At 47.3% G+C, this 135,290-nt stretch overlaps 3 protein-coding genes across 3 annotated transcripts in view; 1 reads left to right on the forward strand and 2 right to left on the reverse strand.

Moving 5' to 3' along the window:
* Positions 1 to 10,861: 10,861 nt before the first annotated feature.
* Positions 10,862 to 79,375, reverse strand: KREMEN1 (kringle containing transmembrane protein 1). The gene is made up of 9 exons (XM_021703466.1): positions 79,279 to 79,375; positions 59,847 to 60,009; positions 55,360 to 55,451; positions 37,030 to 37,154; positions 29,440 to 29,593; positions 19,426 to 19,758; positions 18,202 to 18,360; positions 17,029 to 17,113; positions 10,862 to 15,047 (listed from the first exon to the last, which is right to left on the reverse strand). Exons 1-9 carry the CDS (start codon positions 79,373 to 79,375, stop codon positions 14,879 to 14,881), a joined length of 1,377 nt encoding a protein of 458 aa, XP_021559141.1. The 3' UTR covers positions 10,862 to 14,878.
* Positions 79,376 to 86,938: 7,563 nt separating this feature from the next.
* C14H22orf31 (chromosome 14 C22orf31 homolog) lies at positions 86,939 to 89,123 on the forward strand. Its single transcript, XM_021703479.1, has 3 exons — positions 86,939 to 87,001; positions 87,145 to 87,591; positions 88,686 to 89,123. Exons 1-3 carry the CDS (start codon positions 86,939 to 86,941, stop codon positions 89,121 to 89,123), a joined length of 948 nt encoding a protein of 315 aa, XP_021559154.1.
* A 3,827-nt stretch (positions 89,124 to 92,950) lies between these two features.
* Positions 92,951 to 135,290, reverse strand: part of ZNRF3 (zinc and ring finger 3) — a 57,323-nt gene continuing 14,983 nt past the window's right edge. The window contains exons 2-8 of the mRNA XM_021703513.2: positions 102,143 to 102,217; positions 101,590 to 101,721; positions 99,871 to 99,981; positions 98,736 to 98,903; positions 97,055 to 97,157; positions 94,572 to 96,299; positions 92,951 to 93,255 (exon numbers count right to left, since the gene is read on the reverse strand). Of these exons, the coding sequence (XP_021559188.1) occupies positions 93,215 to 93,255; positions 94,572 to 96,299; positions 97,055 to 97,157; positions 98,736 to 98,903; positions 99,871 to 99,981; positions 101,590 to 101,721; positions 102,143 to 102,217 (2,358 nt within the window). The 3' untranslated portion in view covers positions 92,951 to 93,214. The remainder of the gene's footprint in view (positions 93,256 to 94,571; positions 96,300 to 97,054; positions 97,158 to 98,735; positions 98,904 to 99,870; positions 99,982 to 101,589; positions 101,722 to 102,142; positions 102,218 to 135,290) is intronic.

Consider the following 135,290-nt stretch of genomic DNA (forward strand, 5'->3'; position numbering starts at 1 on the left):
CTGAATACAGCTGACCTCTGTGTCAAGAGGATATTGTGGAAATGATGGAGTGTGATTTCTGAGGCTACATCATCCATCTTGGAAAGATGGAAACTTCCGTCTTCCTCTCTCTTGCATCACTAGCCAGCTACCATGTGTTGAGGAGCCCCACAGAGACGTTCAAGTGGTGAGGAACTGAGGCCTCAGCAGTCAGCACCAACTTGCCAGCTACATGAGTGAGCCATCTTGGACATGGATCATCCAGCATCAGTCAAGCCTTTGGATGTGTGCCTCCCTACTTGACACCTTGATTATAACTTCATGGGAGACCCTAAGTCAGAACCACTTAGCTAAACTCTTCCTGAATCTTGACCCAGAGAAATGACAGATAAGAAATTGTCATTGTTTTAAGCCATTAAATTCTGGGACAATTTGTTACAAAGCAGGGATAACCAATATGTACGTGGCACAGTGCCCGGCACAGTATGTGCTGAACAAATGATAGCAAGGTGTTATTACTAATCACTCCTCTTCTTTGTAACGAGGTTGAGCTCACTGTGCCAATTTCCTTCTCCCCTTAGGTGTGGCCTATTCTAGCTAATGCAATGGAGGGCTGCTCCCATCAGCTTGCCAGCAGTGCCGGAATCCTTCTTTGACTTCAAGAGGATCCCCACCACCACCATCCATAGCCATTTCCATTTTATTTCCTGCTCTTGTAATGTCTCCAACATCAGGACTATTTAAAAGAATGTACAGGCCTCCTTGAATGTCTGTATATGAAAGTAAAGACTTCTAAGATTTGGAGGAACCTCATGTCTCCCCCTCCCTCTCACTTTAATCTGATTTTTCCCTTATGGGCTCCTGGACTTCATCTACTCATCTGCCAGCCTCAACATTACACCTTTTTCAGAGCTCATCATTCTGTTTTTGAAAAATCTCTTACCAGCAAGCACCGGTTTCCTCCCAATCTGGCTCCCTGAGCAAGTGGAATCTGAAACCAGTCCCTTCTGAATGTTTATCCCTGGGAACATTAAGGAGCAAGACACTCTGGAGCTGACCACCCCCACCTATCTTACCTTAGATCCAGTTCCTGTTGCCTTGCTGTCCCATCAGGCTGGAGAGCAACCCATGCCTTGGAGGCAGTCATCTAGAACCATTGCTGCTATTTCTGGACATAGGGTTGGCTATATAATTTATGGTGCCCAGTGCAAAATGAAAAGGTGGGGCTCCTTCTTTGAAAATTGTTAAGAATTTCAAGATGGCACCACAATGAGCTATCATCTCACACCTGTCACAACGGCTAAGATCAAAACCACAAGAAACAACAAATGTTGGTGAGGATGTAGAGAAAAAGGAACCCTTAGGCACTGTTGGTGGGAATGCAAGCTGGTGCAGCCACTGTGGAACACAGTATGGAGGTTCCTCAAAAAATTAAAGATAGAATTACCATATGATCCAGCAATTACACTACTCAGTATTTACCCAAAGAATGAAAACACTAATTTGAAAAGATATATGCACCCCCATGTTTATTGCAGCATTATTTACAATAGCCAAATTATGGAAGTAATTTGAAGTGTATTGAAGTGTCCATCAATAGATGAATGAATAAAGAAGATGTGGTGTGTGTGTGTATATGGAATATTATGTGTGTGTGTGTATATATATTATATATATATATATGGAATATTATTCATCCATAAAAAAGAATGAAATTTTGCCTTTTGCAGCAACATGGATGGGGATCTAGAATGTATAATGCTAAGTGAAATAAGTCAGTCATAGAAAGACAAATACCATATTTCACTTATATGTGGAATTTAAGAAACAAAACAAACAAAATAAAAAAGAGACAAACCAAAAACCAGACCCTTAACCATAGAGAACACACTGATGGCCACCAGAGGGGAGGTGGGTGGGGGGATGGGTGAAACAGGTGACGGGGAGTAAGAGTACACTCACCAGGACAAGCACTGAGTAATGTATAGAATTGTTGAATCACTATACTGTATGCCTGAAACTAATATAACACTGAGTGTTAACTATATTGGAATCAAAATTTAAACAAATGAATGGGGGAAAAAATAAACTTGAGATTGTTCTGGGAAAAAAAAGAGAGAGAGAGAATTTCAAGATGGTGACAGCAGAGTCAAGCATGGGCCCCTTCTGAACACAGGGCTCTCTGTGACTGCAGAAGTAGCACACCTGTGAAGCAGGCCCGGCTGGCACCACTCCCTGCGTCTTCGAATGCCCCAGTGCCCCTGTTTGCTTCCCTTCTCTCTTCTTTATTTGCACTTCCCAGTTTACATCCTCTTCTTTTCTGGAGAGCCGGTAAGGACTCCTGGCTTGGCCTCCTGATGTTTTCAGGGATACTGGGTTTCTGTCGACACTCATCTGGAAGATTCTGCGTCTTGCTCTGGCATAATCTTGTCCTTCTCCTGCCATGGCTGGACTGATATCAGGGACTTGAGCCATATGGGCTCAAATGCTTGACTGCAAATCAGGACCATCTTCCCCTTCCATCTTTTCACTAGTGTTTCTCACACTGGGCCAGCCAACGTCTCCAGCCTCACCCTCTGTTGCTTTTCCCATGTACTGAACAACACACACACTGGACTTTCCTCTGATCTGGAGATATTTCAGGCCCTGACATAACTATAAACTTTTTTTTTTAAAGTAGGCTCCAGGCCCAAGGTGGGAGTTGAACTCATGACCTTGAGATCAAGAGTCACATGCTCTACCAACTGAGCCAGCCAGGCACCCCATGACTATGAATGTTTGAATAGTGTGTCAGAGACAATGTCATGGATTTACCTACCAACTTCATTTCCCATACCCCTCACCCACAGAAAGCTTCTTTGCACAAGCAAGAAACACCCTTAGATACTGCACCCTGCCCGCCTTTCAGACTGAGGGCCTAGGAAACATACCAGGAAGATCAGCTTTCTATCCATATTCCCAGTCCGGTTCTTGCCTCGGGCTCCATTTTTTCCAGGAAGCTCCATGCTGACTGTGGAGGCAAAGTCACAGTGTCATCTTGGGCATGAATTCCCCTGTGGGCCACAGTTCCCTCATTGGAAAGATGGAGGGGGCTGATCCTCTCAGTTCCCCTAGCCTCTCATGATGGGAATCTGACAACTGTGCCTCTCACTTTCTGTCTATACCCAAGGGGAGCCCTGACCATAATCTTTGTACCAAGCTGCCGCAGGTTAGCTCCTTAGCTCCTTTGAGCTGGGCACTGCTTCTGGAAGTCTGAAAAGTGGTCATTGTCATTTGTGTTTGCGAACACAAATGGACAAGGATGGGCGGATGTGACTTCGAAGTTGTAAAGCCCGGGGTTTCCGTCCCAGCTTTGCCTCCACACACAAGCTTGATGACTGTGGGCAAAGGACACATTTTATATGAAGCGAGTCTATTCAGTTAGGATTAAATGATGTCACTGACAGACTTTATTTCTCTGAGACTCAATTTTCTCATCTGTAAAATGCGAATATGACCATACCCACCCCACGGGGTTGTTGGGAAGATCACATGAAATAATATGCTGTGTGTAAAGTTTAGCAGGGAGCCTGATCCTTAGGCATTTAATAAATGTCCACCACTGAGGCGACTTCAGCAAATGTTAGCCCCGTGGTGGGCCTCCCTCCTCCAGGCTCTGTGTGCACACCCACCACCAGGGGTCTCACCCAGTGTGGTTGGAATGCTGTGGATGCTCACTACCCTTCACCTAGAGCAGGTGCCGGGTGCTTTCTGGGAGTAGGTCCCTAGTGCCTAATTCAGAGTTTTAAAGATGTAGCCAGTCCTTTCCAGAGAGCATTTCAAGGCCTCAAACGCCCATCAAACACAAAGTTATAGCAAAAGCCCACATCAGCCACCCCTTCCCAGCCTGCTGCAGCCCCTTTGGCAAAAGATCAGACACCCCAATTGCTGAGGATTAATTACTGCCTTGGCGCCCATCTGCTCAGGGAGAACTTGCAAGCATCTTTTTTCTCTTTCCAAAGGCATAAACATTTGTACTGCGAGTAGCCCAGGGGGGCTGGGGATGTTTATTTTGTACTTAACAAAGAGAAGGACCTTTTGGCTTGGGGGCTGAGCGTCCTGCTGACCCTGGGGAGAAGGCTTTGGGAGGCCCCCTGCACCAGCAGGTGTCTCTGGGCTCACTCCCGCCTGATATAATTGGTTCCTTTTATAAGTGGGGGAAAAAAAGAGGATGCTCTTAAATAAAGATCTTCCTGTTGTGGGTTCTGTGGGGTCAAGGCCCAGAGGACTCACCTGCTGGCACAGTTAACAAATCGCAGATCTTCTAAGTGTCGCGGTGAGAGTGAGTCCGAAGTTAATGACCAGGAGGGTTGCGTGGAAGCGGCGGTTCAGGGCCGACCTTCTTCGGCAGCTCTCCGGTCTTACCACTGGGCGGCGCTGGCGAGCAAGGCTGCGCGGGGCACGCCGGGGCACGCTCCCGCCGGGAAAGCGCGGCCGCGAAATGCAGGGTCTGGGGGCTGTGCGGAGGCGCGTCTCACTGGCACGCAGCCCTCCTGCGCCTTTCTCCCTGCGAGCTGGACCCGGGGGATCAGCCTGACTGTTTGCCCACCTGAGGCCATGAGGGAAATAGGAGTACATCCAAATTCAGTATTTGTTCCTGACCTGAAGCAACAGATAAGGAAATCCACTCCAGGCATGAAGCCAGCCAGGGTATTTTCACCCCCACGGGTAAGTCCCTGAGAAGGTGAAGGTCAGATACTTTTATAAAATAGGGCCACCTACTGAATGGATTGGGGAAAAACTAGCTCCTTAAAACAAGTCAGGAATTATTTTCTGAAGGGAAAACTGGCTTACATGGGCATTGTGTGTTTGGAGTTTGATAAATGGGGTTCTCAACCCCAAAGGCAGGGTGCACCTGAAGTGCTCTTGGTGGTCTCAGTGAGATCTGCTTTGAGGACCATGTGATTTAGCTTCCATTTGCAGGGTCAGGACCACCGGCCAGGCCCTTGACATGTCGACTCCTTTGCCAGACCTTTGTTGGTAGGAGGATCATCACCCTAGTGTACTGATAAAAATCATTAGCATACCGGTGGCAGAGCTAAACATCTTACCTTTATTATTTTATGAAAGCTTCACAAAACCCTATGAAAAACCACTGTCATACCTATTTTACAGATGAGTAAACCGAGGTTAGAAAAGTAAAGTAACTTGGGCGCCTGGGTGGCTCAGTTGGTTGGGCGACTGCCTTCGGCTCAGGTCATGATCCTGGAGTCCCGGGATCGAGTCCTGCATCGGGCTCCCTGCTCGGCGGGGAGCCTGCTTCTCCCTCTGACCCTCCCCTCTCTCATGTGCTCTCTGTCTCTCTCATTCTCTCTGTCTCAAATAAATAAATAAAATCTTTAAAAAAAAAAAAGAAAAGTAAAGTAACTTACATGAGATGTGGGAACTCGTGCCTGCAGGGCCCAAACTGAACCCAGGTCCCCATGAGTCTGGAGCTCATGGTTTTAGTGTTCCTCCAATGAGGAATCGAGCCTTCCAAAGTGAAGCCAGGTCACTCGGTCAAGGTTACCTACACAGAGTATGACATCAAGCTCATGTCCTTTTCCCACCCTTGTGCTGCCACCCTCCTCAGCCCCAGCCTCAGGTGCCTGTCACCCCCACACACCCCGGCGTGTGTTTCTGGAGCAGAGAGTTCCAAAGCCTTGGGCCCAGGTTGCACATAACTGAGGCTGGAATGGAGAAATGGTGAAGAGCACCAGGGAAGGAAGTCAGTCTCCCTGAGCCTGATGGTCGGCTGGGAAGGCAGGGAGACTTAGAAAGTTAAACAAATTCTGTCTTCCCCTTTGCTAAGAGATTTGGATGGTAAATCCCAGCCAAGCAAGGCGGCATGCAAAACGGCCAGGCTTGCCCGCCTCACAGGACGGAGAAGAAAGGCAATCCCGTAAGAGACTAGGGCTCCCTACGTGGGAAGGGGAAGTGATTTTAGCCAAGCATTTGGCTGTGAGTCCGGCTGATGGTTCCAACTTAACTTAGCAAAGGAGAAGAAGGAATTGCTGAGGGTGGCAAATTGGTTATAATTAAGAGAACCTGGGAGGCGCAAAACAATGTGAGGGCCACCAGCTGCCCTGGGTCTGAGGCCTCCATCCCCGGAGGAGCAGCTCAGGAAACCAGGCGTCCTCCCCTGCAGTGCAGAGCATTCAAGCAAAGATGAGGGAGGAAGGAGCCCCTCTGGGGCTCTCCCTTAGACTCCCAGGGCCCAGAGTGCTGCTATGCACAAGGGTCCCCCTTTCTGCTCCACCAACCACTTTCCCTTCCCTTTCTCCACCATTTAAACTCAGCTGTCTCCGGCAAGTAAGTAGTTTTGGGGGTGGGTTCAAGTCCCAACTCCTGTGCTTCTTCAAGGAGGTATTTAACCTCCCTGAGCCTCAGTGGCCTCATGTGACAAAGGTGGGCAATAACAGTGCCTAATCCGTACAGTTGTGAGCATGAAATCAGATGCATGAAAAGCGCTCAGCATAGTGCAGGGGGCAGCAAATTACGGCCTGTGGGCTCACCACCTGTTTTGTAGGGCCCCCCGAGCTAAGACTAGCTTTTATGTTTTTTAATTTTGGGGGGGAAATTAAAAGAAGAATATTTGGTGACATGTGAAAGTTATATACAATTCAAGTTTTGTGTCCATAAATTAGGTTTTATCAGAACACAAGGCTGCTTACTCGTGGGCCTCGGTGACCCTTCCCCACCCTCCCACTGATTCCCCACCCCTCTCAGAACTGTGTGGACGGCTCCAGGCTGGGCCTTGATGGGATCCTTGAGGATCCCAGCGGATGGGCGGTGCTTCTGGCAAGCAGAGGCCTCCTAACCAGTGCAGGCAGAGTTGAGTAGTTGTGTCAGAGTCCAGAGCCCCTGTGGCCTGCAAAGCCTAAAGTAGTGATTATTTAGCAGAAAAAGTTGCTGGACACTTAGTAAGTGATCAGGAAAGCGTACCCATGGTTATATTATTACTCTTGTTGTCTGTTCTCTTTTGGTCTAATTTTAACTTTTAGGTAACCTTGCTTATGGCTTAATGGAGAAATTCTAAACCTGAAGTCCATGGAAGGGTTTCTCGATGCGGTGGTGTTGGTGGGGGCGTCCCTGGAATCTCCAGAATTTCTATGCAGAATTTTTTGTAGGTGCGGGTCTTTGGGGGGGGGGAAGGGGCTTGATAACATTCATCTGATTCTCAAAGGGGTCTGTGTCCTCAAATAGGTAAAGAAGTGTAGGTCTGATGCCTTCCCCACTACAGACAAACTGATCTGTACTGTCCTTGGGCTGTCTGGAGGCGACACTCATGATGGGGAGATACTTGGGGGCCACGGGGCCTCCCTCAGAGCCCATGCCCCTGCTGGGTGGAAGAGGTGTGCAGTGCCACCAGAAGTAAGGTGCCCTGGCTTCAGAGCCAGCAGACGTGGGCTGAGTCCTGGCTCTGCCGTCCACTGGGTTGAGCCGCTTCTGGTTCACAGGCTGGGTTGTCCCAAAGATGAATTCCGTCTTGTCTGCCGAGTGCTAGGCACAGTGTCTGGCTATTATTATTATGATCATCACCATCATCATTATTCTTATCCTTGCACCTTGAAAAGCGCTTTCCCTGGCTCACCCCAGACCCATCAAAAAGCTGCCCCATATTGGGCCAAATAGGAGGATGGAATACCCCTTGAGTGCTCTTGATCCGACTTTATGTTTGGTGCTGGCAGCTAAGGCATGTTCATTGGACGGATTCACGCCACCAGTGTGCAAAGTAGCAGGCCCCTGTTAAGTTTTTAAAAGTTCGGTGGCCTCATTTGAACGGGGAAAATGGTAAACATTCCTAAGAGTGAAATTCGTGAAATCTGAAGCTCCTCAGTTGCAAAAGCCTTGGCTGTTTCAGTCCTTTCTGATTTTGCCCTGAGGAGTTACTCTGGACATGAAGCTTGCATCTGCTTTCCCCCTAAAATGCTTCTCTGTGGAGCCCTTCCCCGGCCCAGGCTTCCGCCGCTAGCAGGTTGATTCCGGAACCTGGTGACCGCCTTCGGGAGGAGGGCCACTGGTGTCCTTGCTGCCTGCCGGGCTGTCCTGGACACGGGCCTCCTGGACACGGGCCTCCTGGACACCGGCTGGTCCCCAGCCAGCCCAGTCCGGTGCCGCCTGCCCCCCGTTGCCAGGCAGAGTTCCATTCTACTGGGGCCTAGTGGCTCCAGACAACAGCTGGAGACCAGAAATGAGGACTTCCAGCTACAAGCAAATGTTGCTGCTTCTTGAGGTTGAAATATTCTATCCCCAAAGTGTCCCTTTCAGCCAAGCACAAACAATCCCCCCATGGGGACCCGACCCCGCCACAGAGGAACAAAAGCTTCCCAGTTCTGAGTCCCAGAGACTGTCTGCAGTTTCAGGCACACACAGCCCAGTGGGGAGAGGAGACGATCATGTGACTTCCAAGCTGGGAGACAAGGTCACTCTTGTCCAGCCCATTTCATCTCCGCAGGAAGAAGGGCCTTTGATTGCCTGACAAAGGAGGAGGCTGATGCCGCCCTGGTGCTGGCTCCCGGTGGGCGGGTCGTCCAGTGTCCGCGTCTCTCAGGTTCGGAAGAACGACGGGATGAGGGCCCGGTCGCTCGTCCCCAAAGCCCACTCGGATGGTCCTGCTCTAGGCAGGACAGTTGCACACTCCGGCTGCCTCCATTTTTCTGGTGCAGGCTGATCAGTCTCTAAGAAATTCACCAGCAAGGCCACTCCATTTGTTTGCCACCCGCCATCAAAAATATTGTCCTTCAGGAAAGAGCTTCCAGGAACAGAGAGAAGATGAACACTCAAGTGAAGCTGGCCTCTCTGGAGCCCTTGGACTGTGACAGCCGCGGTGCAGGCCCACGCCAGCAAGGGGTGGGGGGCAGACGGCAGGAAAGGAGGGCTCGGGCTCCGTGTCGGGGTAATGTGCCTTCTGGAGAAGGATCTGGAATACCTGCTGGGCCGCGCCTTGCATCCCCTGCCCCTCTGTCCTGAGCGCTAGACTTTGCACTTGAATAACCAATACGCTGCCTGTGGCAAAGGAGGCAGCCAGTGGAACTTGCACAACTGTCTGCGTGTGGGCAGTTCGCTTCCCAAAGAGGAGGTGACTACTGACCCAGCTTCTCAGATTAAAATGGCTGTCAAACTTCAGTGAGCACTGGCATCATTCAGGAAGCTTCCCAGGGATTCTGACTCGGCAGGTCTCGGGTGGGGCCCAGTGTCTGCGTCTCTCCAAATTTTGAACAAGCACATCAGGGATTCCGAGGCAAGTGATCCAGGCATGTTTTGAGAGACACGTCTGTGTGATATTGTTGGACCGGCTGGGGCAGGGGCCTTACCTGGCAAATCACCTCCCGAGCATTTGGAACTGGGGCTCCTAGAACCAGCAGCGTGAGTGTGTGCCTGCACCAGTCGGGTCAGAAGCCTGGCATCTGGGGCTGCCACCGACCCCAGGACCGGCCCACGCTCCTCCTCACCTGCCTGAGTGTGTCCTTAGCAGCCTTCTGGAATGGCCTCACACACACCCCAGGATGTCGTCTGTGCCCACGTTTCCATGGACTGTGTCTCCCTGGGCCTGACCCTCCGTGGGTCTCAGGCTGCCTCGGTGTCCCAGAGGGCCCTCACTCGACAGACAGAACTCAGCATGTTTTCTCTCACAACTAGTGCCATCCACAATCTTTACCTCAAAAACTGAACCTTCTCTCCTCCCCTCAGCCCCCAGTCAGAATCCTTGGGCATCATCTTTGTTCTTAACCACCCCCCCACCCCACCCCCGCCCCTTCATTCTAGAACAAGGAATAGCTGCCGTTTTCTGAAAACATACTACAGGTACCTCATCCCAATTCTATGAGGTACATACAGTAATTGTCCCCGGCTGACAGATGAGAAAGTAGGCACACAGGGCTGGGTCACTCGCCCAAGGTCATGTGGTAAGTGGTGGGGCTGGGGTGTGAGCCCAAGGCCCTGGTCAATGGGTGTGGTGTGCTCTCACCCGGGGCCTCCCCTCCCTCCACAGCCAGGCCCTCTGCATCTCTCGCTGGACCTGTGTATCTCCCGGCTCCTGATTCGCCTCCTCCCCCTCGGCCTTACCCCACTCCAACTGTTTTTCCTCACTCAAGTAGGAAATCGTTCTAAACTGGGAATCTGATGTCACTCCTCTGCCAAAACCCTTCAAAGGCTGCCTGTTTTACACTCCCTGGCCTCGGCGAATGAATAGCGGGAGCTGAGTCCCAGCAGGCCAGCTCCAGGTCTGTGCTCCCAACTACTACTCCCGGCTCCCCTCTGAGCCTGTCTCCTCATCGGCGAGACAGGGGTGATGGTACCCACCAGATGGTTGTTAGGGTGTGTGCGGCGCCTGGCAGGAGCCTGCAGCTCATAGGTGGAGCTGCTACCAGTGCTGTTAACAAGGAGGGGGTGGGTAAGAATGGGTTGCCCTGAACGGCAAGAAGAAATCCACATGGGATAATAATGACGCAAGCCCTTCAGATACATTTCTCACCTAATCCTCATAACCTTTTGAGGCATAGACACAATGCCATTTTACAGGAGGGGAAGCTGAGGCTGAGAAGTGGGCTGATCCACTCAAGCTCAACTCAAACCTAGGTCTTTCTGAGCACAAAGCCCTTTCCTCTTCCCATGACCGGCCCCAGGTTCCGAGGTGTTCACTTGGAATTCCAAGGGCTCAGATCTGACCTGCTGCTGAAGATCCACCGTGGGTCAAAGCTATGAGGAGACCTGAGGAAAGCTGGGGGCACTAACAGGAAAAACTGAGCAAACAGTGAGGCCTGGCATTTGCATGGACTTCAGAAGAGCGCATAGTCTGCCAGCACGCGACACCCCCCTCGTTGCAAGCGCCCCTATAAAAACGACATGCTGGGGCCCGTCGCTGTTTCTACAACAGTGAGAATATTTATTTTCTCCAGACAGTAAAAATAACATTTTTCTCTCTTTTGTAAAGTTAAGTACCATTACATTCCATTTTCTTAAATAACAAAATCCTAAAAATATATATTAAATTGTATACAGTGCGTCACACTTCATCTTATATTTTAAAATACATGATGTTTCTATTTTATTCTCAAAGTTGCATATTAAGAGCATATTTACAAATAAAGCCTTGTCATCCAAAGTCAAGATCCCTGTGGGAAGGTGAGTCTGGATGTGGGCAGGTCTTGATGCTGCGTGCACCCCAAGACGGCAGCTCCCTGTGCAGGAAGGGAAGGGCCCCCCACTATGGGCTCCTGAAGACACATCTTTTCTGAAGCAGATTTACCTCAGACTTTCCTCCACACCCCACTTCTGCCTTGTTGAGTATGTTTGACTTGGCAACACAGAAGCCTGTGTGATGGGCTCCCCTGGGGTCTGCATGCAATGGGCTGAGGCTCCATCATCACCCCTGAGCTGTCCCACCTGAGGGGGGAGGCAGCTGCAGCTGGAAGCTTTGAGAAATACCCCATGCCAGGGCAGCTAGGCTGAGAGACCTGGCCAGGAGGTAGAACAGTGAGGAAGGTAAACAAAGACACCAGAGGAAACAATCAAAAAGTTAAAAGTTCCCAAGGTAGTAACAAAAGCAGACCTCAAACATCAAACAGGAGATCCAAAACCCAAGAGGGTGGCAGCTGACTGGGCTATGGGGTGGGGAGCGGGCCGGGCTCTGTGGGAGACGCGGGATGGCCTCATCAGACAAGGGAGACAGGATCTCGGAGGCCGTCCACTGCTAAGTGCTCGTGAAGATTAAGTGCCCAGGACGCATGGGGCTTGGTGATGGCCTATGTGCCCCGCTGGTGTCAGGCCACTCCTGGGCTGACAACGGGGCGAGTGGGTGCGGCTGCATGGCTTTGCCCTGAGGGCCAGAACAGCTGTCCTTGCTAGTGCTTTGATCTTTGTGGTTTTCTGGCTGATTGCAGTCTTGAGCCAGAGCCCACACTTCAGAAGTTAGAGCAGCCTGGTTACCTCGCTCACCCCCAGAGAGGCCTCAACCCTGTTCTGACAAGGGAGGGTGATGTGGAGGACACCTGCGCTTCAGGCCTACACCTCCTCTGTTCTGCAAGCGAATGGGCACTCGGGGAGGAACATGGGGCGCCACGTGCTTCCAGAGGGGCCAAGGACACTGTGAAACGCAGCTAAGACCACGTTCCCAGCTGGCTGCAGGCATTTACCTGGAGGCCACAAGATCAGCTGCCCGAAGCCCTCCCTTCCCTGGCGGCCTAGTGCTGAGAAGGCAGGGCCTGGATCCTGCAGAGAAGGGGTGAGGAGGGCACTCAGGCCCAGAAGCACCACTCACAGCCTCGGTTCCCTCTGTCACCTCAGGGCAAAGGCTTTGGGCAGGATGTTTTCAAAGTGGCAGGCCACAGTGGCCCCCAAAGTCCCTCCCCTTCTTCTTTCCTAATCTGCTATGTGATCCGTGACGTCCTTTCTTGGGGGCATGCTTTCCAGCACCTTCAATCCTCACTTCTCTCTAAAGTGGTTTCTTAAAAGACCAAGTGCGGGCCTCCTACGGTGCTCCTGGGAGCACACCTCAACTCCTCTGGGACAATTATTCCTCAGGTGTTTACTTAGCCACCGAGGACCCTCTGTGGGGTGCTGCTGACAGGTTCCGACCAGAGCCGAGGTGTTTATGGAGGTTGGGCCTGGGACAACTTATGGCCTCTCCCCCAGCACTGTCCTGAGGCTGGTTTGGGTTTCCTGGGGCTGCTCCCTGGCCAGTAAGTTGATCCTGGTGGCGGTGGGCTGTGCGAGGGCCAGCAGGAGGGAGGGCACTGGGGCGTCACCAGCACTTCCTGGGTCTCAGAACGGGCTGCTCCAGCTGCAGACTCAGACAACACCCTGGCTGTGTGAGGTGGGCAGGGTGGATGGGTGGGCCCACGGGATGCCCAAAGGCCAATGGCCACAGGAAGCCCAGGTGGCTGAACAACTGCCCCTCGGCCAGGCGACCCCCTCCCGGGGCTAAATTCCGCATTCCCTGTGTGCTGTGAGTGGATCTATTCAGGGCACAGGGCCCTTTGTGACTGCACACACCTGACACTTGGTTCAGAGGAGATTCCACAGCAGCCAGGAATAGCTTCGAGGGGAGACAGCACATGTCAGTGTATTTCCAGTCGTGTGGGACAGGCCTGTGTCTCCAGACCCAGGGGCCTGTGGACAGCTGCTCTGGGGTAATCAGCCTTTCCAGATCAAAGCGTGAAGGCAGCACCGAGCAGCTCTGTGCCCGCAGCAGGCCTCACCCGGTAGCTGGGGCAGCGCCCCTGCCCTCCCGTGGACACACGGCCCCATTTCCCCCGTCCTGTGCCCCTGTGCCCCTCTGCTGGCCACCTCGCTGCATCTCCCCTGGACGCCGGGTGTCACCTCTCCCTGCACACCCCTCCCTGCTGGCCCCACAGGGTCCTCTGCGTTTCTGGGAGCAGCCAGGCACACACAGGTTGCCAGCATGGCAGGACCCCAGGAAAGGCCGCAGCAGGCGGTCACTGAGGGATTTCGGGAAGGTAGGCAAAGTGCTCCAAAGAGGGAACCTGTGAGGCCAGAGGCCCGAGGCCTGAGGCCTGGGTGCCTCTGGGAGAGTCGTGCTCTGACAAAGGCCCAGGACTGGCCTTCGGAGGCCCAGGCTGCTCTTCTCAGCTGCTGTTGACAAAGCCTACTTTCGGATGGCAGGGACTTCTAAGCTGGAGACGGCTCTTCCTCCCGACCAGCAATCACTGGAGCTGCACCTCTTCATCTTGGGAGGCCTGTCGTCGAGGGTCTCCAGTTCCCAAAGCCCCCCTCTCAGTCCTCATGCCACTCTCTGTGACTCTCTTCCCTGTCTGAAGGGCGGGGCAGTGTGGGGCTAGGGACCAGGGGCCTCTGAGCCATTCCAGACGGCACTCTGTCCCCATAACGAAGGAGCAGAGGGGACCACAGAGCACACAGGCCGCGGGGTGGTTTTTCATCTTTTAAAAATGAGCTCCGCCTGCAGGAGGGACTGCTGATGCCCGTGTCTTACCTAAAGCTGCCTAAAGGCTAAGCCACAACATTTATACTCCCTGTTCTGAACAGAGAGTCAGAGAATCACGGGGGCCCGGCTCAGGTTCTACAGGACCATGGGCTGCACGGGGGCAAGGCCAGGCGATCCCACACAACGAGGAGTCACTGAGCACCTATAAAAGCTTTCTGGAAAGTCTGTTGTGTGAACAAATGAATGGATGTTTTATACGACCACTCTGCAGGCTTGCTCTGCGATCACCGAGCTATGCAAAGAAGCTATAGAAAGAAGCCCGTGTGTGGCCGGGGGCAGGCTTGATGTGATGGGGGGCCAATTCCCAGGTTCTCCCGGGTTGGAGGAGGCCCACCCTTATCTAGCACCCAGAGAGCAAAGCCCCAGAGTCAGCACAGAGCAGGGGCCCTCTTTATGCTTTGGGGTGCTAATGCCCAGGAATACAGGACCAGGCCAACCCCCAAGAGAACCTCAGAAGCATCCCTGTTTAAAACCATAAAGAATGGGAGAAAGTGATCTGTGTGGACAAAACAGAAAATACGCAAGCAAGACTCAGCATATACTACACCTACCCACCACCCTACAGTCATCTAGAAGGTACCTGAGCCCAGTGCCAGACACGACCATCTCTGCCATTTCAGCCCCTCTGTCCTGACACCCCCATTCTAGATGAGAGAGAGAGAGAGAAGCAAAGGGAGGGCCCAGACCCTGGGACTTTGGGTCTCTCTCCTAAGTGCAGCGATGAAGCAGGGGGAGTCCAGGCTAGGCCTGCCCCCGCAGCAGGACGTCCCTTTCCAGCCCGTAGGACGGCGCTCCTGCAGAGACTGCCAGAGAGGCCGAGGGAGAGGCAGGGAGAGTCGGTCAGAGGAAGCCACGGGTCCCCAGTGGCCTTGAGCTCGGAGGGACCTCCTGTCCTGGGCTCGGAGGGGGCAGCTTTTAGTCACTCACAAGAGGATTACGGTCATCTGGTTGACTCTGACCCTTGAGCTTCTTCTTAAAGATGGAAATTGAAGTAGAGGGCTTATAAAAAATGCTCCAGATTTCCCCCGACGTCCCGGGTTGATGACAATCCCTAAGGTCCCCTGAAGCAGGAACGCGATGGGATCTGTCGAGCAAAAACAACTTAATATATCAAGTCGGGTGCAAGAAAGATCCCAAAACAACCTTCCGTCTCCTGAGATACCTGTACCTATGAACTGGGGCACTCAGTGAGGCGAGGCCTTGGGGAAGGCCTAACAGCTGCCTCTGGAGGTCTGAAGGGCTATTGTGGGAATGAAATGTGTCCGTGGGATGGGAACACGGTGGCATGGCTTCCAGCTCAGTATAACAAAGAACTTTCTAACTGGAAGAGTTATTCAAATCTGCAAGGGGCTGGCCTGAGAGATGAGGAGTTTTCAAATTCTTTTTTTTTTTTTTAGAGAAGAATTCTTTCTTTAAATGATATTTACCTGGAAGCCCCCCTGATTAAAACAAGATAAAGCCAAAGTCTCTCCTGTCTTACTGCCAACATGTGCCCCTGTCCCCCCATGGCAGGCCCCCCGCCCCGGGGCTGCTTGGCAGGGAAGCTGCCGAGGGACCCCAATGTCACAGGGGAGTCAGACATGCGCTGTGGGGCCCTGGTATGCGGTGAGGTGCTGGGCCCTGCAGAAAGCGTCCAGCTCTCTTGCTGCATCTAAGAGGCTTTCCCAGGCTGTGTGAATCGTGACTTCAACATGTAGGTATATACACTGAAGTGCGAGGATGAGCTTGGTAAACACTAAAAAAAGACTGTTTCCACTGAAAAATGTAAAGTGCAGTGTAGACAGGCCTGCAAGGACAGCCTTCACAAAGCAGTGGCGGAGCCAGCATTTCACGTATGAAAAATTCTGCAGCAGAGGGCAAGTGAGAAGGTCCGGAAAATGGTGGATTTATAAGACACCAATGTTCAGGAAAGGCCTTGAAATACAGAGAGGCTGTCTATCAATTATAACTCTCTCTGCTCTCGGGTGCCTGGGTGGCTCAGTTGGTTGGGCGACTGCCTTCGGCTCAGGTCATGATCCTGGAGTCCCTGGATCGAGTCCCATGTCGGGCTCCTTGCTCAGCAGGGGGTCTGCTTCTCCCTCTGGCCCTCCCCCCTCTCATGCTCTCTCTCTCTCATTCTCTCTCTCAAATAAATAAATAAAATCTTTGAAAAAAAAAAATAAATAACTCTCTCTGCTCTCAAAGGAGCAGAGAGAGCCTGGACTGGGAGCCACAGGAAAGACAGAGTAGGGGTCTCGAAAAGATCAGAGCTTTTCTCCGGAAGTACACAAACAACAGGAGCATAAATAACTGCCTCTTTTCCTGGAAGATGGAACTGTTAAACCCGAGTAGCAAAGTAAGGGAAGGAAATATCGTTTTTCCATATCAGTCAGAATTGAAGGATGAAGCTTCTTAATTGTTTTTATTTTTTTTTTTATTTTTTTATTTTTTTAAATTTTATTTATTTATTTGAGAGAGAGAATGAGAGAGAGAGAGCACATGAGAGGGGGGAGGGTCAGAGGGAGAAGCAGACTCCCTGCTGAGCAAGGAGCCCGATATGGGACTCGATCCCGGGACTCCAGGATCATGACCTGAGCCGAAGGCAGTTGCTTAACCGACTGAGCCACCCAGGCGCCCTCTTAATTGTTTTTAAATAATTATTAAGCAATAGCTAATAAAATGTTAGGATCCTCTTCCTAAGAATGTTTCCCAATTTCTAGAAGGCATTAGGAAATAGGAATGGTAGTGTCTTAGAAATCTTTGCTCTAACGTGAAGATCTCTTTAAGGGGCCAGCACAAATCAAAAATTGGAAATGGTTGTTTTTTATGCCCAGACTGTTTCAATCCTCCTTGAAATCATATCCTGTGAGCCAGAAGCAAACACAATCCCTCAAACCTTGGTGAGATTTGTCCAGTTGTACATTTCACTCTACAGAAAATGAGGAATGCGTACTGCCTTATGTTGCCTAGGACTAAGGGCTTTGGCATCATGTTCTGATACGACAATTATATCCAGAAAAATGAAGCACAGTAGAAAAGGAGTTCTGAGCCTTCCCCTCGTGGGATTGGGCAGCTTTCATACTCACTTGAATGTGACGTGCAGAAGTATCTTTGCTACAATGGCTGTGACTGTAAGGATGAGGAGAGTTGCCAGGCCATACACTGTCCATCCTGCAAGTACAAAAGATAGGGTTTCTTGGACCTGTTGGAGCTCCGTTTTCAGAAGGTCTGTTGGAAGCCCCGAGTGACCACTGGCAGCTCAGAGACACAGGTCTGGCTGAGGAGCCCCCTGCAGGTGGGGGCAGCCACCAAACGCAGCTGAGAGCTGGGCGGGCAAGGAGCCCCAGGCCTTCTGACCACCTCGCCTTGCTCTAGAGCTCCCTCTTGGAGAGAAGCAGGCAGGGTGGTCCAAAGTGCATTCCACTTGGGAGGTGAAAGGAGTGGTATATATGATGTCTTTACCACTGGAATCACTGTGCAATCACAGATGAGTTACATAAACTCTTTGGGCCTCAGTTTCCTTATCCGAGGAATGAGACATGTGACCCGTGAAATCCTACCAGGATATAAAAACAAGCAACGCAGAGCACGCATTGGAAGGACTCTCCTTGCTGACCTAGGGTGGGCCCTGCAGGGTAAGACCCCTAGGCTAGATCTTCCCAGGCAGAAAAGAGAATATGGAAGTGTGCAGCCAAGTTAGCCAGCTTCAACCACAGACCATTACCCTCTCTCTATCCCTCTCCCGCATGACTTTTCTTCTAGCCCGTCACTATCTGACCTGTTATTTTGCTTCTTGTCTTTCTCTTCCCACTTACAAGCCACAGGAGGGTAGGGATACTGTTTGTTTGGTACATTCTATAGTCCGGTGCCTACAATAGTACTTGGCACCCCTGAAGCACGGACATGTCTTCTGAATGAATGAATGAATGAATGAATGAATGGAGCTCTTGTATATGCCAGTGAACTTAGGGAGATGCAACTTGGGAACTCTAGAAAGACATCCTCGAAGTGGGAAAACACTGGCTTGGCTGATTCATCACAACTTGCAAAAGGCACACGTGCTTGATCTTTGGAGGTGAGCACTTTCTCCTAAGGACTAAGGAATCAAGCTAATGAGAAAATGTCCCTCAAAGGCCAGGACAGTCACAGAGCCAGTACCCACAACCTGCCTGGGAAGAGAGTTCCTTCTCTAACTGCCAAGAACACTGCCCTCAAGCCCCGTGGCTTCCACCCCCTTTCTGGTGTCTGGAAACTGCTACCTGGGAAGGTCTGGGGCGGGTGGCTGGGGCTGGTGGTGATGACGTAGAGGACTTTAGAGGACCGGGCTGCGCTGATGCTGAGGTTGGCCTGCTCTGTGATCACCTCGGCCAGCGTCTGGTTGGCAGCGGACCTCTCCTGCGGCGGCTCTTCCTTGACGGCTGGAAAATCAAAGAAATTAAGATGGGGGAGAGCTGATGGAGACAACAGAGAACTTCGGAGGAGGATGCACTGGCTAGGAAGAGAGGGCGTTTTTTGGATTCATTTCTGCGTGCAGTTCTTTCCACTGACCCCAAAGCAGAACCTGTCAGGCTCTGGCCCAGAAAGTGCCAGAAGAAGGGGCTGTCAACTTCTAACCATTTGACTGGTCTCTTTGAGGACACCTGAGCCTGCTTGCTTGCTCTCCTTGTGCCTTTTCAGTTATGGCGCCCTCTGCCCAGAATGCCTCCTTACTTCCTATCTATTGACCCAAATCCCACCTGTTCTCAAGACTGTCCCTCCCACCTACGGGAAGGCCTCCTCTCTCTGACTTCCTGTAGCACATGCTGACTGAACTCTTCCCGAGGCCCTCGGCATCCGGGACAAAGACCAGGTCTCAGATGCCCCTGTTTCTCATGTGCTGGCGGAGAGATGTGCCCGGCACATGGGTGTGCACATCACAGGGACAGAGAATGGGGCTCCATCTTAGGACAGTTGGGTTTTTTTAAGGTATATTGGGGGTTTTTTGTTGTTGTTATTTGTTTTCTTCTTTAAAGTTTCTTTTTTTAATGTAAGCTCTACACCTAACGTGCAGCTCTAACTCATGGCCCCGAGATGAAGAGTCACATGCTCTTCCAACCGAGCCAGCCAGGTGTCCCTTAGGAGGGTTCAAAGAAAGATGAGAAACTAGTCTTTTGGGATTGGTGGGGATATCAAGAGGCAGGAGAATGGACCAAATGACCTTTTTAAAGCCTTCTAATTCTATCAGTCTCAGCTCCTTCTTTCAGTTCTTCTTTCAACCCTGCCATGACAACTGTCATCAGAACAACTAAAGTAGTGAAACTGACAGGTGTTGCCTCTTTTCTGTAAATATATGAAATGGGAGATGGGAAAATCCGCAAGTTGAGTCAGTAGCTCCTGCCTTGCAGCCCCATCAAGACCCGCCCGAGGCCCGCAGGTCACCACAGTGTGCCAGCGAAGCCCGAGGCGCAGCCTGGAGGGCCCCCCAGGAGGCTGCAAAGGGTTACCTTGGTATAAGACAGCAAATCCCTGGGCCTGATTGATGCGATCGGAGAAGAAGTACAAAATGACAAAATCCAGAGAGACGTTAAAGGACAGAGGCGGGCGGTTCCTCCCATTGAAACGGACCAGGACACGGTGGGTATAGCCGTCCAGCAGCTCCACCATGTCTGCAGAGTCCCTGATGTCAAACAAGGTGAAGCTGAAGTGGATGTGGGAGGCTCCTGGAACCCGGATGGTCCAGTAGCAGACCCTCCCTGTGGCGTAGGTGTCGGGAAAGTCAGGGGAGTACACCACGGAGGTCATAGCCGAGTAGTTCCCTCCGCAGGCACCAACGAGAGCTGTGGGAGACAAAAGGACACTGGCCCTCAGCCTGGGGCTCGCTCTCAAACCTGTTACAAACAAAACTCTTCCTAACCAACATGATCCAGTTTGGGATATTGTTTTTCGTCTACAAAACCAGACTGTCTTATGTTTCAGGATCAAATCACAGAATGAATAGCTTAAACCCCGAACAAATGACTGTGGAAGCTTTTTTTTTTTTGCCCAGGAGACCTTAGAATTAGCACGCAGGACGGTGGCTCAGCCTACATGGGGGTTGGGCTGGAGTCAGAGAGTCTGGGTTCGGGACCAGCTGGGCTATGTGATCCCAGGGGCTGCACTTCACTTCCAGAACTCCTGTCTCTCTTGGTTTGGAGGATGGAGAGGCCACCACCTGTTCCTGTATCACACAAATGCGTGAGGACAGATGAGATGAAGCACATGAAAACACAGGGGCCTCTTTGCAGGGAGACACTTGCTGAGGTAAAGTCGTAAAAAGAGAAGGGCTTTACAGCTGCTCGGACATCCCTGGTACCTTAGGGGTGCAATGCTCACATGAGGGTCCCCACACACTCATCGAGCAGGAAACCCTGGCACAAGTGACTCTCTGCACAGGGGGAAACACTTGGTACTGATCACTCTGCACGAAGCACATTTGGTTTCTTTGGACTCCCCTTTTTCATTGGTGGGTTCTAGGAAGGGGATACAACCACTTCACTGTATCCTAATCAGTGAGGTGTAAACAAGATCCTGGAAATGAAAGTCCTTGAGAGGGACTGGGATTTAAAAGCTTCCCTTCGGTTTGTAGAAAGCAGTAAGAGAATGCTGCTTCTATCCGAACAACGAGAAGCAGCTCAAAACTCTTCTTGAACCCTTCAGAAGGCTGAAGTGTCAAGACAACCAAGAGAATTTAACTCTAAAAAGTAAGAAGCCCCTCTGAGGAGAGTCAGGCCGCACAAAGCGTTTCATCTTTAATAGAGCATGAGAGGAAGAGGTGGCCACCAAAAAAAGCAAGTAAGAAGAAAGGAGCTAAGAGGTTGACTGTGGGCTAGCCTCTCAGTCTAGAATGAGCTGGGGCCCCAGACACAGCAGGAATCTACACTCTCCTGCAAGCAGTTCTGTGCAGACCTCCACCCAGGGCCTGCAAGAATGACTGGGATAGGGAAGGAGACCAAAGAGTACCCCTGGGCGGGGGGGGGGGGGTAGCTCAGTGGGGGAGCATTTGACTGCAAAGAGTCCCCCTGGGTGGCACTCATACAGGACGGCCCCCCGGCTGTTGGGGGACAGGTGTGAAACACTCACTGCTTCCTGGACCTTCCTCTCAAAAGAGGTGAAAGCCTCGGGCGCCTGGGTGGCTCAGTTGGTTAAGCGACTGCCTTCGGCTCAGGTCATGATTCTGGAGTCCCGGGATCGAGTCCCGCGTCGGGCTCCCTGCTCGGCGGGGAGCCTGCTTCTCCCTCTGGCCCTCCCCCCTCTCATGTGCTCTCTGTCTCTCATTCTCTCTGTCTCAAATAAATAAATAGGGTCTTTAAAAAAAAAAAAAAAGAGGTGAAAGCCTCAAGTGGCTGTGGGAGGAGCAGCAATCCCTCTTGCTCCCAGAGCCACTGGAGGGGTAGAAGCAAAATCTGTTTGCCTCTGTGGAGGGAGCAGGAGACTCTCTCCTTCCTGCCAAAGTAACCAGGCAGATCCACTGCTTCCAAGGGAAAAGCAGAGGCAAAAGCCATCAGCCCCTGATTGCCTTGAGCCCCCAGATCCTGCACCAATGCAAAGCAGAAGTCTGCTGCCGAGGGGCAGGAAATTCTCTCCTTCTTGAGGGCCACCACAGATATAAGGCAGGGTTTGACTGCTGGCGAGGGAGGGGGTGTGTGGGAATGCTGAAAAGGCCCCACCTCTGAGGCCCAGTAATGTCCTGTTTAAGACTGAGGATGAGGCAGGAGGCCCAAGAACCCCCCTCAGCTCACCAGGAGCACAGCACCAAGTAACAAGCAATAGTAGTCTACCGTTGAGGGAGGGGAACGAGTGCAAAGATCCCTTCTTTGGCAAAGGCACGTAGGAACTACTCAAAGCTGAGGGTGGAATAGAAACACTGGAAAAAAACAAAAAAACCCACTGGTATCCCAGGCTCCACACCAAGCACAAGGTAACAGCAGCCTATTGCTGGAAGAATTTGAAGCCTGGTGTGCACCAATGGAAAAGACAGAAACAATATCCAAACCCAGCTCATCTGATATAATGCCTCAGTCCCCACACTAAACAGTCCTGCCCATTTCCAGGTGTAAATTCTATTTACTCAGTCTGTACTGTTCTTCTACACACAGTGTATGGCAGTCAACAAAACATTATAACACACACATAAAACATGCAAGCAAGGAAGGAAAGAAGCAGCAAAAAGAAAAAAAAAAGGACTCGTCGTCAAGCGATAAGACAATCTGTAGGATCAGACTCAATAATGATGCAGATGTTAGAGCTATTAGACAAGGGCCACATGATTAATACAGTAAAGATCTACTGGAAAAGATGGACAACATGCCTGAACAGATTAGAAATTCCAACAGAGACATGTAAAGTTAAAAGAGTCAAATGTAAATGTTAGAAATAAAACAATATCAGAGGTGAAGAATTTCTTTGATGGGCTTATAGACAGACTACACACAGCTGAGGAAAGAGTCAATACATTTGAAAATAGGTCAATAGAAATCATCTAAAATGAAGCAAAGAGAAAAAAAAAAGAAGTGGGGGAAAAAAAAACTAAAAACGGAACAGATCATCCAGTAGCTGTGGGACAATATCAAATGATCTAACAACTGGAGTTCCAGAAAGAGAAGAAAAAGAGTAGGGGGCAGAAGAAATATTTGAAGAGATAATAGCTAAGAATGCTCCCAAGTCAATGAAAGGTGATCTAAGAATCTCGGCAAATAGTAAGCAAATAAATTTAAAAACAAAAATTAAACACCTAGACACATCATAGTCAAATGCTGAAAACCAAAAATAAACATGAAATCCTGAAAGCAGGCAGAAGGGAAAAGATGATATACAGGGAACAAAGACAGAGCAGACATCTCTAGAAACTGTGCAAGCCATAAGACAAAGGAGCATTTCTGAGATACTGAGAGAAAAAAAAACTTTCGGCATAGAATTCAATATCTGGCAAAAACATTTTTCTACAATGAAGGTGAAATAAGGCTTTCTCAAACAAAAACTGAGAGAAGATGGCAAATAAGAACATGAAAAGATGTTCAACATCACTGGTAATTATGGAAATGCAAATTAAAACCACAATGAGTTAGCACCATGCACCTGCTAGAATGGCTAACACTAAAAAGACACTATACAAAGGGCAGGAGAGGATGCAGAGCAACTGGAAGTCTCACATATTGTCTGTCAGAATGCAAAATGGGGTAGTCACTTTGGAAAACAGTTGACAGTGCCTTATGATGCCAAATACACACTTAGTGTATGACCCTGAAATCCTACTCCTAGGTATTTACTCAGGAGAAATGAAAGCACACATTCACGCAAACACCTGTGCATACAGGTTAAGGGCAGCTTCGGAGCATCTTTATCATAGACAGACCAATGTTTATCAATGGATAAATGGATGAATAAATTGTGATATATTTGACAAAGACATGCTTCTTAGCACTAAAAAGGAGCTGTGGAAACAATCATGGGTGAATCTCAAAAGCATTACACGAAGTGAAAGGAGCCAGAAACAAATGGTTAAGTACTATATGATTCCATTTATATGACATTTTTTTTTTTAAAGATTTTATTTATTTATTTGAGACAGAGAGAATGAGATAGAGAGAGCATGAAAGGGGGGAGGGTCAGAGGGAGAAGCAGACTCCCTGCTGAGCAGGGAGCCCGATGTGGGACTCGATCCCAGGACTCCAGGATCATGACCTGAGCCGAAGGCAGTCGCTTAACCAACTGAGCCACCCAGGCGCCCTATATGACATTCTTCAAAAGACAAAACTATACAGATGGAATACAGATTAGTGGTTGCTAAGGGGTGGGGGCAGAGAGAGGATTGACCACAGAGGGGACAAGAGATCTTTTTGAGGTAATGAAAATGTTCTGTATCTTGACTATGTATGCATTTGTCAAATCTTGTCGGGGTGTTCAACTAGAAGGGTGATTTTTTATTTTATCTAAATTAGACCTCGATAAACCTAAATTTTTCAAAAAGGAAAGCTATAGAGAAAGATTCCCTAGGTAATCATCCTGACTTTCCCACATCCTAACTGTGAATTTGAACAAGATAATTTCAGTATACTTCAGTTTCCTCATCCATAAAATGAAAATAATAGTTTCTCCCTTATGGAATTTTATAAGAATTAAAAGAAGTTAATCTATGTAAACTGTTTAGGATAGGATCTGGCACATAGTGTAAGCTCAGTAAGTATTAGCTATACTATTCTTTTTTTTAAAGATTTTTTATTTATTTATTTGACAGAGAGAGACACAGCGAGAGAGGGAACACAAGCAGGGGGAGTGGGAGAGGGAGAAGCAGGCTTCCCAAGGAGCAGGGAACCCGATGCAAGGCTCGATCCCAGGACCTTGGGATCATGACCTGAGCCGAAGGCAGATGCTTAATGACTAAGGCCCTGCTATACTATTCTTATTATTTGTAAAGAATCAAGTGTCCAGGTTAAACTGATTATTTCAACAGCAAAGGCAGACCTTCAACTTAGAACTTTGAATTTCCAGATGCGTGCCATGCAGACAGAAGATTCAGTTCGGCAAGTCTGAGAGCAAACACATGACATCTATGATAGATTGTTAAAATTCAGTGATAATTCAACAGGAAACTTGAAATTTAGGAATATATGCAAGATCTTATTTTTGAAGGGGAGGTTAGCTTGCCACATACAACCTGGGCAGGTGGGGACCCTGAAGTAGCCCTGGGTAAAACCTCCGGTGGCAGAAAGCCAGTGTCCTGCCTTCTTTGATTTAGTACCTCTGTCCCGCCTCAATATTAGCTAAGTCAGTTTCTTCAGGAACAGACATCAGGCATCAGCAGGAACAGCCAGCCTCCCCCAGATGCAGCTGAGTGCTCTGCTTCTAGATGTGAATGATACTGGCATGTCTCAGGAAACAAACCTTAACCAAATGGGTCCCAGCCATGAATCAGATTCCACTGGACTGGCACCCAGAAAAGGAGAAGAGTATTACCATATTTCATCAGTTTTAAGGGAAACATTTTAATCTTTCTGACTGCAATGTGTCTGTCCATCAATGCATGTTATTATTTAGTTGGAAGTATTTTTTTCCTCAGTGATACATACAATGATGTTGCCTCTCATGACTGATAGCATGTGAGTGTCTATGAAGTATAATTACTAATGCAATCCTAGAGGTCAGATTCTATTGGACTTTCAGCCCTCAATATTTTTTACCATTAATCTCTTCTTTTCCCACTAAAATATAAGTCCCATGAGGGAAGGATCTCCATCTGTGGGGCCTTGGGCAAGTTACCGAATTTTTATGAGCCTCTGTTTTCTCCTCAAATAAGGATAACAGTACCTGCTTCACGGTATTATAATTAAGGGAAGGAATGCATGGAAAGTAAATAGCACAATGTCCTAAAAAATATATCTGCTCAACTAATGTTACAGAGTAAGGACCAATCCACACAATTCACTTCTTTCAGTGCCTAGACGCTGAAAGTGGCCCAAGAGGCCAGCCTGGGCAGTCTCTGTAACCTACTATTGGCTCCAGCCTCTCTGATCTTTTATTTGGTTCCGTTAATTCAATAAATTAAATTCTGGGGCAGCAGATGCTCTGAAGCTTCTGTCAGTGCTGCATTTATACACAGTACACAGCCTACTTCACATCCTCCTGGAGCTCACAAGAGCTTGCTGGAAAATGAGCCATATGGCCTACGACAAATTACTTGATGTGGCAATGATGACTGAGCAGACGGCTGCCTCCATAATCTCTCTGTGGAGGTGCAAACGCAGCCTGAGAGCCACTCGAGCTGAGGAGCCTGAGGCACCGTTCTGCAACAAGGAGCAGAGAACAGAAGGAACTCACTGACATCCTGACTGGGACCCAAGTTCCAGCCACACTGGTAGCAGAGCCTGATATTCTGGGGAACCATCACCTGGTCCCTTTCTCACCATCTAACTTTTCCAGTCTCTTCAAAGAGACATCTTTGTCCTCCCAAATTATGGGACAGTCTGTAGTCACCATCCGCAAGATGCTCAGCTTTATCCAATGGATCATTAAGAGTTCCATGAAGCAGTACTTATGCTATTTAGATGATTTTCCCCTCTGTCAGGGAAACCTCACAGATGATTTCTATAGGGCTGCACTTTGTACCTTTCTTGCAGAGCTGAGGGGTGGGGGTTACTGGAGCAGGCTACCATCAGGGGCCTCTGCCCGTCAACACACACCAGGGCCTCTGGAGACTGGAGCTTCTCCAAATGCCAACCTCCTCAGTTCCTGAAGGAAAGGAAGCCAGAAATTTCGGACAGCTTCTGGACGGCTGCAGAAGGGGCCAGTTTGATAATGATCAGAGCCACTGGGCCCACCCTGTTCACATGCTTTTAGAGCGTTAAACTGGACCCTTTATCATGACCTGTCTTATTATTCTTAATAAAAGGGATTCTGGCTGCTGAAAACAGAAAAATAAAAATTGTGGCAAACCTGGGTTTGAGTTCTGTATTTGGCTCTTATTCACTTGGGCAAATTATTTTCTCTTCTGATCCACACACAGTTTTCTTATGCACAGGGCTGTTGCGAGTATTAAACAGCATAAAATAAACAAAAGCACTCGGCATCCAGGCTATAGCACAAAGCAAGCGGTCAACGGACGCAGTTATTTTCACTATAATTAATTCACCTCACTGCACCTTTGTGTGAGGCTGGTATTCTCTCCTAGATCTATTTCCAGTACCAAAGATGATGCTTGCTACAGGACTGACTTTAAAGCAAATTATTTCCATCTAACACCTCCGGCGTAGGCACTGCACTAAATAAAATATCATTTTATCTGCCACACAGCAGACACTCAATAAAAATGTGCTAAATGAATGATTAATATTTATTTTTTAACTGATATAAAGTCCACCATTTTAACAATTTTAAAGGGTACAGTTCAGTGGTGTGTGTTATATTCTAATGCGTTCTAACCACTGACATCTGATTCCGGCACATTTTTATCACCCCAACAAGAAAACCCGTACCCTCCCCTTTCCTCAGCCCTTGGCGACCATTAATCTGTTACTTCTGTCTCTATGGATTTGCCTATTCTGGACATTTCCTATACATGGAATCATAAAATACATGGCCTGACGTGTCTGGTTCCTATCACTTAGCATCATGTTTTCAAGGTTCATCCATGTTGTAGCATGCATCAGTATTTCGTTCCTTTTTATGGCTGAATAATACTCCATTGTATGGCTATAACACATTTTGTCGATCCGTTCTTCGGTTGATGGACATTTGGGTTGGTGCCACTTTTGGGGCTACTGTGAACAGTGTTGCTGTGAATGTTCCTGTACAAGTTTTTGTGTGAACATATGTTTTCAACTCTCCTGGGTATATATCTAGGAGTGGAATTGCCAGGTCATAAGGTAATTCTGCTCCACATTGGAGAAACTGCCAGACTGTTTTCCAGAGCAGCTGTACCATTTAACATTTCTACTAGCAATGCATGAGGGATCCAATTTCTCCATATGTTCACCAATATCTATTTTCTAGTAAAAAAAATTAACACTATGTTCTGTTTAAAGTAGAAAAACAGGTAGTGAACCCACACACCCTGCTTTTTTTTTTTCTTTACTGTCTAATCCCATTGTTTGTTGGCCATGTGAGCCCTGGCAAGATATTTATCATGTGCTAGGACTCTCTTCTGTAAAATGAGAGTGATGATAATATAATTTGTATAGATTGATATTTTACATAAAAGCTTTAATACACACTAGGTACTCAATTGTTATTTCCTTTCTTTTCTTCGCTTAGGAGTACACCAGGCAACTTGTAAGCTCCGTAAACATACTCTCCTGGGCTAGGATGTCAAGGCAGAGGATCTTTTAATAATGGACTTCGGAAGTGAAAACTTAAATAGAAGTGCAGGGTGTATTATTTGCCAACCATTCTTAAATGTTAGGCAAGTTTCAGGCTTTAGCTTTAACAGAGGTACTCACCTATTTGTCTTGACATAACGGGACGTATAGGGACCCACTGGCAGTCTCCGGTGGGCACACTCAATTAAAAAGACCAACAGTTGACCACCTGAGTTCTGCTTGCCAATCCTTCCCCTGTCCTCTGCCCAAACACACACTTCTGACGACGTCTAAGCCATAACCTGCAAAAGGCTCAGCTATAAACCTGGGATGACTTTACAGTCACCCTATATAGTAGCTGAATTGTGTCCTCCAAAGAAGACATGTTCCATGCCTGGTAGCTGTGAATGTGACCTTATTTGGAAATAGGGTCTTTACAGATGTAATCAAGTTAAATGAGGCCATACTAGATGAGAGTGGGCTCTAAATCCAATGACTAGTGTCCTTATAAGGAGATACAGAGAGACACAGAGGCACAGATGGACCAAGGGACAATGGCCATGTGAAGGAGGAGGCCGAGATCGCAGTGATGCAGCTACAAGCCAAGGAATGCCAAGGACTGCCAGCAATGGCCAGAAGCTCGGAAGAGGCAAAGGGTTCTTCCCTGGAGCCTTCAGAAGGAGCATGGCCCTGACAACACCTCGATTCTGAACTTCCAGCCTCCCAAACTACGACAGAATAAATTTCTGTTGTTTTAATGCTCCCGGGTTGTGATCATTTGTTATGGCAGCCCTAGGAAACTAACACAGCATATGACATTTCTGCTCGAAACTGAGCCACTCGGTCAGGTTGAGATGTCAGGAGTAAATCTACTCTACCCCAATGACTAACAAAGACCTATGGAGTCTGTAGTATATTTTAGTAACCTCAAGTTTTTCCTTTTGTCTGTCTCACTTGTAACAATCTACTTTCTACCATTTCTACCAAAATCGGGTGCTACATTGGTAGTACGGCTCTCACAAAGTCTTACTACCACTGAGGGGATGTGGGGTGGGTGGTTGTGAGGAGGGATCAGGTGGGCCAGTGGTTAGAACAAGGTGCGGGAGAGGTCCCGGCCCCAGATCCATACCCCATCCATAGCGCACCCTGCCCTAGCCAGCATCTCACAGATGTGCGGGGTCAGAGAGGAGGCTGGTGTGGGCACACTCAGTATCAGGCCTGGAAAGACAACTTGAAGCATATGGTCTCTTCCCAGCTGCAACACTGCTGCAACACCAAATGCCAAGGAAAACATTAAAGGGCTTGGAAATCAAACAATTAAAACAAGAGGACCTTAAGGCTAATACTGAACAGCCATACCGGTGTCTGTATTAAGTTGCAAAGGTCATCTTTTTTAGGTTGCCTAAGTGTCCTGTGACAGGCCTCATCTCTTCAGAGCACATGGCACAACTGTAATTAATTACTTGTTAAATGCCCGTCCTTCCTTCTAGAGGACAGGGGCTGAGTCGTCTTGGTCAGTGTTGTATCCCCAGGATCTGGTCAGGGCCTGGCCTGCAGGAGGTGCTTAATAAGTATGCCACATGAATGAATGAGTGAATGAATGAATGAAAGAGAGGAAGGCTGGTCAGGTTGTTTCTCTGCCACAGCACTCCTGTGTCTTGGGCAGTAACGGGCACAGGGCATACTCACTGTCAAAGAGGATGATCCTGCCGTCGCCACCACAGGGCTGGGTGTGATCCCCGAAGCAGACACTGTTGCACTCGGTGCTGGCTGCCTCCCCGTACTTCCAGTAATCAGGATTGTTTCCACAGAAGCAAGCATAGCCCGACTCCATCCCAGCAAACTGTCACAGTAGAGCAACAGCACTTGGTAAGTGTCAGTCTGGGGTGCCAGCTGGCCTGAAGGGGCTTGGCAGGTCCCTCTTCCTGGGGTCTCTCCCTCGCTCCACTCCCTCAGCGCTCATTACATACTATCAGTAACTACGCTTCCCCTTCGTCGAGCATCCCTTTTACTGCCTGCGTCTCTACTGTAGTTCAGTGAGTTTTAAGGCAGGTGTTGGGGGGAATCCACTAACTTGAAACATTAATAATAGCAACTCAACATTTTATTGAATGCTTACTGTGTGCCAGGTGGTAGGTGCTTTATGGCTAGTCCTCATCACAACCCCATTACAGGCCCCGTTAAAACTTTTCATTTTATTTATTACTGTACGGTATGTAACTATTTGTATGGTGTACAGTTGTATACATTTCAACCCACGTGTAGATCTGTGCAACCACTACAATCAGGATACAGCACAGGCACATCGCCCCAATAACCGTCCTGTCCTGAACCTACAGCTTTATAGTTCACCCTCCCATAAACAAACCTTGGCAACTACCTATCAGTTTGCTGTTACTATAGTTTTGTTTTTTCAAGAATATCACATGCTAGGGCGCCTGGGTGGCTCAGTCGGTTGGGCGACTGCCTTCGGCTCAGGTCATGATCCCGGGGTCCTGGGATCGAGTCCCACATCGGGCTCCCGGCTCGGCGGGGAGCCTGCTTCTCCCTCTGACCCTCTCCTTTCTCATGCTGTTTCTCTCTCGCTCGCTCTCCAATAAATAAATAAATAAAATCTTTAAAAAAAAAAAAAAAAGAATATCACATGCTAAGACTGAATGTTTATGTTCCCCCAAAAGTCGTATGTTGAAATCTTAACTCCCAGTGAGATGGTATGTGGACGTGGAGCCTTTGGTAGGTGATTAGGGCAGGAGAGCAGAGCCCTCGTGAATGGGATTAGTGCTCTTATAGAAGAGACCCCAGAGAGCTCCCTAGGCCCTCTGTCACATTGAGGACACAGCAAGACGGTGATCTATGAACCAAGAGACAAGCTCTCACCAAACACCAAATCTGCCAACAACTTTGATCTTATACTTCTAGCCTCCAGAACTGTGAGAAATAAACGTTTATTGACCCAATCTATGGTAATTTTGTTACTACAGCCAGAAAAGACTAAGACATCATATAAATGGAATCATATAGTATGTAACCTTTTGAGACTGGCTTTCCACTCAGTGCAATGTCTTAGAGATTCATCCAAAGTGGTGCATGGATCGATAGTTCACTCCTTTTTATGGCTGAGTAGTAAGACCATTGCATAGATATACCACTGTTTGTTAATCCTTTGGGTTGTTTCTAGTTATTCATGATTATGGATAGAGTTGATATAAACATTTGTGTGTAGTTTTATGTGAGCATAGCTTTCATTTCTCCAGAGTAAATACCTGAGAATGGGGATGCTGGGTTATATGGTAAGTTTATGGTTATAAGAAACCGCTTCTAGAGTGACTGTACCATTTTACATTTGCAACAGTGTATGAGTCCCGGTTGCTCTATATCCTTGTCAACACATGTTATTGTCAGTATATTTTACTTTAGCCATTCTAAGAGGTGTGTAGTGGTATCTCATTGTGGGCTTCATTTGCATTACCCTAGTGGTTAATGACACTGAATGTCTTTTCATGTGCTTATTTGCCATCTGTATATCCTCTTTGGTGAAGTATCAAGTCATCTGCCCATTTAAAAAAATTTTTTTAACTACTGAGTTTTTAGAGCTTTTGTATGCATTCTGCATATAAGTCCTTTGCTGCATATGTGATTTGCAAATATTTTCTTCCAGGCTATGGCTTGTCTTTTCATCCTTTAAAAAATGTCTTTTACCGAGTAAAAGTTTTCAATTTTGGAGAAGTTCATTTACCAATTTTTTCTTTTATGGATCATGTTTTTGGTGTTACACCTAAGAACTTTCTGCCTAAACCCAGGTAAACCCCAGTCATGAAGATTTTCTCCCCTCTTTTCCTCTAAGAGTTTTATAGTTTTACATTTTAGTTAGACCTAAGATCCTTTTTGAGTTGAGCATGTAGTCTTTTGTATTTGACTTCTTTCAATTAGCATAATGTTTTGGCGATTCATCCATGTTGTTGTGTGCATCAGTATGTCTTACTATATCTTCTTTCTGTTGCTGGGTAGTATTCACAAGTATGGATATAGCACAATGTATTTATCTGTTCATCAGTTAATAGACACTGAGTTATTTACAGGTTGGGACTATTCTGAATAATGCTGCTATGAACACTTATGTACAAGTTTTTGTGTGAACATACGTTTTTAACTCTCTTAGGTGTATACATAGGAGCGGAATTGCTGGTTTATACGGTTATGTTTAACTTTTTGAGAAACTGCCAAACTGTTTTCCATAGCAGCTGCACTATTTTATATTTCCACCAGCAAAGTAGGAGGGTTCCATCTCCACATTTTCACCGATACTTGTTTTGCCTTTAAAAAAATTATTTTAGGGGTGCCTGGGTGGCTCAGTTGGTTAAGCGTCTGCCTTTGGCTCAGGTCATGATCCCAGGGTCCTGTGATCGAGCCCCATGTCGGGCTACCTGCTCAGCAGGAAGTCTGCTTCTCCCTCGCCTTCTGCCCCTCCCCCTGCTTGTGCTCTCTCTCTGTCAAATAAATAAATAGAATCTTCAAAAAAAATTTTTTTAAACTATAGCCATTGGTTATTTATTGTGTGAGGTGATATCTCATTATGGTTTTGATTTGCATTTCCCTAAAGACTAATAATATGAGCATATTTCCATGTGCTTATTGGCCATTTGTATGTCTTCTATAGAGAAATGTCTATTCAACTCATTTGCCCATTTTTCAATTGAGTTGTCCTTTTATTGTCAAGTGGTAAGAGATCTTTATATATTCTGGACATTAAATCTTTTTACAGGGACGCCTGGGTGGCTCAGTCGGTTAAGCGTCTGCCTTCAGCTCAGGTCATGATCCCAGGGTCCTGGGATCGAGTCCCGCATCGGGCTCCTTGTTCCGTGGGGAGCCTGCTTCTCCCTCTGCCTCTCTCTCTCTATCTCTCATGAATAAATAAATAAAATCTTAAAAAAAAAAAAAAAAAAAAATTAAATCTTTTTACAGATGATTCACAAATATTTTCTCCTATTCTGAGAGTTGTTTTTTCATTTTCTTAATAGTGTCCCTAAATTTTGATGAAGTCCCAATTTATTTTTTCTTTGGTTGTCTGTGCTTTTGTTATCATAACTAAAAAACCATTGCCTAATACCAAGGTCATGCGTATTTATACCTATGTTTCCTTCTAAGAGTTCCTTCTAATAGCTAAAACTAATTACATTTAGGTCTTTGGCTCATTTTTAGTTAATTTTTACATATAAAATGAGGTAGGAGTCCAAATTCATTCTTTTCTATGTGGATATCCAATTGTTCCAACACCATTTGTTGAAAAGACTCTTCTTTCCCCATTGAATGATTTGGGCACCCTTGTCAAAATCAACTGACCATAAATAAATGTATGGGCTTATTTCTGGACTCTAAATTTGATTTCATTGGCCTGTATATCCATCCTTATGCCAGCATCATAGCACTTTTTTCAGGAGTATAACTGAAAGTTAACTGTGGCTCATAGTGTGATGTAAGGACAGAGGTTCATTTTTCTTCACAAAGAGCTCCCATTTTTCTCCAGAACTATTTGTTGAAAGACCATCCTTTATCTCTGTTGAAAATCAACTGTCCATGTAAGTGCAGGTCTATTTCTGGACTCTCTATGGTTTCATTGATATCTATAGCAGGAGTTGAAAACCTTTTTCTTGGGCACCTGGGTGGCTCAGTCGGTTAAGCGGCTGCCTTCGGCTCAGGTCATGATCCTGGAGTCCCAGGATCGAGTCCCGCATCGGGCTCCCTGCTCGGCAGGGAGTCTGCTTCGCCCTCTGACCCTCCCCCCTCTCATGCTCACTCTCCTCTCATTCTCTCTCTCTCAAATAAATAAATAAATAAATAAATCTTTAAAAAAAAAAAAGAAAGAAAACCTTTTTCTTTCTTAAAAAATCAGATAGTAAGTATTTTTGGCTTTGAGGTTCATACCGTTTCTCGTCAACTACTCAACTTTGCTGTTGCAGCATGAAAAGCATAGACAATATGTAGGTGAATGCGTGTGGCTATGTTTCAGTAAAACTTTATTCGCTGAGGGCGCCTGGGTGGCTCAGTTGGTTGGGCGACTGCCTTCGGCTCGGGTCATGATCCTGGAGTCCCGGGATCGAGTCCTGCATCGGGCTCCCTGCTCGGCAGGGAGTCTGCTTCTCCCTCTGACCCTCCCCCCTCTCATGCTCTCTCTCTCTATCTCATTCTCTCTCTCAAATAAATAAATAAAATCTTTAAAAAAAAAAAAAAAACTTTATTCGCTGAGTAGATGGGTAGAAAGATTTGGCCCACGTACCACTGTTTGCTAACTCCTGATCTATGCGACTATCCTTATGCCAATACCACTCTCTTGATTACTATAGCTTTAGAGAAAGTCTTGATGAGTCCTCCAAAGTTGATCTTTTTCAAAATTATTTCGGTTATTCTAGGTTCTCTGCCTTTCCGTGTAAATTTTAGGATCAGCTTAATTATTAAAAAAAAAACTATCATTTTGATTTGGATTGCATTGAATTTATAAATCAATCTGGGGAAAACTGACAATTTTAACAACATTAAGTCTTCCAATCCATGAATAATGTATTTTTTTTAAAAGATTTATTTATTTTAGAGAGAAAGAGAAAGTGGTGGGGAGGGGCAGAAAGAGAGAGGGAGAGAGAATCTCCAGCAGACTCCCTGCTGAGTGAGGAGCCCAATGCAGGGCTCAATCCCCACGACCCTGAGATCATGACCTGAACCAAAGTCAAGAGTCAGACTCTTAACCAACTGAGCCACCCAGGTGCCCCACAATGTCAGTATTTCTATTTATTTAGATTTTCTTTAATTTTCTCCTGCAATGTTATGTAGTATTCGGTATATAGGTCTTTAATATCCTTTGTTAATTTTGAGATTTTTTTTATGCTATTGTAAATGGAATTTAAAAATTTTATTTTCCATGGAACACTACATCAAAAACTAATGATGATTAAGATAACAATAAAAAAAAATTTTTTTTAATTTTTATTTTCAAAAAAAATTTTTTTATTTTCCAATTGTTCACTGCTAGTACGTAGAAATGCAACTGATTTTTGTATATGACCTTATAACATGCAACCAAAGTGATGTTATGCTCTTGATAGGTTAGGTGGGATACAATGTCTAGTTTTCCTATGACTAGTGATACTAACTTTGATCACTTGAGTAAGGTTAGTGTATGCCAGTTTTCTCCACTGTAGAATTCCCTTTATCGTATTTTGTGGGGCGATCTTTGAGGCTACATAAATATCCTGTTCCTCATGCAACTTTCACCCACTAGTAGAGGAGGTCATGGGATATTTACATATCTTGATATTTGTTCTCCAAATCAATTATCAGTATGATAGTTGCCAAATGGAGAATTTTCTAATTCCAACATTTCTTTTACATTTGTTAGTTGGCATTCTCCTATAAGAAAATGCCTTTCTTCTCCTCATTTATTTGTTCACTTATTTATTTATATCAGTGTGGATTTGTAGATTCTTATTTTATTCAGTGGGGCATATTTATTGTTACCATTTTTTTATTTTTTATTTTTATTTTTTTAAAGATTTTATTTATTTATCTGACAGAGAGAGAGAGAGAGCACAGCAGGGGGAGCAGCAGAGGGAGAGGGAGAAGCAGGCTCCCCGCGGAGCAGGGAGCCCGATGCGGGGCTCGATCCCAGGACCCTGGGATCATGACCTGAGCCGAAGGCAGACACTTAACCATCTGAACCACCCAGGTGCCCCTATTGTTACCATTTTTTTTGTTTTGAAGCTCAAATTATGTTAGAGTTGGCCAATGGAGCCCCTTCCAGTTGGTTCCTGTGTCCTTCTGACAAGCCCTCACCATTCCTTACTTTATTGTACAACATGCTTCAGGCTCCTCTTGCACTTTCTCAGGACCAGCTCTAGAATTGGCAATTTTCTCCAAGGAGCCCTAATTCTCATTTAATGAAGAACAGTATCTGGAAACCAAGATCTGAGCACTAAGTGTGCTCTGTGCAACCAGTGTGTCACTGTTCCCAGGTCCTCTCAGTGGACAGAGATAAGAAATATATATGTATATACAAACACACACACGGACCTACAAACATGTTCATATTTATTTCCGTATCTGTCTCTCTATATAGCAAAACCATACACTATACAAATAGCTTCAATGCCTGTCTGACACTATAGGTTTCATTTTGGTTTTCTCTGGCTCCCTTCTCCAACAGTGAGAAATCTGGCTCCCATTATCCTCAGTATATTTACTTATATGCTTTGCAAGCAACCAATTACTCCATCGTGTTGGGCCACCTGCCTCACAAAGCCCCTGACCTTGCCAGGCTACTCTCCTTGCTTGGGCCTGATTAATGGCTTTTTCACTGAATTATTAAGGAAGGACAAAAGAAAGGAAGGAAAAAGGAAGGAAGGAAGGATATAGCAAACAATAGCATTATTGAACCTTAACAGCCAAGGAGTGAACTGCAAATAGAGGAAAGGACAGAAAGAAAAGAAAGTATTTTGTCCAGGCTAGGGCCCCTAATGTAGCAAGGAAATAACCACGACCTTGGCCTATTCCCACATCCCCTGTGAAGCCAGAGATGTCCCTGCTTATAACATTCAAGGGCACAAGGAAATACATAATTCTGTCAGAGGTCAAAGAGGGATACAGATATTGGGCATTTTCCTCTTTTCTCTCCCCATCTTTAGACAAAAATGCTGTCTCTCACTCCTGAATGCCAAGCTGCACTCTTCCTTCAGTTCCTCCTTGGCAGAAAAATAGTTACATGGTTTGATAGGTTTAAAAAAAAAGTATATATATTTTTAAGTTATCTCGGCAGATTGCATTTACATTTTCATGGGGCGCCTGGGTGGCTCAGATTGTTAAGCATCTGCCTTTGGCTCAGGTCATGATCCCAGGGTCCTGGAATCGAGCCCCACGTCTGGCTCCTGGCTCCTGGCTCCTGGTTCGGCGGGGAGCCTGCTTCTTCCTTGCCCTCTGCCTCTCCCCTGCTCATGCTCTCTCTGTATCTCTCTTTCTCAAATGAATAAATAAAATCTTAAAAAAAAAAAAATAGGGGTGCCTGGGTGGCTCAGTCGTTAAGCGTCTGCCTTCAGCTCAGGTCATGATCTCAGGGTCCTGGGATCGAGCCCTACATCGGGCTCCCTGCTCCGCGGGAGGCCTGCTTCTCCCTCTCCCATTCCCCCTGCTTGTGTTCCCTCTCTCGCTGTGTCCCTCTCTGTCAATAAATAAATAAAATCTTTTAAAAAAAAAACATCTTCATGCTTTTCTATAGATATTTGGCCATAGAATCATTACCTTGAACCTCTGACTCCGACAAAAACTGATGCAGGTTTGTATGGTAAGTTTGTTAGATGTTTTACTGGCGCCAGTTAGAGGAGGTGGGTTTCCATGATCCTTGTAGCAGCCAAGGTTTCCAGGCACTGGAGGAAAAAGAAAAACAAAAGAATTTCACAACATCTGGCTGTGAAACACCAAGAAGGAACAGCGATTTGTGCCAGGTACTTTCATCTCAGCTACTATTTCTACTCCTAAGGTACACATAAATAACAAGCAACAAGCTTTAAAAATGGAAGTCTTAGTATCCTCTGGCAAATGCCGTGTTTCTGTTTTCTTCTGAAGAGTATGTGAGGCCCAAGGTCCACCTTTAACTAATCTGTTCAATATTGATAGAATTGAGCATTGAAGAGAACTAGGAATAATTTCCTCAAAATAGAGAAGCTGCAATATGTAAATTATGTTTCAGAGTCATTGGAGGGCAGGAAAAGCCCTTGGAAGCCCTTCATCCTATGCCTTGTGCCTCCCTTTGTTCTTTTTTTTTTTTTTAAGATTTATTTATTTTAGAGAGAGGGAGGGAGAAAGAGCGTGCGAGTGGAGAGGGAGAGGAAGAAGCAGACTCCCAGCTGTGCACAGAGCCCAATGTGGGGCTTGATCCCACGACCCATGAGATCATGATCTGAGCTGAAACTAAGAGTTGGACCCTTAACCAACGGAGCCACCCAGGCACCCCTCCCCTTGTTCTTTAAAAAACTCCATTAGTGGGTTCTCCCAAGTGCTTTCAGGGAGTGTATTAGTTTCCTATAACTGCTGTAACAGATCACTACAAACCTAGTGGCTTAACATAGCATAAATTCATTATCTTACAGTTCAGGAGTTCAGAAGTACTAAATGGATCATATGGGACTGAAATCAAGGGGTCAGCGGGGACTTGTTCTTTCTGGAGGCCTGGCAGGGGGTGGGGGGTGTTCCTTGCCTTTTCAATCTACTGGAAGGTGCCCCTGTTCCTCAGCTTGTGACCACACCATTCCAGCCTCTGTCTCCATCACGTCTCCTTCCCTCCCTCTGCTTCTAGCACCACATCACCTTTTTTTTTTTAAAGATTTTATTTATTTATTGGAGAGAAAGAAAGAGAGACAGAGAAACAGCATGAGAGGGGAGAGGGTCAGAGGGAGAAGCAGGCTCCCCGCTGAGCTGGGAGCCCAATGTGGGACTCGATCCCAGGACTCCGGGATCATGACCTGAGCTGAAGGCAGTTGCTTAACCAACTGAGCCACCCAGGCGCCCATCCACATCACCTTCTGTGACTCTGATCTTCCTGCCTCTGTTATAAGGACCTGTGTGATGATATTGGGCCTGCCTGGATAATTCAGGATAATCAACCCATCTCAAAATCCTTAACTTGATCACATCTGCAAATCCCTTATGCTACGTAAGATAACATATTAAAAGATTCCAGGGATTACAACATAGACATTTCGGGAGGCCATTATTCAGCCTACCACAGTGAACATACTAGTGTTCCACAACCACACAATTGGATGGTTTGGTCTAGTAAAAAAAGCTGTATTTGAGAATAAAGAAACCTGAATAGATGTATTAACTGTGATAGATAGCTTTCAAAGAGGGCACTCAATGATCCCCACCTCCCGGTGTTCATGTCATGCCATTGTGGAATCCCCTCCTCTTGAGTGTAGGTTGGATTAGTGACTTGCTTTTGACCAAGAGAATGTGACAAAGCTGATGGCATGTCACATCTCTGATTAGGTCAAGAGACTATGACTTCTGTCTTGCTAGCAGACTCTCTACTGCCTTCTTGGCCTATGGACTTTGATAGAACAATACACTATGTCAGAGAGGCCATGTGGCAAGGAACTGAAGGTGCCCTTTGACCAATGTCTAGCAAGAAACCAAGACTTTCAGTTTTTGCAAAGACTTAATCCTACCAACAATTAAGTATATTCTTCCCCAGTGGAGCCTTCAGATGAGACCCCAGTCCTGGCAGACACTGTTATTGCAGGCTTGTAAAAAACCTGGAAGAGGACCCAGCTAAGCCATGTCCAGATTTCCTGACCCATAGAAACTAAGACAGTAAGTGTGTGTCATTTTTAGTAACTAAGGTCCAGGGTCATTTGTTGTACAGTAATGAATAGTTAATACATCTACATAATACATACTAAATACATGTTGAATGAAGGAATGAATTGATTGTAGGCCATGGACAAATCAACCTTTCTGGGCCTGAGTTTTCCATCTGTGTTATTAATTTATGAATTATTCCACTATCAGATGAAGCCCTTTCCCCTACTTTCTCTGTTTGGCTTCTCAGTTTATGTAACTGAAGACATAATAAGACATGTATGAGGCTTGGTCCTAGAAGCACTTCTAGGACAGTTAAGAGTTATATGTTATCCAATTCCAAAGTGAGCCATACAAACTCTCAGAAAGCATTTTTTCTTTGTGTTTAAGACTAGAAAACTGAGCCTGCGTGGCTCAGTCGTTAAGCGTCTGCCTTCGGCTCAGGTCATGATCTCAGGGTCCTGGGATCGAGCCCCACACCGGGCTCCCTGCTCGGCGGGAAGCCTGCTTCTCCCTCTCCCACTCCCCCTCCTTGTGTTCCCTCTCTCGCTGTGCTTCTCTCTGTCAAATAAATAAATAAAATCTTAAAAAAAAAAAAAAAAAGACTAGAAAACAGAGGGGCACCGGGTGGCTCAGTTGGTTAAGTGTCTGCCTTCAGCTTGGGTCGTGATCCCAGGGTTCTGGGATCAAGCCCCACTTCAGCCTCCCTGCTCAGTGGGGAATCTGCTTCTCCCTCTCCGTCTGCCTCTCCCCCAGCTTGTGGTCTCTCTCTCTCTCATTTGCTCACTCTAATAAATAAATAAAATCTTAAAAAAAAAAAAAAAAAAGCCTAGGAAACAGGGGTGCCTGGCTGGCTCATTCAGTGGAACATGTGACTCTTGATTTCGGGGTTGTGGGTTTGAGCCCCACATTGGGTGTAGAGATTACTTAAAAATAGAATCTTAAAAAAGAAGACTAGAAAACAGCATGGTCCAGAGTTCAACAAACTTTATATCCACATTAGCCTGTTGGCATATAAAAATATATGTGTGTATCTGTGTGTATGTACACACTTTTAAATTTCTGCCACCATCTAATATCTAACCAGTTCCTGTTAAACTGGCAGGAAGTACCACTGCTAACCCAAAAAGTCACCCTTCCCCCTCCAGCCAAGTGGTTACCCTTCTCCCTTGCGTCACACATGGTTCAAATATAACAAATGTGGCTCACCACACAAATGTTAAAATGCATCTTTTGGAAACAAACCAAATCTCTATAGTGGCGAATGTAAACAGAAAAGCTCTAGGCAGTAGGAGGCTGGTGTTCAGTGGGAGCCTGGCTTGGGAATGGCTGGGTTTTAGAGTTTAAACAAATGCAGTGAGTTAAGCATCTCTAGTCAGGGGCATATCCTATAAGCCCAGTTTGTTAAACAGACCTTGCATACGGAAACCCGAGCCATGCATTCAATGGCTCTTAATAAGAACTACTTGATCGTCATCATCCTGGTCATTTACTCTGATTTTTGTCTCATTTATCCTATTATGATCAGAAGTAAGCATGTTATTATGTATTAGTTTATAGAGAGCCCAAGGCACATAATCATAAATGTTAAGATTAGACATAAACAAGGCTATGGGTTGCATTAATGCAGCTGGAACTTATAAGCTTTATTCACAATTTGGTGAGCAAATCCAGGCAGCTCATGTTCTAGTGGGATAGTGAGGTAGACCCCTGGAAGTCAGACCATACCATGCAGCAGCTCCATCTATCTGATTTCAATGGCCTGAGGTATCATGCCTGTCGTGCCCAAGTCAATCACTTGCCAGACACCAGTGAGTCTACCTCCCAAGAGACTGCAGACGTTTGTCCACGTCTCTGTCTTCACACTGCCACCTCCCCCGGTTAGGCCACCGTCTCCTCCCACTTAGACTACTGCATTGGCCTATTCCATCTCCCTGTTTCTAGGTGCACCCTTCTCTAATCTAATTAGTACACTGCAACCAGAATAATCTTTACTGTATATTCCAGGCAGAAGGAAAGGCAAGGGCAAAGGCCTAAGGCAAAAACAATGTTGGCCTTTGCAGGAACAAAAAGGAGTGACGATGGGGCGCCTGGGTGGTTCAGTCGGTTAAACGTCTGCCTTCAGCTCAGGTCATGATCCCAGGGTCCTGGGATGGAGCCCCACGTCTGGCTCCCCGCTCAGCAGGGAGCCTGCTTCTCCCTCTCCCACTCCCCTTACTTGTGTTCCCTCTCTCACTGTGTCTCTCTCTGTCAAATAAATAAATAAAATCTTAAAAAAAAAAAAAGGAATGAGGATGACCAATGAGAGAGAGGGAAAAATAATAGGAGCTGGAGGGGTAGGCAGGGGCCCTGCCTAAAAACCTTCAAAGCCCCTCAGGATGAAGTCCAGACTCTCATACAAGGTACACAAGGCCCTGCCTGATCTGTGCTGCTTGCTCCCCTCCCCCTTCAGCATGACCCCTCTCTCTATCCCTCAGCTCATGTTCTAGATGAAAGCCTAATTAAATTATAGTGTATTTGTGAGTTTCCCCATGGCACGTTGCTCTCTGGACTTTTACACATACTCTTTCCTTTGCCTGGAATTCCCTCTCCTGCTTAACACTGTAGCTTGAGCACTATTTCCCTGGGGAAGCACCCCCTCCCCCGCCAAATAAGGTTATATGCCCCTGCTGTGTGGTCCTGTAGCAGCCTACGGTGCACTTGATTCTAAACACCTAGGGGCGCCTGGGTGGCTCAGTCGTTGGGCGTCCGCCTTCGTCTCAGGTCATGATCCCAGGGTCCTGGGATCGAGCCCCGCATCGGGCTCCCTGCTCGGTGGGAAGCCTGCTTCTCCCTCTCCCACTCCCCCTGCTTGTGTTCCCTCTCTCGCCGTCTCTCTCTCTGTGTCAAATAAATAAATAAAATCTTTAAAAAAATAAATAAATAAACACCTGTTCTTATGTCTCTCTCCCCAATGAACTACGAATGACTTAAGGGTAGGACTGTATCTTCCACACACTATTGTATTCCCAGGGCCTGGTAAGCTCCCAGTTACAGAGCTGGTGCTCTAAAACTGCACTCCAGATGCACAGGCATGTTCTGCACCACCAGCAGGAATCACGGAGGGAGTGGGTAAAGGTACCTCTTAGGTGGCAGTGGAGGGACAGAGCAGGGTGGAAGTAAAAGGCAGAGCCGACCTGCTAACAACAACCACTTAAAGCTAGTGACCGCTGGTTCTGACTCCTGCCTGCACACTGTCCTCTCTGGCTATTAGAGACACCATTCAAGGTAACTGAGTTTTCCAGAAAGGTTAACTTGGAAACTTAAAGTTTTATCCTCATCATTTTGGACAGAACCTTTCTAAAATGCATTAGCTATTTCTTTAAAAAAACAAAACACTTAACTCAATTTAACCTACTTTATTTTTTAATTTTTTAAAAAGATTTATTTATTTGAGAGAGAGCACAAGTGGGCAGAGGGGCAGAGAGAAAGGGGGAAGCAGGCTTCCCACTGAGCAGGGAGCCCAATGCAGGACTCGATCTCAGGACCCTGGGATCATGACCCGAGCCACAGGCAGACACTTAACCGACTGAGCCACCCAGGCGCCCCTCAGTTTCACCTACTTTAAATTTCTCTTGGTGGCCTGAGGTGATCAAATGTGCATCACCAAATGGCCCCAGCCTGGTGTGCTTTCTTACGTGCTTGTGTCTGACTTCATTAGTTAAGTCTGTCCCCTCGGTTATCGCCAAGGCTGCCGAACCCTCAGAACATCGGAACTGGAAGGAGTCTCAGGGAACATCTACTTCGTGCTACTTCTCTGTGTACCCTCTTCTTAATTTGCCGCTGCTTAGGTTTACAACAATACTGTCGCACTTATTAGAATTGTGTGAAAGACAGGAACAGATAGTTTCTAAAGGGGGGGGCCTCTAGGCTCCCCACTTTCCGGCATCCATGCTGAAGCTCAGGAGTTGTTTTTGCACGCTCCCGTCCCAGGACGCAGCAATACTTGTTCAGGAGCAGTGAGCATTCCTCAGCAATCCCAAACGTGAGCTCCTGTGTAGGACAGACCCCAGGGTGAATTCTGGCCCCGGCTTCATCAACAGTGGAATGAGGAGCAATAGGGTCTCAAAGGGTTCTTCAGAGAATTGAAATGAGATAATGTAAATAAAGTAAACACCACGAGGCCTGGCAGGATGATATGTGCCAAATAAACAGTGTTTATTCTCGTGACAGTTGACCCCTGAACAACGCGGGTTTGAACTGCACGTGTCTATTTATACGTGGATTTTTTAGGATTGTACATGTATTTGGATAGGACTGTACAAGTATTTTCTCTTCCTTATGATTTTTCTTAATAACACTGTCTTTTCTCTAGCTTACTCTATTGTAAGAATACAGTATATAATATGTGTAACATACAAAGTCTGCGTTAATTGACTGCTCATGTTACCGGTAAGGGTTCTGGTCAACAGCAGCCTATTAGTAGTTAAATTTTTGGAGAGTCACAAGTTATGTGCAGATGTCTGACTGGGCAGGGGGTCAGTGCCCCTAACCCCTGTGTTGTTCAAGGGCCAACTGTATATATAAATAGGGCTTTCATCATTCACCACACAAACAGAAACAACTTGCAGTAATAGAAAACTAAAATAGCATTGAGTTAAAAGGCAAAATCAAAGGCAGCCACCTCAAAAAACTGGGTTTAATTCCAGATATTAAAACATTGATCTCTTACATCTGGTGAGCACACAGTACACTTTCACATAAGCATCTCACGTGGAAATCAAAGCCCTTTGAGGGAGGCGGGTTGGATGGGTTATTCTATGTGACAGGGAAGAAATCACGGTCTGGCGAGGTTAAGGGCCTTCCACGGGGGCAGAGAAGACGGAACCAGAGAGCACGAGCAAGCTCTGGGGGTGGCAGATTCTCACTTTGTGGTTTTGTTCCCTTTGCTCACAGGGCCGGTCTGGCGAACTGAATGGAAGTCAGATTAAAGACTGACTTCTCAAACACATCAGTCCCTCCACACTGTGTGTGCCACGAGGCCAGCCTCTGAGACAGTGGCCAGCCTCTGGGGGTGCCACTGCCCTCTGACTCGCGCTGGAAAGTGTGGCTCGAAGTCTCGCTGGAGAAGACACGTCATGTAGTCTTCAAAAGCATTACTGGCCAACTGAGTGCATTTCCAGACTGTGTCCCACCCTTTGCTCTTCCCAGAAGCAGGGAGGAAAAGTCAATTTGAAAAAGGATATTTGTTCTCAAATTCCTTTTTACTTTCAAGACCACTTTAAAGTCCTGTGGCTTGGTCATGCATTTTTCCTCTTACCAAAGAGGCTTCATCACTTTCAATTTTTAAAAAATCCTCTTAAAATACAAACAGGCCCCTTGTTTATCATAGTTGGTGCTTTAAAACACATGACAGTTAATTAGCAACATTCTCGTCAGATGTTCAGTGGTCTTGCCAGAGATAAAAGTTTTAGAGGTGGCTGAGGGGAGATGGTCCTCTATTCAGATTAATCCAGGAACTACTGTTCTTTTACCAACACAAGGAACATCTGGGAAGCACCCAGGCAGGCTGACTAGCCACCCTTTACATTTGGGTAGAACTGTGGCTTCACTGTGAAGGTGCTATGTATACCTCCATGGGGGTCTCCGTGGCCAACAACCCCTTTCTAGGGTCGCATATTGCCCGTGGCACCTTCTCAGAGGATCAGCTGCTGGTTGGGAACAAGCCAAAGGACTCCAACCTCTGACTAACTTTTTTTTTTTTAATTTTTTTTTTTAAGATTTTATTTATTTATTTGACAGAGAGACACACAGCGAGAGAGGGAACTCAAGCAGGGAGAGTGGGAGAGGGAGAAGCAGGCTTCCCGTGGAGCAGGGAGCCCGATGCGGGGCTCGATCCCAGGACCCCATGACCTGAGCTGAAGGCAGATGCTTAACGACTGAGCCACGCAGGCGCCCCCTCTGACTGACTTCTGTGAGCCCTCGAGATTCTCTCCCAGGAAGCTGGAATTGGGATTTCAGGTATTGAATTGAGAGCGCTAGACGTACAAGGTTCTGTCAAGTGGGGATTAAGGCAACCAGCCATATTTGGGCTACCTGAATTGAGGAGTGAGCTAATTCTTCTGGTCCACAAAGAGGAAGAAGCATGGATGTCATCCTGAGAGAGAGGCAGAGGTGGGAGACCATGTGGCCCCAGAGAGAGATGGCAAGAGTGGGTACTTTCGGGGCGCCTGGGTGGCTCAGTCGGTTAAGCGACTGCCTTCGGCTCAGGTCATGATCCTGGAGTCCCGGGATCGAGTCCCACATCGGGCTCCCTGCTCGGCAGGGAGTCTGCTTCTCCCTCTGACCCTCCTCCCTCTCATGCTCTCTGTCTCTCATTCTCTCTCTCAAATAAATAAATAAAACCTTTAAAAAAAAAAAAAAGAGTGGGTACTTTCTTCCCAGGTTCTTGGGACACAGGAATGGGGGTTCTGCAATATACTCCCAATGCCCTTCCAGTAAATTCAAGTTAACTTGAGTGAGTTCCATTCCTGGCAATCAAACAACTCTTGACAAGGACAGAAAGCATGCCCATTATGGCAAAAGCTCAATTTGAATACAAATCTTCAGATTGCAATTCATCTAAGAAGTCCTGATTGTTGCTATGTTTTCTATTCCAGTGCTCTGACCAGATCTGGGATATTTGTTTAAGAAACCAAAAGCAAAGTTCTTATCTTGCATTTTGGAAAACTTCCCTGGCTCTGCAGAACTCCTTTTATTTGTCTCATAAGTAAAATCTGCTTCTTCAGAAATGAAGAAATGAAATGCTGTGACTCTGCTTATTTTAAGTCATTTAACCTTGTGTTGAGACCATCTGCCGCCCATGGGACCTCATGCTGGTGTCTCAGTAGCTGATTTCTTCCCTCCATGGGAGCAAGAACTAAGCTCACATGAGATGATGCCACTGGTGTCCTATCAGAGGACCAATCCTTTCAAATACTTCCTTCAGAGAATCGATGGGTTAAGTGTAGACTCATCCATTCTCTCAGCCACGAGCCATGACCACAAGCACACTGCCCTCTGTCCTGTCCATCTGCAACTTCCATTCCAGATCTGGCAGCTGCCATCTTGGTCCAAGTCCTATCCCAATATGGCCCCACCATACTTCTTTAACTTTATTTCTAAACATCAGCTCTCCTTTGTCAGTCACACTGATTCTGCAAGCGGCACTACTCATGTCTGAGTCTCCTATGAGCTTGCCTATATAAATAAGTAAACACAGACTTTTCTTCCCCTGTGAAATTTTATCTTTAGGGGAAGGTAGTAAGAGCTCCTAAGGATCCTGACCCCCACACGGCCCTGACGTATCAGTGGTAGTTCTCTTTTGGTGGGAGTTCCTTCTCCGAAACTTAATTTCTGTTGATGTAATGTGGTAGACAGTCTCCAAAGGAGGCTCTAATAATCTTGCCCCTCCCCCTACATGTGGTTGCCACCTACTTTAAGAGTTGGCATCAATTTCCTTTGCCCTTGAATCTGGGCTGGCCTTGTGACTTGCTTTGATCAACAGAATGTGGTGGACTTCTGAGTTCATGCCTTAAGAGGACTGGCAGCTTCTGCTTCCTCTCTCTTGGAAACCAGCCAGCCACCATATGAGTGGCCTGAGTACACTGTTGGAAAGAGCGATCACCCAGGTAGAGGCCTGAAGTTGTCTTGGATGTCCTAGCCCCAGCAGAGCCCCCAGGGGAATGCAGCCACCTGACTGAGCCCAGATGAGAGTAGCAGAAGAACCGCTGAGCTGAAACTCAGCCAACCCACAGGAGCAAGAGAAATGATAAGCTGTTGTTGCCTTAGGCCACAAGGGTTTGGGGTGGCTTGTTATGCAGCAACAGACAACCGAAACACCTTACTCGACAAAAGGTCAGTCCAAGTTCAGGAGGAATGATACAGCTGTGTCTCTGGGAAGAAGAACTCAGTTTGTTGACTTGAACTTTTGTTTTTCAGGGACACCACAAATATCCCAGGCAAGGAACCACAGAGTCATCTTTGACTCTTCCTGCTGTTTCATCCCTTATATATTCTACTTGTCATCAAGTTCTGTTTTCTTCCTAAATGTATCTTGGATTTAACCCTTCCTGTCTAATCTCACTGCTGCCATCACAGCTCAGACCCTGATCCCCTGGATTTAGAAATCTGCACCCATCCTCTCCTCTCCAGACTTCCTTCCTTGGATCCATCCTGTAAGTGGACCCTGGGCTCATCTTCTTAAACTAAGGCTTTCATTGTGTCAGTCCCCAGCTAGCCAACTCTGGCTTTCGAGGTTTCGAGGCCTCACCTGGTCCCTCCCTGTCCACTTCTCTATGTGGGCAATGTGATCCCCAGCCCACACGCACAACAACCCCAGGCCCTTCTTCCAAGTCCCTGTCAGGCTGTTCCCTGACCTGCTATGTCCTGATCCATCCAGCCCCATCTGCCTTTCTCTGTAACGATGCCTCCAACCTCCACAACCTTATGGAGAGCCCTCTCATCTGCAAAAACTCACAGCACTCCATCTCCTAATTCAATCGTATTGAATGTATGTAACTGGTGGGCTGGTCTCCAATTTCCTCCCATGTTTATAAATCAGGTTCCTAATTACATCATAAGATTGACGGTAGGGACTCTTTCTTACGTTTATGTATATTCCTTACTGGCAAGCGCTAGTGTAAAGGTGTTCAGTGAAATCATCCTTGTTGATCTGAATGATTATACGTTTTTAAGTTATTAGTATGACCTGCCCAACCGTGCTTTAGAAAATTTTGGAAATACAGTATATATCTGTCATTGAGGAAAATGGCCATTTGGTTCACAAAGTCTTTTTTTTTCCTCATGGAAAATTAAATAATATCTACTGCCAAAAACAAAGAACAATCGAGTATCCGCCAGATCTGAGACCATAAAACTGCACTGTGAGAACGAATGCAGCGCCACACCAGGCCCCAGGGGAGTGGCCCCACAGCAGCTGAGGCACGCTACTGAGCCCCGTGGCTAGTCAGATAAAAAAGGAATGGACAGAAATAACACACAGGTTAGGAATAACCTATTCAGGAATTGCATGGTGGGAACATGCCAACAGCAGTCCATTCCCTGGGGAAAGCACAGGCCACCATAACACCTGCTAGAACTTTCCTGCCCACCATGTGCTGGACCCTGGACTTGGGGTTGTGTGTACTTTCCCCACTGGATCTTCAAAAGAACCCTAGAAGGCACAAATGAGGAGACCACGGCTCAGAGGAGAGTCATTTTGCTGAAAGCCACTAAACAATTAAGATTCAAACCTAAGGCAATGTGACTCTAATGTCCACATTCCTTCCAGTAATTTGTGTTGTCTTCCTTACTGAAAGAGACATGATATCACATCATCAGGAATATTTAATGAGCACCATTATCGCCTCCCCTGTGCTAGGTGTTGGGGGAGATTGTTACAATAGATGCCCTGGGGGGAGGGGAAGTCCCCCTAGATTCCACCAGTACCCTCCACAAATAAACATACCACCCATGTAAAAAGAGAGCAACTGCTCAGCAAATGCAGCTTCAAGAGGAATCCCCCTCTCCACCTTAAGTCCCTCCTTCACAGAAATTCCAGAGGCTACCCCTGCTCCTGTCTTTGAACAGCTTAGTCTGGTTGGGAAAACAAAACTACTCACATAAAGCAAGAATTAACAGTATGAAGCAGGATTCTGACATATGCTAATTTAATGCTAATCTAAAAGGACTCGATGCAACAAAAACATTAAGTAATTGTAATGAGCAGAGAGAAGAGGGGCAAAAAACAAGCCTGCATAATTTATATTATTAATGTTCATTTCAATAGTGCTTTGGCTATCAGCTGAAGTTTTGGGTTTCGTTTTAGCTGTGAAGTGTGAATGATGCACCCAGATGTGTCTTTTTTGAGGTGAACTTCAGCCCATTCAATGAAGACTCCAAGTTCAGAGAGACCCCCCAGGCCTGGACAAGGCTGCTGATGCAGTGTTTCACACCAAGGGTCCAAGTCCGGGGAGCCCCTTCCCAGCTGAGAACAGCTGGGCTGGGAACACCCGCGGAGATGGCCCAACATCCTACAGAGCTGTTCTGCTGTGCAGCGAATGCTTCCTGGATACCATCGCAGCCTGCTGTCCTCCTGGGGCTCGGGATTTCCCAAACTCAAAGAAGACAAGAAAATGACTTAGAGCTAACAGCCTGAACTGCAGACCCTCTGTCGCCACTGACTTAATCCTTTGGTTTCCACAATGTCAATAAAGCACTCAATAATTCGGCATACTATCGGAATTTCAAACTCTAATTCCCAAACAATTCACCAAGAAAATTCTCAAGAATGACCTCAGCAGTAGCCTGGATCCATCCCAGGGCCCCCGTTTTAAAGGAAATGGAGCTGTTCTCAAGAACTGGAGGGAGAGGGCACCGGTCTTGCCATGAAGAGCCCTAGATTCAAATCCGATTTGGCTCAGGGTGTAATCCTCATTGGATCACCTCACTACTCGAGCCTCATTGTCTCATTTAAACAATGGTGGGTGGGGAGTGGACACACCACCTGCTTCACAGCACTGCTGGAAAGGTTAAATGAGGTCACGTGAATGAATATAAGTGTTTTATACATGTCAGTACTCAATGATAGTTGAAATAAAAGCTAAAATATACTAAACATCAGGGCTGACATTAAAATGCAGAAAGTGTTAACAGAGACAAAACATTTTCTGTAATTGAGAGACCACCAAAGTGCCCTTGGCTTTTTACTCAAGCTCTGAACACAGCTTTAAAAACTCTTATTAGGGGTCACGATTGGAACCATATTTGTAAGGAACAACAAATCTGTTTTAACAAGGCCAGGGTGTCATTCAATTAAAAGGAACGTGAGCCAGTGAAGGCGCCAAACGCCCCATTCTGCAGGGGTGCCATGGCTGACATCCCCTTAGGACTCCTCTGTGTGAATCATGCAATCTCTGGAGAACTTCTCATGGGTTGAGAGGGAGAAACTTCACCCTAAATCCCTAACACGGAAGCCTGAGATATGAAGAAACATCTTCTGACACTCCACACTCTGCAGGCTCATCACCATCTGCCCAGGTCAAGTCCAAGCTCCATACCCAGACCACAAGACTGTTGCCCATTATCTGGTCCCACCTAATTCTTCTCAGACCTCACCTCTTGCCCTTTCTTCTTAAATTTCTATCTCGGCAACACTGATTTTGCCTGGGAATTCACCTGTGTGTGTGTGTGTGCGCGCGTGCACACTGTTCCTCCTACCCCCACTGCCCTCCCTACTCTACCCAACTCTAACATCTAGAACCTGGCTACCTCAAGTGTGGTCGTACAACTCCACGTCCCAGGGACTGGCTAGAACTGCAGAGTTTCTAGCCTGCCCCAGACCTACTGAATCAGAGTCTGCATTTTATTAAGATTCCTGTGATTATACTACTACTACATTTTCATAAGGAAACTTAAAGTTGGAGAAGCCCTGTTGCCAAGATCCCACCTCTTCCAGGAGCCCTCCTTGATAACCAGTAGCCCTGGCCTCCCACCATGCCAGGGCAGATGCCCCTCCTTCAGTGCTCCTAAACTTTTGCTCATCTCATTTATTACAGAGTATCTTGCATATGCTTATCGTCTATGTGTCTGTCTTTGGCTCTAGTCTAGGGGCTCCCCACAGGCTGCAGACCACACCATCCTTGTGTCCCCTGTGCTGTACAAGGTATGGTATATGATTGGAGCTTAAAAAATGTCATTTGTCACAGCCAGTAATAAACTCCTTGTGATTTTCAACTTTAATAACCAACTTTAAATAACTTTTATAATTAGCTTTAACTTTAATAATTAATTTAAATAAGTTTTAATAACTTTAATTTAAACGTTAGTTTAATAACTAAAACTTTAATCACTAACTTTATTTTTTTAGAGAGGGAGGGGAAGAGGGGCAGAGAGAGAGGGAGCGAGAGAATCCCAAGCAGACTCCACGCCCAGCACATAGCCTGACACGAGGCTCAATATCATGCCCCTGAGATCATGACCTGAGCCAAAATCAGGAGTCGGACACTTAAGTGACTGAACCACCCAGGTGCCCCTAATCACTAACTGTAATAACTAACTCAGATACCTGGGAGCTATGTGCAAATTATCTCAATTTAGGTTAATTAGGTTAATCATGTTATACATCTGAACCCAGATACTTCGAATGTTGTATTTACATATTTATTTTGAAATATTTAAAATATTATACAATTTTAAGATATCATAGAATTTATTTTTTATAATGGAAACTTTCAAATGTATACAAAAGCAGGAAGGAATAATGAGCCCGTTGTCATGCAGTAACAACAAATACCCACTTTTTTTTTTTTTAAACCATTCTAGTTTCATCTATTTCCCTCATCTGACCCATTCACTCTTTGGAAGACTAGGTCATTTAAAAATAAATCCCAGACATATTATCATTTCAACCACGAATATTTCAGTATGTACGTATAATTTCAAATGACTTAAAAAATTATTTGTATATATATCTCCACTGTGCCATTATTGTACCTAATAAAATTAACAGTGATTGCTTAATATAATCTAATAGTCTGTGTTCAAACTTCCCTATTTCAAAGACGAATGTGTATAGTTGAGTTTGTAGAAATCAGGTGAATGTTTTATAGCAAACAAAAAATAGCTCTCAGCAACGAGAAAGTAAATTTCTCATGCCCATGGTTTCAGGCCCACATCGGCTATGTGAAGGAAATTATATTTGCCTTTAAATGCCATTTGCAGGTTCCCCTCCACCTCACAACTAGATTACTTAACTTTTACAAAACTGCACCAAACTTTTATAAAGACTCTAGGTAAAACAGAACAAATCAAAAGCCATGCTGGGACGCCTGGGTGGCTCAGTCGGTTAAGAGGCTGCCTTCGGCCCAGGTCATGATCCCAGGGTCCTGGGATCAAGTCCCACATCAGGCTCCTTGCTCAGCAGGAAACCTGCTTCTCCCTCTCTCCCTCTGCTTGTGCTCTCTCTGTCAAATAAATAAAATCTTTAAAAAAAAAAAAGCCATGCTAAGGTCCATTCAAGCACATCCTTTGAAAGCAATGAAATAAATGGGAATTAGAATGGAGAGGATGATTATTTAACAAGAAAGAGATATGCAAAGAACAGCTATTAAGCCAAATAGTTTCCCCCTCAATAGCCAAACCAACAGAACCCAGAGTTGTAGAGGATGGGATCTAGAGGGATGATAACCTTGATGACTTTGAAATTTGCTTTTAATGATCTGTATTTCTCCTGTCCACAATAGGAACTTGGGGTTTCTGAGAAACATACTGGCCCATGTGGTTTGAAGACCAAATCCAATTACCTCAGAGTTATTCTCTTTTTAACGGTAAAGTTCTGATCCATGCTCCACAGGTCAAGAGCACAGTTCAAGTTTCTCTTTGCCCCCTGTTTGAATCATACTTCACTGTTGCCTCCCTGCTTGTCTTAGCTCTGTCCGAAACATGCCGATGGGCAGAGATTCCGGTCTCCACACAATGGCCCGCCATTCAACCACATTCTGCTTTGTCCCTAAACATCAACTCCCCCGGTTCCTGCTGGGTCTGTTATATTCAGATATGAACTTTCCAGGAATCTGATCATGTCACAGGCCTTTTCCTGTATGACAAGTTCAACGCTAATTATGAATAGTGGGCTTCACACAGAGGGTTAGTATTATTCATGAAAATTATGACTCCACATCCAGAAATACGACAAAATTGGCCTAAAATAGGCTGGCTGTATCTCCATCGAGTCCACTAGGCAATTACCAAGGCCCCTTGCTTCAAACAGTACAGGAGTTTTTCTCGACTACGTTAATCAGACACACTAGGAGCACAATGTTCTGCCAGACTCTCAAGGTCTGAGGCTCAGCTAGATGGGGAGCCCTGCCCTGGTGCCCACAGGGTGAACAGAAGGGTTTTCCAAAGAACCAAAGCCAGACACTGTTCCTTCCCCTACACCCCCCAAACCAGGTACTCCCCAGGTCTCATTCCCAACCTCTGTATGTCTCCCTGCCCAGACCATTTCAAGGCCAACTTCAGAAGCTTTGAGAAGCCTACTAAGGGGCCATAAGAAAAGGAAATGATATTTAATTTTCCTTTTTTGGAACAGTGAGGCACATCCTGCAAATATTAGGAATTAGAGGAGTACTAGATGGGTTGTACCATTTTCCAGTAATTCTCTCTTCTGGAACTTAGTTTCAGTGACCACATGAGTTGGCTCCCATTGGCCCAAATTATATTTTATAAATGCAAGTTGAGGATTATCTTTCCAAATAAAAGCGGCCAGATTGAAATCCCCTCTTTGCCATTCCTGAGAGAATGACATAGGCTAGTACTAAAAGACGATCTTTGTGTAGAACAAATGGACCGAGCAAAATCTGCTTTCCTCTCCCCCTGCCCCCTTTCTTCTTTACATAACTAGAGCCAAATGAGATGTTTTTCATTTTAAAAATTTGATTAAGCAGACTGAGCAAAAGCCCATTCTGCTGGTCTTTACTGTTTTCTCAATTTTGGGACTAAATCAAGGAATACTCGGGTTGGAAGGGGAGTGAAGCCAGGGCCTCACTGCCAGGCCATGGTCTCATTTGGAAGTTTAACTTTCGGAACGTGAGTGGTGGGGCCTGCAGCACCCCTTCCCCATGAGGCAGCAGAATTCAGACTGCTGTGGCAGGCGTGAGTGAGAGGTCCCAGGTCCCCCACAAACCTCCATATCACACTACATACACAGCCTCTAGGGCTGAGGAGAGAGGAAGGTGGCAGGGCAAGGAGTGAGGGGAAATAATATGGTAAAAAACAATCCAGACAGAATTATTATGAATGAGCTGTCCTTTTCCTCAGCCTAGTAACTGAGAAAAAACCTGCTCCCTTGGCATATTTAAAAAGATATTACAGGGCGCCTGGGTGGCTGTTGGTTAAGTGTCCAATTCTTGATTTTGGCTCAGGTCATGATCTCAGGGTGGTTAGATCGAGCCTGCTTAAGTTTCTCTACCACTGCCTCTCCCACTCCTCTCTCTCAAAAAAGAAAGAAAAAGAGGCGCCTGGGCGGCTCAGTCATTAAGCATCTGCCTTCAGCTCAGGTCATGATCCCAGGGTCCTGGGATCGAGCCCCACATCGGGCTCCTTGCTCCGTGGGAAGCCTGCTTCTCCCTCTCCCACTTCCCATGCTTGTGTTCCCGCTCTCGCTGTCTCTCTGTCAAAAAATAAATAAAATCTTTAAAAAAAAAAAAAAAAAGAAAGAAAGATCCTACGAACACTACATTAGTAAACCCCTTCCAGTACCATTCCAGTTTTGGTTTCTGTACTTTAAACCTTCCTACACTATTTTCTACCTTGTTTTCAAGTGTCTTCCTAAGAGTCCCTGCCACATTGCATATTCCCTGAGGGTCAGGGTACACTTCTGCCTTTGTACCTTGCACATAATAAACACTGAATATAGAAATGAATGAAGGAAACAGCTAGAAAACAGGCCTTGGAGTAAAAAGCTGAAGAAACTGGGCTTTTCAGTAGTAGAGAGGGATGAGGTACGAGTTACCACACAAAACAAGAGAACATCTTTATGCTGATATGAGGAAAAGGACTATCACATTGGCTTTGGAGGGGATCAATTAGATTTTTCCTGAATACCATTTTTCAGGGGAGATAGCGCATCAAATGCAAATAATAAGTAATGTCATAGTTTAGTTTTACTGTCTACAAAGGGATTCATCATTCACTCTAGACAATTCTCTCCCAAAAGCGTGAGGTAGTATTTTTTTTAAGATTTTATTTATTTATTTGACAGAGAGAGAGAGAGAGCACAAGCAGGGGCAGCAGCAGGTAGAGGGAGAGGGAGAAGCAGGCTCACCGAGCAGGGAGCCCAATACGGGGCTTGATCCCAGAACCCTGGGATCATGACCTGAGCCGAAGGCAGACGCTTAACGACTGAGCCACCCAGGCGCCCCATGTATGAGGTAGTTTTGTTTCCCTGGCCTGCTACTGAGCTCTTGCCATCTCTCTATCCATGAATGAATCAGCATGAGGAAATTAAGTAGAAGTAGAAATTCTGGGTGGGCTTATCCATCAAGGGAATGCAGGTCCTGAGGGAACCAGGCCCCCTATTTCTAAAAAGCCTCAACAAGAGAAGGGAAAATCCTCAGCCCAGGATTGCTTCTCCTTTCACCTGCTTCATGAAATCCACCTGCCTGAACAACCTGCCTTCCGGCAGTGGCCTTCCACTCTGTACCCTCGGTGCTCAGTGTCCTGAGACCTTTCAGGTGGCGCATTAGAGCTTACTCTGACAAGCAGGAATCTCGCAGTACTTCCAGTAGACACCGTCCTCATGCTCCGCCACGTAGCACCAGGGGCTCACATCTCCATCTGGATTTCTGTCGGGGAAAGGACACACAAGTACCATTTCTGTCATGTTAAGTCAACTGCTTCATTGCTTTTCAGGTTTACCAAAAAGCATCAGCTTCTGTGTTATTTCTAATAATTGGTATGTATCTCAGTGCTGCCTCTTATGAAAAGAAAAATGGGGGGCGCCTGGCTGGCTCAGTCTGAAGAGCATGCAGCTCTGGACCTCGGTGTCCTAAGTTTAAGCCCTACGTTGGGTGTAGAGATTACTTAAAAAAAAAAAAAAAAAAAAAGGAGGAAAAATAATGGTAACACTACAAGAACAAATTCATGCACTCTGACATATACTTCAGAGTTTGGGGGCGGGGGCTCTGTGTGGTGAACAAAGCTGATATAATTTCACAAAGATTCATGACAGTGTAACCAGGACAATTAACCACAGAACAAATCATGCCAAGCAGCATTAGCACTTAAGTGTTGTCACACCCATGGCTGAGAGCACAGGTGCTCGCAATACTGTGGATAAGAATGTGAACGGGCCCAGGGGCGCCTGGGTGGCTCAGTCGGTCAAGCGTCTGACTTCGGCTCAGGTCATCGGAGCCTCAGCTGGCTCTGTGCTCAGTGGGGAGTCTGCTTCTCCCTCTCTCTCTCCCCCTCCCCCTGCCTGTGCTCTCTCTCTCTCTCTCTCTCTCATATAAATTAAAAAAAAAAAAAATCTTTACATAAAAAAAAAGAATGCGAATGGATACACATGGTCAGGATGGCAATTTGGCAGTTAGAGCCAAAGGCCCAAAACATATGCAAAACCCCTTTACCAGGCAATTTCTCCTTTAGTACTTTATTTTAAGTCAATCTCCGCTTACAAAGATGTTCACCACAGCATTTTTATAATACAAAAAAGTTATAAACAACACTTAAGGATTGGTTAAGTAAATATGTTATATCCATATAAGGGAATGATAAGCGGCTAGTAAAAATGCGGTGTAGAGACACATTAATTAATATAAAAAGATATCCACATGTCTTGTTAGGTTTTTTTTTTTTTAAAGGTAGTTCAAAAACACGATGGGTGACACAATCCTATCATTTGAAAAGATGTATTCAGGCGAGGATACACATCAAACCCTTGAAAGTATCTCTGGAGAATGGGACTATCAGTAACTTATTTTTTCTTTTCTGTTTCTCTTTATTTTCCTACTTCTTCTACAATGAACACTGATTGTGTAATTTTTAAACAATAAAATAAAATTCACATAATACAGACTCCACTGACAAGCTTTCACCAGCATCAGGCTAGTTGGCACATGCTTGACAGAAATGGGTCCTATTCCTCCCTCAAAATACTAACTTCTCAGAAAATTCTGAAGAAAGCTAAGCCAAAGAGTTTCAGTCAGAACATGCAATCCTGTGATCCTGGTACCAACTTCTGATGCAGCAGTAATATTTTTTAAAGGTTTACTTCACATTTCTAAAATGCCCTTGAAGGTCTTTTCAACTCAAGGGTGCCATGACAATAATGGGCCGTCCTGCTGAAACAGACCCCAAAATGGCAAGGGCTACCACACACACAGAAAAGCCTTGCCTCCAAGCTCCCTTTCTTTCGACTCAAAACACTGGAAACCTGACACTCCGGTTAGGCCGGAAATGGGCATAAAGACCCTGCAGTGGGAGCTTTGGAGCCACCCCTATGGGGCATGAGAGGGATAAGCCTATTGTGCGGCCCAGAAGATAAGCCGCCCTGAAGCACAAAGGGTCCTTTCATTTTTTTGTGCCCAAAGGCAGGTGCCAGCGCCAACTCTGCTCTTCCCTGTCCCTCTGCCTTCCCCTCTCATCCAGATCCCTCGAGCCTGGAGAAGTGCATTCCCATCACTCGCCATCTCCCAGACATCTCCACTGCGATGGATCTGGCACCCGAGCACAAGACAAACATGGTGTCGGGTGTCAGCTGAGAAATCAAAGCAGGAGAACTTGTACAAAGCCCTTCTTTAAACAGTATTTCACTGTCATCTTCCTCCCTCTATTCAGTGTCCAACTTTGATGTAGTATTTGGTAAAGATGCTAGAAAACAACTGTTTATTATCAGTGTCAAAACCATTCTGAAAAGCATGAGAATAGCTTAATAAAGAAGAAGCGAATGCATCTTGGATTTCGCTGCAGTGCTTAAAAAAAAAAAAGCCTGGACTCGCTGATGTGATAATAATCAACATTTCGGCCTCCCTTTTTTCTGAAGCAGAAACTGGTAGTTCAGGTCTGGTACATTCCATCAAGTCAAAGGAGAGGCTGCTGCTGGCCAGGGCTGAGGAGGAAGGTGCCCCCCCCCCCCCACCGCCCCCAGCTCTCCCAGTGGAGAACCACCTGCATTTCTGGGAGCCTGGGTAGGGCTGGGTGCTAATCAATGAGAAAAGACTTTTTCATATAAATTAAAACTCTTTGGAAATTTAAAATTCACCTTAAAGTCAGACTTAAACCTAGGAGTTCTTCTGAGAAGTCGTGCTTGATAGAAAGCAACAGAATAATAGCACAAACTAGTAGCCCACACTCAAGAGACACTTTGGAATGAGAATATAAGTAACTACTGTAAAAACAAACAAAAAACCCTTCCAAACACTGGTTTCTCTTCCTAAATATTCTTCCCAACCCAACCCAACTCTTTCTATGAGTAGCAAAAGGGAAGGAAATAAACCAGAAATGGAGTGGGGTTAATTTCCTTAATTATGCAAAAAAGGCTTTAAAATGAATATGTATAACTCTGAAAATAAAATGTAAAAGAATGACTTAACGAGCATGTGTAACTTTAACAATAAAATGCAAGAGACAGCAAAATGTGAAGTAACACAAATTGTTACCTCTGGGAAATGGGGCTTGCTGAGGATTTTAGGGGAAAAGATGTCAAAAGATGACCTTATTTAAGCAATATTTATCTGTAGTTTTTGAGAATTTTTTTGGAAAAGCTTTTAACATTTTTATAATAACAACTAAAAAATAATCCAACAGCCACGGTGGGGGAATGGCCAGTTGGAACAAATTAGAACAGAGGTGATGGAAAGAGCTGTAGGCACAGGGATAACCTGGATGACAGGCATCCACAAGGGTCCTGGAGTGTTAGTAAAGGTACACAGGGAGAGCAAAAGGTGAACAGCGTGGCCCATGCAATGCAGGTATGAATATGTTGGCTCAGCAGGGTCGAGAGTGCCACGGCTGAGATTCCAACATACTGGTAGAACCAGGGACATAGCATGTGACTCAAAGTGTAGCTCAGTGAACACTTCTCCCTGTCCTGATGGCTCAAGAGGCTGCCTTTGCATCTGTCCTAATAATAACTAAATTCGACACAGTGCTGAACCATGAGTCACATTATCAGGATCTTGAGAAGAAATAGCTTAAATGTAGCTATAACCAAAAGTGCTTAGAATCTTTCTTTGCGGGGCGCCTGGGTGGCTCAGTTGGTTAAGCGACTGCCTTCGGCTCAGGTCATGATCCTGGAGTCCCTGGATCGAGTCCCGCATCGGGCTCCCTGCTCGGCAGGGGGTCTGCTTCTCCCTCTGACCCTCCCCCCTTCTCATGTGCTCTCTCTCATTCTCTCTGTCTCAAATAAATAAATAAAATCTTTAAAAAAAAAAAAAAAAAGAATCTTTCTTTGCTCTTGTCCCTATAGACCAGTGATTCTTAACTTGTTTTGGATCACCTATAACTTTGAGAATCTGATCAAAGCCATGGATCATCTCTGTGGAAAATCTCTCTCTCTCTCTCTCATATAAATTAAAAAAAAAAAAATCTTTACATAAAAAAAAAGAATGCGAATGGATACACATGGTCAGGATGGCAATTTGGCAATTAGAGCCAAAGGACCTGAAGCACCTTGGATCTCAGGTGAAGAGCCCCTGTCAGGGTCAGACAGGAGGTTAAGACCAAAGAAACACCTCATTCTATGGAGAGGAAGGACACGGCACAAATCTGATGGTTACAGCTGCTCTCAGAGCAAGGCTATCCTGGGCTGGCGGGAGGTGGGATAATGTAGGACAGCTTCCTTTGCTCAGAAGCAGAGGGTGGTCTGGGCCACAGATGGTGCTCTGCTTGACCACCACATTCACAGGAGCTTAAAAAGCTTTGCTATCTATATAGTGTCCACTGGTGGCAGGGCCAACTAAGAAAGCCCTTCCCAAGAAACATGTAAGTGATCAGACAGGAAAGCAGAGCTCTGAAAACTTGTACCAAAGCAACCGGAGTTGAAAAGAGTGGAAGACTGTGTATGTGTATGTGTGTGGCAAGGTGTGGGAGGAAGATTTTTAAAATAGTAACAAGAAAGGCCTTCTGAGTCAGCTAAAAGAAGACAAAGAAGCTTCCTGTAGTTGTGAGCAAGGCTGGAAGGGACTGGAAAAGAAGGCCAAAGATTTTTTTTTCTAAAACACTGTGTGGCCCCATCTTACCTGCAGTAGTTATGCTCGCCTAGGCCCCCCTCCCCGTTGGGGTATTTCAGAGTGTTGTATGGATGCTGGAAAGTCTCGTTCCAGAACAGGCATGGCTTCCCTCCTTGTAGTGCTGTCCAGTTCTGCGTTCCCCTATAATCTGCACCATTGGCTGTGAAACATTCTAGGAGAAAGAAAAGACAGAGCAAACTGATTTTCTGGCAACATCCACAGTCTCCTCCCTCTCTGGTTGATGTTTTATTTGTTTCGTTTGGACCCAGCTGGAAATGGAGAGTGTCTTGCTAGATCCTGGATGCCAAGAAGTTAACATTGCTAGGGCTGAGTAAATCTGAAATGCAGTCCCCTTCAAATGCTAGGCTAGTCTTGGCACTAGCTTGTCTACAGACACTTTACAGACATTTTCCCCCTAAAGTGTATAGATCTCAACTCGGATAGAAACAGGGAGCCAAAATGTATTGAAGCCCATGAAGGGACCCAGGAAACCCCCAAATCTGGGAATAGTTGGTAACAACCATCACAAGGAATTCTGGGTGCTCGGAGGGGGTCACTGGTCTCGCCAGTGTCTCTGTGTGGTAACTAGAACCAGGTCACCAGCTGTAAGTGAGCTCTCCCCTACAGTCTGAAAGGCTGCACTGACACTTGGATTTAATAAGACCATCGGATACAGCAACGCTTTGGAATCCCAATCACACAAGTCTGGGAATGACTCACATTCCCTGGTAATGAAGAACAGTCCTCCCCATGCCATTTGAGATAGAGATGCAATGGAACAGACAGTCGAGAGGAGGGAGCAGGGGCCAAGTTGGCATTTTCTCTCACCTCTTTCCGAAATTCCTCCCTACAAGACACACTGAACATCGTCTCAGGTCCGTTTAATAAAATGACAAAATCCTTGCAGGTGCAACAATGTGCTTCTAAAATCTGCTTCTCAGACTCTGGGGGGATGGGAAATGAGGCTGATAGGATTTCCCCCCACATATTGCATGCATTAAATTCACAGAGGTTCATGAGAAAGGCACAGTACAAAGAGTAATTTTTAAAAATTAGCTTACTTGAAACTGACAGAAATACTTCAAACACTTCTTGAAGATGTATCACTAGGAACCTGACGATCTGGGGGAGTAACACTGACATTCTCAGCTTGCTTGCTTTCCTTCCCCTGGCATGCACTGACCTCTAACTTCCGGTATGAAGGACTCTTAGCACTGTCTCCTGTTGCAGGGCATGTGCCTGCTCCAGCCTAAGAATGTGAACAACATGAATGCATCTACATTCTAGGAGCTACTTCTTTTAATATTTAAAATCTATCCACAGACCATCTCTCTTCCTGTACTCCCTTCCTCCCACTATCTGGGCCTTTTTTAAATCTGGAATAGCACGGTTCATGGTTTTATGGACAGCCAAAATAACCTGGAATTCCAGGCTGTACAGAACATCATAGCAATTTATCATGTTTGGTGTGACATTCATATGTTTACAGTCAGTGCAACGACCAAACACTCTGCCTAGAGTGTGCATAAATACAAAAGGTCAAAGGTAATTCAAGGAGGCAGCTCAGTGTAGCATAAAATACACTGAACCGAGAAGCTAAGCTTTGGTTTCTTTTTCTTTTCTCTTAAGATTTTATTTATTTATTTGACAGAGAGAGAGACAGCGAGAGAGGGAACACAAGCAGGGAGAGCAGGAGAGGGAGCAGCAGGCTTCCTGCCGAGCAGGGAGCCCGATGTGGGGCCCAGTCCCAGGACCCTGGGATCATGACCTGAGCCAAAGGCAGACGCTTAACCGACTGAGCCACCCAGGTGCCCCTAAGCTTTGGTTTCTTGTGCTGGACCTACTGCTGGCTAGCTGTGCGACCTTGGACGAATCACTGTCATCCATGGCACCACTAGCGCTTACGTGGTGTTTCACCATGTGCCAAGCTCTGCTCTAAATGCTTTACAAATATCAACTCCCCACCAACCTGGTGGGGAGGTCCCTCAATATCCCATTTTACAGATGGGGCAACTGGGGCACTCAACCACCCTCTACAGGGCCTCTAATAGGACCTCTTCAGGTCATCCTTGCTTTCCCTGTCCTCTCCCTCACCACACTTTCCACTCATCAGCAAGTCCTGTTGACTTTCTTAAAATATATACCCTGAAACTGCCCTCTCCTCTCCATCTTGGGTGCCACTTTAGTCCCGTTCACCATCAGAGGACAGTATAGCCTCGTTCAGGACTCACAGCCTCCATTTCTGCGCTCAAAGTTCCCAGGAAAATGTGAGCGCTGGGAACAAAACCCACACCCTTCATCCTTGCCTGCTAAGCCCCAGGCCTGCCCTCTCACCGCACCCTGAGCTCTTCTCCTAGTCACTTGCCATGCTCCTGCCACACTGGTCTGCTTCTAATTCCATAAACACACCATGCTATTTCCTGCCCAAAATGTTCTTCCCCTAATATCTCCCAGTGCAGACTACATGTTACCATCTCAGAAAACCTATCCCTACCATCTCCACTCCTAGTTTTCTGCCTTTTGCCTGTTTGCTTCATAGCATTTATTATCACTAGAAATATATATGATCTGCTAGACAGGAAGAGAGAGAGCGTGTGTGTGTGTGTGTGTGTGTGTGTGTGTGTACCAAACCCTATCCTGACTCCAGGGATAGAGTGGGACCTGGAAACCTGTATTTCTAAAAATCTGCCTAGGTTAAGTAATTTGGCTTGGGAACCACTAGACTAGATGATTCTAAGAGCATCAAGCCAATCTTCTGCCAATTGCTAGAATTTTAATTGCTATGTGCTGATACATCTTTTTCTCCTACCACAAGTGGTTGAGGACAGGCCCAGGAGCCAGAAATGCCGGCCAACCAATGGAAGGCCTTAGCCATAGACAGCAATTTGCAGGACAGTGGGGTCAGTGTTCTCAGAGGCTCAGATGACTTGATTTGTAACACAAAAGAATGTGGTGGCCATCCACACCTGTCAGTCCTCGTGAATGGGGATGAGGAGGCATCTGAGAGAGGGAATGGCAAAATGCAGGCCTGTTTGCTTCAGTCTGCTTCTCCTAGACCCAAATCTTATTCTCAGTTGCATTAGGGAAACTGAGGCAGTGTACCACATTTTATGATTAGTTTTTTAATGGATTTGCCCAGTGCATATCAATTATGGAGAAAAACAAGAAAAACAAACTTGAACATTCTGGATCAAAGTGACGTGCGCATCTTGATTTCATCAGAATATCAGGGCAGGTAATGAGGACCCCTCCTGCCTTATTGTCTACTGCTATAAAACTGACATAAGCTCTGACTAGATAAACAAGAAATGGCTTAAACCAATAAGAAATAAAATACCACACGGCCAGCTATAGATTTAGGCATTCAGCGAAAGGGAACGAGCAAAGGTGATCGATCTCATGTCTAGCATATCATTAATTAATCCATTCAACAAATATTTATTCAGTACATACTATGTGTCTGGCACTGTTCACAGCGCTGGGGCTACACTGGTGAACACTGCAGTCACGGAGCTCCTAACAAACCAGTCAAATTCACATCAGGTAGTGAGGAACGCTGTAAGGAAAAACGGAGTGAGGGGATGGAGACTGAATGGTGGGGGTTCTTTTTTAGGGAGGGTGGGCCAGAAAAGGCCTGGAGAGGAGGAGGCATCTGAGCAGAGATGTGGTCAAAAGGAGGAAACAAAACCATGTAAACCACGTGGGGAGAGCGGTACTGGCAATGGGCACAGCAAATAGAAGACCCGTGGGGGGGGCGCCTGGGTGGCTCAGTTGGTTAAGCGACTGCCTTCGGCTCAGGTCATGATCCTGGGGTCCTGGGATCAAGCCCCGTATCGGGCTCCCTGCTCCGAGGGGAGCCTGCTTCTCCCTCTCCTTCCCACTTGTGCTCTCTTGCTGTCTCTCTCTCAAATAAATAAATAAAATCTTTAAAAAAAAAAAAAAAAAAAAGAAGACCCGTGGGGGCCCCAGTGTGCTTGGCAGGTTTGGGAACTAAAAGGCAGCTCCTCTAACCGGGATTAGGGTGAGTGGGTGGGAAGTGAAGAGGAGGGGGAGGAGAGAGGCAAGGCCAGGACATACAAGGTCTAGAGTGTTATATAAATCAGATTTTGGCTTTTGTTCTAACTGTGAGGGGAAGCCAGTGGAGGGTTCTGAGCAGAGAAATGACATGATCTGACTTATCTTTTAGAAAAACTGTCTAGCTGCTGGGTGGAGGAAGAACTCTGGAGGGGAGGAACTCCTCGGGGAGATCAGTCAGGTGGTTACAGCAGAAAGATGGGCTAGAAAGGGTGCCCTGGGCCAGGCTGGAGGCCAAAAGGTGGTGAGAAGTAACCACATTCTGGATGTGCTTTGAAGGCAGATCCAAAAGTATTTGCTGAGAGCAAGAGGAGTCGAGCATAGCACATGGGCCCGAGCGGAGACACCATTTACTACAGCGGGGAGGACACAAGAGGGACAGAGTACCTTGGGTGGAACCAGGGCTTGGCTGTGGATCGGTTAAGTCTGAGACACCTTTCAGAACACTGGGTGGAGACATACAGGAAGCAGATGGCTTGTTGAGCCTGGAGCTGAGGAAAGAGGCCGAGCGAGGCTGGAGCTAGAAATGTGCAGTGACGGCACAGATGCGTGGGGAGAACAGGAGTACTGCAGGTGGAGAGAGAAGACATCTGGGGCTGAGTCCGGGGGCCCTGCAACACTTCAGGCATGGAAGAGGAGGGCCTGGCACTGATGAGTGAGAAAGTGCGCCCGGGGAGGTGGGAGAAAAGCTACGAAAGTGTGTGCGTCTCAGAAGTCAAGGGAGAAGGTGTCCTGAGCAGGAAGGAAGAATAAACTGTGAACACCGAGGAAACTTCATTTCCTCATTTTCTCTGGCCAGATCCCAATTATCTCACAGAATTCATCTGTTTGACCCTCTCCATCAGAAAGCTCCGAATGTTTTGTTGTGGGGATTGAATGAAAACAGCCCTTACGTTAAACATAAGCCTGACAGAAATTTAGTAATACAGCAGAAAATTTCTTCGATGAGGCTGGCATCAAAGCACCCAGAGCACTAATTCCACCCTTCTAAGTTGGTAATTCCTTATCTTTCCCCCCATCACCAAAATCCTCCAAAGTATGGCATATGACATTTATTTTTAAAACTGGAGATGCTAATTTTATTGAAATTCCCTTGCCAATAAGTGGAATCACATCAGGGTAATCAAATCCCTGGTTGAGAATCTTGAGCAAATGGTTTTGTGCCAACCAACATTTTCTGTAGGACCTGCTACCGTATGAAGGCCTGGAGGTTAATTTCCATGGTAGTAAGATCTGTAGGTAAAGACTCCGCGTTTGGGTGAAAGCTCAATACTCCTTCACTGCTAATAAAAGCTAGCTGGAGCTTTCTCTCATAAAGCTATTATTGTTCGTTATGCTTAGAATTTCGAAGGGTTGGATATAAAGAAAAGACCTGATGCCATATATATTCTAAACTTTCATATTTATACCTTAAAATCCATAGGATCTCACATGTTCACAGGCTGTATGTAAAAGTATTTGAAGATTTCGATAATTTAGAGGCATGAGCTGTAGAAGACCTAGAAATACTTCCAAAAAATATTTTCTACAATTCTCAAAGTCAGTTCACCTGTTGGACAATTGCTTGAAAAATAGGGACCCGCTCCCCAGACAAATACTACACAACATCTACAATTTCAGAAGTGCTCATGGAACCCCTTAAGCCCTTCCATGTAGCCCCAAGATCCATTAAGTCTAAGGACCCCCTAAATAAGTGATATCTACAGAATACACAGACACACACACATACACACAAAGAAATTTATAGGACTGAATATTTAATTTCAAGGGTTATGAAATAGTTTAAATCAAATACTTAAATAGTTAAATACTGTTCTGCACGAAAAGCTTTTAGCAGCAATGTGGTAGAGCATGGAAAGTGTAGTTAGGGGCTGGGCCCAGAGTTGGCCTGTGGTTTACAAGCTACAGGCACTCAGCTAACCTCTTTGAGCCTCAGTTTCCTCACTTGTAAAATGGGGGATTAGGTTAACTACAGTTCAGGGCAACGGGAAGATTTGGAGGATGTGCAAGTAAAATGCCTAGCACACAGCAGGTGCCCAATAAATTATTACTATGTAATTATAATGTTTTTTTTTAAATATTTTATTTATTTATTTATTTGACAGAGAGAGAGTGAGAGCACAAGCCAGGAGACAGAGGGAGAAGCAGGTTCCTCGCTGAGCGGGGAGCCTGACATGGGACTCGATCCCAGGACCCTGGGATCATGACCTGAGCTGAAGGCAGACGCTTAACCAACTGAGCCACTCAGGCGCCCCTATAATGTTTTTTAAATAGTCAAATTTATTATAAATCTGAGATATCATGATCATATATTTCATTCTGGTCCATAAAAATAGTTATCTATAAAAGGCAATTATAACATGAACAGATAGGCATATCATCCTGTTTTAATTCTTTTTTTTTTTTAAGATTTTATTTATTTATTTGTCAGAGAGACAGAGAGAGAACGGCAGGCAGAAGCAGACTCCATGCTGAGCAGGGAGCGTGACATGGACTCGATCCCAGGACCCTGGGATCACGACCTGAGCTGAAGGCAGATGCTTAACCAACTGAGCCACCCAGGCGTCCCTACAATTCTGTTTAAAGTTATCAGGCTACCATCAGGATAGAAAATATATATGGTGTAAGCCCTGTGATGAATCCAAGCATTCAGTGAATAAGGGGTGAGGAAAAAAAAAGGTTTAATGGAGCAAATAGATTTTTCTTAATCAAAATTTCAACTGTGTGATGAAGCATCTTTGTTTATATGTTCTAATGAATCATAGAATCAATATCTGTACTTGGGGCATCCGACTCCTGGTTTGGCTCAGGTCATGATCTCAGGGTCATGAGATCGAGCCCCCAGTTGGCTCCATGCTCAGCAGGGAGTCTGCTGGAGATTCTCTCTCCCTCTACCCCACCCCCTGCTCGCACATGCAAGCACTCTCTCTCAAAGTAAATAAATAAATCTTTAAAAAGAAATGTTTGTACTTATTTTAAGCGAGGAAAATGCCAAGTTAATAGAATCCCAGGCAATTAACTCTGCCAGCTTGTACACGCACAGCATTTTTAAAGTTCACGTTTAAAACTCTTAATGAGACGTTCTCTTAAAATAATTAAAACTTAACATATATGAGACAGTGGTAGGAAAGCAGCAGTTAATCGAAAAGCCATTCTATTTCTTGACAAGATTTAATAAAGTTGAAGAATATGTTCTCAATGAGGCTCTGTAACTAGGTCATTCCTAATTACACTATTTGTCTCAAACCATACTATTGAGAAACAGAAAAATGTTCTCATACTGAGTCTAGAATATTCCTAGTTTTCCGGTGGAATTACTAGTTGGATCTCTAGCCACGATGTCTGTGACAGTCACTGTTTTTAATCAATCAAAGTTAAGTGTCCTATGTAGGACCACTCAGCATCTCTTGTGATTCTATGTTGGACGAATTCACTTGGTTTTGATCCAGTTTGGAATCAACGTGAATCAATAAACACTAAATTCAATTATGGCATCTTAAAATAAGACAACAGAAAACATTTTCCAATGGGAATATCTTCTGTTCCTTTAAATATGTCTCTAAAATTTGGTAAGTGGGTAGAATTATAGAAATACAAGGCTTAGGTGGAAAAGGCTCCTTTTAATATCTAGAGGACAACACAATAGTGTTGTTAAATGTCTGCTCAGCACACCTCCTACTCTGCTGGGTTTCTGGTACAGATTGGTGTCCAGTGGGAACTTGTGGGTACATCTTCAAAGCTCCTGCTCCTGGGAAAAATGCCTTTTGCACACAGACACTCAAAAGCACAACAGGAATGCTTATTTCAGTTATGCGCAACCCTGAAGTAAAGAGTAAAGAGACACATGACTGTGGGAAGGCAGTTCCCAACATGGCTGAGGTAAGAGCAGTGATTCCCACAATCATTTAGACTTAGGTTATCGGATCTAGACTAGAGAGAGGATAATTTGGAGAAGGGGGTCCTCAGTATATATAGTATGTACAAGAAATCACTGGAATAAAGAGGAAAGGACATCAGATGTGGTTTGAGCAAATCACCTGGACACTTGGGGTCTGTTTCTTCACCTGTGAAACAATGGGGTTTGAGACAGATGGTCTCAGTGTCCCCTTACTCTAAACTCAAATTTCAAGATTATATCAAAATGGAACTGAAGTTCAAAAGTCCATGTGACTGGAGAGTACTGATGGCTCAAAATCTCTTCCAAGCTTAAAATTCTCTAATTTTGGGGTGCCTGGCTGGCTCGGTTGGTAGAGCATGTGACTCTGGATCTTGCAGTTGTGAGTTCAAGCCCCACGATGGGTGTAGAAATTACTTAAAAATGAAGTCTTATAAATATACAATAAAATTCTCTAATTCTACATGTTTCCCTAATGGAAGTGACAATTCTATGGTAAAAAAAAAAAAAAAAAAAAAAACAAAACCCCAAAAAGGCCCAAAAAAAAAAAAAAAAAAAAAAAAAAAAAAATTTTATTGAAAAAAAAAAAAAAAAAAAAAAAACCTCACCTCCGATGTGGGCCCTGAATCCATCAAAGAGGTACTTAAGCACTCTTTTTGCTTAGAAAAAAAACCAAACAAACACATCTTCAACAAATAAATTACAAAGAAAAAAGAAAAAGAGGGGAATCTTATAGGTTAATAGAGACTCTTGTCACATCCCCTAAATATACCTTGCTTAGATCCCGAGTTAAATTGTAAAACAACCATTGAGACAACTGGGAGAATTTGAACACTGATTACTGACTGGATATTTAATAACATTAAGGAATTATTGTTAGTTTTTCTAAGCATGATGATGGTAATGGTACTGTTACTATGTTTTTGAAAAGAGTTCTTATCATTTCGAAAGACATACTAAGATACTTATAGATGAGAAGATATATCTGAGATCTATTACAAAATAATCTAGTTGGGGAGATGAAGCAGTACAAATGAAATAATATTGGCCATCGTTGATCATCATGGAAGCTGGGAGATGGATACACGGGGCTTCCCTACATTCTTCTATTTTTGCATGTAAATTTCCCATAATAAAAATTTGTTAAAGGATACCTTGAAAACATGCTGTTTTATAATTAATTTACCTTAGTTTCTTTTCAAAAACTATAAACAAACTCAATCAGCTGAAATTCAGTCATCTAAATTCAAGATAGACATTCACATATCATGTTCTTGGGCTATGTATTAACAGTTGAAATGACCACAGAACAAGCTGTACTTTTGCCCAAAGTAGAATTACCATAAAAAGAATCACTCTAATTTTTTTTAAAGGTATCGGTTTTTTCATTAAAAAATCTTTTAGGTCTTTCTTCTCATTCAAGGAAACAGTGTCCTTAAGAACAGTCATGGAAGAAAAGAAATATGCCTCTCAAAGTTACTTTACCTGAAGAATTTATATTTTTGGAAGGAGGTTTTGAGGTCTTCTATTTGAATCTCCAGTTTATTTATCTCTACTAATAGATGAAATATTTAATTACTTAAAAGACTATTCCAAGAAAACTGAACGTACTGTAAGCATAAGACCAGAGGTTTAAGTTCAGAAGACCCATGAAAACATTTCAGAGAGGACTCCTTATTGTTATATAAAAATTTGAAAAACAACCCAGAATGCAGTGCTGTTTGGGTCCCAACCACTCTTTTCCCATCTGGCTCTCATCGTAAATATGCTCCACTCCTACCCAGGTGGACCCACTGGAAAACATGTCACGGTTGCCACTGTGAAGGACATGTGTTTCTGCCAGGAACAGTCACCATGAATACGCAGTAGTGCTTGAGGAATTTAAAGCAAGTATGCAGTGGTGCTTTAGGATATTAAAAAAAAAACATACCATCATCAAATTGAAGACCAAAAGATAGCTTCTGAGAAAGAACCTAGCTCTATCACATATACAGAGATGAGGCCAAGCCTCGGTGAAAGAACGAACGGACACACTCAGACAGAGGTCGCCAGCTCAGAAGAACTTTAGTTTCGTGAATTAACCATGGATTTTACTGCCAATGCCACCAGAACAGATTCTACTGCACTTTGGTGATGGCACCTTTCTTGATATAATATTTGAATACAAATGGGTTTACTTCAATCTTGAAATGAAATTTCACACTAGACATAGTTTTCACATGAGGCAACAGGAAGCTTCTGATGTTTTAAAGCTCAAAATCCAGTTCTCTGATGGCAGGAACTTAGTGCCTTACGAATCAACTCTAAAGGAAACAAAAACAAGACAAAAAGATGGAACACTATTTGAAAGGTGTCTAGAACAGACAGCACTGCTGCAGAAACTGGGGGCTCTAAAACAAGTCCCACGGTACAGGCTGCCACAGCCTGGTCAGACTTGATCACCTTGAACTGGAACTGCTCAAGAAGCACCTGTCCCTGCTTCCACTAGCCCATGAGTTTCTCGAGCATCTCACTCATCTTTATATCTGCAGTAAGTACAGACCACTCAGAACGTGACTGGCAAATGTTAGCTGAATGAGGGAAGCAGGTATATGGGAGAACTGGTGTGAAAATGCATTACAGACATATTGAGTGCCCTGGTTCCCTCACCAACGGATGCCTCTAGGCTAGCAATCATGACTTACCTAGGAATGACCTGTGAGAATATGAGAAGTTCCAGGAAAGCAGGTAAATCACGTACTTGAAAATCAAATACTTGCTATTTAAACCAGAGGAATCTGCTATTAAAAGGAAATCTATGGTGAAGCCATTTGTAATAGGGAATAATCAACCCCCATTATAATGAAAATATACATTTTTTTATTCTGAGTTTGCTTTAAGCAAGAGGCACCTGGCACAAATCCACACACTGCCTCACCATCTCTTGACCAACCCTATTTCACGCTGTCTGAACCTCTCAATCAGTATAAAAGGAGATAAAACAAACTGATATAATCCAGCTTCTAGACAAGTTTCATCAGTATTGCCTGTGCCCTATTGTTAATTTCAGATAGCAAGAAAGTTCCCATATAATAGAGCCCTGGAGGGCAGCCAACACTCCACGGAAGCCAGGCTGTGGGCTATTTAGCTTCCCTTGGTTGATACGGGATGGCCAAATAATACAAGAATTCTTGAGTTGGGAACTGATTAGCAGGTCGACAGCATATCCCTAAAGTACATCTTTAAAGTAAAACCTAAAGCAACAAAGTTGTAGTCTTTTATGAATTGGCACAGGGATGAGTCCTAGTCAGAGATGCTGGGCATACAGTAGGCATGTGATAGGCACTTGTTAGTTGGTCCCAAGATAAAAACATGATTCAAGTGACAAGTTTCAGACGTTCTGGCCAGGGAGACAGTTTTGGGTGGAAGGAAAGATTCAGTGTAGCACTAACTTATAAACAAAAACAAGCAAAAGCTGTCATGTCTAGCCAGCCAGAGCAATAAGGGTAGATGGTGACCACAGATTGATTTCATAGTCAAAGGTATAAAGTTTCACAGATCTAGAGTAGAGTTGCCAGATTTAGCAAATGAAAATATAGGATGTCAGTTAAATTTGAATGTCAGATAAACGACAAAAGCTCTTTTAAGCTAAGTATGCCTAAATACTCCATGAGACAGACTTAATACACACAAAAATTATTCATTATCTGACATTTGAATTTAACTGAATGTCCGGTATTTAATCTGGCAATCATACTCCAGGGAGAGTAGAAACACGTTGACTCTCAAATGTCCTTATTCCACTTAGGTTTCCAAATCACTGTCCACAGAAATGCTTACTTGGGAACTCAGATATGGATAATGAAGAATCTACATTCTTAAGAGTGAAACAAGATGTTGATCAGAGATGCCTTCTCCTAGGTCACGGCGATAGGAAGGAAAAAAGAATAATACAATTAGGATGGGGTTTCTCAACCGCGGCACTATTAACATTTGGAGCCAAACAGTTCATTGGTGGGGGGGAGCTGTCCTGTGCATTGAAAGATGTTCAGCAGTATCCCTGGCCTCTACCCGCTAGATGCCAGTAGAATATCCTACCCCCAACCGTACCCCACCCTGAGTTGTGACAATCAAAAATGTTTCCAGATAATAAGAGGCACCTGGGTGCTCAGTTGGTTAAGTATCCCACTCATGATTTTGGCTCAGGCTCTGCACTCAGTGGGGAGTCTGCTTGGGATTCTCTCTCTCTCCCTTTCCCCCCTCCCCCCACTCACGATTTCTCCCTCACACTCTCTCTCTCTCAAATAAAATAAATAAATCTTTAGGGGAGCCTGGGTGGCTCAGTAAGTTAAGCACTTGACTCTTGATTTCAGCTCAGGTCAAGATCTCAGAATCGTTGAGACTGAGCCCGGAGTGGGGGCCCAGCGTGGAGCCTGCTCAAGATTCTCTCTCTCCCTCTGGCTCTTCCCTGCTCTCATTCTCTATTAAAAAAAAAAAAAGGTTTCCAGATATTGCCAAATGTCCCCTGGGGGCAAGATCTCCTCCAGATGAAACCACTGAATGAGATGAAATGGTCAAATAAACAGAAAGTGTCCTATCCATTAACAAGTGGTCACATAACAAAAGATTCTTCTCAAGGGAGAAATTCTCAGCTCACCCTGGGCCCCCTTAAGCCCGTAATAAGGATGAGAGGCCTACTCATTTCAGCTAAGACAATCAACAACCCTTCATCTGCCACAAGCGCTAGAGTAGAATCTTTGGTGAGCCAAGCCAATGAAGCTCTGCATGGTTACGCACACATCATAGCAAGCAGGGCGTCGTACCCAGCCTTTGAAGACGGTCCTTTTAAGTTAACCTCCCTTCCAACTAAACTTTTTCCAAATCTCTTCCTGCCATTTGGAAGTTGAGTGATTCTCAGCTGAAAAGGCCTGTATATACGAGGTGCAGATGGCGGCAGTTACGGCCCTCACCAGATGCTGCAGTCTCTAATTTGATTGAAAGGATATAATTAGACAACAGAAACACTTTAATGAAAGAGCAAAACACAGAGGGAGGGAAGGATTGAAGGCCCTTAACTGATGCCAAAACACCCACCAGTAATAGAGGCTTTGAGTCTAGGGCAAGGAAAGGGGAAAGCCCCTTAAAAGGACTGTCCCCATCCTGTTTATTTCCCCATAGACATAGGAATAGGGATTTTATTATTGTAGATTTCCACTGTATTTTATGTGGGAACAATCTGATTAAAACCAGAAGAGTCTTCGGAAGAACATCAAAGAAAAACAAATATGGCTTCTGTGGTCATTATTAAAAATATTTTTACCAGCCCAATAATCTTCTTTGAAGATGAATTTTTATAGATTGAACAGCAGCAAGTAATTTACATACTATGATGGCATTGGTTAATGATCGCTACCATTGTAGAAGAGGACCACTTGGTCGCCATGTTTTCATGGAACATGGATAGCCATTTAACATACCTGTTTCGAAGGCATAAAGAAACCACGTAGAACTAGTCCTACATGCTGATGCTGCAACCATTTTGAATCATCTTTAAAAGTTGCTTATGCTGTTTTTACCATTTCCTAGCTTTCAAACTTTGAGTGTGAGTATACTGTTCTGGTTCTTACCAAGAATCTAACCAAACTGAAAGAAATCCAGCCCTCAAAGTCTAAAGTTGCTAATGTGGTGTGACACTCGGGTTTGGAAGCGGCTGCAGCCTCCTCAGCCCACCAGAAGCATGGCCTGCCCTTGTGGTAAATTGAACAATAAAAGTTTAATGCTTTGGCGACTTGCCAAGGATTAAATCAGTGGCAAGAGAAACTAGAAGCTGGGCCTAGCAGAGGGGCAGCCCCTAGAGGGTCCTGTTATAATTGGGAGGAATAACGGCAACGTTGCATGTTCGGTGGCCTAAAATCTTTTGTCTGCCAGGTACTTCGTAGCACCTAAGTTCATTTCTCTTCAAACTGTTGCAAGTCTGGGGTGCCTGGCTGGCTCAGTAGGTAGAGCATGCGACTCTTGATCTTGGGGTTGTAAGTTCAAGCTCCACGCTGGATGCAGAGGTTACTTAAAAATAAAATCATAAAAAATAAAATAAACTGTTGCAAGTCCAGGTTAGGGAGGTGTTTCCCTAGAAAGAAGACTAAAAGGGGGTGGGGTGGGGGGGGTCAGGAAGCAGGGAATTTCCTTAGAGAAAAAGGCAAATTTCTGTAAGAGTGGTTATTTTTGAGAAGTATGGACACCCTTCTGACATTTCCACAATGGCCTCTTTACTTTCTCTGTTCAGTCTGAATCCAGGATATCGTCTCAGAGGTGAGGTCTGGGGAAGAAGCCACTGCCATCTTAAGAAGAAGCCACTGAAGACAACAGAGAGGGGAAAAACAGAGTGAACTAGGGCTGCTCCTCCTGGTCAAATACTTCCGGGTTCCAGCCGGACTCTCCAGGTCAAACTGCGTATGGAAGGAATGCCAGTCATTGTTCTGCCCCATTCACGGGCTGCGCAGTGAGCCAGCCAGAAGCTAACCTGCCAAGTGGCATCAGGGGGCTTGAGATCTCATCTTAAAAACTCCACAGGTACGGGGGCCTGGGTGGCCGAGCCGTTAAGCGCCTGTCTTCGGCTCAGGTCATGATCCCAGGGTCCTGGGATGGAGCCCCACATCGGGCTCCTTGCTCAGATGGAAGGCTGCTTCTCCCTCTCCCACTCCCCCTGCTTGTGTTCCCTCTCTCGCTGTGTCTCTCTGTCAAATAAATAAAATCTTTAAAAAAAAAACAAAAAAACTCCACAGGTAGTTTTCTAAGGGACACATTCATATCTTCCTCTGTTGTCCTTCTTCAGGAGGCAAAAACTCAGGCAAAGGCTACAGATCCAAACTTCCGGCCTCTCTCAAGTGTTTTGCATTAACTGTTCCACAGTACAAACACAATCAACTTGGTATGTTTGAATGCTTCATTTTGTTTTTTCAAAAATGTTTTAATTAAAACAAAATAATCAGCCATGCTAAGCACATTGTTGTTTTTTAAAGGCCACTTTAAAAATGACGACAGTACCATGGAAATAAAATTCAATTGTTTAGGAAAATGACAGCAGTTTGTTTTCTTCTTCTTCTTCTTTTTTATTTTTTTTTCCTGGCTGTTTTTCTATGTCTCAGGCTGGTGCCACCTGCTGCCTGGGCTTTCCTCTGAGAAACGGATCTCTCAACCGTTTGCTCCAAGCAACATCTGCATAGTTGAACAAACCATGGGCCGGTTCCAAGGAAGACACTATTTTCTGTATGTTGCACACACTGAACCATACCGAATTTCTTTTTAAGGCATTTTTTAAAAGTATTATTAAAGATCCGGGGTGCCTGGGTGGCTCAGTTGGTTGAGCGACTGCCTTCGGCTCAGGTCATGATCCTGGAGTCCCTGGATCAAGTCCCGCATCGGGCTCCCTGCTCGGCGGGGAGCCTGCTTCTCCCTCTAACCCTCCCCCCTCTCATGTACTCTCTCTCTCTCTCATTCTCGCTCTCTCAAATAAATAAATAAATCTTTAAAAAAAAAGTATTATTAAAGATCCAAATGTACGTGCCTGAACTTCCCCTCATGTATCTTTTTAAGTAAAATATACATAAAATACACCATTTTAACCATTTTTCCTGTATGTCTCTTAAAAATAGTAAACAGCAAAATGTAAAGGGTTCATTTATTCACCAAAACCAGGTCTCCTTTTCACCTTTCCAGACCAGTGAACACTGGGGAAAAAATCAATACATATGGACCTAAAGCACACCTTGGCAAAGTATACCTCGGGCCCAATCTGACCTACTCCCTGGTTTTGTACAGCCCATGAGCTAAGAGTGGTTTTTTAAATTTTAAATGATTGAAAATAATCAAAAGAATAATATTTTGTGACATATGAAAATTATATGAAATTTTCAAATTTCAGTGTCCATCAAGTTTTATTAGAACATAGCCATGCTCATTCATTTATATTTGTCTCTGGTGCTTTTGCCCTACAAAGTCAGAGTAGAATAACTGCAAGAGACAGTACAGAGCATACAAAGCCCAAATTATTTACTGTCTGGCCTTTAAAAACATGTCTGTCAACACGTGACCTAGAGCCTCATTATAGGACCCCAAATTCTAAACTAAAGATGTTATATTGCCCATCACCAAAAATACCTAATCTGTATATTGTGAAGTTATTTCAAGCAATACATTTTATCTTCATCATTTATTGCTGTTGCTTCAACTATGCTAAATAGTGATATTATCAATAATATCTATATTAAGTACACCAACTTGCTGTTTATTAGTAGTGAGCCTAAATGGAACTTCTTTTTTGCTTTCAGATTTATAAAAGGTTTCACTGCATATCTCAAACATTTAAATAGATTTGTCTAGAGGCCAAAACAAATTTTCATAAAAACATCAGAGTTCCTTGATATCAGGTCAGTTTTGACAGTTTTTGTTTCTTAAAATACTCAAAGCATGAAAATAATGGGTCGACATAAAAGTATGAAAGCATGTCAGCTCACTTTACTCCTATCAGCCTCTGTGTTGCATTCAGGTAAACTAACATTACTGATGTCCCTAAGAGGGATAGGGCTCTCTACAGTAGGAAGCTCTCACTGTTCACTGAACTCATGGGTTTTATGGCAAGACATACTGCTGGCTAACAGGATGAATGCTAGAGGAGGATTTAGAGGAGAATGAGCATCATAAAAGGTGTTCACAGCAAATGTAACCTGAGTTGAGAAGCTCTGTTGGTGCACACCTGACAGCACCCAAATGAAGTGAAAACCCAAGCAGGTAGCTTGCCTTAGGTGGAAAACTCAAATAGCACAATTCTACCCAGACTTCTCTGCTTTTCCTACCTCTAGGCTCTCCCCTACAGGTCAGTAAATTCCAGACGGGAGCCCACTTCAGAGAGCCCATCAGCCCTATGGCCCTGGCTGCCTTCCTCCTTGAAAAGGGAGTCCAGATTCCACTACCAACCTCTGTCTTCCTCCTTATCAGTTGTGAAGAAAGGGAGAGAATCTCAGGAAGAATGGAGAGGAGAAGGGAGATCATTTGGGGTTGGTTATACACTGTAATTAGAACTAGCATTGATGGGGAATGAGCTAACTGTTTTTATAAAGTCAGCATTCAAAAATGCAAACCACCAGTAATTTAAATATTACAAAATTGTGCAGAATATAAGTATTGAAATAATTTTTTCCATCCACAAAATTTTAGAGAAAATTACAGTATCAAAAAATGTAAAATGGTAAGTTTGGCATATCCACAAGGATTTAAAAAACTAGTAGACAGCCTTGGAACAGGATGTGATGCTTTAGACCATGTGGTATCTCCCTAAAACTGCGTCTGGAACTAAAAAGGAAAAGTCACTAAAGCCCTGGTGTACCTGGATGGTAGGAAAAATTGCTGGTGAGGCTTACTGAGGCAGGAACTTGGGCCACTTATCATAAATCATCTCACAATGGTTATTTATTTGTCCCTAACTCGGACTCCTAAATAAAAGTGCACCAAGGTTTGAAGTTCAAACTGCCTAAGAGCTGCTATATTTGACCCCTCCTAGCAAAGCAAAGGTGCCTGAGGAGAGGATGGCACCTTCTAACAAACATAAGCAGAGCTGGCTCACTTAACACTTTTTAACAAACACAAGCAGAGCTGGCTCACTTAACTACTACTCTGCCCTTTCGGAGGGGAACCAGTTTATTTCCACCCATACCTCTCTCTCCGTAGAGGACATTAAATCCTGACCACACAGATGGCAAAGTGGAGCTGAGGGGTTACTAGGTTACAGCTATGTTGACATATCCTGGCTCTCAGAAAGTTCCTCCTTCATTCCTCACATACAGCAAATAGCAGAAGTGATCAAACTTCTGTAGCAGTTTTTGTAGTAGTCCCCTTGAAAGCTGCCGATCACTCAGAAACCACTTCTTGAGCCTAAGGTTTACAGTACTTGGAGACCCCCTTCTACTGATCTAAAGCCAAGGTTTGCCTTTTACAGGGCTTAATCAGACTGGAAGCTCATAGCAATCTCAGGGCAAATGAGGTGTCTAGCACTTGGTGAACTGTGAAGCACTATAAAAAGTATTATTAAAATATGTTTATTGGCTGCCTTCTATATGTGGGTGTTACCTGCAGTATATCATTTTATCTTCACAACACCAGGCAAAGGGAGTTCTCGCTATCCCTCCTTTACCGATGAGGAAACTGAGGCTTAGAGAGCTGAATCATGGCCCAAAATCACATAGTAAGTGACAACACCCAGTTCTATCATTTTCACTCATCCAAGCTAGTAAGTAAACAAAGCAACTCTTGAGTTTTCCTTCGGCAACAAAATCCTGTCTTTCCAACATCACAGTCTGCGACTTTGGGTGGAGAACCCTCAGCCGGTTTTCCTACTCCGGCAAACCGGTAATGAACCCTTCCCGTCCCTTTCACGAATGCCCAATTCTCAACACCCAAACAACCTGCAGAGAAATGTAACTGGGCCAGACAACGCCCTCGTGCCTGCTCTTCAACTTGGAAAAAGTTCTGCTGCAAAGAAGGGTGTGTATGGAAGCTAAGCAAAGTCCCAGCTTCCATCCTAGTCCAGGGCCCCACCTCAGGGAGACATGTCCTTGGCCTTGGCCTGGGGAGTGGGTGACCCTGTTTAAAGTGTAGGATTACCTGGGAAATGGGGCTCTGCATTGCGCTTTCGGGATAAGCACCCTAAGATCTGTAGGGGAGGCTTCCCATCACCCCTTCTTTTCCTCTCTCCAGGCAAGGCCCGCACCTGAGTTTTGGGAGGCTCAAAGCGGCCCGGGAGGTAAAGAGGAGTCCCGGCTGGATACAGCGGGTCGTCCGGCGACCCGGACCTGCCTCTTGCAGGGCGGGCAAGTCAACTCGACTCCTCGCAAGGCAGAAAGTAGTGTCGGGCAAACGGACGCAGCCGGGAACCGGGCAGAGAGCCTGGTTGTCCGCTGCGCTCGCCTCCGCACCAGCTCCTGAGCCGGGAGGCGCGGGGCGCCGGGGCGTCGCCGTGGGGCTTGCGGAGGGGATCCTGGCCCCGGGGGAGTCCCTGAGGGACTTGGGGAGGGGGTGTAGCGTCTCGAGGCGGGGTGCGTCGCTGAGAGACAGGGCAGGATCCCGGGAGGTGCTGGGGCAGAGGGGGCATCCCGGCCCGGGGGGAGTCGCTGAGAAACTTGGGCAGGGGGTCCTGGGTCCTCAGGCTGAGGAGACGACCCAGCCCAGGAGGCCTAGCTGAGGAGTTTGGCTAAGGGATCCCGGGAGTAGGTCCTGAGGCAAAGAGGGCGCCCGGCCCCGGGGGGCGTCACTGAGGGACTGCGGGGGAAGCCCCGGGTTCTGAGGCGGGGGACCGCCCCGGCCGGGGGGCGTCGCTGAGAGGCTGGGAGAAGGAGTCCCGGGAAGCAGGAGCTAGGTGGTTGGGCCCCCCCAGGGGGGCCGGCCCGGGTCGCCCCTCAGGCGAGCTCCGCGCAGGGCGGGCGCCGGGGCTCGCTCACTCACCGGGTCCGGGGCCGAGGCCGGGGCTGGGCGCGGGCCGGGCCGCCAGCGTGAGCGCGGCGGCGGAGAGCAGGGCGAGGCGGGCGGCGGGCGGCGCCATGGGCCGTCAGTGCGGGGCCCCGGGGCGCGGCCCGGGGGAGAGGGGGCAGCGCGGGGAGCCGGGGGCGGCCATGGGAGCGGGACGCGGGGCTCGGGCGTGGCCCCGCCCCGGCCCGCCCTCCCCAGCGCCGCCACCGCCCCGGCCGTGCGGGGCCCGCCCGGCTCAGCCCGGAGACCCGAGGGGCGGAGCCGACTGCGCACGCCCTCCCCTCCCGGTGCGCGCGCCGCGCCTGCCACTCACGCTCCGGGCTCCGCCCACACTCCCTTCCACACCTGGGCCCGCCCCCACGGGGCACGTTATTGGTCCGACCGAGGGGCGGGACCAGCAGGTGAGGGGCGGGGTCCGGGGCTCCGCCTCCCAGTGCCCACGCGGAGCTTTGGCTAGGTTGGAGCAGGCCGGGCGCCCAGTGACCCTTGCTCCACCCTCACTCAGGTCGTGACCCAGAGCGCGGGATCAACCGCAGCGGTAATAATCAGAACAGCAGTTTGCAAACCGCTTTTCCCTGCTTGGCTCCACGTAGTAGTTTAAAAAAGAGCGCTCTGGAATCACTCTGTCCGGGTTCACATTCCACGCGGTCACCTGTAAGACCTTGAGTAGGTTTAAGAAAAATAGCTCTCTTACCTCAGTTTCTTCATCTGTTAAATGGGGGCGTTGATAGCATACTCCCAAAGCAGTTGTACTAAATGAGGCAATGCATGGAAACTTTCACACGCGCACAGTAGGAGCTTAGTAAATGTTGAGTTCCTTCTACCATCCCAGTTCTTGCAGCCACAAAGGAGGCAGCATACTGAACCCTGGTTCCGAATCCTATCGCACATCCTTTGTCAACTGGGGCAAGTTTCCTGCTCTGTCTGAGCTTCCGTCATCTGCAAAATGGGAATAATACAAGGCCGTCACAAGATTAGATGAGATAGAAGAAAGTAAAGCGCCCAGCATAGAGTCCGGAAGTGGACGGGGCAATGAAGCTTTCTTACAGACTGGGGTACTGAGGCCCAGAGAGCGCGTGACTGAAACTCTCGGGTCCCCGCCCCCAAGGTCTTCCCCGGCTGCACTCTGGGTCTGTCCCGGGCCTCCCTCCTCCCCCGCACTCCCCCAGGCAGAGGAGGTTTTCCTTCTGCTCCCGCCTAAAGCACCGCGGCGACGCCCCTCGGGGCAGGTCTGGGCGGCGCGCCGGCCGCTTTCAAGTCCCTGGTCCCGGCTTGCAAGTGCGGGCCTGTGCCCTGCGCGGCGGCGGGAGCTTCTGCCCTCCTGTGCAGACTCGCCGCACCCAGAGCGGGGCTGGGGCGGTCCCTGCCCCGCGGGCTCCGGGGCCCGCCTTCGGTACGCGGACCCTTGCGCCCCCTCGCCCACTCCCAGGGTCTGCTTCCCCACAACCTGCTCCCCAGCTGTTTCCAGGACCGGGCCCCAAAGGTGCAGATACCTCCCACGAGGCCTCTCAATCTTGGTCCCCCTCCACCCACAGGACCCAGAGCCACGGCAAGAAGAATCTTGTTCACTCATTGTTTTCACTGTCTCTTTCCTGAGCTCAGGGATCCTCTTGGGCTCCTTATTGGCTCAAGGGGACACCCCTCACCCAGTGCCCAGCTCCTCCCCCCACCCCATCCTCCACATCTCACCTGGTGTCGCCAACTCACCCTCTCCTCTCCACCATCTTGGACCCTTTCCACCTCCAAAACCACCTTCCTCCAGCAGGACCTGAGAACTCTTCACCTGTAACATGCGCCCTTGAAGGTGCAGGCAGGAGGAGCACCTTGAAGGAGAATGAAATGAGAACAGCAGGTGAAAACATCAGCCCAAAGCAGACACTCAATAAAGGCGAACCTTCCTCCATTCAACAACTATTCAGTGAGGAACATACCCAGAGCACCAATAAGACAAGGTGGTCCCTTCCTCCTAGAAAGAATGTGAATTTCAGAGAGCAAAAAGTTCTACAGAGACAAGCAAATGATGTTGACGGAGAACGGTCTGTGAATTGTTTTAAACAGTGCAGGGAAACATAGTAGCAAAGCAGGACACAGCTCTCCACAGTTTACAAGGTTCTTTGGCATCTCATCCTGGTTTCTGAGGAGAAAATAGGAAGGCGCAGACAAGAGGTTCAAAATAGGGTTTATGTGGCCAAGTCTGGGGATTTATGCCTCCTGAGAGTAGCTTCAGCCTGTCCTGCCCCCCTGCAGGAAAACACTCCTCCTGAGTGGGTACCAGCCCCTCCCTTCGGTTGGTTCTCTTGGCCTTGTGTCCAACCAGAATCCAGAATGGGCTATGTAATTTGCAGGGCTGGGTGAGAAATTAAACCGGGGCCCCTTGTTCAAAATGATTAAGAATTTTAAGATGGCTATGACGGAGCGTTAAACCAAGTGTGGGGCCCTTTGGACTTGGGGGACGTGACGCAGGTTGCCCACCCCACGAAGCTGGCTTGTACGACAGAACTCCGATACAGTGTGCAAGCCCCTCTCCCGCTGGCTGCTCTAAGGAACATCCCTCTAACCTTCCCTAGGCCTCCCTCCCCTCTCTGCTAGCTTAAAGCCCAGCACAGGAAACAGTGCACAGAGGCTAAAAATATAGCCTAGTGGGTCTAGGTCAGGGCACTTAACAGCTCAAGGTCTTTGCTCAGTTACGTGGTCCCGGCCCCTGGCAAGAAGAAGCCTAAGATATTCATTTCAATGCTTCACATACCTCAGTCGCTTAGCGGATTTATTTCATGGAGAGAGTGAGGACATTGACTGCAGCCCCCGGGCCTCCAGGAAAATGTTGGTGTCTGTCTGTTTGCCTGCTTATGCTCTGCCGTCAAGCCCTTCAATTCCTCTGAGGGCAGCAGGATTTGCCAAGAAGCTGGGAGAGCTCAGCTGGTGGAGTTTAGGGGATCCTGGTATCTTTGAAACTCCCGTTGGAATAATTTCTGCTCAAAAGGCACCATGTTGTGGAGAGAGCCCTGGGTAAGGAGCCCGATTCTAATAACAACGAGAGCAAACATTTACTGAGGACGTTGCTAAACTCTAGGCAGGGTATGGTGCTTGCTGTCACACTTCACACAATGCTTCCAGTAGCCCTAGAAGAAAGGCACCCTCACCACCTCCCTCATACGGAGAGGTTGAATGGCTTGCCCAAAGGTCACATAGTGGCGGAGCTGGGCTTTGAACCCAGGCGGTGGGACTCCAGGACCAGATTCCTCCATTGGTGAATTGCCTACTTGTCCTTCTGGGGTTCTGGCAACAAATACTTACCGAGTGGTCCAGGGGCATGATTAGGGTGAGGCAAGTGAGGCATTCACGTCAGGCACACAACTTTAAGGGGCCCAAAAAACTCAGTAATCAAGATAAATAAATAAATATTATTTAATAAGTTGTAAAAATATACTAAATGTATTTCATAAACATTATTTCAATGCAATATCTTTAAGAAGATAAATTAGTGCCCTCCCGAAATTCATGCTGCACGAAATATCAAGAATCTTTAGCCTCTGGCTCGGCTCAGCACTGTACTGTTACCGATCCTGTCTCAGATTTCTGAGTCAGAAAGCTAGTGATGAGAAACTCAAGAGAAGTAGTGGTTTGCTTGTTCTGATGGGGATAAGGGAAACGAAGGAATTTCGTTTTGAACGTAATTGATCAGAGGTATCCAAGTGGCCCCGTCAGAGAACTGAGTCCGGTGGGAAGGGGTGCCAGGGTGAGCAGGGCACCCTTATTTCACATACTTGGCCCATGATAGGTGCGCGTTCAGCACATGTGGTTTAAATCACTGGTCCTCTGAGTTTGCATCATGGTTCAGGAATCTTCTCAAATTCTCTCATCCAAAGTTTTTCTCTTCTTTCCTAAACCTTCTACATCACAAACCTCAGATACGTTCCCACATGGGTGTGGAAGTTTACTGCTTGGGTATTAAAATAAAAACATCTTCCAAGGAAATTAGAAACAACTAAATTCCACTAGAATTTGGGGATGGGGCATGAAGGGGGAAGACGAGAATAATTATGAATTGGCTCGATTTCCTCGTTATCAACGGACCTTCCAGAAGGAGCATGGGAGCAAAGAGGAATCAAAGAGAAGAAAGGTAGTAGTCAAGGAAAGAAAGAAGAAGAAAGATTATAGGAGCTAAAAATATGGTGAGGAAAGCTTGGCCAGGCATCAAAGAAGGGCAGATATGTTTCCAAATAGAAGTGGTGGTTTAGATATGTCAGGAAGTACAGCTCCAAATGATCGGTGGAAAATAAAGGCTATTTAGACTGAGCTCAGCGGAATAAAAAGGTTCATTGGAGAATCAAACTGAGGAATAGTCCTTTCAACTACACCGAAGCCCTGCTGCCTCAACCCCAGGTTCTCTGGACCAAGTGTTGGCACCAATGGTGGAAACTCTTGCCATAGTCTCGGGACCCTGGACCAAATAGAGTCTTTCCATCTTGACTTTATAATTCTGAACAATCTCTGTTAAAGACCAGTCACTTTCCTTAGTATATCCTCAGGTACCCTCTTTCCTTGCCATCTCAGGAAGCACGAGATATTCCGGGCAACTCCCACAACCAGGGGGAAATGTAGCTCCTGTAAATATAGCACTTCTGTGAGGTTGAGGTATCTGACAAATGTTTAGTGAAGGTGGATCCTGGGAAGAGAAATGTCATGCTACCCAAGTCAGATCAGACTCATTCCCCACTTCAAGAGGCTCATTGCTTGGCCTCATGAAGGACCCGAGATGAGGTTCATATCAAATGTTGAGTTATGTCACTCATACCGCGGGCAACAGGGGCTCAAGAAAGGGTCAGCTGAGCGAATGGGCCACAGTAATAATATTAATAAGAAAATTATTTATTGAGGCTTCCTGTGTGCCAGGAGCCATACCGAGGGCCTCCCATGCTTTGTCCCATTTCATCCTCACAGTGATCTTGGGGTTCGCACTGTTACTATCCCCATTTCACAGATGAGGAGAGTAAGGTTCAGAGATGTGAATTCACTTGCCCATCGAGAGATGGATCTGGGATGTCAACTCGGGCAGACCACCTCATGAGCCCAGAGAAGATCTCATGTCAAGGATAGGACTAGAACTGGGCCCAGGGGTGGTATGTGGATGGGCTGACCAGATGAGAGGCAAAGCATCACAGTGATAGCTCTGAGTGGTGAAGAGCAAGGGTGGTGTAGACCTTGGTTGAGACCAGCCTTTGTTGGTTACTAGGCTTTGGGATCTGGGGCATGGTTCTCGAGCAGCTTGTGCCTCAGTTTCTTCATCTGTAAAGTAGGGCTGGTGACAGTGCCCAAACTCATAAGACTGTTGCTGGCATTTCATGAGATGATGCTTGGGAAGTGCCTGGAACAGTGCCTGGCTTATGGCAAGCTTTTGATAAATTCAGATTTTACTGATGTAGGAGGGATAATAGCACAAGCCACGTTACCCTGGGTTAGTTCTAAGGAGCATGGGGGTTACCTACTGGGAGTGAGTTACACTGCAGGGGGAGGAGGCAGATTTTTTTTTTTTTTAAGATTTTATTTATTTATTTGAGACAGAGAGAATGAGAGAGAGAGCACATGGGGGGGGGAGGGTCAGAGGCAGAAGCAGGCTCCCCGCCGAGCAGGGAGCCCGATGCGGGACTCGATCCCGGGACTCCAGGGTCATGACCTGAGCCGAAGGCAGTCGCTTAACCAACTGAGCCACCCAGGCGCCCCAAGGAGGAGGCAGATTTTGACTGAAGTTAAGAGTGTGAACAGCTCTGTGCCGGAAGAGGGAGATTCAGCACGTTCCTCAGAGTCTGAGTGGTGTCACCTGGCCAGGCATTGAGTAAAGGCCTAGGAAAGTAAATACAACACATGAGTATCTGGAAAGAGGAGGTGTGGGAAGGCCAGCCTTGAGAGGAGAAACAGAAGAGCTACTCCCAGAATTCCTTTCTTGCCTGGGAGTTCCCTTCTGTCCCTGCCCACACAGGGCAAAGGCAGACAGTGGCCCAAGAGCCTGGTGCCACCCCTCCAGGATTCACCAGCTTTGAAAGGATGCTTGCCTGCCCAATCTCCAGACATGCGCAAGGCCTTCCCAGAGACAAACCCTTTTTCAGCACCCTGCTCTAAAACTGACCCACCTCTCGGGAGGTGAGGCCAGGGCTCCCCACTGAATGGGTCCCATTGTCTTCCCAAGCGTCTGTGGGTCCAGATGCCTTTGGCCTGGGGGTGGTTCCACCGCGGCCTGCGGTGCGGTCTGCCTGCAGACTTTGATTCACTCCTGGGACAACACTCAGAAAAATCAAACAGGCAACACATACGATTCCAGGAGCTCCTGCCAGCCTCATACTCTGTTTTTCCATCACTTCCCCCTTCTCCCCCTCAGGAGGGAGCCTCCTTTGGCATTTTGTGTATAAAAACTCAAAACCACCAACAGGACAAGCACCTGATAAGGAGCGAGGCATTGCCCAAGAGTTACCAGGAAGAAGCATCTTTGTTCCTGTTTCAAGCCCTTGACACTGCTAACAGCTCTAATTACTGAATTTGCCATGGGATGTAAAATAAAACCGCATTCCAGAAACCATGTAGTCTCCCAGGGAGAGACATGTAGGGAGAGGTGCCCAGGGCGGCAGGAACGTGTTCTTTCATTTCTGGTCCCTAACCTTGGCAGCTATTCTGAGAATGTAACAGTACCTTCTTTATGTGCACGGACGGAGAAGGCCACTTTTGCACATGTAAGGATCTATCTCACCACCTGCATCCACAACTACAGTCTGCATCTTTGACTCCCGTTGCGTGCAAAGCAACGCTTCTTAAGAACGTTAGGACCTTCCTAATTCACCCAAGCCCTTCTGGAGGGAAATGAGCGCTTCGCCAGCTCCTGAGGCTGCAAGCACAACAAAATAGAACTTCTTCCAGCCTAATTTAACTATAAAATCTGATGATGTAACACCCACCCACCCCCACATCACAAACCAAAGTGACATCACAAATACTAGAGATCATGGTTCAAAACTGCCTGTGTGTGAGCCAAAAATCTAAACAAACTGCAATTTGCTCATACATGACTGAGGCAGAGAAAGACAGGTGACTAGAAATATTAAAACAAACCAAAGCAAAACAACAGCAACAATCAAAAAAAGCAAAAGAGAAAAAGGGAAAAGAAAATACATATTTCTTCCCCCTACTAAGCTAGCTAAAATAAAATTTAAGGCAACCGAAATAATGGTAAGGTGATTTTATTTTTTTTATAGATGACATTTCTTAGAAGGCCAGGTCTCTTTAAGTGTGTGATTCTAATTCTAACCAAATTGTTCTCTTGTTCTTGGCTGGTCCCAGGAAACGGAGGTCTGCATCACTTACGTTGAGCTTTTGCCTTTACGGGCCCCAGTATTTCCCTGTTGAGCAGCCTTTCTTGGCTCATGGTGGTCTGGTTAGAAAGTGTGTTCAGGGTTTGGCAGAACTTTACGTGGTGTCATTTCTGTCTTGCAGCCTGGTCGAAGGGTGACTACAGCTCCAGTAGGAATCACAAGTGATCCCATCCCCATTCCTTTCCTGCCACGGGTCCCTAAGCCTTGCAGCAGACAGGAATTGTCTTTGATTCCTTGTAAATGCTCCCCAAACCTCTGCTTCCAGCCCAAGCATTGCTATGTTCTTTGAGAGCCTGAATATCATCGTGACCTTGTTTCCTTACTTGGTACAAGATGCTCTGGTGAGCAGGAGAGCAGATGGATAGATTTCTGAGAGCTGCATAGAAGGAATGATGTGTAAAACATTGTTTGTATTAGGCCTTCTAGTCTCTGCTTGAGAACTGATCTCTTTTTTTTATTCCTTTTTCTCCCTTTGTAATTCTAGCATCCCATCTATGTGAGACGAGACCCCAGCATCCCCACCTATGGGCTCCGTCAGTCTATCTTGCTGAACACCAGGCTTCAGGACTGCTATGTGGACTCACAGACCCTCACCAACATCTGGACGGCCAGGATGTGTGCAAAGCAGAACATCAATACCCCAGCACCCAGGACCACCTCTTCTTGGGAAGTTGTAAAGGATCCCTTAGTCGCCAGTTCGTTCTCCCTGATTAAGCTGGTGCTCAGGCGACAACTGGAGGATAAATGTTGCCCAGGACCAAGCAGGTTTGGAGAAGCAAAGCCCTCGAAGAGATTAAAGTCCAAGGACAATTTGGCAATAAGAGCCACGCCGCGGGGCAGGATAAGAAACTCCATTGGTTCCAAGGGCAGACGGCCAGTGGGGCAGCGCCCCGGCTCACCGAGGCTCAGGAAGCCGGCAGGAGGCATCAAGGTACCGGGGGTGGAGAAAACCTGATGGAGTGGGGACAGGGCAATGTAAGTGCGGGAACACTTAATGCTTAAGAGATTTATACAGGGGGAAGGAAACCATAAAGTTAAAGACAGGATTGTGGAGGTGGGGCTGGGGGCAGCGGCATGATGTAATGGAGAGAGTACCCGATCTGGGCTCATGCCGTTTACCCTCTGCCTAGTTCTCCAGGAGGAGGGAGTGGCTTTCATAAACACTTGACGTGAAGGGAAAATAAGGGTGGGAAAGGCCCGGAGATGGGCGGTGCCCTTAGGCACACACACCCAAACACCGGAGGTGAGCCTCAGATCTTGCCATTGAACTTCCACCTGGGGAACCTGACGTCCGGAGAGGTCCAGCACTCCACGGGGCCAGCAGAGCTCAGAGTGCCCCCTGGAGCTAGGCTGTCCCACTCCAAGTCCCGGCTCTCACTGTAATTGAGGACACCCGTGGGCTTAGCCTCTTCGCTCTGTCATCTACAAAATGAAACCCTATGGGGGTTTCATGAGGGTTGAGTTAATACAATGCACAAGGTTTTTGAACAGAACCTGGCGCAGAGGAAATGCCTAAGATCCTTCGTGGCATTCAGTAGAGGACACTGTGGTTAAGAACCTTCTCACTGTGCCGACTTGGGCCAAACAAATCCAGTTCCCTTGCCTTTAAAACGGTCTCCTGCTGGGGCACCTGGGTGGCTCAGTTGGTTAAGCGACTGCCTTCGGCTCAGGTCATGATCCCGGGGTCCCGGGATCGAGTCCCGCGTCGGGCTCCCTGCTCGGCGGGGAGCCTGCTTCTCCCTCTGACCCTCCCCCCGCATGTGCGCTCTCTCTCTCATTCTCGCTCTCTCAAATAAATAAATAAATAAATAAATCTTAAAAAAAAAAACCCAAAACAAAAAAAACGGTCTCCTGCTGACCTTACAGGGTTATGGGGAATATATGAAGGAATTCAGGGAACTAGAACACGCTAGACAAATGGCGGTGGTGGCTGGAACCAAGACACTGGGACATAAATGCCAGATAATTATTCGGAGCTCCCTTCTCAAGTTTTAGCTTTGACTTCTCTGCTTTCTTCCTGGCTAGAGTAAAGAAAGTTCAAAGGAGAAAAAAGTAACCGTCCGCCAAGATCTTGAGAGCAGATATGCTGAACATGTGGCTGCCACCCAAGCCCGACCCGGGGACACTGGGACAGCGGCCTGGAAGGGCCAAGCGTTGCTTCCCGAAACCAGAAAGAGACAGCACTTGTCGGAGGACAAGCTAACCATCCACGGCCTCCCCGCAGAGGGTTACAGGGCTCTGTACCACTCGGTGGTTGAGCCAATGCTGTGGAATCCTTCCGGGTCCCCCAAGAGGTACAGCTTGGAGCTGGGCAAGGCCATCAAACAAAAGCTCTGGGAGGCTCTGTACAGCCGGGCTGCCACTCCTCAAGGGGCCCAGGACCCACTGCCTGGCCGGAAGCAGCTGGGGGTCCACGAGGAGCCTGTGCCCAAGAAATGGCCCAAATTAAAGAGTGAGAAATAGGAACGGGAGCTCACGGGGTTAGGATATTCTCTGCTAGATGTCTGAAAAATAAACACCACTTTGCACCTTCCACATAATCTCGGAGTGCTTTACAAATTAGTAACTGCCTCCCTGGGAAGTAAGACAAATGGGTATGAGATTCATTTCATACTGGTGGCCCTTCTCCACTCTCATGATTAGGTCATGTCGAGGGCTAAATGCTTGGGGGTCTTTTCCCTACGAGCCCCCTTCCTTAATAGGGGTTTGAGGGCCTCTCGGTCTTCCAAGGCAGGAAAAAGCCAGGCAGACCAAGTCAACGGCCCATGTTCCTCATTTTTAAAAAAGCGGACTATTTTTTCCCTCACAGCCTCCACATAGGGCTGAGCAGAAAAGCCACTACCGTCTCAAGGACATAATCCCACCCGTTCTCTGTATCAGACGCTCTCTCAGGATAGCACCCCAGGCCCCAACAACACGAACTCTACTTTACCAGGGGAGGACATCCTCCAGACGCTTACGCGAACAAGGCACTGCATCGTGCAAACCTCTCCTTGGTGGGATCTGTAGACCTTTACCAAACAGAGCAATGACAACATGTAACACATACTTGATAAAATTGTATTTTTTTTTTTTACAGTCATTTGTACAATTTGTTACAAAACCATAGAAGACTACAACTTGTTTGAAATCATTTTTGGTCGGCAAATATGTAAAATCTGTGTGCAATTATCATGTATTTACAGGGCCTCATGTTAGTCATTTTCAATGATTATTCCAACAATGTCACACTCTCAACATAAGACATGGCTTAAGATAAATATATTAGTAAATAAATATTCTGAGAACATATTTCCATAAATGAAATGTGCTGCTATACACATACAGAATATACATAAGTTGTTTTCTAGCCTTTAAAACATTTAAAAAAATGGTAATGTTGGAGAAGGAGCCCTTAGACCATTTTATTACAAAATCTTTACAGCAAAGTCTTTACAAAATATCTTTTAAGTGCTATGGGAGAAATTAAAAAAAAAAAAAACATTTCAAAATAGCGTCTTGTTAGACCAACACAATAGTTTATATAAAGAATAGAAAAAAGCAGGTCTGTTTAAAAAATAATACTCTGATTAGTAATTATTTTTTAGACCTCATTTTAAAAGCATTAGTCCTGCATGAGCTTTGAGTAGAAACTAGCAGCACATAAGGGGGGGGTCTGAGTGGTGGGACAGCAGATCGGGCTTTATAAAATGGCTTGGGTTTCAAGAGAGGTGGGAGAGATTGAGAGTCAGAGCCAGCATAAAGAGGTACCTTGTTGATCAGAACTCCCAAACCCCCATTTTTTAACTGGTTCCAGTACTCTTCAGTTTACATGGCTATCCCATACCCAGGGCTGGGCCATGGGACCGGGCCTAACAGTCACACTCCGGCTTGGGGGGTGGGGTGGGGTGGTGATTCTCAATGGAAAATGTGATGCTCCCAGTTTCCAAGGCTATAAGACCCCAACAGACCACTGACAGGCCCCCGACAAAGATACTGGTCCTCATTACCGGAGTCTTACAGCTTCAAAGAAGACATTTCTTTTGATTTGAACGGCGAGGCAAGAATATAGCTGGTTACTATATTCTGGTGACCTCCCTGTCTGGTGGGCCAACAGAAATTTAAGACAATGGCTGATATTTAAAGTTTTAACATTTTCATTTTTCTGCTTCTACTGCCCTGTAAACTACAAAAATGTGTTTCTTTTGCCATCTGTAATTATTGCTCTTTCAAATGAAAATTGGACACATTTACTTTAATAAGCCCCGTGGAAGCCACATTATCTACTCATCTATTTATTGCTTAAGGCCGTTGAGGAGTAGTTTCCCAGACCAGGCTAAAGAAAGCCACTTTGGGGGTATGGTTTCAGGCAAAGGAGAGAGAATACGCACTCAAAGGCATTAAAAACAAAGCAAAACAAAACAAAAAACACACAAAACCACGAACAACAACAAAAATCTCAACATAAACTGCTTTTTTGCAGTTTATGTTAGAAGCCACCCCCCCCTCCCCGCACCCCTTCCCTAAAACCACGTAATGCAAGCTGTTGTCCTCAGCAGCTGCTACTCCTGGCCCGAGAAATAAAGGCGGCCCGGATCACATGTCGACAGCTTAGACGCTTCTCACACCCTCGCCAACAGGTGTGCTGGGCATAGACCCGGGGGGAGCAGCCCCCAGGGACTGTACCTCAGAGGCTGGAGGACAAATCTCACCGCACTGAGTTCCTAAATGGCAAATGGCTCGATCATTTGATGCTGGAATTTCTTTCAAAGCCTGGCTAGAAGTAGGTAAATTTCCTCAGCATAGACTGGGTTAAAAAAAAAAAAAAAAAGCAAAAAGGATTGGGATACAGTGCGATTCTCAGTCAAAAATATTCTCGTGTGGACCCTGGCCTGACTGGAGAGGGGTCATCACTGTCTTTGATGGCAACCCTGGGTGGTCTATATTTCCCCACTATACGGGGGGGGGGGGGGGGGGGGGACACAAGGTGGGGAGGTTCCTGTTCTGCAAATGAGCATTTCAGATGACAATAAACGAGTAAGATGAGTAAAAGTGACCAGAGGAGTTAGTCAACACAAGGGCTAATGGGTTTATTTTCTTCTTAAAAAAACAAAAACAAAAACAAAACTTTCTTAAGAACAAGTACATTGGACAAAAAGGATGACAATCCCTGATCTGAAATAGCTTTAAATAGATTCTCCCTTTTACAATGGAAACATCTTTTTAAAAAATGGTTTGGGTTTTAAAACTCTCCCTCCCTCTCGGAAACAAGAACAGCAAAAGGCTGGAAAAATATACAAAAGCCTACCCTTTGGGGCTAAACTATCTGATAGTCTCTTTCTCTGTCTCATGGAGAATCAATACGTAATAGTGCATTAGGTAGAAAGGATAGTAGACATTTGCAGGCGAGATGAGCAACTTCAGCCATGAGGCAGAGGGCTGAATAACCCTGAAGCGGTGCTTCCAGAGGGAAATGGGATGGGAAATGTATCATTCAGACGGAGCTCGGTGCTGACCCTGTGGGGTCCCCAGGAAGGCAGCCCAAGGACACCAGCTGCGCCCACACGGACCCATGGGCACAGGCGCGCTCTAGCGCCCTCTGTCCCTTCTCTGGGTTACTGAGAGCACTTTCCACCCCCCAGACACTAAGGCCGCAAAACTACATTCCTCCTGGGTGTCTGTCCCCACACACCCCTTCAAACCATTTCTGCAGCCAGTGGTAGGAAGCCCGACTTCAGGATTGTGAACTCTGTCCTTTTACCCAAGACGATGACCCGAAGGAACAGACTGAGGAACACTGGGCTGAATCGTCCCTGTCACCCTGGGGCTTGCGTAGCGATGGCTTGTCCCAGCTCCTCAGAGCTGCAGACCTTCCGCCCTATCCCTAGCTGTTCCCGTCAGCTGCCCACACGGGTGGGCTGGAGAGGTACGGCTTCTGAGAAGACCCGAAACTTTGTACGTTGGGATTTGCCACAAGAAAGAAAGAGGCAGCATTGCATTGTTCCTCAGAGTTTGTACCCATATCAACTAGCTTTACTTCAAGTTTCTGGTTCATTTTCTAAGGCAGGTGTAGCCCTGAGCTTTTCAAAGGCCTGAGCTCCCTCCAGGGAGACAACAGTATCTACACATGATGTGGTTCAATTAATGCAGCAGTGATTTCTTTTTTTTTTTTTTTCAGCAAAAGTTGGCGGCTAGGGTTCTTTAAAATATATATTTAAATAACTTTTTACATTTACATATAATATCTTAAAAAACAAAGCACAGAACTCAATCCCACACACCTCAGAACCCCAAGCACACACACTTTACAAAACAGAATATACCATGTTATCAAAAGAGGCAAAAGACTCAGAGAATTTTGTCTGTTGGTTTGTTAATGGAGGGGTGGGGGCAGTTTGCCACAGGCGGCTCACATTTTGGGTTGAGAAGGAGGGCTCGCTTTATTACCACTTTTGTGTGTTTGTCAAAGCTAAAAAAAAAAAAAAAAAAAAATCTTTTTTTTTTTTTTTCTGAAGGAAGTCAGAGCTTGGGAGTCTCCATACAGTCCCCATTTCCACGGAAGATTCCTTCTGAGCTCAGGCTCCCGTGCCGCCGTCTGCTGGGGGAGATCTCTGTCCTAGAGAGAGAGACAAATCATCAAGGGGACAGAACTGGCACAACACACAGGGTCCAGGCAGGGGACTTGGGTGCCCATCCCCGGTGTTACAGGCTCTCAGGGAGTGACAGCTCACACCACCAGACGGACCATGTATAGGGCAAAGGGCTGAAGCAAAGCTCCTTTGCTGAGAGATCCTCATGCTGTGCTGGGGGCATGAGTGCCTCCCAGCCAGGCAGCCTCCCTCATCTGGAGGCACAGAGACTTCTGGAAGCCCTTAGGTAGCAGGAAAACACAACATCTGAAGATGAGCATCAGGTACTGCTGTAGACACTGGGAAGAACAGAGAAGAAGATCCCTTCCCAGAGCCCACAGACCTCAGAACCAAGTAGCCTCAGCCTGCCATAGCCTGGGAAGGGAAGAGAGGCTGTGATAGTGACCTGGGGCAGGGCTGGAGGGCGGGATTTCAGCGGAGAGCCGGAGAAGCGGCAGAGAAGTCTGGAAGCTGGGAAGAACTTGGCTTGTTGGGGGAACAGGGCAGAGGCCACAGAAGGCTCAAGTGGCAAGGAAGTGAGTGAAGTAGGAGGTGGTCCGAGGGGAAGGCAGGGGGCCGATCATACAGAATGGGGTGAGGGGTTTATATTTTTAAAATTTAGAGATAGTGGCAAGTCACTGAAGGGTTTTCCAGTGTAAAGACATAGATTTCAAAAAAGCCCCTCGTGGCTCCTGTGCAGACCAGAAGGCCACGGCCTTGGCCGCGGAGAGAGGAAACGGGCCTGCCTGAGGAGACAGCAGGTGGGGATGCAGGGGAGATAAATTAGGGATATACTCTGGAAGTGGAATGTGTCAAAGGTGCTGGAGTGTTTATTACTGACACAAAACGTTTGGAAACTTTATAGCAACTTGATGAGGTTTGCTGAATGGAATGAAAATTCTGGACTTGGATTCTGCACGTCCTTTGCTAAGTTTCACTTTTCTGGGGATTCGATTTTCTGGACGAGGGGCAAAAAACAAGCCCACGTGGTCCTCACAGGCAGGATGAGAAGCCCAGGAGACTGGAGTATGGAGGGCGCGGCGGGCTCCGGGAGAGTGCCGGGTTTGAGCCCGAGCACCTGGGTGGGGAGCCTGGAGGAAGGTGGGGGGGACGGCACGCAGAAGGAGGAATCTGAGAGCGCTGCAGTGGAACGCAGAGCAGGGCCGGGGTGGGGACTAACGCTTTGGAAGTCATTAGGTGCAGATGGCATTTTTAAAGTCAGGGGCACAGAGGAAGTCACTGAGAAAACCACCTGCAGAAAGAGGAGGACCCCGACTCTGGCCTACTGTGCTCTCCTGCTCACCTGCAGCCTCAGTGGCGGGGGCGCTGGACTCCTGAGTGTCCTGGGGGGCCCCGGGAAAGCTGGCCCCGGCGGCCTCTGCACCCTCCGGAGGGCAGCCGGGCGGGAGCGGAGCCCTGGCCTGGCAGCAAAGAACCGGCTTTTCTTCCTGGCTCGCTCCTAGGCCTCGGTGGGGCCGCAGGGCATCCGGGCCCAGTGTCCCACCCCAGGGCCCGAGGCCATGGGTCCCTTGGCAGTCCGAGGGCAGGCCCAAGTCACAGTCCACATCCTCCGGAATAATGGGGATGCGCCGGCTCAGGTCCCGGGCCCCCGGGGGGCAGCCGGGCGGGGGCTCCTGGGCGAGCGTGTACTGCACGCTCACCGAGCAGTCCTCGGCGTAGCAGCCACTGCCCCCTCCGCTGGCACGGGCCACCTGCTTCTCTTCATAGAAGCAGCAGGGCAGGCCCTCGCGCTTCACCCCTTCTGTCCTGGGCAAACGGTCTGGGTGAAGGCCGTGCAGGCCCTGGGCGCTCCCCGGCTGCGCCTCCCTGCCCGTGGGGCCCAGGAACGACGTGCTGCCCCCCGCCACTGCGACGCTGGGCTCCAGTGTGGAGGGCTGGGGCTCGCAGCAGCAGGCACACGACAGCCCCTCGCGGGCCCCCTTCCAGGTCCTCCTGAGGTCTGGGGCAGCCCCGGGAGAAGCCTCGAGCCCCACTTCTGAGGTAGAGCTAGCGGGACCCCTGTGCTCCAGGGAGGAGCTGCTGCTGTAGTTCATGTCCAGGCTGCAGGTGGACAGCTGGTCCCCCGAGGGCGAGGCAGGCGCGGGCCAGGGCTCTCCCCGCCCAGCACCTTGACTGTGGGCCGCCGGGAGCTCCTCGGGCGGCCCCCGGGCCGAGCCACCCGCGCCCCCCACCTCGCTGGCGCGACAGGGGCTCCGGCTGCGGTAGATGAAGGGGTCGTAGTCGCTGCTGAGGGAGCTGCGGAAGGTGGAGCAGCTCCCGTACACGCCCTGGTTGCTGACCTCGGTGCAGTCCAGCACGGAGTCGCTGGAGGAGCAGTGGCACTGGCCGGAGCTGCTGCTGCTGTCGCTGCCCGGGCAGTCGGCCAGGTAGCCGCTGCACGCCGAGCGGTGGCCGTGGTAGCAGCTGAAGCTCGACGTGCTGCCGCTCTCCAGGCGGGACGGCGGGGCCACGTGCACCACGGTGGGGAAGAGCAGGCCGCCCCCGCCGCCGCCACCCCCGCTGCCGCCGCCCCCGCCGCCGCCTGGGGGAAAGGCACGCGCCGGGCCCCTGGGAGCGAGGCTGGCCGGGGCCTGGCCCTCGGGCTCCGGGTAGCTGAGGCCCCGGAAGTAGTAGTGCTGGTACATGGTCTCGTACTGGGAGAAGCAAGCTGCCTTGGAGAAGCTGCGGCCGCTGAACTTGGGCCTGCGGAAGGGGTGGGCTGGGGAGTAGGCCCGGTGCTCCAGGCCGCAACGGTGAGGGGCCAGGGCGGGGTCCAGGTGGAGGGGCGGGTAGCCACGGATGTAGCTGGGGGTCTGCGGGGAGTAGAGGCCCTGCTCCCCGTGCCGGTCCACGGTCAGCAGGGTGACGGGGTTCCCGTGGGAGTCCATGCTCGTGCGGGTAGGGTAGGCCGGGATGGCGTTGGTCCTGTGCACGCGGCCGGGGTAGTGCACCGGCAAGATCACCCTCTGCTGCCGGCTGCGCGCGAGGCTGCTGGTCTCCACGCACACGGCGCTCGGGTTTCCCTTTTGCTCTGGGGAGAGGCGGGGGGACAAAGTGAGCGGGGCTGAGGCCGCTAGTGCTGCGGGCCGGAGGGGTAACCGAGGGCAGAGAGCGAAGCGGCGGGCTCGGTCACGGCCCACGTGCCGCGTCTCAGGACTCGGGCCCTTGCTAGGCCGTCACCAGACCTGGCCACCCCGCAGAGGCTGAGCCACCCCTCCGGCTGCGGGGCAGCCACACCTGTAAGGACCCATGTCCCGCCTCCCCTGGGCTCGGCCTGACAAAGACGCCAAGGGAGCCTGCAGCCAGCAACAAGGACACCAAGATGAAAGGCACTTTCCCTCCCGGGAAAACAGCTCTCTGGAGTGCGGCCTGAGGCCCGGCCCCCTCATCCGGTAGGACCGGGACGCCGAGCAACACCACAGCCCCGCCACCTGGCGCTCGTCTCTTGGGGCGCGGGAACGAGCCCGCGGTGCTGGGCACCGGAGCGTCATCACGCTCGTTCCTGCCAAAGTGACTGTGGGCCTCAGGCCTGCAGAGGCCGGCTGCCTTGCTCACGGTCAGGACGCCGGTTCTTGGGAAAGCCAGAATGTGACCTCGGGGCGACTCTGCAGGCCAGGCTCTCCTGAGGGTTTGGAGGCCGGGTGAACTCCCAAACCCAGGGCCCCCCACACCTCCAGGTCTGGAGGGCAACGCTCGCTCACCAGTCTGTAGCATGTCCCACACACCCGCTAGGCACTCAGCAGGGACAGCGACTCTGCCGCAACAACGGATGCAGGGGACAATTACCTATGATGTTGTGGCGACAGTGGGGGCAGGTGTGGTGCTGCAGCAGCCAGGGGTCCACGCACTTCCTGTGAAAGCGGTGAGTACAGGGGATAACCCGCAGCTCCTGGGAAGAGAGAGATGACACACAGCCTGAAGGCGGGGCCCAGGCGGAGAGCAGTCCTGCCTCCAGCCCCGTACCCGCTTCTTCCTGAGGAGGCCAGCATGGCCCGAGAAACCCTGTTCCTCATGCCAGTACCAGCGGCTTCCTCCTCACCCGCCTCCCGGTCTCTAGCTACAGGTGGACACAATTCCCTGAGTCAGCACCCACGTGTGGCTTCTAGGGAGAAGCCCCAACCACAGTCCTCGGCGTCCAGGAAGGAAGCACACAGAAGCTGGCTCCTTTCTTGTTGCCAGAGGAAGGCATTCACATTCATGCCACACACAAGGGAAGACCAAAGCCGAGAGCTTCTGCAGCGCCGGGCGTGCGCAGACGAGGCTAGGTACCCCCCAAGACCTTATGTATCTCTGGGATGGTGGCTCCCTCCAGGCCTTCCAACTGGGGATGAGTAGAAAGGAAGATGCCCGGGACTTGGAAAAAAAAGCTCTCCCGTCCTCTCCTTTGCTTGATCGTGAATACTCACCTGAGGGAACATCGTTTATAACACAGCAGCCTATGTAGAGAGGAGGTGATGGAGTTTTCTGAGGCACAACCACCTCTGGAGTTCCTGAGCCAAAGCACCCTCCCTCCCCCGACCAAGTGTGCTAGCGTTACTCTGTTTTTCCATTCTCTGACCAGCTCAATACAGTAATGCTCAGACTAATACCTAACGTTGTTCCTGACCGTGGGAGAGTTCTACCTGTATTTTCTTGTGTAACCTTCGTGATCACCTGAAGCGCATGTCAGTCTTGGGCCCACGTCCCAAGCGTAGGCACAGAGAATGAAGTCACTTGCCCAAGATCACAAAGCTAGAACCTGCCTGTGCCAGAACTGGAATACAGGCAGTCTGCACCTAAAGACCATTCAAGACTCTCTTAATTTAAACGCCTCTGCAAAAACTCATTTTCACCCCATAGTCTACACGGGAGTGGAACGCTTTCATTAAAGGGGCATCGAATGCCTGCAACTGATTCTTGAGTGGTTTGCTCCCCACTCCCCAAAACGTGTGTGTATGCACGCCTCTGTCTGCGAGGAGACTGCGCAAACGTGGCACGATGTTAGCAAAGGGTGATGTGCGGGCGAATGACACGTCATTCACTGTATGACTGCTGCAGCTTTCCTGAAGGTCTGACATTTTCAGGATAAAAAGCTAGAAGAAAAAAGGGGGCCATCACATCCCCTGTCTCCTAAGTAAAAACACCCAGCGTGCCACGCGGCTTTGCAGGAGAGGTTTGCTTCGAGTCAAGCGTCCGTTTTGAGAAGAGTGATTCTAAAGTTAAGTCAGTAAGTGTCAATGTTCTCAACACCAGACCTTTTCTGGCCTACCATATACTCCTGATCAACTTCTGAAATGACATGGGTAGAGGTGGGCCCCCTGGATAGAGTGTCTCCGTGTTGAGGCCACCACTTCTCAGGGCGAGCAGCAGTTAGGATGTCCCCGGCCACCCCCGTGAGACCTGGGGCCCCGTCCTTCCAGGTCGTGGGCACCTCCGCTGACCTGTCCACCTCCTCCCCAGCCAGGACGGGCCCTGCGTCTGTCCGTACCTCCCCGTCGATGTACTTCTCCAGGCAGATGGCGCAGTCGGACGTGGAGCTGCTGCTGAGCGTGTCCAGCGCCCCACAACTCCCCTCCCGGCGCCCCTTGCTCTTGGAGTTGAACTTCCTGGTTTCCATCTTCTGTAGAGCTTGGATAGCCAGCCTGTTCATGGAATTCTGTGTGGCGGAACGTGGTCCGGGTTAGGGCCTGGGACGTACTAACTGGGAGTCACCCCTAGAGCCACGGGGACGGCCACAGCGCTCATCCTCTATCGGACCAGAACAGGCTTCTGAGAGCACTCGACACTCAAGACTGCTGCGGCACAGGTTTTCCAGACTCCTGAGGGTCATCGGCCTGGACCCAGGCTTCTCCCAAGTGGCAGTCCCAGCAGAGGTCGCCTTCAATTAGTTGGTCGGACTCTGCAAGACCCTGAGTTACTGGCCTGCTCGATGCCTCGGGTTCCTCCTCTTTACCCTGAAGAAAGTTCCGAGGGCAAATGAGACAATGCGCCCGGGTGCTGGCCAAACGCAGCCACTGCTCTGTTGGGCTGGTGATGGCCACTCACTTGGCGAGCAGTGGGCGATCCTCTCGACAGATTGCCTGTCAGCGTCCACTGTGTCTCCTGAGAGGTCACGCTACACGGGGCACGTCTAGATTCCCACCTACCCCCGCCATCAACTTCTGCCCCCAAACCTGCCCTCCTACGAGCACGGTGATGTGCCACTGGGGCACGAAAGGGGCTACTCTGTTTACTGGGAATCGTCCGGACAGCTTGGAAGATGCAGCTTCCGGCTCAGCAGGTCTGGGGTATGGCTTGAGGGTCTGCATTTCTACCAAGCTCCCAGGGGATACTGCCGGTGCCCGGGTCATATCTGAGGAGCAAGGCTCTAGGGCTCCACGTGAACGCTGAGACATTTTGTGAGAAAACCCCCTAGCTGGAAGCCCTCCCAGTGCTCGGCCTTTGTGGTTCTGGCCCTTTTGGAACAGAGAAGACATAGGGTGATAAGCTTTGCTCTCATTTTCCTCCATCTCTGCCGCGCCCAGGTCACCAGGACCAGGCTGTGGAGCTCGGGCCCCCACCCTGGTTTCCACGAGGGACAGGCGGCGGGGCACCTGCGCTGGTGGGCAGCTCCGAGGTATTACCTGACTGCGCCGCTGCTTCAGCTTGATTTTGACAAGGAGGATGAGACAGACCAAGGAGACGACGACGAAGAACGCCAGGAAAATCCCCATGTCGAAGTACTCAGTGGGTTGCTGGAACAGAACACAGACACGATGAGTCACAGGTCTCTTCAGCCTGGGGATCGGCACACGGGTTGGGATAAGGTTGGGGCAACTCGGGTGTGTCTCTCCCCTCGTCTGCAGGCAACACCTGGGCTTCTGCTAACCTGCACACGTGCTGTGCTCTCCGGGCCCAGGCAGCCCCCCCACGGTGTGGCTAGGGGGAGGCCTGCTGCAGTCTCGGCCGGGCCTCCTCTCGGCCAAGAGCACACGCGTCAGAACGCCTAGCTCCCCATGGAAGAGCGCAAAGTTCGCTGTAACCGGCATGAGAGGCCCATCCAAATAAACACAAATATCATATTTATGGGACAAAGGAGTGAGTGTCATGTTTTGAGGGAACAGTGATTACTAACCATATAATTAATGGTGTACAACAACTCAGAAAATTGTATGCTGCTTCCACAAATATCAGCTTCCACTACAATGAGTCACATTTACCAAAGCGCTCTTTTTTCCTTTAAAAAGAAGCCAGCAAAGGCAGTTCTTCTGCAAATCCCTTCTACTTTGAGTTCTTATCTTTTCCTCAGGACACACTGCCTCCAAAAATCTTGAAGCCATCTCATCTAGGACATGCAGTTAGCCAAGAGGAATAGAGTTTTGCTAATAGAATGCTGCGGGTATCTAGATATTTTGTGCGTGCAAAAGAATCATCCTATATATGAATATTTGTGATATGGAAATAAACCACATATATATATAAAACCTGCCCCAGGTTCCCAGAACCTTCAGCCTGAGGTTTGGGCAGAAGATGCCAGTTAAGAGTCAATGGCCAGCAGTGTCCCTTTGACATGCTCAAGAGAAGCCTCAATGCTATTCATCAACCACCTGCAAGGCATACACTTCAATCCTAGTTGAAAGCTAAGTGTTCCAGATTCAAATATAAGTTAGGGGTTTTCAGTATGTGGGCTGCCGAAGCGAGCACTAAGTTAGGGGTTTTCAATAATGCAATTTACCCTCCGGGAAAAAGAAAGTACAGGCCTTTTTCTCTAGTCTGGGACAAATGGAAGGAGGGGGACACAGGAAGCCGGGTACTCCTTCCTTCAATCCTCCTCAGCCTTTCAGAGGGAGGCAGGACAGAAGAGAAAGAAGGACAGGAGGCTACCAAGAGGGAATGCCGGGTGGAAGAGACTAGAGACACTTTAGCCCAAAATCATCTATTTCTGGAAGGTCTTTTCGAATCCTCTCTAAAGGAACACGGGTGGGGGTTGCCTGGCTGGCTCAGTCAAACGTCTGGCTCTTGATTTTGGCTCAGGTCATGATCTCAGGATAGTGAGATCGAGCTCCGCATCAGGCTCTGCGCTCAGTGCGGAGTCTGCTTGAGACTCTCTCTCTCCCTCTGAGCCCCACCCCCCCATTCGTGCACACTCTCTGTCTCTCTCTCAAATAAATAAATAAAATCTTTAAAAAATAAAGAAACATGGGTAACATTTCTCCTTCGCCTCCAGCCTTACGTCTGATCTAAACTGTAGGAACCTAGGCTGTATCAGCATTTGACACAGAAAGAAGACAGGAACAAAAGCCCAAAGCCCAAAGGGAATAAAGGCACAGGGAGCAGCAGAGAGGGTGCCCGTCGAGGCTCACTCGAGGGGGGCGGTGCTGAATCCTCGCTCGAGCTACTTTCTGCTTGTTGACAATGTTCATCAGCTTGATGGCATCTGCACCCTTCACGTACACCACTGGCCTCTTGAGCGGGTCTTCTGAGCCCTGGTTTAGCTGAGGAAGAAAAGACGGTTCTGGTTAAAAGACGCTCTTGCTTTAAGAAGCAAGAGAGACGGAGAGAGGTTGAAGGAAAAGAAGAGCAAATGCCATTTGAAAATCCTCAAAGTCCTCAAGCGTTATAGCCTTGGAGCTTCTGAAGGACAAGGCGGAGAATGATGCTTGTTTTAGGACGGACTGGGCAGGCTGAAGGCCCAGAAGGGTCTTTGAAGATGCCCCCCAACCACCAACTTCCTGGCTCTTCACGCCTACTCAATACCCTTGCCTCGGAGTAGGAATGATGTCTAAACATGGGTTTCTAGCGTCAGCAGACAAGTGCCGAGCCCCGAGGCGAGGGGGACGCCCCTGTGACGAGCCCAGCTAACTAACAGTGCTTCTGTCGGGGGGATGGCCATGCCGCGTGCCCCACGCGGTTTACCTGGTCAATAGCTTCTGGGTTTTCCGACACATCAAAGATGACCGCAGTAGCTCCCCGCTGCACTGCCCGCTTGGCCTGGCAGAGTTAAAAAGAACAGGTTGGCACTCTTGGTCCTCTTACCTTGCCAAAGCTGGCCTTGGAAATCAGACCTGTATTCGAATGCAGAATCTGACAGTCACCAACTTCCAGGACTCTGGGCAAGTTACTAACTTCCCGAAGCCTCAACTTTCCCATCTGTAAGAAAAGGGACAATGCCGCCTACATTGTACGGCTAATCTGAGAACCAGAAGAGTCAGAATAGGTGAAAATTAGGAACTGGGTACTCGATTAACCTCTGTCTCCCTGTCCGGCCAAACATTAAAAACACATCAACGACCTGCCCAGTCAGCACGAAGGTATTGGTTTCAGTATTTTCTGCTGTGAACAAAGAGCCCCTGGCAACCCAAGTAAATGCCTTTGGTCCTTCTCTTGTGGTCCTTCTTCCTTCCCATGTCAGCCAGGACTGCAGTTAGAACAGCACACCAAATATTTCCAAAGAAATCTCAAAATGGTCAATTTTAATAACTGACATAAGCTGAAAACCTTTGGAGATGCTGTCAGCTATGAAAAAAAAAATTGTAAATGGGGATTTAGAGCAGTTGGCTGACAAACCTGGCTACACATCAAAAACCACTTGGGAAGTTTGTAAAGCAGATTTCCTGGCTCAAACCACAGAGACTGATTCAGCAGGGCTGGAGGAAGGCCCAGGAAACGGAGTTCTGGAAGTTTTCTGAGGGATTCAGATGATTCAACCACTTGGGGAACTCTGGATCAGAGAGCTGAGATGAGGATGTTTTAGAAACAAATGTAAAGTGGTGGGATTCTGTTTTGAGGGAGGATTCTTTTCTATCCCAGCGAACCTTCTAATTTCATGTCCAGCTAAGCAGACAACAGGATGAAAGCTGTGGAAGCACAAGACATAAGATATAACCCTTGCTTTTAGGAACGTGAATTTTATTAGAGAAGTAAGATACCTCTAAGGTGGGGGAGAAACAACAACAACAAAATAAAACGCCAAACCTCCTACAAGATGGGCAAATAATGGCTGGTGTTCAGAGATCAACTCTATGAGCCAGAATGCGTGACAAAAAATAAAATTTGAATTGAAGGCATTCCTACTGAGGAAATAATCACTACGGGGATGCAGCATAAGAAGGCAACACTGAACCTAAGGAGATGTGAAAGCAGCTGGACCAATGGCTTCACAAGCCCACTAGAGGGCAGTCTTATCCCACAGCTTTTACCAGACCAGTCCCTGCACCATGTACCAAAGACGCAGGACTGTGAAATCCTCCGGATACTGCTAAGTCCCCAGCAACTTAATGAGCCCGGGGAGCCCTGTGTGCTGTGCTGCAGAAGCTGTCCTTCTTCCCCTGGGACTCTTTCTTGTTGAACTGAGACTCAATTTCAAGTCCCTTCTACCACTTGTCCATCCCACCCCACTGCCTCACCAGCAAGCTGCAGTTGGGACTGACAATTTGCCAATGGTAGGCAAGTCACTGAATCTGAGTCCCAGTCTCAGTTTCCCCACCTGTAAGAGGAGGAGGAAGCCAGTTATTACCACTAGGGTCCCTTCCAGTTCCCAATCTTGGCCACTCAATGGAGAGGCAGGGGACTGTCCAGAGCAATGAAGAAAGAGCCACAGTGGCCCTATCACCCACCTCCAGCGGGAGAGGACATGATGGCCCAGTGAGAAAGTTTGAGGCCAGGGGCGTCACCTTGCTCCAAAAGGCTCTTAGGGGCACAGACCCCCTTGCCTGAAGCCAACAGTCCGTGGGCCCCAGAGTTAATAGGAAATAGGCGCTGTGTCTTCTACTCAGGTGAAACCGTAGTCTTCACAAATTTTCCCTAGATACAGAAGGGCCCCAAGGAACAGCACTGAAAACAGGTAATCAACAGGATCTCTTGTCCTTTATTTGGCTTTCATTCCACCATCAAGCATATCAACCAGCACCTGAGGGAACTGTGCATTCAAATCCCTCCCAATCAGGAGTACTGAACACCTCCGGCTTTGATGCTGGTGCTCCTGGAGAGCCTGATGGCCCCCGATGAAAGGCAGGACCTGGGGTAGTGTGGTCTTCAGCCATGGGGCTGGTCACACTTCCAAGCTTCCCATGTCCAAAGGAACGTGGAGGTCTCAAGGATCTGGAGGTGACGCGTGACCCATCCGGGACAGGCACTTTTTAAAAGGCATTTTAAACAAAATCTAGGATGGTTGAAGGGTCTCTCCTGGTTTCTATAGTAAAAACAGCAGGCCAAGAATAAGGTGCTTAAAACCCATTTAATGGACCCATACACAACCAGACTAATACACAGGATCCAAGTACAAAAATTTTGTTTGAGAAAATGAGAATTCTCACAGTTGACTTACTTTAAAAATTAATGGAAGCTGCTATTAAAATAAGGTTGTTTTTCCTGTCCATACCAGGACTAGACAGGAGGGGAATCAACCCAGGGTCCTGTTGAGAATTGGCCTGTCAGGAGCCAACCCAGGATTTAAAATAGGCCATGAAGGGCGCCTGGATGGCTCAGTTGGTTAAGCGACTGCCTTCGGCTCAGGTCATGATCCTGGAGTCCCTGGATCGAGTCCCGCATCGGGCTCCCTGCTCGGCAGGGAGTCTGCTTCTCCCTCTGACCCTCCTCCCTCTCATGCTCTCTGTATCTCATTCTCTCTGTCTCAAATAAATAAATAAAATCTTAAAAAAAATAAATAAATAAAAAATAAAAAAAGTAAAATAGGCCATGAAGAATCCAGATTTAGAAAATGACAAATTTATTATACTATTCCCAAAGCAAATTAAAAAACACAGAACACTACTTGGTCACACTTTCCCCCTCACCTCACATTTTCAGTTTAAAAATAGACGAGGCATATTCCTGAACCAATCTCCACATCTGAGATCATTTCATCATTTTACCTAGTTAAGCCTGGGCCCAAATCTTGTTTCTTTCTTTTTTTTTTTTTTCTTAAGTAGGCTCCACGCCCAGCATGGAGCCCAACAAAGCGCTTGAACTCACAACTCTGAGATCAAGACCTGAGCTGAGATCAAGAGTCCAACGCTTAACCAACTGAGGCACCCAGGCGCCCTCCCCCCACCCTGCCCCTAAATACCGATTCAAAACAAATCTAAACCATAGATTGGGAGATTACATAGTTGGGAGATTAGTGGTCTTGTGATCATCAGAAACCCTATCTTTACAAAGTCACAAAAGTCTCAAGATAAGGCTGTTTCAAAGAAAGAATGGAAAAAGATGCAAGGGGGGGGGGATGAGGCTAGATGAAGGTCACTGGTAAATTGGGCCACAGTTGCGGTGGGCAGTTACCCTTGAACTGTGCACAGACTGGTGTAGAAAGAAGGGCATGAGAAGGGTGTGAAGAGCAGAAAACAGGTGCGAAGTCTTGGGAAGGCCTCCTCAAAGCAGCCCAAGGCTCTGTCTGCCTTTCATGCCCTCTGCATGCCCACCCCCCAGCCTTCATCACCTCTGCTGCCTCAGTCAGGCAGGGGCAGCCAGCAGGTGACTGGAAGCCCAGCAGTAGACTATGGAACAAAAGGTTGTCATGGTCCTTTATTCACCTTTCCAGGGCTGCAACAGGACCCTGGGTTGACTCCCCTCCTGTCCCCAAGGCTAGCCAATGTCCATAGCCACGGACACGAGTATCAAAAGTGCAAACATCTGCACACTTAGATTTCCCAAAGTACAGAATTTCAAGCCCCAGGAGACAGGGTCCTACTGTGGTTGGCACTTACTTCAATGCAAGTCTCCTGGGACCATACTCGTGGGTTGCTGCTCCCTGAACGTGGATGTGGTTTTCCCAGGAGGAAAGAGCTTCTATCCATATGTTTGAGTCTCGAATTTCCGGATGGGAATGAGGCATTCTGATGAGAATAGTCCCACCACCACCTTGTGGGTGGGAGAAGTCAAAACCTCCCGTTTGCTTTAGTTTCAATTAAATTCTGGAATTCCAATCAGGAATGGATCTGGGCTCTCCCCAGTGTGTGCAAGTTACACCCAGACTTGGTAACTCCCAGCAACCCCCGGGCATAGACTCCTTTTTCACCCTTGTTTATCTGTTGGTCTAGCGCTACATGTGGTGGCCCTAGTGCCTTTTATTGCAGGAAATCTTTGACAGAATACCATCTTAATCGGAGATAACCCAAAAGATGACTAAAAGTCTCCTTTGTCCCAAACTCCTGACCATATGATAACCAAGGAAGTTGGATTGTTAGTGCTGATACGAAGACCTGTGTCTTCAACCTCTTCTAAGAAGTTTTGACATATGGAGGCTCCAAACAGACTTTTTTTTTCATTTTTGTTTTGTTTTGTTCTGTTTTTACACTTATCATAAGCTTCCAACAAGTCATTAAAAATTTCTTATAGACACCTTTAAGGCTGTGAAATATCCATTCACATACTCTACTCACTCATGTATTTTTGTTATTTGAACTATTCCAGTTTTTTATTATAATAATTAATGCTACACTGAACAAATTGTGGCTTACCTTCCAATTTCCTTAGAGGGGAGGCCCAGGGCCAAAAAATATGAAGATAATCGTAAGAGTCATAATAAAATCCACTTAATGCACCTCCTTATAAACCCACTCAACTCTTACCTGTAACGACAAAATAGGATGGCGCAGATATTACAAGACAAATTTGTCAACACATTTAACTTCTGGGTAAAGTGACCTGTGGTGAGCTGGCTAGGAGAAGTCAGTTTGAGAGTAACTCTTTGCATATGCTTCATATGCAGAAAGATACTCCAGTGTGAACTACCATGTGTTGATCATACCTACTGATTCTTCAAGGTCAAATTCATGTGCCTCCCCTCCCATAAGATTGACAAGTTCTTCTCTATAGCCTAAAGCAGCTCTTACCCCTCTCTGGGCCCGAGTATTTCTAAGGATTTCTCTTCTGCTGCTTACCACTTTCTATGATGCATTTCCCCTCAACACCATCTTTCATGTTTTTGCTATTCATAAAACTAAAATGTGCTTAATGTGAATACTTTTAAATAATTTAGAAATTGAAAGCAAAAATGAACTCACCTATTACCCCCTATAGCCTAGGCTTTATAACATTAACAGTGTGGTTTATATCTTTCCATGTTGTTTTTTTTAAACCCATATATTAGCAGGAATAAAATGCACATATACACTCACATATCAAAACACACTTAAAAAACCACAAATAAATTGTGTGTATATACTATTCTGTACCTCCCTCACCTTAACTCAATTTACTCAACAATATTATATGCATTTATATAAAAAAAAAAGTCATTCTTCTTACCAGCTACATATATCATTCCATTACATGGTTGTACCTGAGTTTAAGACTGTCTCCCTGACAGGCATTTAGCGGATTTCTACATTTTCTCTATTATAAACAGTACCATATTTATATTCTCATACTCACATCCTGGTGGCATCTATTATTAAATAAACAGCTACAAGTGGTCCTGCCTAGTCCAAGGGCACAGACATTGTACATGTAAATGGCTGGCCTGGGTGCTGGGCTAACCTGCCCTCAGGGTCTCAAGGTACCAGGAGGTGGATCTTACTGACCAGTCTGTGGGCCCCATGAAGGCTAACAAAGCAGACTGCCTTGGGCATGGTCCATACTCAACAAATTACCATAGTAGGTGGGAACTGAGTTTAATTCTATCTGTAGTGCCATTTATTCACTTATTTGTTAACAGTAGTAATTAACCAGTTCCTGTGTGTGCAGGAGGCAGCAAGTGGTAGATCCCTGTCCTCATGGAGCACACATTCTGCAAGCAATGCAGGCACAGCCCTCTCTGAAGAGGGCAGGGGAGTCACAAGGAATAGTCTGTGTGTTCCAAGGGCAAATGGCTAAGAAATGATGAATATGGGCTCAGTTATCTCACGTCTCTACTGCCGCTTTTCCCAAAGTATGCATCACAGGATGAGATTTTCTGGGTCAGCATCCTTTGAGAAATGCTGCATATTCTACAGTGACCTCTGACATCTACAGAGTGCAATGGTATGCTAGAGGCTCTTCTCTACCTAGGATCCCCCATTTTTGGGGATGCAAAATCCTTTTGCAACAACTCCTGTCAACACCCTCCCTTCTCTGGAAGATGTTTTGGAACCCACTGATCCACGGTGTGTGGTATGCCAACGAGAGAGGACTATCAGCCCTTATTCATTGCCCTGCTCTAAGGTGTAAGTAGAAGGCTGAGGGATATGACAGAGATCTACATTTTGAGCTGGAAAACAAGTAGAGAAAACACGCACTGCAATCTACATGAGATGGCTATTGGTATGAAAACATTCAAATACATAGTTCAATTTGACAACTACTCAAGAGGTCCAACTGTGCCAGACATTCCAAGAAAGATACAATCGGGGACCTTCTAGAAGTGCCTGTCATGACACCCTTGCTACTGTCCTGGCAAAAGCGATCTTGCTTAGAAAGGAGCAGGATGAGGGCGTGGAGATCTCTTTTTACCCAAGAGAGTATTCACCTGCAGCTCTCCTTTGATACACTTACAGAGCAGTGTGACCTAAAGGGAACCACTACTGCGGAGAATCCAAAATGGCATCAGAGTCCCAGGGCTTGGTTCCTCTGACTTGGTGTCAGCATTCTGCTTCAACTTGGATCCCCAAGTTCCTTCTGTGGCTATTTCCAAAGCAGAGCACACTGTCCTGGGGCCTCTGTGGGTCATTTCTTGCTCAGGCTGATATGGATGCATGGAGTCTTGCCGTGGGCCTACCCTTCATCCAGTCCTCACCCTCCTATAACCTAGGCTCACAGGGGCCAAGCTAAACCTTTGTCCTCACCCCTACACTCAACTGCTTACCAAGACTTGCTGATTTCATCTTCCAAATCCATCGTTTTTTCACCCCCACTGAGTCACAACAACATTTTCCCTTGGGGGTTCCCTAGCCCATCCCAGCAGCCCCCCAGGGTGGTCTCTACCCTGCAGCAGAGGGACCTTTCTAAATCACAGCTCTGACCTGCACCACTCTCCTCGAATAACTGTGCTGCTCTTAGCGTAAGCCGTGACCTCCCCACTGCTTATGGCAAACTCCACACTCCCACCCCTGAGTCTAACGGGGCTGACCTTCTACTAGTTCTCTGATGGCCTGCATCCTTGCTGCGGAGCAACACACTACCTCCCCCACGCCCACTAGCCTTTCCCTCTTCTAACTCTGGTCGACTTAGGTGTTACTCCCTCCACACTGTTACTGCCCGTGGCCTGACCGTGCCCCACCATTGCAGCTCTTATGACCTCACACTGTCATTGTTTACTCAAAGTGCCTCCTCACTAGAGGGCGGCCAGTGTGTCAGACTTCTTTCCTGCCGAATTCCCAGAATCCAGCAAAGGGCCTGGCACAGGGTAAATGGCCAAGAAATGTTTGTTGATTAACCCAAAAAGATCAGCTTTTGCCCTCGGGGTTAGCATCAAACACTTCCCCCCCCCCCCCCCAAGCACAGACTGTAGCTCGCTCCTGGCCACCTGATCGCCAGTTTCCTTTGACTTTTAAATTGAGAAAGGTCTGGTCTCTACCAGATCTTCTTGGAACTCAAGATTCTGCGCATTTGAGACTTTCAGGATTTGGCTTACGCAGGCACGTCGTCTGCTGCGGCCTTTGCTGACGGGCCTCCTATTGGTGGTTAGTTCTAATGCCGCCATTGTGGTCTCTGGGCAACCTCGACCCCAGCCACGACAAGTGGCTCTGCCTCCTCGTGGATCTTTATCAGGACCCAGGCCTCCGTGTGAGCACATCTCTGATGTCAAAGCTCTTAGAAAACAAGCCCGTGCACCTGCAATGTTTACTCCTTCCACTCTGCGGAGGAATGCAAGCTCCTTTTAGAACTCTGACCCAAGGCAAACTCTCACCAAATGACTACCCTTGGGCAAATCCACAGGAACAGATGGCACGAGATGCAGATTTTTACAGTTTCCTCCCATTATCACTCAGGGGACCTTGGGCTTTTCTTCAGCCTAAAAAGACGGGTGGAGCCTACGGAACACCTTGAAACCTGTGGAGACCATGGGGGCCTGCCTCGGGAAAGTGAGCGGATACCAGTCTGCCTTCCCCAGCTGGTGTGAAGACCGGAAGCTTGGCTTTCTGGGGTAACTGGTGGCAGAGTCCAAACTCCCAAACTCAATGAAAGCCTCGTTTGGGACAATGAGGCCAAAGTACAGGCTTGAGAGCACATCCGCCTAAGGCTTGAGCCTCGGGCATATCATTGCCAGGAATGCAGGGTGCCAGGAACAAGCTCTGCGTCTGTCGCCACTGCCGCAGGGCCTGCTCTGTGGTCGGGGAGGGACAGGGACTGTGAGCGCGGATGGAGACCAACCAGCCAGTCCCCGAGACTGGCCACGCCTGACACCCACCCGTCTCTCTTGGCTGGGCCTGCTGTAGTCCAAACAGGCGCCACTCACTGGGTCCCTTTATGCTCTGCCCTCTGGAGGCCGCTGAGTGGATTCTAAACCCTCCCTCCTCACTTTTTCCTTTCCTCCTCCCCCGTGTTCTTCACTTAGTAGTGACCACCCAGGCACCAAGCTCTTGATCATTCTGGTCAGCTGCCATTCCCTGAAGCATGAGTCACTGCTCCGACAGGGGATACTCCTGCCAGGCAAGGGGGCTTGCAAGGCCGGTCTCACCAGCGCCCTGTTTTCCTACAGAAACCTTTCATTCCATAGGAAATGAGGTCACACACCAGAGCACATGGGTAACCGGTGAGAAAATGCTGGTGCCAAGAAGGGGGCGGGTGTCAGAAGTGTTGAGGGAAACGACCCTAACACCCGCAAAACCACCAGACCAATCACCTGCTGCTCTGGGACAGGGTAGAGAGGAAGGGGTGCACCTAGCTTAAAAAATAACCTGCTTTCTTTAAAGCATATGCAACGTGAATGATTCTACCAAACCAAACCTGTAGAGCGTTGAGCTAATTTACTTTCATGATTTGGAGCCCCTGATTCACGGCCTGAAGATCGGCGCACAAAACGGCCCCACAGGGGCAAAGAGGGGCAGGGACGGGGGCGCCTGGGCAGCCACGCAGGCCCACTTTCCGGGAGTGGGAGAGGAGAGGGGCGGAGGTGCGGGTGGGTGGCGCAGCTCTGCCCGCTCCACCCGGCTCCTCGCTCCAGGCCTTGGCTGCAGCCCGGCCTGACCTTCCAGGTTTCGCTGGCAGGAGATCAAAGTGCCGAAACCACAAACACAGCTCAGAACTCCGAGGCCCCCGCGGCCTCCCCCCAGGGTCCCTCCTCCCTTTCCACCCTCCAGCTTCAACCCCGCCCCTCCCCTAGCCCTGCTTCTCCACGCCCTCCTTCAGGGTCCCTCCCTCTCCGCTTCCCCACGCACCCCCCCCCTCCCGGTCCCTCTCCCCACCCAGTGGGGCCGGCCTCTGGGGGCGGGCTCCCATCCGGCCTTCGCTGACCCTACCCGGCCGGCCGCGCCCCTCCCCATCGGGAGAAGGTATTGCTCGCCATAATTAAAGTCATTAAGCCTCCAAAGGCTCCTGTCGGCTGCTGGTTCTGAGCTCCAGAACGAAGATGATGCATTTTAAGTCCTAGTTAAGATTATGCTGATCTATTTAGGAGGCATGTAGCAGCGAGAATTCAGCGGTTAAGTTCGTGGTTAAGGCTGCCTAAGTTTAAATAGTGTTATTTATTCTCAAAATATGTAGCAGCCCCACTTAATTTCTCCTAATTAAAGGAACCGACAGAAAAAGCTGGAGTCCGTGTCATGGCGCCATTGCACAGATTGGTACCCTTTTCACAATCAGAAAATACTGGGTTCAAACGGAAATGCATTTCCCCAGATCTTAATCTTAAACACAGACATTTAGACCAGTTCCAAGAAACACAATGATCCTCTTTGTTTTTAACACCTGACAAGGAGCACCCAAAACCCAGGAAGCCTGTCCACACCCTCCTTCCCATGGCCACTGCTGGGTGAAGGGATGTTATGGAAAAACGTCTGCAGTTGGGTTGTTTCGTGAGACGTCTCTGGCTGGCGGAGAAACTTTTGGAAGAACTTCTTAGCTGCTATCTTGGGTTGAGTTTTCAGAAGTTCCAATTCAGGGCCAAAGTCAGCAACTAGGAACTTTAAAAGGGACCACCCCCTTCTCTGCATAGGACAGGTTAACACTTGTTTAATAATTGAAACAAGTGTTAATTAGGTGGCATACTTGGGCTGCACAAGGAACAACAGTGTCTACAAAGTCTGAAGACCCTACAGCCTCCCTTCCGCAGTGAGAGGTGGAGGACAGACTCTCTGAGGGTTAGGGCTGAGCTCCAGGCCACTTCAGCCATCAGGCAGGGGAGACTTGGTTCTCACCCCTGGCCCCAAGGAGGAGGCAACCTGGGAGATTGAAAAAATACCCATGCCTGGGCCCCGCCCCTAGAGATGATGACTTCATCTCTGTGGAATGGAACCCTGGCAGCAATATTTTTCTAAAAGTTTCCCAGTTAGTCTTAAAATCCAGGTAGGGCTGAGAACCACTGAGCCCAAGCTGCAGGGAGCCTCTGGGATGACTGTCAGATGCACATTCTGGGACCTCTCCTGATTTGGTTGGACTGGTGAAGGTCCAGAAGCTTTCTCACCGGCACGGGGTCATGCTCACGGTGGGGCAAAGGAAGTGTTTGACAATTCCTGCTTAGGTGGTAAACTGTTTGAAAAACCGAGATTATTCTGATTATATGCTTTTCTTATTTGTATTAGGAGGAAGAGAATCTGGATGAAAGAATTCTTGCATGTCTGAGGCAGGCTTGCTCCTAACATTTGTGGGGCTTGGAACAAGAGCCAACAAACCATGAAATAAATTATATGCTACCCTTCTATCTTTATGTACACCTCCATAAAGACCTGAAAGATCACATTCAACTGAGATTTCTCTAACTCCCTCTGATGAGCGTTCCTCATCAGAATGTGTCATTGTGGAGAAAGCTGACTCCTGACCCACACGGCATTTTGAAGGGGCCTGTACACATGTGAGTAAACGCCCCAGCCTCGTGGCCAAGGTCTGTCTACTCTCCTTGGGGATAGGGGTGTGCTCCCAGGGCGGTCTGCCCCCAGGAGGATGGTCCTGGAGAAGAGGTCTGGAAGCCAGCATTGGCTCATGCGGGGGGAATTCAGGATCCCGAGAATGGTTCAAAAGGGGGCTTCCCCTTGGACTCCTCACCTGGTGGCCAGAAGCTTCAGAAGCAGGGCCTTTCTGGCCTGGTCTCGGGGTAGTACTGGCCCAAAGCATCACACTCCAAGAAGGGAAAGGAAGCAAAGTACCTATTATGTACCGGGCAAGGCAGTAGGTGCTTTCAAATGGCCCACTGATTCTACACAGCAACTCTGCAGTCAAGGGGCTGTTGACTCCCATTTTATAGCTGGAGGCTCAGAGGTTACCTCCCAAAGTCACGAAATAGCTGACATGTGACCTCATCTCTCTCGGTAATCCCAGGCTACTGAAATACTCTGGTTATGCTAGGAGTTTCCATAATCAAGTGTGATAGAGAAGTGGTGCACATATATCAACAGGAATGCTGAAACTCTGAGTATCCCATTAATAAATAGCTTATGTATTGTACTTCCCAATCCCACAAGGAATTCCAGATAGCTCGTATCCTAACCCATTTGGACTCCCTCATCTTTGAAACTCCCTTTACAAAATGTCATGCACCTCCTATAGTCAACATAAAGAGTGGTGGCAGGGTGGAAAATTCTACCTTTACAGGGTTTCTTGCTTGAAAGCTCATGTTTGTTTTTGTCAGAGGGGCTATTTCATTCAAGGGAGTTACATCTACTGCCATTTTAGCCAATGCAAGTCCACAAACAATACAACTTTCATTCCGTATACTTCTTAAGGATCTACCAAGGTGGTTTCAGAATGGTCCCCCATGTGCCCTGTTGTGTCGTGTCCTTGAATCTGTGACTTTGTATTAGAATTTCAGAATGATACAGTTTCACTATCTCAACTTCATAGCACAATCATTTGTAATAGCAAGAGAACCAAATCTCTCCCTCTATCGAGGGGCAGAGTCCCAAGGGCCCCCCCACCCTGCTCCCTCCTCAGTCATACTAGTCTTATCTGGGTGCAATCAGTTTGATGATGCCCCCAGCCAAGGTGGCCTTGAGGACAAACACACCCTAAAGGGGACCTGTGAATGGATGGGCCAACCCAGGTTCTTTTTAGCACTGCCAAGGGGCAAGGGGAGGGGGAGGCACTATCCCTTCATACAGCTTGGGCTGAAATCCTGGCTCACCTTGCAGGTGAGCAGACTTGACAGCCTTTCTGTGCTTCCATCTGTTCGATGGGGACAATGCTAATAGGTCGTATTCTCACAGTTGTTGAGAGATGTTAGAAGACTGGATGAGACCATGCCTGGCACATGGTGAGTGCTTAGGCTCCATCTGCCTCCTTGGACAGGACACATCCGCTCTGCGTGTCTCTTCTGGGCACCTGGCCCGTCCCTTGACTGCTTACAAACAGGATTCTTCTCCTCTCCTGGGTGCCCTGCCTGGTCCTCCTGCAGGCCCAGTTCCCACACAGAGCAGCAGGCACTCAAGAGTCACGGTGACTCCGCCTTCTGAAGGGTTCTGGAAGCTGATGTGACTCTGCTGCATATCATACACACACAGGAACATCACAGTTCAGGGCAAGAAATGATGCCATGGCACGCAACAGCAGAAGGTGGTCAGTGGCTGTAAGCCCAGCCTGGAATGTCCTGGGGAGCTTTTCAAAATTACAGGGGCAGACCCCTCCCTAGAGACTGAGGGGCACTGGGCTGGAGGTGGACCTGGCCTGTAGGTTTGAAAGCTCTCTGGGTTGATTCTTAGGCACAGCCAAGATGGATAACCACAGAGACCAAGGCCCTAAGGAGGTCAGAGGAGAGGGTGGCAGGCAGTGGGCTTCTTAACCCCAACTCATCATTCCCTGTTCCTCCCCCCCCAGAACTGCCAGATTCCTTTCTCAGTTTCACTATTTGGTTTCTAGAAACACACTTAGGCTATTTTAACTCCGACTTAAGGGAAGTCCTCGTTAAAAAGAAGACTGCACTTCAAGGCAACCCACAATTGAGCTTTTCGTGATTTCTGGCTGTGAGAATGATACCTCCCTCCCCCAAAGCAAAAGCCTGGGTCCTTCACAATCAAAGATCTTGGGGGCAGTGACTATCACAAGCATCCTTAGTCACCGGCCCCTAGATTGGCACCTGGAACCCAGAAGGCAGAAAATGCTGTGGGACACAGATGCTGGGGCGGGGGCTGTGGGCACAAGAGCAATTCTCTATCCTGTGGGGGGGCAAGCTTTTGGGGTTCACAGTAGAGGTCATCCTCCTGGCTCCCTGGGTCCAGGCCTTTGGCTTCTACTACACACGGGTCCTGGGTCCTCGGACAGGGGCCTCTACCCCCTGGCAGGACAGAGCAACAGAACGTAAGTTCCAAAAGTGTCTTCTGTGATAACAGAATGATACAAGTTCTGAAAGACACGAATCCCAAGGACACCATTTTCAAATTTAAGTCCCATTTTTCTTCACAAAACACATGCTTTCTTGAACTAAGCCCTCAAACACACTCTGAACAGAGTTAACCAAGTCACAGAACTTGGATGCCAATTGCCAACTAACATCCCCTTCTCTGCCAAGAAGTCCTGACAGCTTCTGCCATTAGGAACAATTCTAGTGACAGGGCCTGGGGGTGTGGTGGAGAAGAGACACCAGATGTAGCAGTTGAGGTCATGGGTTCGGCTGTAAAACCTAACATGAGTTAAACCCAGAAAGGCCTCGTTTTAATGTCTAAATAAAAGACCGAGTCCTATAATCCTATGTCTATAGGCCAACAAGCTGAAGGCCATGTTAAAACTCCCATTTCTTCCAAATGCATTCCAGTGTGATGCTCAACAGTCATCATGACGGAAGGGGCCGGAGAAAAGCTGACTAGGCACCAAGCTGGCCTTCCTCAGGCCAAGAAAGGACAAGAGATGAAGGGAAAAAATGCTCTTGGGCATCCCCACCAGGGGCTGCAGCTACTTCCTGCCCGTGGTTCGCAGTCCCATTCATGTCCCTCTGTTTGGGCTGCAGAGCAATATGGGGTGTGTGTGGGGGTGGAGGGGTGCGTCCTTGCCTGCGCAGAGCTTGCACTCTACTGACTTAGAGAAATGGAGCTAGACCATTTCCAGCAAGGGAAACAAATGAATCCAGAGCTCAACTGTGTGGATGCTCGAATCCAGTCTGGAACAGATGAGCTTGTCTTCGGCCATACCACCCTGAACGCGCCCGATCTCGTCTGGAGCTTGGGCGGGGGTGTGTATGCTATGGTCAGGAAGGGCTTCATGGAGACTAAGCTGGCCAAATGAGGAAGAAGGGAAAGCTGGCCAGAAACTGGGCACATGAGGTGCTGGCTGAGGCTGAAGACCCTGCAGATGTACTAAGCACCACGAAGGGAAGAGGTTCGCAAAAGGCGATGCTTGGTTCCATGGAGACTATGCATTACAGTCCACTCACAAGGCCACAGTATAAACACTGACCATCGTTTATTAACCAGTCTTTCTCTTGGTGGCAGTCAGCATTACCACAGGTTAGTTTCTGGGACACAACACAGCATTCACGCACAGCCCTTGTGGTTCACTGACATTTTTGGATCACTGACCAAAATTTCATCTTCTCTGGAAGGGGTTCCCTGACCTCTGCAAATAAGGTTCATTCAGGTGGCTATGTACTTCCAGGCAAAACAACTAATGTGACTGTCTTTCCTAGGGTTTATTAATGTAACACATATTTGTTGAACACCTATCATGATGGTACAATCATATGCTGAAAAGACCCATCCTAAAAGATCTAGTCCTTCTTCTCTAAAAGATCTAGTCCTTCTTCTCAAGGAGCAGGGAACCTGCATGCACAGCAAGAAATACTCCTTGAATGAAGGAAAAGAAAGAAGGAGGAAAAAAGGGGCCTGCTGACAGGGTCCTCGTGTCTCCACTTTATGTCAGACCTCACTCATCACCCTGCATGCTGCCTCAGAACGCTCACTCAGCAAATGCTAGAACATCTACTCCATACGGACGCTCATATCCAACTACAAACATATGGGCAATTATTGTTTCAAGAAGGCAGATTAATTTTAAAGTATAGTTTGATAACCTTTAACAGTGCAGAAGATTGAAAAACCCAGTTAATGACTTTAAAAGGCCTTAAGATGAAAGAGACCAAAGGGACCAGGAGCCACAGAAGGTGGAGTTGGGCTGGATCACTTCCTTTGGTCAATAACAGGTCTATGACTGTGTCATTAAGAAAAGGACTTCTTGCAAAGGAACAGCTTAATCCCAGGAAAAGGAAAGAGTAAAAAGGTTACATTAAGGGAATCAGGGATAATCTCTATCAATTACCCAGAGCCTTTCCTGTTGGGGAAGTCTCAAAAGAAGAACAGGAAAAGAGCTGGGTCATGATCCAGGTGCTTACGCTTTGTTTTATGATCCAGGAGTTTGGCAGTCTGGTTTGTGGGTAAGTGGAGAGAGCTAAAACAGCAAGTACTATGTAAACCACCCCCCACCTTGCCCCAAACAAGCAGATAGTTGGAGAACGTGCCAACATTCGCTCCACAGGCACCCAACCATGGCAGGCACGGGGGACTGGCTGGCATCGTTCTGAGGCTAACCAAGTCCAACTGCGTACCCTCCAGGTGCCTGGGACATTTGAAAGGGCCAGTGAACCAAATCCAGAAACAGACTGAGCCTGCTTCCTGGCCCCAGAAGCCGATGAGGCCCACCTGAAGAGTCACTGCAGTCCTCACGCAGAGGGACAGAGGGGTCCTGTTAGGCAACAGTGACCTCGACTATGGTCCAGCTGAATCGATTAAGTGCCTCTCAGTCCTGGAATGGGATTAAAGAGCACCTAGTCCTACATCCTAGATTTGCAAAGGATACAGTGACTTCCCGAGGTCAGAGAATGCTGGCAGCAGGGGAGGGCGTTCTGCTCTGAGCCGACTGCATCCTGTCAACCCTGCCCCATACTTTTTTAGAGTCCATTAGGTTTTGTCATGTCCAAGCTTTTCTTTTGGGGAAAAATCAAAATTGAGGGGAATCCAATGGTAGTTTTCCAAAAATAACGGGAAGATATATTTAACTAGCACCCATTACTAAGAACATAAATATTTTGCGTATTATTTTAAGCAGTTGTGACTAGAACATTCCCGTACTGGGAGATCTGACGCCCAGTGCTTAAGGAGAGAATTGTTAAAACAACCGACCTGTGAAAGGAAGGAGGCTAACTATAATGGACTTGCTAGCAGACAGGTGTACATTAGTTTAAAAAGGAGGTGGAGTCTTGGAAAGAAGTGTAAATTAAGATAATTTCAAATGTACTGACTGAGTTCACTATGAAAGTGAGTTCTTCTGCATAGTAACAGAAGGCCCCCAATGTTCCCTGCATATGTTGGGATTAGGACATTTGCATAACTCAAACTTCTTAAACAGAGAGTTGCATGGAGTGCCCAGCCCCTGCCATCGTGCTGCTCACACCATCACGTACATAGCCCCCCACTGTTGTGATGGCATGAAGACAGGCTACATTAAGGTCTGATGATGGGCAGGGCCCAACCAAGACTCAGAAATACGGGGCTCCCTGAGCCCCCAACCCCACTTGGGTTCTAGCCTGGAGAGAAAGTGTGGCCAGGATCAGGGCCTGACAGTCAAGAGGACGTTAGGTTTGGGGGTCATGTTAACAGCTAACAGATGAAGTTACAGATTAACTCATCAACTAGCATTGGTTGGTTAATGTACAATTTGGTAGGTAACTTCAATAGTCCTGGCCCAAGTTCAGAGAAAAAAAAAAAAGTAGTGTTCCCTTTTCTTATTTAAAATTTAAAAAGTGATAAAAAGGAATAAACTGATACACGCAACCAACACAGGTAAATCTCAAAGCAATTATGCTGAGTGAATGAACTGAGGTTAAGGAGTACATATCTGTATGATTTCATTCATATAAAACTATAGAATTCAAACAGATTAATCTCTAGTAGGTGAAAGCAAATAATGGTCATCTGGGGATTGGTGAGGAACAGAGGGGAGGGTTGGGAGGGGCTTCAAAGGGACATGAGGGAACTTTTTGGAATGATAGAAGGTTCACTGATTATGGTGATAGTTTCATGAGGGGTGTGGGTGTGTGTGAAAACTTATCATACTGTACACTTTAAATATGTCCTGCTTATTCTATGTCTATTATACTTCAATATAGAACTTAAACAGGTGGGGGGAGAATCCACAAATATTCTTTTCCTGTTATTCCTCTAATTTTTCTTTTTCTTTTTTTAAAGATTTTATTTATTTATTTGACAGAGAGACACACAGTGAGAGAGGGAACACAAGCAGGGAGAGTACGAGAGGGTGAAGCACGTTTCCCAGGGAGCAGGAAGCCCGATGTGGGGCTCGATCCCAGGACCCGGGGATCATGACCTGAGCTGAAGGCAGACGCTTAACGACTGAGCCACCCAGGCGCTCCTCCTCTAATTTTTCTTAAAAGCAAAATTTGACACAAAGAACTCTTTATCATGTGATGCTGGAAATTTTAGTTAATATAGGTAAATTCTAAAGCCAGGCTAAAAAAAATTATCCAGGAGCGCCTGGGTGGCTCAGTGGGTTAAGCATCTGCCTTCCGCTCAGGTCATGATCCCAGGGTCCTGGGATTGAGCCCTGTGTGGGGCTCCCTGCTCAGTGGGAAGTCTGCTTTTCCCTCTCTCTCTGCCACTCCCCTTGTGTGCTCTATCTCTCAAATAAATAAAATCTTAAAAAAAAATTATCCAGACTGAGCCAGATAATACCTCCTTCTGATGCTCTAAAACTGTCTTCAATATCCTAAAACAAATCCATTCTCAACGCATCTGGGTGAATGGCGAAGGGAGAACAGTAGTACAGTGCCCACGTGGACTCTGGGAAGCAGGCAGATCCCGGGTCAGTACACATGAGAGAATATTACCTCAACATAAAGATGATCGGGACTGTGTGGGGACTGGGCGGGGGGTGGGGGGGTGCACGTGGGTGTCCCTGCACTTGCTACTGCTGCTCACAGTCGGGGAGCCAGTGGCCTGATGGTTTTGTTTTGTTTTGTTTTTTAATTCCTGGTTCCCTTACTGAACTGATGCCCTTAGGCAAGTCACTTCATCTCTGGTCCTCAGTTTCCTCATCTGTAGAACTGGGACAGTACTAGGGCTTTTGTCAGACTGTTGAAGGGATCAAATAGTTCATGGGTGTAAAGTGCTTGGCATAGTTTGGGCACAAGGTAGGCACCCATTAATGGCAGCCATGATTACTATTCATTGATCTAGACCTAGATGAGTAATGGCACAAAGAGGTGTTGATTGTTGCAAATCAGACAAAGCTGCTCTGAGGGAGGGAACTCACATCTGAGTTTTGAACTGGGCTATCAATGTCTTTACTAATTGCTTTAGCTTGATGTCATGAATATGAGTGTCATTGTTGTCCCCTGCACTTGGGCTCTCATTTGGAGCAGAACTGAAACAATTTCCTCTACAATTAGATAGGTCATCAGAGCTATGGCTCAGTGGAGAGTTACACGATTGAGCCCTAGTATCAAATAGCTCCTCCTGCCAAGCATTACAAGAAATTCATACCTGTCAGGGTAGACTGAAAAAAATGGCCATAATACTTCTATTCAAGGGCTTATTTTGATGGCTCTTGAATCTGGGTTTGGTCATGTGATCTGCTTTGGCCACTGGTTCATTAGCAAACACACCATGCAGAGGCTTGGTAGGTGCCTCACGTGGGGCTGGCCCTCTTTTGCTGCTACAAACTCTTAGACTACCATGTGAAGAAGCCTGGGCTAGCCTCTTGGGTGAGGAGAGACTACATGTCAAGAGGGCACAAATGTTCCAAGTGAGGCCCCAAGGAACCACCAGCAGATCAGAGATCAACCATGCTGGGTCAGCCCAGAAGAACCGCTCAGCTGATCCACAGAATCAAGAACAAATGAAAATGATTGCTGCTTTTAAGATACTAAGTTTCAGGGCAGTTTGTTATGCAGCAAAACCCAAACAATACACCTGTGCTAAATGAAAGCACCACAAGATCACACCACCTCACCTGGGTTGTCCTCTGTGCTGTTCCATGACCCTGTTGACATCACTTTGTGCTCATGAGCCTGCTTCTCTTCTCTATATATTCAGGTTTGCTGACTCTTACAAGGTCTCTGCTTGCCTCTGGAAATTTCCAGACACTAATATCCTGTTTATATATATACCTCTCTCCTCAACTCCTCCTCAGTCTCTTGTATTGACTTTCCCCTCTCCTCATCCCTTATTCCAAGTTTTCCTTGAAGTCATGTGCTGGCCCCTTTTCTCTTCCTAGTCCACACTCTCTTCCTAAACAAGCCCTTCCAGACTCTTGGTTTGAACCCACACTCCCACCTAATGGCTTCCCCCAAACTTCATCTCCAGCCCTGACCCTTTTCTTGAATTCCAGGGCTCCAACTCAGCACAACCAAAACCAGTCACCAAGTTTCTCTCAAACCCATGCCATTTGCCTCAGATTAATGGAGCTGCCATGGTGGGAGCCCCGACCCATCTTCTTCCCCTCTCCACACCCAGGTTGCTCAGTTCCATCTCCACAGTGGATCACTCTCAAGTAGGCCCTCTCCTTTCACCTCCCTGTCTCCACCTTTTCTTCCCATCCATCCTATACATAATCCCAAGAGTTATCTTCTTGCTCTTTTCCGAGTCAAGTCCCAACTCCTTACAATTGATGTTCGAGGCTCAACTTAGTTTGGACTAGGTCTACCTGGCCTACCTCCTCTCCCACTGTCTGCCTCCAAGCACCGTATGCTCAGGCACACAGTTGCACATTTCTGAACAATTAAGACACACAAATAACCTCTTGCTTTAGGTTATGCCTTTTACCTTTATTGCTCTCCTGGACCCTTCTTTACCTCTCAAAGCCCTTCTCATGCTCAAGGACCGGCCTAAAAGCTTCCTTTCTCTGCAAACACTTGCCCAATTTTTCCAGAACCATCTCTATACCACTGTAGCCTCCATGTGAGCCCCTCTTATGAACCTTCACTTCACTCACCCTGGTTGGTGGAATATAAGCATCCTGTTTTCATGTCCCTTAGGCCTAGATGGCTCTATGTCCTGCCCCTAGCATGGCCAGGACAGCCCCGCTCTACACTTGTTTTCCCACCATAATGAATAATTATGGCATCCCCCCTTCCATTCTCAAACATGTCCTAGCTTGAATGACAAATAATATGGTTACCCTACATTGGTCTTACAGTGCTTGACACAAATCAGAGCCTTAAAAGTCTACTAATCCAACCCATCTTGGACCATTCTTCATAGTTACTGACTGTCAGAAAACAATGATCTGTGTTCACACTTGATTCATTCAACCTTCTACAGACAACCCTGATGGTATTCCCCTAAGCAGTTTAAGATCATACAACTGAGATCACAAACTGCCCACAGGGGCCGGGTATGAGACTGATGGCAATGGATATGCTGCCACAGTGTGAGGAAAACAGCAGAGTGGTGGGGTCTGTGGTAGATGAGATAGCGCACACCTGTCTGATGGAAGCTTCCATACAACTCAGGCTACCTTCCCCAGAGGAGTGGGGCACCAGTATTGCCAGATCTTCTGATTTTCTAAGAGAAGGTAGACATGTGGATTTTTAGATCTTCCAACTCAAGTGTTGGCAACGGATTTATACTTACAACACCGAGCAGGTGTACCCCGACTGGCCAATGGCTCACATCTTTGGCCTTCAGCAAACCCACAGATCTCTGCCTGGAAAACATCCCACCTTCAGGAATGGAAATAAAGGAGTGGGCTCCAGAGGTAGGCTAAGCCTGTCTCTGCCACTCATCAGCTTGGCCACAAAGATCATTTGTGGGGGCAAGTACCACTGTCTGGGTTTATTTAGAATACAGGGGTCAGACAACCTTTCTTTCTAGGTGTTAGTTTTCTTTCCCATTTCAAATCTCTTAAAGGAAAACGAGTGGCAGAGATGGCTTTACTGCCCCCCACTGGGCACAACCCCTAAGACGCTCTGCGGAGCTTCACATGGGAAGGAAGTTTCTCCCGCTAAAGTCAAGATGCTCTGATACAGCAGCTCACCCCAACCTAAGCCAGCACTCACTCACCTGGGGCAAGTTCTTTAAATCAGAATATGTAAACATCTCATTTGAAACTCCCTGGTTAATCAGTAATCACTCTTAAATACTAAGAGGTCACTCTCATATTAAGGAACAAATACACTTCTGTTTCTATCACCTCTAACAGGTAATTTGCAAAAATCCCTAAATTCAAGCTCTATCTCAAGTCTCATTAAATTAACTCTTAAATTTAAGTCCCTTAAATTAACCTTCATTGAACAAGTGAAGGATGGCCTCATTCAGGCTTTTCCTACTGTAATTATTCAGTGTTACCAAGACTTTACTTTGTAGAACAAACAAAGGAAGTAGGTTCTGGTATAACCTTTTATTTGCTAGAGCTCCCACCCCTTGCCCTAGCAAACCCTTGTTTTCTCATTCACTTTTTTCTAAAGAGAAAGTTCTCTAACGCATTACAACCTGTCTCCACATGTTTATCTTCCTTAGGTGGTCAAATACCAATTCACGGGCCCAAATGCACCTGTCATAGGCTGGGAGGACACTTCGTTGGTCTAGTCTCTGGATTTTCATGCAAACATGAGGTCAATGCACTGGGAAGCTCTGCATGAACTGTGACAATGACCTCTGCCAGTACAGAAACATCATTTAGTAATGATCAGTTGACCTCTTGCAACATTATTTAGTTCGGAGTATAAGATACAACCCTTACCAGCCAAGCCAGTTTTAGTTTTAATCAGTTTTTCCCCCCTTTCCTTCCTTCCATTCTTAAAGCCACTGGAAGAGGGAAAAAATTCTGAAAGGAAGGATATCAACGAAAAGCAATACATCAAAATCTGATTGTGGGGGCGCCTGGGTGGCTCAGTCGTTGGGCGTCTGCCTTCGGCTCAGGTCATGATCCCGGAGTCCTGGGATCGAGCCCCACATCGGGCTCCGTGCTCAGCGGGAAGCCTGCTTCTCCCTCTCCCACTCCCCCTGCTTGTGTTCCCCTCTCACTGTGTCTCTCTCTGTCAAATAAATAAAATCTTAAAAAAAAAAAAAATCTGATTGTGATTACACTTTGATCTTTCTTTCTCTTTTTTTTTTCAATTACACTTTGGATTTCTTAGGCATTAAAACTAAGCATTAAAAAAAAACACCAAATGGTAAATTTTAGGCAATTATTAGAATAAAGGTTTTGCATATACATCTTTTTACATCACACAGCAAACTACATAACTTTCAGAGGGTTTAAAAGCATCTGTCACAAAATAGTCAAGTAGATAATATTTAACAAGACGCCTAAAATAAGCACTTAACTTTCTGTAAGACTTGAGTGCCCCCACTTTATTACTTAACAGATAGGACTTATACGGTAGCAAAGTGCTGTCTGATGGTTGGAAAATGACAGGCAGAACAGGAAATGAGAGAGCACACCTCATGAAGGAGATGTGCTGAAGACCAGACGATGAAGTTGGTAGATGCATGGAGGTAGGCAAGTTCCGATGTGGTGAGGGGTGTGGGAATGTCTCCCCTCTTTTCTTCTAGGAACCTGGACTCTGGGCAGCCCACACAGAGAAAACGAGAGACTCCCCAACTCAGCCTCTCACTTGGGTTTATTGGTCTCAAGATGCACATCACAATCTGCAGCTAGCCTGGTGTGTGTGTGTACACCCTTGCTGGTGTGTGTGTGTGTGTGTGTGTGTGTGTGTACACCCTTGCTGGTTGCCCCTGCATCCCCTCTACTGACTGTGAGCCCCACAAGGCCACGTACCTATCAGTGTCACCACTGTATCAACAGCATTTAGCACATGGGCCGGGATACAGGAGGTATATAGTGAACATATTAGTGAATTCCAAAGATGTATTCTCTGTTCTTCTACACTGAGCTACAAAAGGGGGCCGCTTAGAGTCAAGCTCGATGTATCCTTTCAGCATAGCTGGGAGCCTGGGGCATCTCTGCTTCTTGTCCAATGAGAGGGGTGCAGTAAGATGGTCTGGGAGCTCTCATCCCCAACCTGGGCAGTTCTGGGCAGCGCTGCTGAACTGCCCTTGGCTCAGGCATCCCAGATACATCAGCAATCACATCATCCCAGCCTGCCTTACAGCTCAAGCAGGCCAGGGGCTACTGCTACTGGGGGAAATGGCTGAGGGCATGCAGAGCAGTAGCAAATGACTTCAGATAACTGAGTAGCATCAAAGATGCTACTACTATTAATTGCCTTGTTCAAAAAAACAAAAACGAAGGATATTAAAAAGACGGGGGGGGGCAGAATCCAAAAGCAAGAAAAAACTGGTAATAGAGTGACATTTCTCAGCTCTTCCTAGGGGCAAGATTTGGGTTAGGATCCTCACTGTTGTCACGGCACCACTTGGGGTGTCTATATGACTTCACGGCAACATGAAAATGACCACAGAAGGAAAAATACACAGGAAAGATGTTTAGGGAACAAAAATTAAGACTTTTGCACTGTCTTTTTCAGAGCATGGAGAGATTCTTAGCATTATTAACAATGCTAGGCTGTCCTGGTAAAGACTACCACCAATATTCCACTATGCCTGTGGTTGCTTATGGAAGAGAATGGTGCGTGCTCTAACCCAGGCCCTCCAGGCCCAACACCACCCCCACATCCTCATGCTAATGTAGTAAAGAAGTATTGCCATACATCTAGTATTATTCAGTTTACTCTATATCATCATGCTTATGGCCTACACAAGCAATCTAATAATCTGCAACAAATTTCAGTTCTTGACATCTGAGTCCCTCTTCAAACCCATGGTCATTACAAGTTCAGCAGCTTAATTGTTCTTTAGGTACAACTGCCAAGGTGACACAGAAATATCAGCTCTCCCCCGCCCCCCTGCCCTTTCAGTTTGATACAGCTTTAAATTAGGTATGAGCATAATGTGGCAAAGATTCTCCATAATGACAAGGGTAGAGTTGCTACCACATTCTGCCATTTAAGCACCATCCTTCCCAAAGAGCAAGAGAATAAATCAAGGACATAATGGTAAGGTTTTCTTTTGTCTTATCTTTATAGAAGGACCGATGTGGCATCTAAAAACTCAGTTTTCTTTTTATTTATCAGTCTACCTGTTTCCCAATGACTGCAAGTAGTTTCTACAAACACCACTGAAAATTAAACCAAGAGGGAGAAGCTGGAACAGGGACAGTTACGAGCACTGAGGTCACAGCACTTCACGGCCCTTGTTTTGCCAGGCAGCAAACAGATAGGGCCATTTTTCTCCCAAGAGCTGCAGTGGCCTAACCACAAGCATAAAGCTGAAAAAGAAACATCTTGGGATTCCCTGAAACCTAACTTTAGACAGTAAGAGCAAGCTGAGGACTTCTGGGAAATAAATGCAGTGGACACATCCGTCCAGCACATGCCAACCAGGAATGGGTGGCTCTTCGGCAGCACCGGGCTCCCCACCAATGGGGGGGTGGCGGCGGCGGGTGGAGACTATTGGTTAGGAATCTGTCAGTCTATCCTTATACCTACGCAGAAGCGGCACAACCCCCATCTGTAGGCTCAACTTGTAAGTTCAAAGGACAGAACTGATGTGCACAGAAAAAATGAGGTGGCCCAGAGCGCGCCGGTCTGAAGTTAACTTGGGGCCCGGATGGAGTGTGTGGGGTGGGCTGCGGCTATGTCTCTTCCCCTGAGACTCAGTGCATTCATCTTAGAGTATTGACCAGCTCAAAGACTTGTGACTAGTAAACAAGGCTCTTTGTGGACAAGCCCAGCCCGGGGCTCAGCATGGAGCAGCTGCTCAGGAGAAGCACCCTTCCTATATGTGACTCAAACATGTGTAATTTCCCCTCACAAATTTTTGAAGTCACTTGGGCACAAGCATCCTGTAACCAGAAGCGAACTTAACGACAAAGAAGCTAACAGCCCTCTGGTAATGCATAAAATACACGGGCACACAAAATTCTCACACACCTTTCCCACACTTACCAATGTGAAGGATGATGGGTCGAGGAACAACCATCCTGAAAGGCTGAAAAGGCCCTTCAGTCGTACTCATTTTTTTACCCAGAATTGTCTAAAACTGGTTCTATAATTTACTGACAGCCTGATACTCTGGACCCAGAGAATACTGTTCATTTGCCTTTGTAGGACCATTAAAAAGAGCGAGACCATCCGTTCTAAGCCGTTGAGGGGACTTGGGTGAGTCAATGACAGACGCGCAACAGAGCGAAACTAAACAGAACGGGTGCGTGCAGCTTCTCCAGATATGTGATACCTGTGCATATCTGGGGAACGAGCAGGTGATCGGTTTGAAAAAAAGCACAGCCCCTCCACTTCACTGCCTAGACCAAACAGGCAAAGAATCATGTGGAAGGCTGAAGAGGTTAAGAAGGACCCGCCACCCATTTCAAATCTGACCTTGGCCTTGTGCTTCAGAGCTGCAGTTCTCCCTTAACTGCTTTACATTTTGTTCACACTTCTGTTCTCCTTTGGGACTTTAAGAAATTTCATGTGCAGTCTAAGCATGGATTTAAGTGTCTCACAGGGCTGGGGGTGGGGGGCAGTAGAAGATCCAACTTGGCCAAGAACTTCAAACGACCGGCCAATCCAGGTGACCCAGCCTCTCGGGCCCAGACCAAGCTCTTTGTTTTGGGTTGAGCTGGTGGCAGGGTCCCCCGGCTGTGGTGGGCCCACATTGTCGGCTTGTTGCTTCTTTCCCAAAAGAGGATCTTGTTACAAAGAGAAGCTGGAAATTTCTTTGCACACAAGCAGAGACAGGGCGGCCCTGCAAAGGCCCCAGGGTAAGGATTAAAGAAAAACAAAATAGAAACCCTTCCATCTCTAATTAGGGTCTTCATTTGCCAAAGTGCCATTCCCCAGCAGGAGGATTTACATTCAGGCCGTTGCTTGGAGTTACTTGGAAAACCTCTCCCAGCAGGTTGGTTCCTCGGTTCAGGCTCCTTTGAGCCAACAGTTTCTGGTTACTTGGAGTAGAGCTGCCTGCATATTGTTTTAACTGGCCTGGCTTCTGCAGCCAGCTTAGCTGTGTGAACAATCTCCCATTCAGAATCCAAAGATAAAAGCACAGTTTGGTTGAAAAATCTTTTTTCTTTTTTCCTTTTTTTTTTTTTTAACTTGGGAATTATAGGTTTTGGAGCTAGCATTATTTCTCTCATACACAAGAGTGTTTTTCCCCCTCTGCCTTGGTTCTCCGCCAGCAAAGGCTGCATCCTGGAGTCCAGCCAGCCGCCAGCCCCCACTTCCTTGCCATTCACACCATGGGGCTGGTGGCGGCTGGCCATGGAGGCGGACAGGAGATCCCCATTTGCAAGAGGTTCATCACAGAAGAGTGTAGCCAGCTTGCTGGACCCCTGTGGCCAGCCTAGGGCACCTTCTGTGCAGTTCCTATCATTCTCTGTATCCACAACAGCACATCTTCTGACATATCAAGAGCCTGGCCCAAGAAGCAAGATTTCTCTTTCTTTCTGCAATTCTCAGGACAAGAGTAAATCACAAACCAACGGTGAGTAGTAAGATAGGTTTGTATAACCTTCTATGTATAAAAAAAAAAAGGTTATGTGAAGATGAAGGAGCAAGCACAACAAAGAGAGGCACCAAAAGCAAAGGCAACAAAAGAAGAAAAAAAAAAACATAGAAAAAAGTGGATTTCATCAAGATTAAAAACTTTTGTTTTAATCAAAGGATACTATCAACAGAGTGAAAAGGGACACAAGAAATAGGAGAAAATATCTACAAATCATATACTGGAGAAGGGGCTAACATCTAGAATATATAAAGAACCCCTATAACTCAACAACAACAAAAACAACTTGATTAAAAAAATGGGCAAAGGGCTTAAATGGTCCTCTGAAGATATATAAATACCCAATAAGCACATGAAAAGATGCTCAACATCATTAGTCATTAGGAATATGCAAATCAAACTGCAATGAGAAACCACCTCATACCCCTCTGAAGATGGCTATTAGTCCCATGTATGAGTCCCAGTTCACTAAAAATCCCCTTAAAAGAAAAAAAAAAAAAGATGGCTATTATTAAAACCAAAAATAAAACCAAAAAACAACCCTATCAGACAACAAGAAGTGCTGACAGGATGGGGAGAAACTGAAATCCTTGTATACTGCCGGTGAGAATGTGAAATGGTGCAACTATTGTGGAAAATGGTATGGTGATTCCTCAAAGAATTAAGCATGGAATACCATAAGATCCAGCAATTCCATTTCTGGGTATATATCCAAAGGAACTGAAATTCTTGGGGTGCCTGGGTAACTCTTGGTTTCGGCTCAAATCATGATCTCATGGGTCATGGGACTGAGCCCAGTGTTGGCTCCAAGCTCAGCAGGGAGTCTGCTTGAGGACTCTCTCCCTCTGTCCTGCCCCTAACTCGTGCCCTCCCTCTAAAATAAATCTTAAAAAAAAGAGAGAGAGAGAGAAGAAAGTAGAGTCTTAAAGAGACATTTGTATGCCTGTGTCCATAATCACAACAGCCAACAGCTAAATGTCCACTGACAAATGAACACATAAACAAATGTGGTATATACATACAATGGATTATTATTCAACCACAAAAAGGAAGGAAATTCTGATACATGTTATAACCTAGATGAATCTTGAAGACATCATGCTAAATAGAAAGCTTACAAAAGGACAAATTTTATATGATTCCAACTTATATGAGATACTTAGTCAAATTCATAGAGACAGAAAGGAGAATGGTGGGTGTCGGGGCTGGGGGAGGGGGAATGGGGAGTTAAGTGTTTAATGAGACAGTTTTAGGTGGAGAAGATGAAAAGATTCAGGCGATGGATGGTGGCAATGGTTGCACAACAATGTGAATGTACTTAATGCCATAGATTTGTATACTTAAGGATGGTTCAAGCGGTAACTTTTGGTTATCTATACTGAACGGCAATTTAGAGTGGGGGGGTTGGATTCAGGATGAAAAGAATTCGCACACAGAGAAGGAAAATTGGAGTCCTGTTTATGTTTTATGTTGACTGGGCAAGTTCCACCAAGTACCACTTTAGCTCATTCCTGTAAAAATTCTCTTGGATTTTACATTTTAAGGTCCCTAATACACTAAGTTTTATCCCTCTCTTTTACTTAAATTGCCATAGAACAGCAATCTAGGACAACATCACAGAAATGTCCAAACTGGCAATCTATTTCTAGACCTAAGCACGTCCTGTTCCCTCCACTGGGAACATGCTTCCCTCCCCTCCGCTGCACGCTCCTATTTTGCACACCTCTTGAAAGAGTCTCTGGAAATGCCTTCTCTGCCAAGGGGATCTTCTGCCTGATAAAACCAAGAGGCCCCATCAAGTCACTCTTTCTGACTGGCCCTGGGATACACCATGCATTATTTCTGCTCCTGCTGGCCCTGCTCCTCTAATTTCCCCCTCCATCCCTTCCTTACCCCAAGCCCATCCATTCTTGAAAGTTCAGTTTCATCTCTTTGGCGAAGGCTTCCTTGCGAACGCACTACTGGTCCAGACAGAATTCCAGGAGAAAGTGGTGTCTAAGCCCAGACCTGAAGGAGTGCCTCCCAGTTCTCTCCCCATGATGGCCTTGTCATGACTAAAAGGGTGGTTGGAGCACTGCAGACACTCCAGAGCTGCTTGCTGAACCTCAAGGGACCAGGGCAACCAGGGCAAAGAAGTGTTTGGTGGCTACAGTTTTGAAATATCAGGTAAATTCAACATCCCGTACCCATTTATACCTTAAACTACAAACCCTAGCCCAAAAGCTGAATAAACCTTTTTGGTTAACAAAACAGATTAACTGGCCACCTATATTATCACTGCCACAGAACTCAACTGGAGGATCAAGTGCGAGTGGTGAGAGACATCCAACTTCTTAATCCTTCTAGTAAAGCAGCCAACAAGAATAGTGGTTGGCATGACTGATGAAAAACCAATAACCTTCTTCCGAAGGTTACATTCAAGCCAAGGGTCATCACCAATGCACTCTTCACCTGCATGGGTCTCAGTGGTACCCAGTCCATCCCATGCCCCTCCCCCATTTAGCTCTGTCCTGAGGACACACAGAAAGAGAAAGGTACTCATTCTTTAAGCCTTGAAGAGCCACGTCCAAGTTAGATAGGCTTGACAATGGAGAGAAAGGGAACACAAAATACCCAAAAGGTTCAGGTGAATCTGGACCCCCAATCCCTCTTTCCTAGTTTCTTCAAGACATGTGCCTGACACCTAGAAGAGCCGAAGTAAATCATACCACTGTTAACTTCTTCATGTCAAGTCAGGGAAAGAATCTGGAGGAGTTAGCTCAGAACACGGAGTGAGGGAAGTCATCACCTCCACGGAGAGCACACATGATCAGCAACTCCAGACTCCACAGCCAGGCTCTGAATAGTCTAGGATCTTCAACTCCCACTAGTAAGAATATGATTTGGAGCATGGACTTTGCCCACCAAACGGGACATGGTGGTGATGACATTTTTTAATATAGAGAAATTGTGTCATCCTCATAGGCCCTTCCTCATTGAGCATAGACATGAGACAGGTACAATTTCAGATAGTTTTGTAAAAAAGGAAAGAAATAGGGTTTTTGTAGAAGGGCAAAATGAGCAAAAGAAAAAGAAGAGATATGACTAAAATATTACAAAAGGTAAATATTGGGGGGCACTGGGGGGGCTCAGTCGGTTAAGCATCTGCCTTTGGCTCAGGTCATGATCCCAGGGTTCTGGGACCGAGTCCCACATCGGGCTCCCTGCTTGGGGTGGGGAGCGGGGGAGGCCTGCTTCTCCCTCTCCATCTGCTTGGCACTCTGCCTACTTGTGCTCTCTCTATCTGTCAAATAAATAAAATCTTTAAAAAAAAATTATAAAAAGGGTAAAGATTGGTAGGAAACTTACAGTTCAAGAAACCTCTGATTTCCCACACATGCTCTCTGTAGTTCAGTAAGCCCAAGGCAGAAATAAACACCCTGAGCTCCAAGCGAGGGGGGCTGGCTTGGCATCTAAAATATAAGCTCTTCACGGGACACTGACCTTCTAATTCCAGCATCATCATGTAGCAGCCCCCCATGATCATGAAACCGCTGATCCTCTCCAATCAGATGTGAGAGGCTTCATTCCTCTGCACTATTCAATAAACCAGCAAAAAACAACTTCAAACCTGGTGGGCCACTGCTCAGGTATCTGTGGCCCAGGGGGAGTGAGCACAGACCCTGACTCCATTCTCTGCTGGCCCCAAAGACCCCGGGCTAGCTGAGAAAGTTCCACATGGTGTCCGGGTCCACCACCTGTCCCAATCCAAATCTTCCTCTTCTTTCCCTTCTCCCGTCCACAAAGAGGCTGCCTCTTCTCCTCTCGGAGGCGTAGGCTTTGCTCTTTTCTTTAATTTCAGAAAGAATCCCAAAACTCTTACCAACCTATAATCTCCACATCCCATCAAAACCTCCAAGGGTGCATGTGAGACCCATGGGCCATGGTGTGTGCACATGCACACGCTCTGCTGAGGGGGATTTATGTGAGGTTACACGGCCTCAGTCGGCAAAGGCAAGGTTTTCCTCCTGGCACGCAAGGGTCAGAGGCCTGGCTCGGAGGAGCCGCTCATTGTGTGGCCGCCTGGGGCAGGCAGCAGCAAGCACTGGGAGGGGAAAGGTTCCCTTTGAAGCACATGGCGCTAAGAGCTTCCCAGTGACCATGGAAACAGGCGCAGTGGGTTCCCAGCCTGAGAACCAGGGAGAGCAGCCGTGATTCAAACACAAAACACACCCAGGGTCTGAAAAGCAGAGACAGGAGGGGCCCGGGTGAGGGGCGGGCAGCCCAGGCTGGCAGGAACTGAGCGGCTCCCTGGTAGGAAAATCTGGCCAATGAAGCTGAGCAGGTTCACGGGGTTTCCTTTTCATTCGAGGCTTTCTTCTCGCTCCCGTCACTGCCCCTCGGGTCCTATTCAGCACCTCATCAGATCAGTAGAGCCAGGCCTTTGGCTGGCCTGCTGGCGGCAGGGCCTGGAACTGGGAGGGAGGTGATCAAAGGAGCCGCCAATGCAGCCGCCACCCCCCTCCCTCCTCCCTGCCCGCCTGCTCGCCCTCCTCCTCGGATGAGGCCCTGCCAAGGTGATCCGGTGGAAGCCACTGGGGGACGGCAAGGGAGAGAGGCAGCTTTGCTGTCTGCCCTTCTGTTAGACACAAAGCACAGCTTGACGGAGACACGCCACTAGCAGGTCAGACCTCCCTCCTTCTGGGATGTCTCTGTTCTTAAACCAGGCAACGGGGAAGCCACCTAGACTGGCAGGCTCGGGCCGTACTTGGATGCCCAGATCCTGAGGCCAAAAGACTAGCGGCCCTGAGACATGCTGTGTCCCAGCCCTCTTTCCACAGCTGCCGGCCTCCCAGGCCCAGAGGTGGATGAAGTTACACTGCGGCGGGTTTCTGAGATTCTGTGCCCCGTTTCTTCAGGGTTCCGATTTAAAAGGGGAGAAAAAGCTATCTGGGAATTCCTTCCACCAGGAAGAGGAAGCGTTGTGATTTAGAATCTGTGGAGGAGGACAGATCTCCCACTTACTGATGAATATCTTTTCTCTCGGGTGGGACTGGATCAAAGTCCAAGTGTCCCATCTGGCACAGGGCCAGCCAGGACCAGCGACAGAAGTGAACCCGCAAGGCGGCCTCCGGCCCTGACCAGTGTCTCTGGAGGAAGGCAGTGTTTGGACAGGCCTGTAATTTGAGAAGCCCATTAGGTGCGTTCTCCCTTTCTTACCTTTGTTGGGCTGCCAAAATATTTACTTGACTTCTTAACTCTAAATCTCTGAAACACACCTGCATTGCCTAAAACAGGCAATTTTCTTATTTTCTCTTATGCACGGAAGAGAGTCCAACCTAAGCGCAGACAGCAAGCGCGCAGAGGGATGAAGAGGGTGGGGGCCTGGTCAGAGATGCAGCTTTAAACAACACGACTGCTTCTGAAGAGATGGGTGTATAGTGCATTTGTCTTTTGGGGTGGGGGGCAGCGGGTAGGGTGGAGTTTGTGGGGAAGCATGAACAGTTGATAGCAATTCCACAGGTAATCCTTTTGCAAAACAAACTGATTCTATTTTGACCTTTAGGGAAGAGTCCATTTCCATGCCAAGGAAAAATTCTGTATGGTAGCCAACTACACTTATTTATTTATTTTTTTTTATCGCACTCATGTTATAAAAGCCAACAGCACTGTACTACCAGCAGAAGGACTGAAGACCGTATGACAGGAAACACGCCGTGCTCAAACAACAAAGAGTATTTCGGATGATATGAATGACTCAGAATAACTGCAATTTTTTTTTTTTTTTTTTTTTTTGCCTTTTCTTGGTGCTTCTGGCATCATGAGAAAGAACTTAGGAAACCAGTCTCAGTTCCAGTAAGTGTGAAGCCGCTGCACGACCATCTCCCCTTGCCACGTGCACCTGTCTATCAGCTCCCGGTCCTGCCAGGCACTCTCCGAAGCACGCACTTGCCAAGGCTGAGTGGCCTGAAGTCAGACCTTCCAGACGGGCTGTGGTTTCTGGGCAGAGCTCAAGAAAAGGTTGAGTTGCACTGCCCGTGGGTGCTGTTTTTAGGAGCACAGAATCCTGGTCGATGACCCTCCAAGGCACCTACGCCCCCTTCTGAAAACAAGAGCCCAGCCATTAGTTAGAGGAATGATTTTCAGTCTGGTGCTCATCAGCAGACCTTGGGGAGAAAAATTCTTTTGGAAACACTTGCTAGATATTGAACACTCTAAAACGGGCCCTTTGAGCTGTTATCTTTCCAAAGGCACCAAAAAGTACAGCGGGGGTGGGAGTGTCTTACTGACAGCTATCACTCGCCTACATCCTTTCTGTCGCATTTCAAAAATGGCACCTCTCGGGGCACCTGGGTGGCTCAGTCGTTGAGCGTCTGCCTTCTGCTCAGGTCATGATCCCAGGGTCCTGGGATCGAGCCCCACATCGGGCTCCTTGCTCAGCGGGAGGCCTGCTTCTCCCTCTCCCACTCCCCCTGCTTGTGTTCCCTCTCTCGCTGTCTCTCTCTCTGTCAAAAAATAAATAAAATCTTAAAAAAAAAAAAAAAAAA

This window comes from Neomonachus schauinslandi, chromosome 14, assembly GCF_002201575.2.
Source record: "Neomonachus schauinslandi chromosome 14, ASM220157v2, whole genome shotgun sequence".
Lineage (NCBI taxonomy): Eukaryota > Metazoa > Chordata > Mammalia > Carnivora > Phocidae > Neomonachus > Neomonachus schauinslandi.

What these genes read in the sequence shown, in the direction of transcription:
- KREMEN1 (XM_021703466.1), bottom strand. Translation starts at nt 79,375, where the DNA reads ATGGCGCCGCCCGCCGCCCGCCTCGCCCTGCTCTCCGCCGCCGCGCTC. An exon ending in CAGGATCATCCTCTTTGACA is followed by an intron (nt 19,759 to 29,439) that starts GTGAGTATGCCC and finishes TGTCTCCCACAG; the next exon opens with CTCTCGTTGGTGCCTGCGGA. An exon ending in ATTTGCTGTCTTATACCAAG is followed by an intron (nt 18,361 to 19,425) that starts GTAACCCTTTGC and finishes TTGATTTTCCAG; the next exon opens with CCGTCAAGGAAGAGCCGCCG.
- C14H22orf31 (XM_021703479.1), top strand. Translation starts at nt 86,939, where the DNA reads ATGTTCTTTGAGAGCCTGAATATCATCGTGACCTTGTTTCCTTACTTG. An exon ending in ACTTGGTACAAGATGCTCTG is followed by an intron (nt 87,002 to 87,144) that starts GTGAGCAGGAGA and finishes TTGTAATTCTAG; the next exon opens with CATCCCATCTATGTGAGACG. An exon ending in AGCCGGCAGGAGGCATCAAG is followed by an intron (nt 87,592 to 88,685) that starts GTACCGGGGGTG and finishes CTTCCTGGCTAG; the next exon opens with AGTAAAGAAAGTTCAAAGGA.